At 43.6% G+C, this 144,179-nt stretch overlaps 3 protein-coding genes across 5 annotated transcripts; all 3 read right to left on the reverse strand.

Moving 5' to 3' along the window:
* Positions 1-24,478: 24,478 nt before the first annotated feature.
* LOC147634152 (DDT domain-containing protein PTM-like) lies at positions 24,479-108,745 on the reverse strand. Of its 2 annotated transcripts, XR_015266990.1 has the most exons (9): positions 108,219-108,745; positions 63,168-64,578; positions 62,775-63,069; positions 62,561-62,685; positions 61,973-62,469; positions 27,200-27,228; positions 26,939-27,073; positions 26,510-26,840; positions 24,479-26,250 (listed from the first exon to the last, which is right to left on the reverse strand). XR_015266990.1 is itself a non-coding variant. In XM_086805294.1 (8 exons), exons 1-8 carry the CDS (start codon positions 108,722-108,724, stop codon positions 25,397-25,399), a joined length of 4,281 nt encoding a protein of 1,426 aa, XP_086661420.1. In that variant the 5' UTR covers positions 108,725-108,745; the 3' UTR covers positions 24,479-25,396. The 2 variants fall into 2 exon arrangements, 1 of the variants encoding a protein (XP_086661420.1); XM_086805294.1 differs by having other exon boundaries at positions 26,510-27,073.
* LOC147634153 (uncharacterized) lies at positions 66,186-69,245 on the reverse strand. Its single transcript, XM_086804597.1, has 2 exons — positions 68,434-69,245; positions 66,186-67,014 (listed from the first exon to the last, which is right to left on the reverse strand). The coding sequence occupies exons 1-2, from the start codon at positions 69,243-69,245 to the stop codon at positions 66,381-66,383; spliced, it is 1,446 nt and encodes a 481-aa protein (XP_086660723.1). The 3' UTR covers positions 66,186-66,380.
* Positions 108,746-110,909: 2,164 nt separating the features above from the next.
* On the reverse strand, positions 110,910-113,789 carry LOC147634154 (DDT domain-containing protein PTM-like). Of its 2 annotated transcripts, XM_086805296.1 has the most exons (3): positions 112,413-113,789; positions 112,088-112,199; positions 110,910-111,761 (listed from the first exon to the last, which is right to left on the reverse strand). In XM_086805296.1, the coding sequence occupies exons 1-3, from the start codon at positions 113,149-113,151 to the stop codon at positions 111,065-111,067; spliced, it is 1,548 nt and encodes a 515-aa protein (XP_086661422.1). In that variant the 5' UTR covers positions 113,152-113,789; the 3' UTR covers positions 110,910-111,064. The 2 variants fall into 2 exon arrangements, with proteins under 2 accessions (XP_086661422.1, XP_086661421.1); XM_086805295.1 differs by having other exon boundaries at positions 110,915-111,761; positions 112,088-113,767.
* Positions 113,790-144,179: the final 30,390 nt, after the last annotated feature.

The raw sequence follows: 144,179 nt of genomic DNA on the forward strand, positions 1-144,179 counted from the left end.
TGAGCGACTTCGCGGCGGGCGGTGACAGCATGGGTCTCAATTTTGGATTACCTCTCTCTAGACATTTTCTCTCTCTAGGCTAAAAAGGGTAAAATAAGATCTTTCTTTTATTTCAGAGAGGGGAATAATTACAAGAACAGAAGGGGAGGTTCTTACACCTTTACACCTCAAAAGCTGGAGGGAGCAATCTTACAGCAAGAATGTTTAAGGAGGCAGATCAAGATTTGTTGATCCATTCATTCCCTAGGATTGAGTATGAGACAAACACATGGAAGCAGCCCTCACTTGCCAGAGAACCTAGAGACATAGGCAGTCTCTTAGCAATAGTAGCTACAACTATCAAAATGCCACTGGGAGCATTTCTACGTAACACGCCAACATTGTGGTGGGCAGATGTCTCAAGGACTGGGAAGACGGAAGAATGAACTCAATGTCCACTACAAAGAGGAGAGCTAGTCACCTCTAACAGAGAAAAACCTAGTGCCTGAGGGGGAGCACCTAGATTCATCAAAATACCTGTCAAACCAATCAGGATGGTCTTATGAGAGCGATGACATGAATGCCACAATTCCAATCCACCACAACGGATACCAAGCACTTGCTATCCTAGATGGAGGTGTGGGTGTGAGCATTATCACCAAACGATGTTGGGAAAATTAGGGACCTAATCGTCAAGATGGTAGATGGAACATCCTCAAGACCAATGGGACTATTGTGAAAAACATTAGGCTTAAGGTCTTTTTGTTACCTTACCATCATACATTTGTTGTAATGGACTTTCTATGCCAGCCAAATTCATATGACATTATCTTGGGTAGACCCTTCATGAGGGAACCCAAGGTGGTGCATGATTGGGTGTTAAAACAAGTGTATATTCAAAAGGATTTGCAAATTCTGAAAATTGATCTCCATACGTTGAAGGCACATTCCATGGAAGGGCAATTATTTGGAGATGATTCGGTCACCACAGAATGAACCACCTCCTTACAAGTCTACTAACCAGTTAAGGAGAATTCACGGGAAGAGGAAGAGGCCAAGATGTACGTGTCGCTTCCACCTCTGGACTTTAATGAAAACTAGATGCATGTACTTGCCACTATAGATGTGTTGCCCCCCCAAAGGAACCAAGTACGTTGAATTGGGAATCATTCCCACCACCTCAGTGCGAATGATAGATGTGCAACCCAGAGAAGAGGAAATAGAGGATGAAGCCTCAAGCATAGAAGTGCCTAGACCACATGATCGCAATAGGACCCAACGCCTCAGGAGGTGGCAAAAACAAAAGAGGTATATCACTCGACAAAATGCCCTATTGCAAAGTAAACCCATGGATGCCCAATGGCTAGATATCTCGAGGTCACTAAGGTGCATGATAAGTTCTCTAAGAAATGGGGTGAGAATTTGAGTAAGATAACCTTGGAAGGAAAACAAGAGGAGAAAACTATGCTTCATGAATCTGATACGCTTTAACTCACTAATGCAGGATGAGTGCATGATGAAGAAAATGAAATAAGGCTCTGCTTGTAGCAGCTGAGCGAGAGGCAAGGAAGGCGATGGTTCAGACACAAGATGATGAGGATGACAAGCCAGACCTGCTCTCAGTGTCAGACCATTTCAAAACCTACACCATTGATGAACAGAAGGTGGTCCAATTGATGTCCAAAAGAGTGAAGGAAAATGGCCAATCCACATCTTACAAAACGAGCCAATGGAAGTTAAGGAGGTAGACATTGCAGAGCCCGGGGAGGATACCAAACCTATCTACATTGCTAATGACTTAACTACGGCTGAAGAAGAAGAACTCATTGCTCTCCCTAAAAGAGTTCAAGGATTTTTTTGCTTGGAATACATGGAAATGAAGGGTGTATCACCCAAGGTTGTTCAACACACTATCCCAATCATGGAAGGATCAAGACCATCTAGGCAAAAACCGTATCAAATAAACCCAAAATATGCAACGATTGTAAAGGAGGAAATTGATATGCTCATTGTTGGCGGATTTCATCTATGAGATTGAGCACACAAATTGGCTATCACCAATCGTGACCATGCCAAAAAATAATGGGAAGCTAAGAATTTGTGTTGATCTCAAAAAGGTCAATGTAGCTACCAGGAAAGACCACTACTCATTCCCATATATAGAGCATACAGCTTTTTAAATGGGTTTTCAGGCTACAACCAGGTGTTCATAGCACCAGAAGACCAACACAAGACAATCTTCAACACGATGTGGGGGACCTATCCTTAACATTAGAGAAAATTCAATCTCCAAATGGGCCCTTTTAGAGCCCATTAAAATAATATAAGGCCAGCCAATGAGAGTGCTTGGATTCTAGATCCATGTAACATGGAATTTTTTTGTCAGAGTAGTCTCCACAATTTCGAGCTCTAAAAAGAGGAATAAAATATATTGGCATAAAACTAAAAAATAGAAGAATTTCAGGCCTGAATACCACCTACCAAAATGTATGTTATAAGGAATATCAAGAAAAGAGGCCATACTAATTGAAAGCTAGTCTGATTGAAGACTTTCTCCATAATTTGAACTTAGTTCTCTTTGTTTCCCGCCTCTCTTACAACATCACTTATTTTCACATATTTGCTTCATCTCTTCTTCTTCTTCTTCTCTGAGCCTCTTTTTTATTCCATCTTAATAGTCTGGTAAACTTTATTAAGCTATGTTTGCTAATCATGATTTTTATTTTGTTTGTTATGTTTGTTAGTCTTCTCGACCATGATGTCATTTGTGAAAACTTACAGGGTTATTTGTCAACTCGACTACAAGGAAAATGGAGTGCAAGGTTCACAACATTTCTTTAAAGTTTTATTTTTGTTATTTATATTGTTGAGCTCAACGAAATGGTAATAATGTTCTCTTTTCCCTTAGATGATCTGCAGGAGAAAACACATCTGCGGCATTGAAAGTGCGGACCTTTTCAACAAGAAGGATGCTGATGGTGGCAGATGGATCCCTCAGCGGTATAGGAAGTCAGACTAGATCACGATGAGACGTAGCACTCGAGGAGAATTCAAGGTAAAACTAAAAGACATTGGTGATCCTAATAACAAGCATTGGTAAGGTAGGATCATAGAGTTCTCTAGGTGGCCAAATGGTGCAATCGAGGTCCTTGTGCAACATGTTTATATGCACATAGACATAATGCTACATCACCACGATGAAAGTACAAGATCTAAGATAAATAGTAATATTCAATAAGTACTCTTTGTTTTCTGTGTTCAATACTTAATTGTTTTGTTCTCTATAGCTAAGCATTAAAATTTTCTTACAGCTTTATATCCATTGAATGTGGAGGAGTGGGAGAATGTAGAGTGCATCAGTGGAAGAATCAATGTCTTCCATATAGAGATAGGCACATTTCTTACAGCTTTATATCCATTGAATGTGGAGGAGTGGGAGAATGTAGAGTGCATCAGTGGAAGAATCAATGTCTTCCATATAGAGATAGGCACATTGCTATATGATAATCCACCCAACCATTTAGCAGCATAGGGAATCTTCTTTTATAATTCCATGTATATTTTGGCTAATGCAAACGATAATGTTGGTAGACTGGAGTCTATCCCACTACCACCACTGTCTAGCCAAGAATGGGTTTCTTCTTGCAAAGACATCATTGCAGCATATAAGAATAAGATAAGAACATATATGCATGCAGCAATGAAACCATCAACAAGTTCTAAGGATGTCCATTTGAGTTGGTTTATACCATTTAGTGCCTTTGCACAGATGTTTGTGTCATGTGAGGGTGCCAAGAAAACAAAGTTAAAATATTAAGTGAGGTCCCTTGATACTAATTAGATGAACCAATTTTTGGGGGAGGGATGTGATGTAAAGAGGACCTTTGTAGAAAATGCCATTGAATGCAAAGTAACAATGTCAGATGTTATATTCAGGTGAAATCAAAACATAAAGTTTGTTTGTGTTTGTAGAAAATTCTGTTAGGTTGACATCTATTACTTTTAAGCATTGATTATTTTTATGACCGGGTATTTCTTTGGGAGGAAAACATTATGCATGCGATTTCGTTACAAAAGATGGTGACTATGGAGAGGCGTATGGAAAAGCTTGGATCAAGACATGCGTGATGGAACTCATTCTTCCATCATCGATGTTGTAATCCAATTACAAGGTCAAGACCCATTAGTGGTCAATCTAGAAAGCCATTGGCCATTGGCCTTTCTTAGATGAGAGATCCAATTGATGTGTAGTGATGCATTGAGGGATTTCTATTTTAAGTTAGATGGTAGGAAAATCGGAAGCAGGAGTGAAGCTTCCAAAACATGGTTTGTTTGTATTGAACCACATATCCTAGAGGTTGTGGAATCACCTTGAGATTGTAACCTTTCCATCTATAATAAGATTTCAAGAGTTATCTTTGGTCTATATGTTGTTGTATAAATGTTACTTCTTTCTTCTTTTTGCATTTTTTTCTTTCTATGGCAACCACATGTCTTGGGCATCCTTGCTCCTCTACCTTGAAAAGGTCTAGATTTTAACATTACGCCATATAGGCTATTATTTATATATGTTAATTTGAACTCTACATATAGGCACTGACTTGTAATATATGTGGTCAATATAGCGCGAATATGGAAGCCTGCGTCTGATAAATTAGCTACATTGCATACTTGTGTAACGTAAAACCATACGGTCATTGTATACAACAAAAAATTGTAGTATCATGAGATTTAGAGGCCCGTTTGTTGCATATTAGTGCAATATAAACCTTGTATATAGTGCAAGTTAAGTGCAAGTTAATACAACGCAATATAAGGCTTCCCCTCGCCAACGTCCAATGTAAATCGCGTTGTACTGAAATACAATATAGAAGGTCTTTTCAGCTCGCATATGGAACCGTATTCCATATCTCTGTCTCATAGTTGTGTTTTTTAAAATTTTAACAATGCAAACTTAGTATAGCTTGAATTCAAAACCATGGAGAGCGAAAGGAACATTTCATGTAAAGACATTACCATAAAGCAAGTTTTCTTAGAGGTCATCATTACAAGGAGAAACAAAAATGCCTTGTTAACATTTGGCATGAAATTTTTTAATACATGTCGAGAGTAGTTAATACAAAGAATTTACACAATGTCAATTATATTGAATTTACACATTGCATCAAAGGTGAATGGGCTGACGTAGAATATTATCATTGGTTAGGGGAAGCTTGCTCTTGCTGTGGGGGGGAGTGCTCTTCTTGTTGGGGAGAGTGAGTAACTTGCTCTTGCTGTGCTTGCTCCCACCAAGGGGATGGTGAATCTCAAAGGTGGATTCCCTGTGTTGGTTGGCATTTGTGGATATTGTCGTAGAGCGATGGCATTGGTCTTGGCCCTTGTGGAGGGGGCACAAATGCATATGGACCTATAGTCGTATATTCAAATCTGTAAAATCCACTAATCGTAGATTCTACACATATGAAAAATTTCATATGTAATGTACAAAGAAACCGAGGTATTATTAGAAGAAGAAGTGCATGTTTACATTTTCTCAAGGCAGTCCCAACATTGAGGGCAGTAGCAACATGGCGTTGTAGCACACTCTCCAACCACAGCTAAAGCCATCATGTTGCTCTAGGACTCTGCATCTAATGATCTCCATTACCTCTAAAATCTCCTCTCCTCGGTAAGGGACTCAATACTAGCTATTAACTTTCTAATAGATATGCACACCATTTTTCAATTGTCAATACTCTCTCTCTCTCTCTCTCTCTCTCTCTCTCTCTCTCTCTCTGAGTAATATATATAATGATTGCGTGGACTTACTGCCTCACATCTTGCAGTTGAATTGGCAAGACAACATCGCTTCGCCTCAGTATCTATGATAATCAAACTCCACTATCCAACTACAAAAGTCAATAAACAGTATAAGATGGTAAATCTAGTAGCTATGTCAGAATACCAAAAGTACAATTTAGGTCACATGACACTTACGCTTCATGGTAGGCCATTACAAAGATCTAGTCATGGTCCAAATCTACGTGCCTAAACCGTGGACATATATCCACGTAGGAAACCTTCTTTGAAACTAGAAGCGGGGACATAAGATAATCCAAAATATATACCCTGTGGTGCTGAGCTTCCCGTGGTAGATTTGATAAAACCAGGCTGCACAGATAATTAACATCGCATTACTTTGAGAAAGAATAACACTTTAAATTAAAGTTTAGGGCATGGACATAACAAACCTTAAAACAGCCTGCATAACTCTATCATTGACCTCCTTGTGCATTCTGTATAACACCTTAATCTCCTCCACCTCAAAAGGGAAGTATTGAGGAGCACACTCTCCAACCACATCTAAAGCCATCATGTTGTTCTAGGACTCTGCATCTAATGATCTCCATTGCCTCTAAAATCTCCTCCTCGATAAGGGACTCAATACTAGTTATTAACTTTCTAATAGATATGCACACCATTTTTCAATTGTCAATACTCTCTCTCTCTCTCTCTCTCTCTCTCTCTCTCTCTCTCTCTTAGAGTAATATAAAAAATGATTACATGGACTTACTGCCTCACATGTTGCAGTTGAATTGGCAAGATAACATCGCTTCGCCTCAGTATCTATGATAATCAAACTCCACTATCCAACTACAAAAGTCAATAAACAGTATAAGATGGTAAATCTAGTAGCTATGTCAGAATACCAAAAGTACAATTTAGGTCACATGAAACTTACGCTTCATGGTAGGCCATTACAAAGATCTAGTCATGGTCCAAACCTACGTGCCTAAACCGTGGACATATATCCACGTAGGAAACCTTCTTTGAAACTAGAAGCGGGGACATAAGATAATCCAAAATATATACCCAGTGGTGCTGAGCTTCCCGTGGTAGATTTGATAAAACCAGACTGCACAGATAATTAACATCGCATTACTTTGAGAAAGAATAACACTTTAAATTAAAGTTTAGGACATGGACATAACAAACCTTAAAACAGCCTGCATAACTCTATCATTGACCTCCTTGTGCATTCTGTATAACACCTTAATCTCCTCCACCTCAAAAGGGAAGTATTGAGGAGTGTCTCGCATAGGCAACCTCACAATGAAGGAGGGGGAAAAATACCTCAAAGCTTGGACATTAGAACTATGAAATTCTTGAAAGCCAACTTCTCTCCTTTCCCTTTCGATTATCTCCATATCAGCCTCCCTATTTTTGGCTTCGTTGTTGTTGGTCTTTTATACGTTGTGCTGTGTGTCACGCGAATGTTTGACCTTTGTCTCTTCAGTGTGACAGTACCTCTTTGCCTCTCATCAGGGGGGATCTCCAGGATATCTTTCATCTTTGTGTTGATGAGGCTTACTAGCTCTAGGGTCTTGTCATATCTGAACCTAAGAAGCCATAGTGAGTACATGTCCTTTGACATTACTTTTACTCTATGTGCATGGGTAGCTAGAACATAGTTGTCCTAAATAATCAATGAGCCAATCCTTCAGCAGCCTCATGCAAGAAACCCAACGTCAAGCCCAACCAATGCACATCATAGTGGTTGCTTTCACAAATACATATCAGACAAGGCATTGGAATGGGAGCTTTGGAATTGTGCACTGCATGTGCCTCTACACCTTTCACAGTTCACGTAAAACGGACCTATGCTGCTCGTACCTTTGAGTCCTCATTGACTGAAGGTTAGAAATATTCCTTCTTGGTCGAGCTTTTTGAGCTTTCTGTCCTATTTTAGAATCCTTAGATAAGGAGGCTCTCACAGTCCTCTTTTTTCGCGCCATCTATAGCAAAATTAGACGGATGACTCAAACGACTAACTAGGAAAATTTTTGGATAAATATCACTTCAACGCGATATGCAGACAAGGAACACACTCAAATCTAAACATTGCGTTGTATTGCATTCATAATCGAAGAAACTACAACATGCAAAAAAGGATCAAACAAAAAACAAGGAAATTTTTTTGGATTAAATTCACTACAACGCGATGGAAAGACTTCCAACACATTGGAACCCCCCATATTGCGTTGTATTGAATTTACAATGAAGGAAACTCCAACACATACAATCGGCTCAAAGGACCAATAAGGACAAATTTTGAATAAAACTCACCACAACACGATAAGAGGACTTCCAACACATTGAATCTCCCATATTGCGTTGTACTGCATTCACAATCAAAGGAACTCCAACACATAAAATAGGCTCAAGTGACAAACAAAGAAAACATATTCAACAAAATTCATTACAACGCGATAAAGAGGACATCCAACACATTGAATGTTCCATATCGCATTGTATTGACGAAACAATGAAGGAAACTCCAACATAAAAAATCAGCTCAAATACAATGTGATATCAAACAAACAATATATTCAAACGAGTGAATTGCGATGTGCTGCATTCACAATCAAAGAAACACAAAACAGGCTCAAACAATCAACAAGTAAATAATTTTGGATTGAATGCACTACAACGCAATGGGAAGAGTTCCAACATATTGAATCCCCCATATCGCGTTGTATTGACTTCATAATGAAAGAAACTCTCTCAGGAGTCCACATAGAAAAGGAAGAAGAAGACATGGTGCAAGTTAATAAACACTGGATGGAGAAAGGGACACTTACTCGTCAACAGGATGTCATCCATGAAGGGATGAGATGGAGTAGATGATGGAGAGTAGATCATGCCGATGAAAATCGATGAAAAGAAGCTGCTGCTGTTTACAGAGAGCTTGCTGCTCAATTCGACGATTAAGGGTTTAATAAAAGGGGTCATGCCTTAAGTAGATGTGACACTCTGCATGTGAAGTCAGAAGTAATGGCGTTAAATGCACGTGGCATGCAATGATGACGATCAAATGCATGAGTGACACGTGTCTATCACTCGTGTGAAAGAACATGGATGACTGCCAAATGAAATCCTGCTACGTGTAAAGCACGTGGAATAACGCACACAATCCCACATGCATTAGAGTAAGTATAGCTTGAATTTGGAACCCCCATAGTTGTGTTGTAATGAAAAGTTGTAGTATCGCTAGCTTCTGATGCATATTTGTGCAACATAGACCGTGTATATTTCGGTTCAACATAACGTGATATCAAGATTCACTCGGCAACATCCACTGTGAATCACGTTGTAATGACTTTTGCACTGTAATTGTAGATCTCCATTATTCTCTCAATGCTGTGTAGTTAACAATCATTTTGCCAACTTTTTCCTGCTTGTAGATGCATCCTTTTGAGATCGAGGTCGAACCCAATACTAGATTTTAAGTAACACCTAATGAGAAATTGTTCGATTTCATTCAAAAAGTCAACCAGCACCATCTCCAACCTCAGATTTCATGTATGTTTTCTTTGGAATATCTCCATCAAGAGTATGATCTTGTTTGGATGCACATATCTCCAAGAGAAAGAGCAACAATACCAGAGGATAACTTTGAATGATGCAGTCATACTAGACAATGTTTAGTATGTGCATGTGGACGATCTTGTTTCTACCACATCCTCAAGAGAGATAAGGTAAACATGAATATTTCAAAGGTGCTGGGGATAAGAAGAAGACACATAGTAAGTGCCCAATACACAAGCATAAATGTCGTCTTATTGACTATCACTACAGGTTTATTTGCTATTTGCATCTGCTGCTTAAGGATGAGAAAGGTTTAATAGAAGGAGATGAGGAAAGTTCAGAGGAATCTTCAAGAGAAGAAGATGATGAGGTTCACGAGGTTGCAAAGGAGATAAACTTGGCCCGCAGAGAGGGAACTTAGTGAGTAGTTTGATATTGATGCTCTCAGAAGAGAAGACACCCAGCAGTTTTTACAGCTACTAACCAGGAGCCCGCTATGGTAGAGGAAACAGAGCACATTCTGACCTCACTCCTCCCTGTGTTTCTAATACGTGACCACCAGTATGTCCTCTTAATAGATATTCAAGCGTTGTTTGACGTCAGGGAGGACTACTGTCTTGCCATCATCGCACAAAATCTTGAAGAAGATGGTGATTTCGTTGATCCAAGTGTGGATAAGTATCTTCTATTAGATTCAAATGTCAAGGACAGTGAGTACTATACTCCTGCTAAGATATTATCAATGTATAAGGATGCATGTCACTATGAAGCTAACCTTCCCCCACTGAAGAGTAATTTCAAGATGTTCGACAAAGACTTAATAGTCCGCCAAAGGGAAGAGGAGTCTTCAATTGTCCATGATGCCGAGTCATCAGTTAACTTATGGAAAAATGATTTACTTGTTAATGACAAGAATTAGAAGGTCTGATTATAATAATTTTGAATATCGTGAGATGAAGCATCATATTGCATTTGTTTTGTTGGCTTATGGACAACTTTGTTTTGTAGCTGGTGGTGTATGATGATGGTTTTCGCATGCTCATGTTAGGATCATGAGTGGGAGGACTCGGAAAGGACTTAGCACTGGGAGAGTACATTAATCGGCTTAAATTTCCAAAGGTCATTATATTCCACAAAAAGTTTTCAAAGAATAAAGTTGAATTCCCATTGTTTGGAGTTAAAACATTATATTAATGTCATACCCCGTTAGGTGGAATGCAGTCAAAATCATGCTTCTAGAGAAACAGGTAGCGGGCGAACCTTTGGGCAGGGTCCTAGAGTTTAAACTCTAAGGAGAAAATATTACTTAACCTACACTACATATGGAGGATTAACATGTGGGATCAGGGATCCCAAGATGTTAAGTGAATATGGCAAAAGGGAGCTTCTTAGATTTAAAAGACCGATTTAAAAGACCGAGAGTTTCGCAAGTTTTAGGATTGCAGCCATCTACAAAGAGGGCAAAGCTTCACACACCAGAGGATGCTAGTCAGCATGATCAAGAGTAGCGATAGACTCCCATCCATTGTAAAAAAATGATTTTTTAATGTGATACAAAGACACTTCTAGAGTATGGCCTTTTTGATATTGCTCTATTATATCCATGTTTTTAATGTCTAAAAGTTTAAAAGTTTGAAAGTATCCATGGGAGTTGGTGAATATAGAGAAGCGAATCAAAATTTTATTCAAGTCACTTATTTATAAATTTCAATATCCAAAGTATTAAGCCCCATGAATTCAATGTGTTCTATCAGCTTTGGCTTCTTTCTCCTCTATCCTAACTGCAATCCTCCTGTACCACCACATGAGTAATTTCCTCAATACAATGACTTCATGGATTCCACCACCATGCAAGGTGGCCTTCTAAAAACCACAACGAGCTTGCCAATGTGAGTGCTCCATGCCTTGGTTCAACTAGATAGCTAAGCTTCCTTGATTTACAAAGTAGGGACCATGAGCCTCCAAAATGTGCTGGAATAAAAGTGACAATAGCTTATGCACATTGGTTATGTTCAATTAGAATTGCTAAACAACACAAGAACATACAAAATTGGGGATCTTACCATATAATGTGTTATAGTACTTGATGTCCATGCTTCCACCATGTACTTGTAACCAATGTTTTCTCCGTAGTTCTTCGACCATAAGACCATGCGAAGAAATTAGCCAAGTTTCATCAAGTTTTTCTAAGTTAATCAACCTCTCGGCTAACGCATTTTCTGTAAGCCTTTCTTGTACCACAATACGCAGACTCGAAACTAAGAATTCCATAGGCATCACCGCATCAATGCATAAGCTAGACGAAAGGAAGTGTATCCTGTCACCACCTTATATGATGTATGATAGGCCCATAGTGCTCAGTGAGCTTGTGTTCCTAATCCATTCTACTGGCTTCTAAGGTCTTGGTTAAGATAGCACATAAAATCTTGTTGGCCATTTGCATGTGGATAATAAGGTGATTATTTTCGATGGATTACGAGGAATCCCATGAGTAAAATTTCAATCACCTCATTGATGAAATGCAAACCTCGGTCTCACTGACTAATTCTAGTGGGCAGCCAAATTTGGAAATGATATGTTCATACAAGAACTTGGTTGTAGTTTGAGCATCAACTTTTTTAGAGGCTCTCACCTCTGCCCTTTGGTGGTGAAATAATCCGTTGCCACAATCACATAATGATATTGGGACAGATGCACTGCTGGACTAATGGATCCAACAAAATCAATACCCCATTTCTCAAAGGGTTGCCTCACCATTATAGGAGTAAGTGGCATTTTGTCCTTCTGTTGTGGAATAGCAAATCGTTGACATTCCTTGTATCTTTTCACAAATTCTATGGCATCCCCGAATAAGTGGCATTTTGTCCTTCTGTTGTTGTGGAATAGCAAATCATTGACATTCCTCGCATCTTTTTAAAAATTATATGGCATCCCCAAATAACGTAGGCCACCATAGCCCTACTTGAAGTACTTTGCGAGCAATAATATGGCATCCCCAAATAACGTAGGCCACCATAGCCCTACTTGAAGTACTTTGCGAGCAATAACTTTTTCAACAAAATGTCCTCTGGCTATTCTCGAGTGTGCTTCTTCTAATAACCTGACAAACTCATCGTCTCGCACACATCTCCTGAGTATATCATCTTTGCCCAACTTGTATAGTTCTCCTACAATCAATTGATATGGTGCGGCCAGCTTATCTTATCTTTGTTCAAGGGTCAATCTTGTGGAAAACCATGAGCTAGGTACTCTGATATTTCCTCGCTCCACTTAGGCACTATATCAATTTTGAACAGACATGCATCTGGGAGGTCATTCAATGATGCCAGTTTGCAGGTTCTTTGTTTGGAATTCTAAACATATGGTCTGCCAAAACATGTTATGTTCCTTTTCTCACTCGTGATCATAAAGTCAAATTCTAGGAGGAAAAGCAACCATCGTGTGATTCTCCCCATGGTGCATGGCTTATTCAGTAGATATAATAAGGCCTGGTGATCAACAAAGAGTGCAAACTTGTTGGCCAATAAGTAATGTCTATATTTCTTAACAACATAAACTATGGCCAACCCTTCACGCTCAATTGTGGTGTAGTTTATTTCTACATCATTGAGTTATCAACTAGCAAAGAAAATTGGGTAATCCTATGGAAAAAGTCGATGCATCAATGTGTACATGGAATACGAGGTCCCAGTTGGGTGGTCGCAAAATTAGTGCACTAGCTAGTGCTTTCTTCAACTTATCATATGCTTCTTGGCATTCTTTAGTCCATTCAAAGACGATGAGTAGTCTATACAATGGCCTGGAAATTTCAGTATAGAATATAATGAATCATCAATAATGCCCAATGTGTCCCATAAACCATTGCACACCCTTGAAAGCATGTTGATATATGGGTGGAAGGATCAATTTACCCACCTGATCCCTTGACCCAACAACCACCTAAATTTTTCAGGCCTAACTTCTTTGATCAAATATGTTTGTGAGGGCAATGTTGGCTTGATTGGTTACACAACAAGGCTTGCTAGTCAGGTGCAAAGCGTTTGGATATCGTCAATGAAATTTATACTAAAACTTGATGAGAGTAAAATTGTAAAGAATCAAAAGATAGAAAGAGTAAGTTTGGCATTGATGAATAGGGCATTGGATCCTTCCATAAAGCGAGGTGATCCTCAGTACTTCAGTGTTCAATCTGAAAATGAAATCTGGTGGCTCGTAGCATTTGAGGTTTCAAAAGAGGACCATGAGATCCTAAAGATGTTTTTCAATCTAACAGAGATTCCTACTATGGTTCAAAGTCAAAAAGCAGGTGAAATTCTACATGTGGATGGTTTCAAAGACTACTCAGTGGGATAGCATCTTACAGGTGATCTAAAGACATAAAGGGCATGTTTGGTGTCTCAAATGTTGCAAATGCAGAGTTCGCTTGCTTGTATTGCATGCGCTCTCAAGGAAAAAAGGTAAGAATGGAAACAAGGCATGGAATATGAATATTGGGACGACGGATGGTGCACTGACTCATGTGATCAGTTCATATGGGATGTCAAAACAATGGTTAGGGTGGATCCAAAGTGGGACCCTATACTTGACATTTCTTTAACATAATTCCATCCTTGTACACTACATGCCATCTATAGAATTGTGGAAAAATTGGTTTATGAATATATACGTTTTCCATATAAGATGCAACCAACGTCAGAGGCCCAAGCAATGTGTAAGATAGTGAAGGAGGTTCTTTCATGTGTAGGTCTACATAAAGGGAAAGTGGAAATCAAGAAAGATGAGCAAAGGTCAGGTGCAAGTGGAAATGTGCCATGCAAACCAAGTATTGGTGGAGCCAAGGCTAGAAAATTTTGGTCACCACCAAGGAACCGAGGAGGCCATTTATTAGTTCTTCAACCATGGAAATATGAGGCCTGGAGGATGTTACACATGGTTGTCCTAGATCGTAGTAATAATAGCGAGACTAGAATTACAAAGACTAATGTATGAATTACCTTTGATAAGTTTGCTACACTTCTACAAAAAATGACATTCAACAAAGAAGATGCCAATGACTTTAAAGAAGCTATTTCTACATGATACCAAGCTCTTTGTTATGGTGGGAACATGCAATACATCACTAAGATACTTTTGTCTTCCATCTTTCAACTTTAATTGTACCTTACCCATGTGGGTGTTAGAATGTGCAGTATCATTACCTATAGATACTTACCCACATAGGACTCAAATCTTGGAGAAACTCACCATGACTTATCATATTATTTGATGCACCCAAATCAATATACTATTCATCTTTATAACATGCATATGTGATGTTCATCCCATAGTATGTCTCTTAACAAACACATGTTCGTATTTTCATCCTCTTTTGCACTAGTATGTTACCTTGCAATCTACTATTCTTCTTATCTTCCTTCTTCTTCCAATAATCCTTTTCATAATACCCTTGCTTCACACAATAAAAGCATGACTTTTTCGCTAACCATGCCATGATCCTCTACCTCTAGGGCTCCCTATGCCTCTAGAGCCATATAAACATGTGCCTCTCCCAAAACCTATTTGTTATTGTTTTTGGTGGTGATTGGTGACTTTTCCATTAGCCACACCATTTTTCCTTGCTAATGAGCAGGATATCAACTATGAAATATTTGTGAAGTTTTCCCTAACTGAGGTGGATGTCTTAAATGGCTTATATTCTTTCCCAAGGGCATCCATAGTTGTAACACAAGGTCATCATCATCCATAGGAGCACCAAAAGAAACCAATGCATTGACACCCATAGACTTCTCTACGTTATGCAACTCCCTCTTCAACTTCATCTTCTTTGCTTTAGTGCTTGTCTCGTGATTCTTATCACAAGCTTCCTATTGGATTCTTAACATCTTGTATGTGACATATCATGAGCTTATCCCAAGCTTCCTGTGGAGTCATTGTTGCTAATAAATATCCAAGGCATCATTTCCCTTGACTTTTCATTCCAAGCTTTATGCTCAAGGTCAATTGTGGGCTCCTCTTCATCGTCACATGTAATGTGATCCATTTTTCTTTGCCCATAAGGAAATTTTTCATATGGAACTTCCATGCTTGGAAGTTATTTTTTCTGTCCAACTTCTCGCATGTAATCTTAGAGAGACTAGAGTCCGCCATAGCTATCACATTGCAAACTCAACTGTGTGTAAAGACAACATACACACACACAATGCCTATGCTCAATTTGAATGACTTTTGCCAGCTTTAAATACCTAAAAAACTGACCCCTTCATGTGTTAGCTATGTGTAGAGCTTTTATGTATTATCTATGAATAGAGCTATAATGCATTAGAACTTTTATGTATTAGCTATGTATCGAGCTTTTGTGCATCAGAGTTATGGCTCTAAAAAGTGTCTCCTTACGAGTTTATGGGATATATTTAATGCCATGTAAACCTTGGCTCGTAAAAAAAAACATAAGAGATATTTGGTAGAGTTGTATGCATAGCTTTATGCATTGGATCTCTATGCATAGCTTTTATGCACATAGAGGTCACTAGATCACTTATGTATATACAGGTCACTAGATCACTTATGCATGTAGAGCTCATATAGCTCTCTTATTTAGCTATTCATAAGCTTCAATTATGTGTGGGGGGTCCTGTTGAGAATATTAAGCCAGTAAGAACCTGATGCTCATCTTCATATTCATAGAGTATATATATGGCATACACATACATTAGGTTATTTTTCTATTTTTCCTATGCATATAGAGATATTATTTAAGCTAATATTTTTTTCTTGCTTGTAGGGTCTTATTTTGCATTTCAAGCCACCCTCATCTTTGGATCAAACTAACCTTTCCACTCTTGAATATATAATAGTCAACAAACTTATCCAAACTTAATGTAAGCTGATTTGAAATTGTTACCTTGCTTAAGGTCAATTTTGGATTCTTATAGTATGAAAAAGAATAAATTTTTTTGTATATTTTTGGATAGTGAAATGTATTGATTTTGGATTATAGTCTATACAAATCACAATCTTAACTTTTGTAAACTTTTGAAATGTCTTGTCTTTCACATAGCTTGCTTGTGTATTTAATCATAAAGCAAGGCCTTGTCTCATTTGAACATGCCCACTTTTCCAATGCCTTCTATATATGTAAGAAGCAAACAGTTGGATTTCACCTAGAGGAAGCCCTCGTCCTTCATTCACTTTAATAGATATCCAAGAATAATGCCTTCTATATATGTAAGAAGCAAAGCATGATGCATTAGAATAGCATAGGTAATGGAGAGGAAGACATGGAATTGAAAGACCAAGCCCACCCTCACAAAAAGAGGATAACAAGCCAAGCTGTATTGCCATAGTCAAAACAATTAACTTTATCAACACTAATTTTGGTTAATATGTCATATGTGTTAGATATGTCATCTCCAACTCTCTTTTACTCCATTTTATGCCCCTTTTTATCTAAATATTTATGTTTACCCTTTTTATGCAAATATTTATCTGATATTTTTTAGGATTTTTCCCATATTTATTAGGCTATTTTAGGCATTTTTATCAGTCGTGGACTTTTGTCCTCTAGTGCTATTGTGGCCGACTGCTCTACATGATATGTGTATAAGCACAGCCATTGTGCCTTCATAATTCATTAAATACTTTTTAGTTCTTGCCTCAAGTGTTAGATCTCTCTTGGTTGTCTACTCTGTCTTATGTGATCTCTATTTGCTTTCGCTTCATCATCACATTTTTTCACATGGTATCACAGATCTTGTGCTTCCAAGAAGAGTTTTCACACTACGTTTTTTCTCCTCCGCTCCCTTGGGGCAGTTGCGTTTTGGAGATCTACTTCATCACACAAATTACCGTTTTTCTGCTACATTTCTCCTACATCAACACTGCGTTTGTATTTCCTCCCTAGCCCTCACTCTTCTCTCCTAATTTTGTATTCTGTGCCTATCCCATACTAGTGGTAGCACTGTGCACTTGCTCCATTAGCTCTCCCTCCCTTACTTCATTGTGCATTGGGTCAACTCTCATCTTCACTCGTGTGCCTTGATCTCTAATAGGCGTTCAGTTCTACATCTTTCTTTCACCTCACCTAGCATCTAGGGAGGAGTGTGAAACCCTCATGTACCTACTTGCAACCTTCCAATGTAAATTCAAGAGCAAGATTCCACATTGACTATCATCTGTTCATCTTCCTCAACTTCCCAAGGAATCCATCTTAGATGGAGCCATTTATCTTGATTGGGGACTATATATGAAGACTCTCCTTTGATATCATCGGCTATGGGGTATTGTTTCTAGTACTAATGCATCTCCTGATGCTACTTCTCCTCAGGTTGAGATTGATGCCTAGGTTGACAAAGATGCAAGGGCTCATGCCTTTATCTTCTTCAACATAAAACCCTCTATTGCTCGTCAATTTGATGACAGTGAGGAAACTACAAAAGAATTGTGATATACCATCCAAAGGAGGTACACCATGAGAACTCTACTCAAAAGGTAGCCTTGGAGAATCAGCTCTACAACTTGAAGATTACCAATACTGTTAACATCATGGATTCTGTTATGAAGTTCATAACCATTCCAAAGCAGTCGGTCTCTTTGGGGAGAAAAGCTACCGATGAGGACTTTGTTAAAATCAGCTCCTCGCCAAATTTCTTGAGACTTTCTCTGTTTTTTGTGATACTATATCACTTCTTCCTTCTACTCTTGATCTACATACCATTTTTGGCATGCTTCAAGATAGGGCCATGAGAAAGAAGACCAGCTGGAGTATTTCTGAGAACCTTCTTCAGGCTAAGGGCCAAATGGTAGTCCAAGGTTTCCACAAGCAACAGAAGTGACCACAAATCTGCCAACAATCCCTCTCATAAAGAGCTTACTTGTCATTATGGTGGTCTCAAAGGTCGCATTCAGCCTGATTGTTGCAAGAAGAAGAGACAAGGTGGTTTTGCTAAGAAACCCCCCAATCAAACCTCTTCATCCACCAACCAAGCTCCAAAAACCTCTTCCACCAAGGAGACTATCTTCATCAATATTAAGGAGCTTCCCTCTGACTCTCATGTTCCTTCCACCTCACGTCTTACGGATTATGTGGTTGATAGTGGGTGTACTATTCACGTGACTCCTAATAGGACCATTCTTCATGGCATTCGTCTTAACTCTTTGAGACGGTGTCCATTGGTTATGCTTCCAACTTGGAGGCCTCTTCGGTTTGGTAATGTGTGACTTAACTCTTCCCCGGGCTAGCCTTCTACCATTCATAATGTGCTTCATGTTCACAAGCTCTACGGCAATCTCCTTTCAGTTTTTCAGATTGCGGAGAAAGGATATGGTGTCTACTTCGACAATTTTGTCCTTGAGATCATCGACACCAACACCTGCAGATTGTTGCCACAGGTATCCAAGAAGGTGGTCTTTATTATCAGTTGATGGACTTTGGAGGTTCTTTGACTAAGTCCCAATCTCATCTGCTACTGTAACTTCTTCACAGCTATCATGCCTTGGTAGCTCATGTGGACACCGATCTGTGGCATGCTCGATACAAGAATCTGAATTATAATTCTCTAGCAACAACTACTTTCTTTTCAGCTGATCGTCGAGGGTCTTCCACCACTAAAACCCTCCCACCCCACTTGTGTGTCTTGTCTTGATGGCAACCAACACTGAGACGCCTTTTCTCATGGCACTACTTATCAATCTTCTCATATTTTAAGCTTATTCATATGGACCTCTGCGGGCCCATGCGAAAAACTCCCCAAGGAGGAGCCAAGAACTTTATTCTTATTATTGATGATTACTCGCACAAAGTTTGAGTTTATATCTTGGCAGAAAAATCTCAAGCTTTCTCCCACTTCCAAGAGTGGGTGACTTTAGTTTAGACTGTGACCACATAGACGCTTCGACAAGTCCATTCCAACAATGGAAGCGAAATCATCTCGAAAGCCTTCCATAATGTTTGCTCACAGAAAGGTATATGACGTCAATTTTCCACCCCTCACACTCCTCACCAGAATGGTGTGATTTAGCGCAAGAACAAGACTGTTCAACAAGATGGCCCATACCATGCTTTCTTCTTTTGATCTTCCTTCATGGGGAGAAGTTGTAAGCATTTCTATTTACATCATCAACTGTTCTCCTACAAAGGCGGTTTCTCATATGACTCCAGAGGAGGCTTTTACTGGATAGAAAATCTCTCATTTCAAGGTTTTTTTTTGTGATGCCTATGGTCATATCCCTGATTTTTGAAAGATCCAAATTTGATCCCGAGTCCAAGAAGTGCAAATTCGTTTGAAATAGCTCTCATTCCAAAGCTTATAGATTATGGGAACCAAAGTTGCGATCCTTGGTGATTTCTCACGATGTTCACTTTATTGAACCTCATCAGATGATTCTCGTTCTCATCACGAGCTTACCACCATCGAGGTCCCTTCTCCTTCCTTGACCACCCCAACTCCACCACCAGCTTCTCCACCAGCTTCTCCATCTTCTTTACCCGCTGTCTCTCCACTCCCACTTCCTCCTTCCCCAGCTTCTCCTCTTCCTCCTGCTCCTGTGCAATGGAGGATTGTCGCCAAGATTCCACAATGGTTGGAAACCAATGTCTTCCCGAGCTTACCATCAAGGTCCCTCCTCCTTCCTCTTCCACCCCAACTCCACCATCAACTTCTTTACCCCCTGCCAAGATTACAATAGCTTCATCATTCTTGTAACCTCGCCCTCATGAGTACAATGATACAGTCATATGAGCCTACTACAACTAAAGAGGATCTTGCTCTTCCTGAGTGGCAAGTAGCCATGGAGGCCGAGATTGATTCCATTGAGAGGAATCATACATGGGATGTTGTGGACCGGCCTCTACATCGACAGATTATTGGGGTCAATTGGGTCTTTAAGACCAAGTTTCATTTTGATGGATCTTTGGAAAAAAACAAAGCCAGATTGGTTGCAAAGGGGTACTCTCAGATTGAGGATGTGGATTATGAGGGAACTTTTGCTCCTATAGCCAGATACACCACCATCTGAATAGTTCTTGCTCTTTCTGCTCATGAGCACTGGCGGGTTTACCAAATGGATATCAAGTCTTCCTTTCTTAATGGTGACTTACATGAGGGGATGTATGTTGAACAACCTCAAGATTTTTAAGTTCCCGGACATGAAGGTAAGGTGTACAAATTGCACATAGCCCTTTATGGTTTAAAATAGGCACCCAAGGCATGGTATAAAAAGATTGATCCATTCTTTCTTTCCTTTGGATTCCAAAGATGCTTTGCTGACAGCAATCTCTGTGTCCTTACTCAGGATGCTTTGCTCTACTTGATTATCTTATATGTTGATGATTTATTGATCACTGGCTCACATCTTTCCAAGATTGAATAGCTCTAGTGAGATTTAGCTCTCACCTTTGAGATGACTGCTTTAGGACTTCTTTACTACTTTATTGTGATGGAGGTCTATCGGTCTTCTAATGGAGTGTTTCTTAGCCAGTGCAAATATTTGCAACAACTCCTAGAGACATTTGGGATGACTGAGTGTGGTCCAATTTCTTGTCGGACGGATCCTAAATCCAATCTCTCCCCTAATGATCCCTCTCCCCTCTTCGAGGACAATACGCAATACCAGAGGCTTATTGGTTCTCTTATTTATTTGACTTACACTAGCCTGACATTTCTTACAGTGTCAGTGTTCTCGGTCAGCTTTCTTCCTCTCCTCGACATTCTCATTGGCAGGCCGCTCTAAGGGTTCTCCAATACTTATCTGGTACCTTGGACTACAGTCTTTGTTTCAGAGGAGACACTAAGCTTGTTGCATACTCTGATGCTGATTGGGCAGGTGATCAGGATACTTTGATGATCCACTTCTGGTTATTGCTTCACTCTTGGTTTTGGTCTTATTTCTTGGAGATCCAAGAAGCAGAATACAGTTTCATTATCTTCTACAGAGGCTTAGGATCGTGCTTATCTGGAGAGGTGTTATGGTTTTTCCAGATGTTGAGCAACCTTGATGTACTCTCGGATTCTCCGATTTGTATTCTTACGCACAACATTGCTAATCACTTCACCAAACCTCTTCCTTGAGAGATACTATTAATCAGCTCCTTACCTACATGGGAGTCGGGACCCCCGTGATAGAGCTGAGAGGTGTTGGACATGTCATCTCCAACTCTCTTTTACTCCATTTTATGCCCCTCTTTTTATCCAGATATTTATTTGATATTTTTAGGGATTTTTTCATATTTCTTTAGGTATTTTTATTAGTTGTGGATATTTTTCCTCCAGTGCTACTAGCCGACTGCTCTACATGAGATGTATATAAGCATGGCCATTGTGCCTTCATAATTTATTCAATACTTTTCAGTTTTTGGCTCAAGTATTGGATCTCTCTTGGTTGTCTACTCTTTCTTGTGTGATCTCTATTTGATTCCGCTTCATATTCACATATTCTCACAATATGCAAGGATTTTGTAAAAGACTTCTTCTATATTCAACATTCAAGGCATCCACTTCTTCTATATTCAACATTCAAGGCATCCACTTCATTTCCAACAATCTCTTTCAAAAGTATTAAAGTGAACCTCCAATGGTATCCTTGTTTGTTTGCATATTGCCGAGCAATCAAAACTACAACATTCAAGGCATCCACTTCATTTCCAACAATCTCTTTCAAAAGTATTAAAGTGAACCTCCAATGGTATCCTTGTTTGTTTGCATATTGCCGAGCAATCAAAACTACTTTTCCTACTATGGTCTTATATTATTTCATAAAGTTCTCTATGTTTCTTCTAGCAACATTAAGAATGAATCGTCAACCTATTGGTAGTATGTATCATGTCATTTCAAATAGTTGTGTATTTCTCTTGTAGGAACAATGGGAATGAATCATTAGTGCTTTGCTTAATTAGGCCAGTATCAATGCCACCATTGAGCAAGATAGCATGTCATCTTTGTTTCTAGATTCGAAGCAACAATGATTAACAAAGACAAGTGATTTCCAAACATTGTATGCTCAAACATCAAAGCCTTATTTCAATAAATGATTTCGTTGACTACGGTAGCCATGTTGTGCCTCAATAAACACATCAAGATACTCTTAAATCTTTGCGTCATCTTTTTGGTATTATACATTCAAATTTACATAAGAAGTCAAAGGCACAGATGCCCAAGCAACCTAGTAAACGTTACCACGTGCTTACACTCCACATTTTTAATGTCACAGCAAACTTTTATGATGCAATAATTAATAGCCCCCTATTAATTAATTAATCTCAGATCTTAGACTAGGTCCATGGTCCAGAATCTTAGTTCTTAAGTCTAAGGTCAATGGCTATTTCCCTCCAGAATCACGCCATCCCTTTACCAGCCATGCAGGCCTCCTCCACCCACTACCCTCTCGCCCTCATCATCGTAGCTGGTCCCCCTCCAACACCTTGAGTACCTGCACCTAGCCATCTCGAACCATTTCAACAATTTCAACTACATATGAGAATCAACGGAGAGAGAGAGAGAGAGAGAGAGAGAGAGAGAGAGAGATCCTTATGCTATCAACCATACTATTAACCATACTCAAATCTCTCAATGAGTGTTGTTAAATTTGTGTCCCTTTTGTTCCTCTTTGAAATCACAACTCTTCTACAAATTTTGGTGCTTAGAACAATACTCAACAGGAATTCACATACAAATTGTGTTCCGCTACCCAACGTCATTACTAGTTTGTGTATGTGTATTATTGTTTTGTTATGCATCACAACTGGAGATTCTATCAAACCTTGTGCATTGAGTAATATGCTCCTTCATAATCGTACATGAATCTCTTTATTGCACTGTGTTGAATGATTGTCAAAGTCCCTATTTGAAAAGCACATCCATCCGAACAATCTCAAAAGGGCTTACATTCATAAAATTGGATTGATACACGAAAGATTGGCATTGGCTAATGCACCACAATCACAAATCTTAATGTTTCTTGGTCTATACATGAGAAAATATTCCACTGCAAAATTCATAATATCCAAAAATGTACTCTTCCTTCTTGATATTTCAGCAAGGTTGGGGAATAGACTTAAAAGCAAGAACTTGTATTTTTTTTTTGAAGTATTGAGAAAGAAAAAGAATCACGTAACTATTTTCCTGTTAAATCATTACAATTTGATCTTCTGATTTTTCATGCTATTCAACAAAAGTAACCTTTCTTGAACCCTTCACTTTGATAGTAGAGATTTCTTATAGACCCAGCTATTCAACAAAATAAACCTTTCTTGAACCCTTACTATGATGATAGAGATTTCTTTTAGACCCATGTGATAGTCTGCAAACCCACCAACTCAAAATTTCCTGCAGACGTGTTGACCCTTGGCCAAGACCCTTGGCCAAGTGCAGAAGCCGAGAACATGAAGGCTAGCAAAGGTTAGGTGTTTTTTCCCCCTTTAAGCACAATTTTTTTCCCAGCAGGGTAATGCAGCCTCAACCTACCATCTGCTGATCACACGCAACATCCATGAGTGCTAGCTACCCCACCTCTGGTATCCGCTTTTGAGCCTGTTAATACACTAGTACTTGGCTCTACGAGCATGCAATAGTCCCTCTCATGCAAATACAGCTCTCCCCTTGACCTCTTCATTTGTGCATGTTATCTAAAAGCCCATTAAGCTCCTATGGTTCACATACAAATTTAATGGCATCACACTCTGGTAGCAAATGTTACAACTCGAGTGCACCGGACAATTACACTCATTGAAACACTGCACACATCCAATCATCAAGTTACTCAGCACATTGTCGGTGCATCAACAAGCAGTCTCTACATTAACCCACAACCACTAAGGCTACTTAATCAACCAGTCCACCAGCTCACTAAAACTCTTAGGACACGATTGACACGACACCAAGAGAGCCTTTTCGACAAACTGTATATGTACCATGAAATGTTCATGTGCCAGGATGACTGATCACAGAACTCACAGTGTACCAAAAAGGTGTCTGTGAAGTGTCCAGATGTTGCATGGCAGGTACTCATCAGAAGATAATATTTTGTGATTGAAGAAAACGCTGCTTTACAAAACGCACAATTTCCTCCCTTCCTTGAAACAATACCAGACTTCAAAAGCACCTCATAAATCCTGGCACATTGTTTTTTATGTGTGAACCTTATCAACTTGTCATAAAAAGCTCAAAGCATGTCTACTGTATTAGCAAAAATGTAGTTTACAAAAGGTAAGGCCATGAGCTTTGCTTCGCAATCAGCAGAAAAACAAGCTTGCTCTTTTCTGCCGAGTCTCACTTAAAAAAATTGTGCAACAATGCTGCCGTCACTGCAATCTTGCTCAGGTAGCTATGCATCTAAACGTGGGATCTAATAAATGCGTGTGTAGAACCAAGAATCTGGAACCCTCCTAATATTCAGGTGTTCTCTGATTACATGGAGAACCCTATTGGCAGGGTGGGAAAAGTAATGTACAGAACACAGCCAATGAAAGCCGAGAAAGTCAACTGATTGCAGTGTTTTTTTCACACTCGCATGGCTATGAGAGATTGTGTAGCCCTCTAAAGCTGTCGGTGATGGTTGGCCTCTGTAAATGAAGCAAATCTACCGTCATAAGAGTCCTTTAGAAGTACTGCCAACAGACAGCCTTAAGACACCCAAATGCAGACAAATTATGATACATATCTTGGTCCACTACCCCTCAAGTGACAGCCCATCATAGATGGATATTCCTACAAAACCACATCAGGATTGAAGCAACATATGTGAATCAATCAGCTGCATGCGGTCAGCTACAATATCTGCAGAGAGTACTCCATTCACAAATAGATCCCCTTTGCAATTGATAAGTTACGATTGAAAAATCATGACATTCCCCCAGCTGCACTGAGACCACAAAAGTGAAAGTGATGAGCTGAAGTACAGTGATTAGCCATCAACGCTTGACAAGATCTCACCTTGACCTTGCAAAAAACCAGCTTTGCAAGCATCACATACCCAATCATGGCATATCTGTGTTCCTGCAGCTGACTGAGCAGCAAGGCATTGCTGATGAACAGCAATTTCACACCTAATGCACTGCAGATCAGATGGTACTGAGCCATCACAGCAAACTGTACATGGTACTGCTTTTTCTTCTGAAATAGTCTTTATATTTTGAATCACTTCGACTTTCATCACCCGAAATTTGGCATGGAACTCCTCCATAGGAAATTTCTGCTTCTAGGCCCAGTGCAGATGTTCCACATGATCCAAACGAGCCTGTCAAAGCATTGACATCAAAGATTTCAAACCCGTCAACACCAAAGTCCATGGCAAACTCTGCAAGCTCCTCAACCCAATCGTCCTCTGAAGATAATAGTTCCATAAAGGAAAGAGTTGGTTTACATGGAGTTCCCCCGCTTCTGAAACTGTCTCCTGGCACGATCTCTTTGACTGGTGTCGTTTCCCCGCCACCAGAAAACTCCTGAACAACTTCCTGGACAATGCAATCAACTTCATTCTGCCCATGGAGCTTCCTGAAACCTGTTTGAGAATCATCTTTGGAACTTTGGACACACTGTTGAAGCCCATGTATGGTCACCTGTGTAGGACCTTCCACAAGCAGCCGATTTTCCATCAAAGGCTTCACTGTAGCACATTCTGAAGTGATTGCTGTAGTAAAACATGGAGCAGGAGAAATCAGATGCTGTGGCTTGTTCTCAACTGCTTCCAACAATGGTGGAGAAGTTCTCTTGGTTTTGTGAATCTCTTCAACCCTGGACCTTTGTCCCTGCCCTTCAAGCATTGCAGCATTACATGGAGACGTTGAGTCCTTTGTACTTTGTTTGTACATCTTATGCTTTGTGCCATAGGGGCAAGACGGAACAGCTTTTTTCCTACATTTATGACATTTGAATCCCATAACTTCACTAACATTACTTTCAGTTACTCCGACTGCGACTCCATGAAACCACACTGCAAAAGCATCAAGCTCACATCAATATACAAAATATATGCTAACCATCACTGTCCTTGTTTAGAAAAGAACAACGATAATGACTACGTAAAAACTGCAAAAAAATAAATAAATAAATTGGTGGTAGCAAGTACATCACCAACATAAACCTCAGGCTGTAATGCTTTACTTAAAATTTGACTTTCAAGTTCCCACACACACCACATATTAAGAGCAGCTAATCACCGCTTAATAACATAAGGGATAATGAAGTCATACAGGGACAATATTCACACTTGATGTAGAGCAGATCCATTCTGTACTGCTGCTGGCAAATAAAACATTTTGGACTTCCAGAAAATTGTTTATTTCCTTGAAGAGGAAGTAGCATATTATTTTCAAAGCACATTCTGGAATCCATGCCATTTCTTCTCCAATAAACTCCATCAAAAATGCTGTTCTTTTCAAGGTTCCTAGGCGCTGACTTTGACGATCCTCGTCGGTTTAACGAAACACCTTCTTCCTTGATCTGTGAACCCACACTGCTAGAACTCAACAGAGGTTTTACAGACAGGTTGATCATAGGTTGAGTGAGTTGTGGCTTTGGGGGCTGCAAGAAGGCACTCTTCTTTAGCTCCAAATCATTACTAGGCACCATATTCAAGGCTAATTGAGCTTTCCCATTCTTCGGCAACTTAGAGCAGATACCGGATTGTTGTTTCATCACATTGAGACCAGTGGATTTGTGTCCAACTGCTAGCTTCAAACAGCCATAACATGTATATTTCAACTCTTGCCTTCCCACCAAATGCGATGCGACAGTACAATCTTTGTGAATGGGCTCTGCAGTATTAAGGGGAGCAGCTCAAAGGTTAGCTTTAAAAATCAAATCAACTACTTCAACAAAGTATCAACTTCTAAAGATTGAAGAACTTTTATGATGAAAATGCATGAAGAAAAAAACCTTACCTTTGCACAAATGACACCGCACTGCCATGCTGCCACACAGATCAGAGAACAGTTAGCTACTTGAAGCCCTCTATTTGCTCAGCTTATTGAGAGTAACCAACATAGCTTAACATGAATAATGCATACAAGTACATTTCTCATGTGTTTTTCCCCACAATATATCTTTACACAAATCATGTGTTGCAGTTTACAACTGAAGCATCAAAACTAAAGTCTAAATCTGCAAAAAGCACATGCCCCGCCCCAAAACACTCTTTCAGTTCCTCAAAGCCAACTTGCCAAAGAGCATGCAGGGTATCAGAGCTCCAAAGTGTCAAATGCTGTATGACGTAGCACCTTGAACATATGGACTACTCAAAAAGTTAAGCTCACAGATGCATGTCACGTCTCAATACCCATCAATTAAATCAAGACAAAGCATGAAATTATCATACAGTAAGGACTAAGGGATTGAATATGGAGGGGAGGGGGCTTTCAAGCCCCAACCAGTCTAAATATTAACAACCTCGGGCGATTGTTACATAATTGCATATGCTACTAGAAAAATATACACATACATCATATTATTTACACATTCACACCCACATATTTTATATATCAATACATACATATATAATGTGTGTGTGTAAGTGTGTGTGTGTGTGTGAAGAAAAGGGAAGGAGGGGGGGCGGCGGGGGACGCATGCACATACCTTGACAAATCTATACACACACACAGTGTATACATATTTATTTATGATACACACACGCATATAATACACATACATACATGTGTGTGTGTGTGTGTGTGTGTGTGTGTGTGTGTGTGTGTGCACGCCATAGTCAAAGGGGGCAGACCCATGGAACGGGGGGACGCCATCCCGGGAACACTGTGGGACGGGGACGGACAGACATCCCCAGCTGGGCGTCCCTCACAAGGGACGGCGTTCCGGGGACGGATCCAAGAAGGGACGGCTGCATGGGAACGCCGCAGGTTACTGTTTGGGCAATGGTCACATTTTTTACCTTTTTTTTGGCCGTTTGGGAGGGGCTTTTCATGGGCCTTTAGCCTTGGCCCATAGGCCTTTGAGGCTTTGGGCCTTGCCCTCTCTCTTGCCTCCCTCCCTATAAGAAGACACACACACACACACTCCCTCTCACACTTCAAGCTTTAGCTTCACACACACACACACACACTCTCTCTCCCTCAAGCGGCAAGCATCAAGGGCCAAGGTCTCAAGTTTCAAGCTCTCACACAAGCAAGCTGTAGCCTCTCAAGACACTCCCTCAAGCTTCACACACACACACACACACCCCCCACCCACCCTCACACTCAACTTCTCAAGTTCTCCCTCAACTTTCAAGGCTCAAGCCTCACTCACTCTCTCTCTCTCTCTCAAGCTATCAAGTGACCATCATCCATGGCATCCTCCTCATGGTAGTGGCTCTTCAAGTTCCAACTACCCGTAGAAGGACGACGGGATGGACATGGTGGGATGAGGTCAATCACACCCCATCCCCTCATGGAGGTGGTGCACAGCCATGGACATGCAAGCTTTGCCCGTATAGGCCAGTGGGTGGTATTGACAAAGTAATTTTTAAGTGTCGTTCCTACCCCCGTCCCCGTTCCTTACATATGGCCGTCCCCGTCCCGTTCCCGTCCCCCGTCCCTTGTGACTATGGTGCACGCGCGCGTGCGCACACGTGTACACACATTGTTACATGTGGAAGCCTAGAGGAACCTTGTACTTGATTATGCAAAGATCTTCAAAACTAGATTTGCAAAAGAGAGAGAGATGGAGAAGAGAGAACAAAGCACCTAGCGCTGTGTCATGTGCAAGGTTGTCTTTTGGTGTTCACAAGATGTATATGTACTTGATATTTGCAACAGGTGTATTGGAATATGTCTACAATGTGATGGATGCTGAATATATGCTGTGTTTTGGCAACTAGTTTCTGTATACACATGCCCGTCTGTGTGAGAGAGAAAGAGAGAATACATAGTGTTGGTTCCAAATACACTCTGAAGAGCCCTCACCACTAATGGTGCATTTCTTTTATTGCTGAATGTGTAGATGATGACTTGGAAACGACCTTGCTGTACCTTGCGCTATGTACAAGCCTCACCAACTTGTAGAAATGTATGTTGAATGACCCAAGGTGCTGGAGCGACCTATATATGGGTGAGAATTGGGCTGAATATGCTGGCCAACTCATTATGGGTGGGAATTGGGCTAGAGCGACCTATATATGGGTGAGAATTGGGCTGAATGTGCTTGCCGACTTGCATATAAGCTGGTTGGCTTGCACATAAAGGTTCGCGACTTGTAAATAGGCCATCTTGTAGGTCCCTAAGCCTTGGCGCTTAGGGCAGCGCAACCCCTATAGGTCCTCTTCACATGCGTGGGCGTGGCCAAAGGAGATTTTTCTGGTTGAATTTCTTCACCAAAAGGCTAAGCTCTGATACCAGTTGCGGAAGCTTGTAGACAATGATTATACTTTGATTAATGGAATTCAGCACCTTCAATCTTGACAATGAATATCACAATGAATAGAATAGACTGCAGAGAGAGGAAGAGAATGCACAGTGTTGGGTTCCAAATACCCTCTTAAGGGCCCTCACCATGAATGATGTATTCGCTTTATTGCTGAATGTGTAAAGGACTGACTTTCTCGCTATAAACAGCCTGTACATGACGACTTGGAGACCTCCTCCTTGCTATATTTCTGGAAACACTGCTGCCGCCCTGGATCAAGAACTCTACCTTGCGCGTTTGGCTATGCACAAGCCGCACCTTCTTGTAGCAATGACAAATGAATGACCCAAGGGCTGGAACAACCTATATATAGGGGAGAACTGGGCTGAATATGATGGCCGACTTGCATAATAAAGGCTCACAACTTGTAAATAGGCCATGTTCCGAGGTATCTTTATTACCAACAGAGTAATTTCTTGTACAAGATGCGGGCGCCCGGGAATTCATATTCCACCGGTGAAGGCAGCAAAGGGAAACAGACCTCTATAGCACCCTCTACTCCCTCACTGGAAGGCAACAACTCAAGCTAGAATGGAGCACTCCCTCTACTCTCACCATAATGCTCAATACGCATAGCTCAAGCCCATCAAGAAAAACTCAAGGACACTCAGCGAAGCATACAAAACTTGTAAACTGGGAATATAGTGACATCGACGAAGAGAAAAGAGATGAAACTCCATAGCATCAACTAATGTGAACAAAACTCATGAGATAAGCAAAAATACTACTATCATTATTCAATGGTACATCATAGGGAAACCCGTACAATCATGTCATGGGAGAAGTTCTCCTTGCATAGAAATCTAATAGGAAAAGAAAAGCAGCATGATCAAGGAAAAAAACTTGAAGAGGGAGGAAACATGTGATGTGAAACTCAACTCCTTTCTCTCCATGCTCCAATTGATATGAAGCTCCTTAAGCTCAACACTTCTCTCCTTCTCTTGAAATGAAGCTCCCTCCTCCTCTTCTCTACACACCCTCTTGAAATGAAGCTCCCTGGTGCTAATATAGATTTGTTGGGACTCCCTTCCTCTACTTTTCTATCAAAATCGCCTCTGTATCAAAAGGTAGAGCACGAATCATTCATAGGGGCCATAGTCACAAGGGACGCAGGGGACAGAGGGCCAGGATGCGGAAACGCCGTCCCGAGACAGGATCATGTTCCGAAACGGGCTGGAGACGACGGGAACATTCCAACGATTTGTGTCACCAGGGGACGGCATCCCGGGAACGGCGGAACGGACGATTCTTGTCGAGGATGGGACAGGAATGACATACTGCAACGGATCATTTTTCGCCATTTTTTCCGCCATAGTAGCTGTGCCCGTTTTCTACCGTTGCTTATGCCCGTTGGCGTGGCCTGTGGCCTGTCACCTATAAGCTCTCTCTCTCTCTCTCTCTCTCTCTCTCTCTCTCTCTCTCTCTCTCTCTCTCTCTCACTGGATACTTTCGTCCCCTCTTAGTAGCTTCCCATATTTCCCATTTTCCCATGTTACTCTTGATCTCTAGATCTACAGATCTTTAGATCTTTTCTCACTTTTTTTCCTGTTACACACCACTAACACTTGTACTTCATCTGACCAGATTATTGTAACTTTTGGTCTCATAGGTCATTTTGGCCTTTGGAAGACGTTAATACAGATTTCGTTTCATTACTCATGTACCCCATTTTGACTAGTAGCATTAGCTTCCCACTCTCCCTAGTTGCTGTTTCCGGATGCTCCCTACTGATGTATTGTAGGGCTAGATACTTACCTTCAGTTCTTTCTTTTCTTTTCTAGACAGTGTATCAGATGTCACATGGTTGTAACTTTGGTCTCATAGGTCACTTTGGCCTTTTGAAGACATTAAGATAACATTTCATTTCATTTCTCTCTCTCTCAAACGGCTTGCTGCTTAAGCCTTAAGCTCCTCTCTCTCTCTCTCTCAGAGCATCGGGGCAGGCAGGCTTCAAGAGACGGCACTCCACATGGGTGGGCCGCTTTCGTGTGTCACACTCCATCCATCTGCAATGAGTGACTCTCCATTCTTTGCCCATAGCTTTGTGTTCTCTGCAGCTTGCTCGACAAGGCGGCGCTCCTTGTCAAGCAATGTGGTGCGCAAAGACTCCGATAATGGGGGGGTGTAGTTTGGACCATTTTCCCCAATCCCCTTCACCATAGCCTTAAAGTACTCGGATCTGATCACAAAAAGAAACAAGGGTCAACTTTCAAGAATGAAACAAAATCATGTGAGTCGTGACATGGACAAGAGGGAAGAATCGAGGCTTACCTAGCAATATGGAAAGCAATATGGTCATGGAAGAAGAAGCGAGCCGCAGTTGTATCAACCTCTTTCTTCTTCTTAGGATCCCAACTTCCCTCAAGTGTACTATGTCGTCGTGTGGGTGTGGGCATCGTAAAAGAACCTCGGCCATGTGGCTGTGGTGTAGACGAGGTAAATGCACCCCTTGACACTGAAACAGACCCCTCGGGCGGTATCACAAATGCTCTAGGATCCACAGCCACACGTACCGCCCTTGCAGTCCTCAAAGCCTTGTGCCCGACAATGTGCTCATGAAGCTCCCTTCTCTTCTCTGATGCGATTCCCGTGGAAAATCGAACCTTGTGCCCGGACTCGTGCATAAGGTGGGCTCTCACTTTGTTTGACCCACTCGTCTGCCTATAGGACCAAAGCTTGCAAGACCATGGGTGTGAATCTTCTCCACTTCCAAGGCGATTGGCTTTAACCTCTTCCCACCATGACCAATTGTCGGTTCTTCTAGCACCACCACGACGTGCGGAGGGTGCTTGTGAAGATGATGCCATGAGAGAGGGTGAAAGTTGAAACTTGAAAGTTGAGAGAAAGAAAGTTGTATTAACATCTTCAAAAGGCCAAAATGACCTATGAGACGAAAAGGTTACATCATATCCATGAGGTACATCATCCTGGGTACAAAATAGTAATAAAGAAAGATAACAAAAGAGCTCTCATATCACCCTAATACATCCCTCATGGGCCACTATGAAATGGTGCTCAAGGTGGTAAAACTGAGCTGGCGCGAGAAGGTCTTGCGACGATGGGAGATGATGGCCCGGATCTTGCTGTGGTGGCATGGCCGTGGGTGAGGGCCATGGGGTCTGGGGCGTCGAGCTTTGCATAACTCATTGGCTCTGTCGAGTGTCACACCTCTCGGCCGAGCTCTTGCACTAGCCTGTGGTCTGGGTATGATGGGTGGATCCCTCGGAGTGCTGGTATGGAAGAAGTGGGTGAGCGCTCTCTGTGGTGGTCCTTGAGCAAGTACAACTGATCTGAATCTCACTAAGGACTCCCTGTCTACGGAGCTCTAGAAGAAAAAGTCCCAAGCATCTCTGATCCGGGAAGTCCATGATCCTGGAAAGTGGTCCGAACCCAGCTCGGAAGAGGCAGTGGAACCTCCCCCGAATCTCCTAGTATATAGGGCATCGGCATATGTAATGATCCTCTGACTCGGGCTCTGTGTGACAGAGTTGACATATCCTATCCTCTGGTGCGGCTGCCCTAGGGCCATATCTGGCAGTCTCCACTCTCAGCTGGTGGGACGAGGTGCGGATCTGGCCAATCACACATCTCACCCCAAAGGATAGGTGTGTGTCCATGTAGCGTGGGCGGATGATGAACCCATCCTCTGTCAGGCATAGGAGGTGATCTCTGTAGAAGGCCATCTTTGTCCCCAGTGGACGACTAGGTGAACTCCATGTCCTCTGAGTATCTAGTCTGACAATGTTCTTCCTGATAACCTTGTTCTGCTCTGTGCGGTTGAGAGAAAATGGCGGGGCCTCTATGCTGCACTGGAACGGGGGGAGTGCCTCCATCTACATACCGTGCATGCCAAACCAAGTGCCTACTTGTGCATACCAGCACTCTGTATCTCCCTCAAGTGTCTCGAGGACTCCAGGGCTAGCCGGGGTATCTGTCAAGTGGAAGCTCCCATAGCCTGCGCCAGTATGTCACTGTCTGGAATAGAGCCTGTGTCACTATCGGTGCAACTCCCATCTCTGCCCGCACAATCTCATGTTGCACTGATGGCGTACTCCTAATCATGCGTGAGATCATCGCCACTAGGGGCCTCTCCATCGGCATCATATACCTCCTCTATATCTGTCTCGGCCGGCTCTCACCTTTGTCTCCTCCTGTGGTATAAGCTAGGACCCCAGATGGGGGCACCGTACAGTAGTGCAGGATCAAATAGCCAAAGCTTCGTCCTCAGCTCCTGAAAATGTATCTGTGAGCATTGCCTCTCTAGCGAGCCAAGGGTTGCATATCCCCTCATCAATCTAGCTTCGGCCGCCTTCCGCATTGAGAATTGAGGTCCAACAAAAGTGATCCCAAGGTATACATACGAGGTAACATACTCCACAGGCTCTCCACTGTATGTAAACTGTACTGCAGATCTACTTATCCACTGTGAGGAGGTGTTAAAGATCATGACCTTGGTCTTTCCAAGGTTCACAGTGAGGTCTTGGTCCTCGCAAAGGCCCATAATGCATCGAAATGGCTCTGAGCCCCTCTAGTGAATTAGAAATAAGAACAATATCATCTGCATACAAGAGGATCGGTATCAGGACTCCTGCCAAATGTGCTCCTGGTCCTCCATGTCTGTCTATGTAATCCGAGATCTCGTCCATGTATAGACCAAATAGAGTAGGAGACAAGGGGTAGCCCTGCTTCACCCCGATAGTGTTGTGTATGATCTCTGAGTCACCTCTTGGAGCTCGTACTCTGCTTGTGACTGACTCATAGAGTGTAATGATCCCACAAAGCATCTCTGCTGGCACTCCCATATCCTGCAATCTCCTCATGAGTGTGACCTGTGGGACAGTATCAAAAGCTTTGCGGAAATCCACAAAGCAGTAGTATATCCGATGCTCGTGAGCTCTCCCCTCCTCAATGATCCCCCGTAGTGTAAAGATATGATCTCGTCAATGTATAGACCGAATAGAGTAGGAGACAAGGGGCAGCCCTGCTTCACCCCGATAGTGTTGTGTATGATCTCTGAGTCACCTCCTAGAGCCCGTACTCTGCTTGTGATTGACTCATAGAGTGTAATGATCCCCCAAAGCATCTCTGCTGGCACTCCCATATCCTGTAGTCTCCTCATCTGTCTGGCCCGTGGGACAGTATCAAAAGCTTTGCGGAAATCCACAAAGCAGCAGTATATCCAATGCCCGTGAGCTCTCCCCTCCTCAATGATCCCCCGTAGTGTAAAGATATGATCTTATCATTGAGGGCATGTATCTGCACATGACTGTGTCATATTGTATGGCACATTGTTTGAACAATCTTTTAAAGGATATTGGAAAGATGTCATGGATTGAGCTTATCATTTAAGAGGCCAATCAAATGGTAACTTTTGTCTTGAACCATCAATTCCTCCTCCACCAGTTCTCCAAGAAATCAAGGCTCTCACTTCTCAAATACTCAGAAACCTGATCTGCCTTTAGCTTCTTGATGGTAGGCCGCTTGAGGGAGTGCAACGGTGCATTGAGGCAACTCTTCATCAGCGACGAGTTCACCACTTCCACAGGCTTCGACAGCCATAGGCAGATTATGCAGGGAGCATGCAGAGGGCACTTCCATTTGGGAGGATGTGAAACCCATTGATGCTATGGTGAGGCCTATTGTCCACTTGTTGAGGCTTGTAGATGCTATGTAGCCATGCATCGGGAGGGTGTATGAGGCAATAGATAGAATGATAGAGAAGTTGCAAGAGTTAGAGCTCGATGAGGACAGATACGAGGAGATTCGTTTCCTGTGTGTGACGAGGTGGAACTCCTATGCCTCTCCCTTGCATGCAACCGCATATATAGTGGACACTGAGTTTCAAGGTAATGGACAGGAGAGCGACAGAGAGATGAGTGATGGCAAGAGGCGCATCTTGGATCATCTAGGGCCAGATAGAGGCATTAGGCGCAAAATTAGAGACCAGCATGGTGCATACAGATCCTTTCGTGGTGCTTTTGGTTGTGCGGATGCACAGGAGGATAGATTGAAGGTTGGGGCTGCTTTGTAGTGGGAGGACTATGGTTCAGATGGGCCTGAGTTGCAACAGTTGGCTATCTGCATTCTCAGCCAAGCTGTAAGCTCCTCTTGTTTGGAGAAACTTTGGAGTTCTTACAACCATATTGCATCAAAGAAGAGAAACCGCCTTGGTGTAGAAAAGGCCAATGATCTTGTCTTTGTAAACGCAAACTTGCAAATGCTTTGCAAGGGTGCGACTGCAAAGGCAGATCCCTTTACCGAGTGGGAGATGGAGCAGCAGGCGACGACACAACAGAGTCCAGAGGACGATTCCACCACCTTTCAGACTGGTCATGTAGGCAACCATGATCACGAGGCCAGCACTTCTCAAGCTCTAGGCTCTGATTGAGCATTGCAGGCTCTCTGATTTATCATTTAACTATGTTTCATTGTTTTGACTTTTGAGTCTTGACTCGGCACTTTATGTGCATTGTAGACACTAGTCTTGTGTTATTTGATAGTATCATCATTCCATGCTTATATATTGGTTTGTCAGTATACTTATTAGCGCTTGTTCGGCATTTTCGGTGTTTGCACTGTGCAATGCGCATCTACTAAATAACTCAAAACTTTAAACTTTGAAGTGATGCCTTCAAAGTTCAAAGTGTAAAATCACAAATATTCTTTTATTTAGTGTGCTTTGTAGTCTATGTAAGGATACTTTAATAAATTGCATATTCCATATGCCGTCCTTGTCCCCCGTCCCCATTCCCTGTCTTTTGCCCGTCCCCATCCCCGTTGTTCCATGTGACTATGGTAGAGGCACGACCTTAGGGAGCTCCTCACCATCAAGTGTAACCCATGTAGATCCTCTAGCTCCCCAACTATTGATTGTCGCCATCATATGTGTATCTAGTTTACATCATCTTCACGCTCAATAGCTTGTTTTTTAGCATCTTTGTAGAGTGGGTCCTTCCCTCCATCAATCTCTTCTTTGCAAGTATAACACTATTGCAAAGGGGTTGAATGGATGGTAGTATCAGATCTCTAGTCGAATAGTCCACCACTATCTATTGGATGTACGTGACCAGTCACCAGGTCTACTCTAAGGATTGGGTCATCAAATTGTAGGTAGACATGGTTTTTGGACCAATCATGGACCATTTTAGCTTCACGCATAAATGGTCTTCCTAATCATACACGAGTCCACTAGGCTTGCCCGGAACGACGTCCTTTTTGTCTTCATGACTGAATACAGCCTGCATGTTGTCCAGACAGTCCAACCTCTACAGCTTTTCCAGCACTTCTGTTATGGTCTTGTCTTTCCTGAATCTCCACTGGACAGTGTAATTGCCAGGCAAATCCAGTATCTATTCTGGCCAGTTAACTCCTTGATATCGTCCCCAGTATTATGCTGAAAACAGTTCAGGCAACTTGTAGAGAAGTAGGAGAAGGTGTCAACCAGCCCTAGAGAACTCTGTATGCAAGTTGACTAGCAGTCCCTGTAAGCAATTTGACCAGCAGAAAAGGAGAGAAAAACCACAGTCGACCAGCCCCATAACAGCTGTTTATGAAGTTGACCAGCCCTATGACACCTGTAGAGGAAGTCGACCAGCTCTATGGCACCTGTATCTGCTGTTCAGCAGCCCTGTGCCCAACCTGTAGAAGCAGCTGACCAGCTCTTATCTCTAACAAGCCCTAGACTCTCCACGTGTAACTTACATACCCTATAGGTACCCTGCCTTGTCCAGACGCCAGGTTCCCAGAAAAGCAAACTCGTGGCCTTCAAAATATATATGTACCTAGACGAATCCAGGAACATGCCCAAAATCACCTCTTTTAGCAACTCGTGGGCTTAAAAAATATCTCCCCCAGCCTCTTTTAGCAACTTGTGGGGTTTTATAATATCTCCAGGCGCCCATCACTAATAATTGGCCTCGGTACATTATTATAGTCTACCCTGATGTGAACTCACTTATAAGTTTGTCCGCCCAGATTTTAATGAGTGATAAGAGAAAATCTACGAAGAGGAAATGCCACTATTGTGGCAAGGCTGGTCATCTTCGGCCCAATTGCTTCAATAAGAAGAGACAAGGAGAACAGAAGGACTCTGACAACAAAGAATCTAAACCCAAAGACAAAGATGTGGCCTTTGTTAGAGTCGAAGAGTGCACCTCATCCACTGAGGCATAGACTACTACCTCTCTTAAGGACTGGATTGTGGATTCCGAGGCTACTTCTCACATGACTCACAACAAGGATATCTTGGAGGACTCCCACTCTCTCTCTATGCAGGTCCGACTTACGAACAATCAACCTGTTGATACACCGATTATGGGTAATATTCCTCTAGTCACTCCCTCAAGGAGGCCCCAGTACCTGGAGAATGTTCTTTATGTCCCAAAATTATCCAAAAACTTACTTTCTGTCTCCAATATAGCCCAGAAAGGCTACCGCTTATACTTCGATGATCAGGTTTTGGAGATCATTTAAATAGATTCTCGCAGGTTTCTCGCTCAAGGCATTCAAGAGGGTGGTCTTTACAAGATCACCAGTTTTCAAGAGGAACCCAATCTTGATCACTCTCATATGTTCCAACTTCTAGCCTCTCATCAGGCTCAGAGGAGGATATGACTCTTTGGCATGCCCATTATGGGCATCTTCCCTTCTCTTCACTGGAGCTTCCACATGGTGGAAGGCTTGCCCAGACTACCTCAGATGTCTCGCATCTGCTTAGCTTGTCTTCAAGGCAAACAACATCGAGATTCATTTCCACAAGAGGCCTCTTTTAGGGCTTCCACTGCTCTTCAGCTTGTCCATATGGATTTCAACGGACCTATGACTACGGTCACACCGGAGCAAGATATTTTTTCTTATTGGTGGATGATGTTTCAAGGAAGGTCTGGGTCTTTTTCCAGTCCCAGAAATCACAAACATTTACAAAGTTCAAAGAATGGGTTGCTATGGTTTGATGAAACCGACCTTTGGAAATCTGACGGACGGTGAAACAAACACTCGCACACAAAACACTTCATCACCCATGGGGACCTGGAAAAGGAAACAAACAGGGGGAGCTAGAGTGCTTCTGCAAATAGTACAAGGACACCGATTGGCCCCAAAACGCAATGGCGTCCCTTGCGGTATTTCTTTACTTGATCAAAAATAAGTACAAAGTACAACTTGTAGAATCCTCTACCAATAGCATCCCTCGAAACTTTCACCTAGGACTTCCAAATAAGAACTCTCGCTATTACAACAAAGCATTCCATAGAGAAGGCACACCTGTACGACACCTCCCTGCTTGAAAAGTCTTCTCCATCATAGATCCCATAAACCCTTTCCCAAACAGCAATAGGGCTGTACCAAACCACATGTCCTTCCTATAGTCACAGCTTGCATGTAACCTCGAGAAAACTAGAACCTGTTCACATGAATCCAAAGACATGTTTTCCACCCGAAACCAAAGACCTGTATCTGATAAACCATAGACCTAGATCCATAAACCATAGGCATGTTTCCTCGATACCAAAGTCTTGTTTCTTCTCGAAAACCCAATGTCCTGTTTCCATGACAGATATACCATCAAATCATGGTTGCCAAAACCTAGAGAGAGAAAGATAGAGGACGTGTCAAGCAATCCCTGAATACACATAAGTCCGAGTCGAAGAGCAACAACACATCTCTTCCAAGAACATCATCCTACAACACATCTCTTCCAAGAACATCATCCTGTGCATCTTAACTTGATCCTCTGTATCCCAATCTCGTAAACAAGGCCTGCAATCCATGATGAGAGAGAGAGAGAGAGAGAGAGAGAGAAAGGTCTCTCGGCAGTGTATTTCCTGCAACCCCACCTGCTTGCAAAGAGAGAGAGAGAGAGAGAGAGAGAGAGAGAGAGAGAGAGAAACCCCTTGGCTGTTAGCCCCTCGGTGCCTTCTTCAGCTAGCCTCCTTCCAAGAGAGAGATAGAGTCATGCTGTTCAGCCCAACAGTTACCTTGAGATGTCTCTGCTGACTGCTTCCACACATGCAGCCCGCCTGCATCCGCCTGGCTCCCGTTGCTGGCTGCAGCCCATATGCGCAGCCACCTCGTTTCCACACGTGCAGCCTCCACCTGAAGCCCGCCTGGCTGCCCGAGTAGCAGTAGCCCCTACACACAGCCACCTGGTCCCCTTTTGCTGGCAGTAGCCCATGCGCAGCCACCTGGTCGCCTGCCGACTGGCTGCTTTCCTTATGCGCAGCCACACCCGGCTGTAGCCCATGCGCAACAGTGCCTGCCTGTAGTCCATGCGCAGCTGCACCCTGTAACCCATGTGCGCAACAGCCGCCCTCTAGCCCTTGTGCACAGCAACCTGTAGCCCATGCACGCAGCAGACGCCTGTTGTGGCCCATAAACTTTAAAAATCCTTTTTGTCCCCTTTCACACTTGGGCTGGCCACACTTATGAATTTCCTTTTCATATCCAAACCGATGCCTGTTCACACTGTCCATCCCGTGCCCGTGCCCACCTGCTTGTTGTCCAGAGAGAAAAACACAGGGTCGTAACATACCCCCCTCTTGAAAAAAAAGCAAGCGTCCTCGATTGCACTCAATAACACAGTAAGCATCCAATGAAGAAAGATTCCCCATATGACCAAAGCAATGCCCCTCCAGTGCATCTGGGTGATGAAACAATCATCCTGAATAATAAGGCCATATCGCCATATCAAAGTGACAAACAACTCTTGCTTGTTCCTTCAGAACCTGGAGCAAAAGTCTAATACCAAGTGGAAACACGTAACCTATGTTAGCCAAAAACAAAACCATGCATCATTCTACATATGACACACATATGCATAACACATATATGCATTCGCAAACAATATGCTTCTCAAGATGCTCTACCCACTCCAAAATAACAGTCTCAGGGTTGCTCGTAAGCCTTACACCCATGTATATCCCACAAGACCCACAACTGATGGTACAACATGAGCATATGAAAGCACTCAATGCATCTGAACTATACATCCACGAAGTACTTTCCACATATGTCCCTCTTGATGCTTTACCCACTCTACTTATGGCCATCCCGTAGGAGCCACACTCAGTGATGCATCCATGAACATAATAAAGTACTTGATGTATCATACCAATATACATGCATCTCCTCCTGACACATCCACAGTATTACCCATGTATTCCCAAGGGTACTAGGATCCAATGGCACCAGAATACAATAATACCTCAAAAAGTGTATAAATACATGTACCAAACCACATGTCCTTCCTATAGTCACAGCTTGCATGTAACCTCGAGAAAACTAGAACCTGTTCACATGAATCCAAAGACATGTTTTCCACCTGAAACCAAAGACTTGTATCTGATAAACCATAGACCTGAATCCATAAACCATAGGTATGTTTCCTCGATACCAAAGTCCTATTTCTTCTCGAAAAACCAATGTCCTGTTTCCATGAGAGATATGCCATCAAATCACGGTTGCCAAAACCTAGAGAGAGAAAAAGATAGAGGACGTGTCAAGCAATCCCTGAATACACATAAGTCCGAGTCGAGGACCAACAACACATCTCTTCCAAGAACATCATCCGGTGCATCTTAACTTGATCCTTTGTATCCCAATCTCGTAAACAAGGCCTGCAATCCATGATGAGAGAGAGAGAGAGAGAGAGAGAGAGAAAGGTCTCTTGGCTGTGTATTTCCTGCAACCCACCTGCTTGCGAAGAGAGAGAGAGAGAGAGAGAGAGAGAAACCCTTGGCTGTTAGTCCCTCGGTGCCTCCTTCAGCTCGCCTCCTTCCAAGAGAGAGTCATGCTGTTCAGCCCAACAGTTACCTTGAGATGTCTCTGATGGCTGCTTCCACACATGCAGCCCGCCTGCATCCGCCTGGCTCCCGTTGCTAGCTGCAGCCCATATGCGCAGCCACCTCGTCTTCCACACGTGCAACCTGCACCTGAAGCCCGCCGCCTGGCTGCCCGACTAGCAACCTCCCCTACGCACAGCCACCTGGTCAAAAGTCGGTGAATGCTTGAGATGTAAACTCACCATCATTGTTGGAGCGCACTTTGCGTCAAGAAAAAGGATGGATCCTCTCGACTTTGTGTGGATTATTGCACTGTATAAGCTTCCACTAAAGAGCAAGTTTCGCTTGCCTCGGATTGATTATATCTTAGAGAGGCTAAACGAAGCAAAGATTTAACTTGACCTAAAGAGTGGGTATCATCAAGTACGGATAGTAGAGGAGGACATCTCCAAACAGCATGGCACACTGAACGGCCCCACTATGAGTTTAAGATCATGACCTTTGGGTTGAGGAACACTTCAACAACATTTAACCCCATGTTGATGCATATCTTTAGGGACATGATCGAAAAGTATCCTCATCTTTTTGCATGATATACTTGTATTCTCACCTGTGGTAGAGTAGCACGACATTGACGTTGCATTGACTTTGAAAAGTGATGAAGTTGCTAGAAAGCAATGACCTTTATGTCGATTAAAAGAAATTAGAGTTCTTATTGGTCAAGGTTCACTACCTTGACTACATCATTTGTGACATGTGAGAGATTGATCGTAGAAATCACAACCTTAGTCAATGCAATGCAATGCAGCTATATTAATGTCACATGCACACCCATCAGGTGTACAAGTGGCATGGCATCATAAAGCATTAATCAGGACATTTAAGCATTATTTAAGCATTTTCAGCATATGCAAACTTATGTTTGGGGCTGTTTTCAGTACCAACATCAGTACATTAGCCATCTTCAGCACATAAAGGCATTTAGAGCATTTATGGCATGTAGTCGGGGCTGTTATGATCAGCCGACAGCACCTCTACAACAGCCAACAGCATTTATGGCATTTATGGGCAAGTCGTGAGCATCTAGGAGCTGGCCGACCAGCAGCATCTCACCATATATATAGAAGCGCATTATTCTTCAGCAGGTAGGCACCTTTCCCTTCAGCGTTTCCTTGGGAGCATAGGGAGTCTCCAGCATCAGCATATATTCAGCGTTAAGGCCGTTTCCAGCACATCATCATCATCAAGCATCAGAATCAGTCCATCATCTCAGCTTCTCTTCAGCGTTTCCTTCCCAGGAGAGACAAGGGAAGTCAATGGGACAGCAGTTCACTCAGCATATAGTCATCATAGGCAGCATATTCAGTCCATGATCTCATCTCTCCTCAGCGTTTCTCATCCATGGAGCAAGGGAGAAGCAGATCAGCAGTTTAGCCAGCATATTCAACACAGTTCATCATTCCTACCTCCTACATAGAGGGAAGCCGGCATCGAAGGGTGGACCTCAGCATTGGAGCAAGGAACAGTCCTCATCATCAGCATTCACCATATCCCTCTCATTCCGAGAAGGATCTTCATCTAGGACAGCATCATAGATCTATTTAGATCTCATTGCAACCCATTCATCTAATATAGCTGCATTGCATTGCATTGACACTATTTGTCTATCTCTTAAGCATCATTACGTGAAGTTTAGTCAGCCTAAGGCTGTGATTACTACGATCAATCCCTCACATGTCACAATTAAAATGAATGGTTACAATGAAGATCTAGAAATAGATCTATGATGCTGTCCTAGATGAAGATCCGTCTCGGGAGGAGAGGGATAGGCTGAATGCTGATGATGAGGACTGTTCCTTGCTCCAATGTTGAGGTCCACCCTTCGATGCCGGCTTCCCTCTATGTAGGAATGATGAACTATGTGCTGAATATGCTGGAACTTTTGATATGCTTCTCCCTTGCTCCATGGATGAGAAACGTTGAGGAGAGATGAGATCCTGGATTGAATATGCTGTGCTTCTATGCTAGTCGAGCAGTTTACTGCTGTCGGCCAGCCTCTCTGATGCTCCACGACTTGCAAATATTCAATAAATGCTCTTTAATTGTTGTCAGCTGTGCTGACCAAGCTGTTGGCTAGTTCCAACAAGACCCGACCTGGTGCTAATAAATGCCCCTAATGCTTATGATGCCTCATGTACCGATGTTCGTGCTGAAATAGCCCCATATACATGCTTATGCTGATATATGCCTGAATAATACTTGGATTAATGCTTAAATGTCCTGCTTAATGTTTATGGATGCTTGATGATGCCATGCCACTTGTACACCTGATGGGTGTGCACGTGACATTCCCCTCTGCTAAATTGTTGCTGGGTGGTATACCTAGCAACCTTTTGACTCCTCTGCTGATCCTTCTCCACTTAAACCACTGCCCCCTTTTGACTTCTTCTGTCGGGACTGAGGTCGACTGTCGGAGCTGAATCCTTTGAGCCAAAGACTTGTCTACTGCGGGAACTGAATGGCAAATGTTGCTAAAATTGCTTGGAAATACCTGAGACACCCCTGACCTGTCTGTGGAATCCTTTCACATACCATCTCCGTCGTTCTTGAACCTCCTGAGGCGATGTTGGAGCAAACTTCCGTCTTCTTATATGGAAGACAACCCCCTGATGTTGCCAGTTGAAGCTCAAAACTCCATTTACTTCTTTGATGATGGATGTCATTCTTCCCTAGAGAACTCATGGGCAAAACATGTAAGCCTTGCAGATGCAAATTGTCTGCTAGGATGATTGCTATACAAGCCATGTGCAACCCTATATGCTGTGCAAGAATGCAGATAGATGGGTTACTAATGCATGCCTAAGGGAAAATACCTAAGGATGGCCTGCAAGATTTTAAGAACTGGGTTTAACTGTGCGGAAGCGATTAACATGATGACTGACTGAATGAAAATGATCCAAGGCTGGTTACCCTATAATGCTCTGATACCAATGTGACATGTGAGAGATTGATCATAGTAATCACAACCTTAGGCTAACTAAACTTCACTTAATGATGCTTAAGAGATAGACAATTAGTGTCAATGCAATGCAATGCAGCTATATTAAAATGAATGGTTACAATGAAGATCTAGAAATAGATCTATGATGATGTCCTAGATGCAGATCCGTATCCGGAGGAGAGGGATAGGATGAATGCTAATGATGAGGACTGTTCCTTGCTCCAATGTTGAGGTCCACCATTCGATGCCGGCTTCCCTCTATGTAGGAGGTAGGAATGATGAACTATGTGCTGAATATGCTAGCTAAACTGCTGATCTGCTTCTCCCTTGCTCCATAGATGAGAAACGCTGAGGAGAGATGAGATCCTGGACTAAATATGCTGCGCTTCTATATATATGGTGTGATGCTGCTGGTCGGGCAGTTTACTGGTGTCGGCCAGCTTGTCTGATGCTCCACGATTGGCAAATATTCAATAAATGCTCTTTAATTGCTATCGGCTGCTGACTAGGCTATCGGCTGGTTCCAACAAGACCCAACTTGATGCTAAGAAATGCCCCTAATGCTTATGATGCCTCATGTACTGATGTTGGTGCTGAAACAACCCCATATACATGCTTATGCTGATATATGCCTGAATAATACTTGGATTAATGCTTAAATGTCTTGCTTAATGTTTATGGATGCTTGATGATGCCATGCCACTTGCACACCTGATGGGTGTGCACGTGACATCATTAGCTTAAAGCATCCGAAATTTATGTTGGTTTTCTTAGATTTAGGAGGTTGTGAATCCTTTTTTTTGGGTTTTTGTTTCAAGACATTCTCTTCCACCCCTTGTGTAAAGTGTTTTATTACAAGCTTTTTGGTTTTTGCTCGTACCTTGGCTTGCAAACATGTGAGCACGTTTAGTGGAATCTTGAACAAGTGTCCATTCTGCACACGTAGGATATTGAGAGTTGGGTATTGCAAGGCAGCTTGTAAATAACGCATCTCTTCTTGGGCAGTCCATAAACATGTGATCAATGACACATCATTCACACATGGGTTGTGTGGTGTTAGGAACTACAGTCTACAACCTTGTGCGGTCCATGACAATAGAAGCATTGCATTGTTTGCCTCATTTCTTTCTTTGCAGTTTCTATCCCTAGTTTTGTTTTTGTTTGAGTCACGGGATGTGTGCATGAGACTCCTTGGTTTTGAGGTGATTTGTTGTGCACTTGTTGCATGACACATGTGAATACCGACATTGCGAGATGTCATGACTGCACACCTTGTAATGATCGTAATATAGATAGACTAGCTTAGGGTACATGCAATGTGAATAGGGTGTCCATTGCAATGTGCACAACATAATTGGTCTACAAGAGAAAGGGGTCATAAGGGTTATTGGCAGTTTAGCTCATCCGTTTTTTTGTAGTGACTTTTAAAGCTTTCAAGCAAGGCATCATCCAATTTTGCAATGGACATCTCAGAGATCAATGTCTCTTTGCTCCTTGCTTTCACTGGGTTTAGATGAGCAAGAGTTTATCTCAATGGTGTCTTCGATCATGTTATCATCCAAACGGATTACTTGTTTGTAACATTGATCAAAACAATATGGATTTGAGACTATGATCAAATTGTGCAAAGTGTTTTCTTTAATCTCATAAGGATAAATTCAAGGTTTTCATGCATAAGATGTAGTACGGTTTCCTCAGGTCTCTACTCTATTTCATAAGTGTTCTATTGAAGCACTCCACCTAGGACCTTATCTTGATAATCCATAGATAAAGGCCGTCTTCAAAGTTTTGATTTTTTCCTTGATGACATGTATCAAAATAATAAACCATCTATTGGAGAAGATGAAGTAATCTCATTTGATGGACACGTGCATATTGGCAATTTCATGTGATGGACATATGCATACCGGTAATTTCATGTGATAGACATATGTTGGAGACGCAAAAACAATTTCATGTAATGGACATATGCATACCGGCAATGTCTATTATGATGACATCATGACGGGAGCCATTCAGTAACCTTATAGCAGGGAAAAATTAAAATATTTGTAATAGATCATTGGGTAGAACTTAGAGTGAGTGTAGGGAGTAAAATAAGGTGCTTTGAGTGGGCCAAAATATATGCATAGTGGCCAGCCAAAGTTTATGGACAAAGGAGTGGTAAATAATAAAAAATATTAAAAAATAATGAGAAAAAGAGAAGAAGCAAGCGTGGAGTTAGTGGGAGAATACAAAGAGAAAAGACTCAGAGATTTGGAGTGCAACATAGCTTTGCAATCATCAATGTAATATGCTACAAGAAATAGAGTTCAATTTGGGTCCAAATTTTGTACTTTAGTTTGCAAGGTCAAGCTATGTTGAAAGCATGCTTGAAGAGGATGTAAATGATGTGGTACAACCATATAGAGATGTAAAACATGCTGAAAATGATATATTTGATGAGACCGAACATGGGAGAGTTCATGGTTTTGATGGTATAGCAAAACAAGCAAGATAAACCTCAGAAAAGGCTAAAAAAACATGGCAATTTCGATAGCTTACAGAGGGCAGTTTTGGAGGGAGATTTCTACATACTCCTGAGGTCAAATCAAGTCAAATGAAAGCCATCAAGGAAACTTCATACAATTCTCTACTAGCCTATAAGATTTGGTCCATGAGACGAGCTTTGGAGCTAAAGTGGCCGAAATATTCCATCGGGAGATTCCGACTTCAACATATGATGTTCAGTTGTTTGTGGGAATTTGCCACGTATATTCTATCTACATCAACGAGGATTCCAACATCTCAAACACTCACAAATCTGTTCAAGGGTGTCAAGACCCGTAGGCAACGCTATTAAGTTTAGGGTTGCGAAGTCCAAGCTTAAGCACTATTACACTTAGGGTTGTTGAAATTCCACCTGTCGGTGTGGAACGCTTGCTTGAACACAATGCTAATCAATACACTGCAATTTAGTAGACAACAAGCACAATACAAGATGTAATTTGCTGAATTGACAATAGAGGTACAATGAGCCAGAACGGTCGGCCCCTCTCTCTAATAATGTTTATTAATCTTGGAAGAATCAAGAACATAGTGTCATGGGCATTTCTAAGCAGATTTCCATACCAATGCACATAAATACATTATTGCAAACAATATGATTGTCAGTGAAGATCTGCAACTCACACTTCCCTCTCAACTGCCCATGTTCCCTACCATCTGCTCTCTATTGTTCCACCAACACATGATAGAAACAATCTACAACAAAGCATGTAGGACAAGAGAACACTACACAAGGTATGTGAACATGACGTCTTGCTCCTCCCTCCTGCTACTTGCTTCCATGATTGAGCATTATAGCTTACCAATTGCAAGTAGAGTTGATGACAATGGAAGTCTTTGCGATGGAAGCGTCTAGAGTATTGATACCTTCAATCTGTCGCGTTTCTTCGTGACAAAAGCTTTCAAGCGGATGCAGGGAACCTTGGGAAAGCTTCCCCTATGGTTCAACTTGAGAAAGAAAGGCGGAAATTAGGGTTTTCAACCAAAGGACTTGAAAATAGAGCAAATATAGGGATTGTTTTGCTGAATTTTAGTCATTGGGAGTGTAGTAGACTAAATACGACTTGGAAACACTCTTGGAAGCTAGAAAACACAATAGCAAGCTTGGATATGGTGTTGGGAAGGAGAAAAAGCAAAAAACACAGCCAAAAGGCCTCATGCAGGAGGGCACAAACTTCTAGAGAGAGAAAGAAGAGAGATGATGAGATGTCCACCCTGAGTGCCAGGCACAGAGAAAAAGTGAGTTGGGGTGCAAAATGGAATGGACACATGGCTGGTTGCTCTCTTTGAACAAAGGAGATAAGGTTTGGGCGATGGACATTGAGCTTTGTCCACCTCGGGACATCAGTGTGTGCGAACACAAGGCTCGTCATAATTTATAAGTGAGTTTTGGTCACTCAAAACTTAATAAAGTGTGTACACTTGTACTCACTTATAAATTAATGCTAGTTCCTAAGGCTAGCTTTTGACCAATACTTACCACCTATCACATGCCACATAACCATGTCAATAGACACTTTCATACGCACGGTTCATAAGTAGGCGTCCCCTTTTCCAGAACTACACATTAGTCAAGCAAGCATGAAAAGAGCATGCAAATTCAATTTGCAAGCAAGCACATAAAGATGCGAGCATGCAAATTCAATTTGCAAGCAAGCACATAAAGATGCTATGTAATGCAACATTTGATATGGAAAATCCGGGTTCATGAAACTATATCAAAATAGACATGTTCCAATTACAATTCACGAGGTACCAGACCCAATGGAACACCAATCCTCCAGGTGTTTCCGGGCATGTACATGGACACAAGTTTCAATGGAAAGCCAAATCCACAGATTCACATATGCAACTGCCATGGACGCCAATCCAATGTATATACATAATAAGAAGGCACGGGTGGACCAGTTGGGTGACCAAATGGTGACATCCCCCGGGCTTCTAAATAGTTGTCCATCGCAACTGAAAAGCCTTCAAATATGTCTACAACAAGTGTGGGAAATCTCTAAAAAACTCTTCATCTATCCATTTAGCATCAATGGAAAGACAGTTCTTGAACTTCAAAAGGTAACGCCTCACAACTTGCCTGCAGCAAGCTTGCATTCCTTGTGATACACAATCTGTTTTTGCTACAAAATCTCCTCAAGCTCAACCACTTCTAGTGGATCCTCAATGACCAGTTCGCTGGGCTCCGACCCTACATACTTGCGAAGGAGACTCACATGAAAAGCATTGTGTATATGCCAATGACTAGGCAATGCCAACCTCAAAGCCACTTTGTTGATCTTCTTGATCACTCGAAAAAGCCGTAGTGCCTGGTTGCAAGTTTAGGGTATACACCGCCTCTTGCTAAGTCTTGATTTCTTGAATTTCAGCAATACCCAATCATTCTCTTTGACATCAAATTGCCTTCTATGCTTATTCGCAACCTTTTTTTGTTTGGCAATGACTATTCGCACCTGAGTAAAGGTAATATCTAAGTCTCTTAGATACTCATCTACTGCAAATATCTCATCCTTTGTACGAAACATGAGTAACAAAACCACCTTACCATAAACAATGTCAAATGGGGGTCTTTCCTGTAGATACATGTACCATGTTGTTGTATGCAAATTCCAGAAGCAGTAAGCACCTCTCCCAAGAAGACTTTTGATTCACCACATAACATTCCATGAGATCTAACACGGCTGAATTTGCAACCTCACTTTGCCCATCCGAAGCTGATGAGAAGTCCAATTTGGTGCCCATATTATCAAATGAGGCATGCCAAAAGAGACTTGTAGTCTTGGGATCTCTATCCCCTACAATGGACTTCGACATTCCATAATACTTGAATCCTTGCGCAAGATATATCTTAACCATATGCTTAGCTTTGATAGTCTTCTTGACCGACAAAAGGTGAGCTTGCTTGCTAAACCTCTCCACAATTGTCTAAATAGCATCATTGCCCTCTTAAGTCTGTGGCAAGTCCATAATGAAATCCATTGTAATACTTTTCCCTGGGTGCGTGGGAATCGGTAATGGCTGAAGCAACCCTAGTGCCTTTTGCCTATCAAATTTCACGTTTTCATAGGTGATACGTATGCGTACATGTGCTTCTATGTCCTTCCACATACCTGGCCAAAAGAACTGGACCATGAGTAGCTGCATCTTTCAATTTGAGGAATGCATCTCTCTCTATATCAGCCCATTTGAATATAGCCTTCTTCTTTTTCAAATCATCATAGTAGTTAGGAGGTTGTTTGAAACGGGTTTTCCTAAAACTTTCAAACGCGTTTCAAACAAGTTTCGTAAAATCAACCCGAAGTTTCCTACCTATAGGTTTTTGCATGTACAAAATTTCAAATATATATTGTAAAAAATATGTAAAAATAACACTAAATGCATAGAATACATGGTAACATCAATTTGAAGCCTATAGTCTCTAGTCTTTGAATTACAAATAACAATAACCATATAATCATCCATCATCAATGACAAACCATACATGACACTATCATACTACATAGGTTAAAACTTACAAGTTTGAAGTGTTCATGTCACATCAATGATCATACATGAATCATGATGAATCAATAGTCATGAACCAATGCCCATAAACAATACATAATAAATCATGATAAGCCACATGGCTCATGGACAATGGCTCAAGCTCTCGACTCTCAGCCTAGCTAGTAGCTAGTCCTGCAAGTCCTCAATCTCCTCATCCTCATCATTGTCAGATTCAGACTCACTGTGAGAATCAAAATCAGATGTGCACTCGTCTCAACTGCTGCACTGGAACTAGCACCTACTGCTGTAGATGAATGTGCACCACTAACGCGTGCAGGTGTTGTGATCTCATATAGCATGGTATAAATGTCATGCTCCTCTCGAGGAATCTTTGGGACTTCTTTCACTTTCTCAATGTCAATTTTATCAACATTGACTTGGCGAGGCTCGACGGGATTGCCTACCTGCTCAATTAGGCGGAGGTTGCAATGACAAAATACCAACCGCTCTAATTGAGCAGTGGACAACCGATTCCTCTTCTTTGTATGGAAGGGGCCCAAGTAATCCAATTCCTCTCGCAAGGACCCGAGCTACAATCCTGTGATAGGACTCGAATGGCGAGGGATTTCTATCATAATTCATGCAACAAAAGAAGTTGAAGCCCTAATTAGAAATGCGAGGGATTTCTATCATAATTCATGCAACAAAAGAAGTTAAAGCCCTAATTAGAAATAACTTATAAGTATACTACAAGTGGATTCTTATGCAAGATTCAAGAACCAAGAGTCAAGACTCACCAAGTGAGGGGTGCTAATGTCATATTTCTCCCACCATGACACAAGCTGTAGCTATTTCTCCCGCATTTTGGCCGTCACTGAACCAAATTAAAAGCTACCATTTCGGAAAATAAGTAGCTCATCCTCCAGCTGCCTTAGTAGGTCCACATCCCCTCCTGTGTATCTCTGGATGTACTGCTGCCATCCATCCTCAAGCTCCTCATTATTGTATTGCTCCTCATTTCTCCAAAGAGGATGCAATATGTGAGCAACTTCATGGATTGGTCTATGAAACCAATCCCATCGTGTGTTCCACACGTCTCGGATGTCCTGAACCCTACAAAAACAGCCATGAAATGTATACATTATAATGTCATAAACATGATATTATACAAGATTGAAGAATCAAAGAGACTAAGAGTGCATGCATAATGCAGCATACCTCTTTGCTCATAAGACAGTGCAACGGTTCAAAGCTTCACCAATTCTATCCATGAACTCGTACAGGAGTCCCAGAGTGCTGCCCTCCATGTCCGTGATGCGAAGAACACTATAAATAGGCTGAACGGCCTTTATGAGAGCTTCAGCCTCTTGCCGCCAAGTGTCTCTCATGACAACACATACAAATGCAATGCCATTGGGACTATCACGATCATCCCAAGCCATCCACTCCCTGGAAACCACTGTGCGTAGGAGTCCATGGCCGACTCTCACCAGCCTCTCAACCACAATGAATGTGTATGCAAATCTAGTGGTAGAAGATTTGAGAAGCTCTAAGTCACTGTGTGCCCAATACATAGCAAGCACCTTTGGCCTCTTTGTGACAAACTTTACCATCATGCGAGAGGTCTCAAAGATGTGTGACACCCAACCTATCTTTGCCACATCCTCGATGAGGAGGTCCAAGCTATGAGCAGCACATGGAGTCCAAAGAATGGCAAGAAACTCCTCCTCAAGCATCCTTCCCATGGAGACACAATTTGAGCCATTATCAGTGATCACCTGCACTATATTCTATGGCCCAATCTCCATGACAGCCCCTCGAATGTGTCGCCAAATGTACTCACCTGTCACCACTGTGCCTGCCATGGATGGATCTATGGCACGCAAGAACATTGTGCCCTTGCATGATGAGACGACGATGTTTGTTTCCTTGAGAGGCTCTACCTCTATCTCCTCAGCTTGTCTCTCCCTTCTGAGCTCCCGTGTGCGCAAGGCCGCGTAAGAGGGCCCCTCCCACTCACATCCTATGCGGCTGATTGCCCTCATGGCCTTTTTCCATCGTGCGGTGCACACAATATTGAAAGACAAAGCACATTGTATGAAGAGCTTTGTCAGCTCTCGGGTGGCCTCTTGCTTTGCCTGTATCTATAGACTGGCTTTGATACTCCCTCTTTGCAAGGCCTTGGCAATGGGGATGGGAGTCCTTTGTGCCCGTGGTGCAAAGCTACCTTCTGAAACCTTTTGTTTCTTGGATACACTTGTACTACCTGTAGTTGACACATCCACATCTTCCTCCTCATCTTCATCCCTCTCCTTTTCTGTCGGTAACTTCATTTGGCCTAATAATTTGGCTCTCTTCCACTCTTGTAATGATGCCTTGATAGCATCCGGCACAAGTGGACGAGAGCTAACTCCCTTCCCCGCTAAACCTATGAAATGGGCCTTCACCCGGTCTATGCTGCCACCGGTCTCCAAACTACAATACTTGCACTGCCATTTGGAAGCACCTCCACCCTTGTAGGAGGCCAATTTGATCACATGGGTCCACATATCATCTCTTGTGCAAGGCATTTTGTTGAAGGAGTGTGCCTGCAGAGAAACCCCCAATTTTCAAACCACTTCAATTGACAAAAATTAGCCATGTAATGGATTACATAGCTGCCTAAGACCCTTGGGCAAAGTCTACGGCAAACGTTGGAGGCTTAATGGGATCTCTGTGAAGAAAACCCCCACTTTGCAGCATCTCCATCTTGCCCCAAATTGGCTAAAATTAGCAAGCAGGATTGATAAAAAAAACACACTTGGCTGTAGACACGCGACCCAAGGAAGGAAACGTGCAGGTTTGGGACAGGCCGGGCAATGCTTGTATTCGATGTTGACCATGAGGGAAAGACGACGCATGGAAACCAGAGAATAGATTATCGAAACACTCGCCTGATGTTGACGTGGGATTTTGGAGGGAAAAAAAAAAGTTATAAAACATGTGTGAAAGAAACGTGTTTCCTACAAGGAAACATTTCGGAAACGTTTCCACGTTTCTTTCCTGGTAGGAAACGCGTTTCCTAACTACACTGCAAGTCATGCAAAGGAGAATCCATGCAAAGTGCCAAATGAACCTACGGTAGTAAGAGCATAATCCAAGAAAACTACGAATTCCATGCACCGACCTCAATTCAAGCCAATTCCGAATTGCATCAATCTTTGTTGGATCCATCTGCACTCCATCTTTGGACACAATATGCCCAAGATAGTGTATCTCTGATAAAAAGAACTCACTCTTCTTTGCATTTATGAAGAGTTTATGCTTACAGAGTTCTTCAAAGACAATAGTCAAATAAGCTCTATGCTCTTATTCGGTCTTGAAGTGATCATCTTTCACAATGGAATTGAAAGAGAACCGTATGCTCTAATACCAATGCAATTCCACCTGTCGGTGTGGAACGCTTGGTTGAACACAATGCTAATCAATACACTTCAGTACACTGAGATTTAATGGACAACAAGCACAATACAAGATGTAATTTGCTGAATTGACAAGAGACGCCGATGAGCCGGAACAGTCGGCCCCTCCCTCAAATAATGTTTATTAATCTTGGGAGAATCAAGTACATAGTGCCATGGACATTTTTGACCAGATTTCCATATCAATGCATATGCATACAGTACTGCAAACAATATGGTTGTCGGCGGTGAAGATCTGCAACTCACACTACCATCTCAAGTGCCCATGTTACCTACCATATGGTCACTATTGTTCCACCAACTGTAACTATTCAGCCCTCCTAGCTCTATTTCACATGATGAAATCCATGCCTGGATACCAGACAGGTGGAAGAAGACATGCGGACAAGGTCCATAAGGTTTGATTAAGAAAAGGCACCATTTGTAGGGTTGTGATGTTAGGGTTAGGGTTTTGGAAGGTACACCAACAGGAAACGTGAGAATGAGAGAGAGGAACACGACTGCTCATATATTGATCATGATAAAATGAAGTACAATAGCCACATAAAAGATGTGACCTAATAGTGTGTTCACATGGTCCGGTCATAAATGGTGCCAGGTGGACCAAATCATTTATAAACCTTTATAAGTGAAACTAAGCTAAACTGGGGGGAAAAAACCTCCACTAATTGAAGTAAAAAGTGCCCCAGTAACCTACTGATGATCACTAGCACTCCCCTGGGTGCATACACAGCATAAAACCCAACAAACTCCCCTGGAGTGATATGTGATCACTGTACATCATCCACCAAAAGGAAACAAATTCAAAGCAATGCGGAATGCTTCGAATTTCGGACGTGGTAGTGCCTTGGTGAAGATGTCTACCACATTCTGATCTGTAGGGCAGTAAATCAGACTGATATCACCTGCCTGGAGTCTCTCCCGAACAAAGTGATAGTGAATCTCAATGTGTTTCGTACGAGCATGAAACACGGGATTCCTGGCCACGGCAATGGCACCCTGACTATCAGTATAGATAGGTGTAGGCTCCTCCACTGAAATATCCATATCAGTCATAAGACGACGCAGCCAGACACACTCAACGGTAGTAGTGTAGGCTGCTCTGTACTCTGCCTCACAAGACGAAGTGGCCACTGTGGTCTGTTTCTTGCTTAGCCAAGAAATACATGAAGAGCCAAGAAAGAAACAATTTCCACTAGTGGAATGTCTGGTATCAAAATCACCAGCCCAATCTGAATCGCTGTAAGCATATAGCTGCATGTCACCCCCCTCAGGATAAAGCAATCCAAGAGACAAGGTACCCTGCAAATACCGAAATACACGCTTCACAACTTGCCAATGTGACAATCGCGGGCTGTGCATGAATCTGCTCAATTGAGATACGGCATACTGAATATCTGGCCGTGTAGTACACAAGTAAATAAGGCACCCAACAGCCTGAGCATGTGTAGTGGCATCAAATAAAATACTGTCATCTTGTAGTGACAGTTTCATCCCAGGTTCCATAGGAGTGCTGATAGGCTTGCAATCCTGAAATTTGAACTTTTCCAGAAGTTTAGCAACATACCGAGATTGCAACAACCCAATGCCTCTGTTATCTTGCACAAACTGTATGCCCAAATAGTAGTGTACGAGCCCCAAATCAGACATGTCAAATGTCTGTCGCAGTATCTCTTTAAAAGCTGCAATTTTGTCATCATTTGATCCCATGAGCAAAAGATCATCTACATAAAGACTGATGACCAGCAGATCTTTCTCTTCTTTCTTTACATACAAAGTGACCTCTGATGGACTGTTCACAAAGCCTTGAGTGAGCACGAAAGCATCTATCTTTGCATACCAAGCTCGTGGAGCTTGTTTCAAACCATACAAGGCCTTTTTCAGCCTGCATACGTTCCCTTCATGACCATGTTCTGCAAAACCTATGGGCTGATGTACATAAACATCCTCCTCGAGGTCCCCATGTAGGAAAGCAGTCTTGATGTCCAACTGATGAACAACCCAACCACGATGTGCAGCCAATGCAATGACACTCCTAAGTGTCGACATACGGGATGTAGGAGCAAATGTCTCCTCATAATCAATGCCCTTCTTCTGTGCATAGCCCTTTGCAACTAGACGGGCTTTGTACCTGTCAATGGATCCATCTCCATGTCTTTTCAACTTATAGACCCACTTAGTGCCAATGGCTTTCTTGCCTTTGGGCAGATCAACCAAATCCCATGTTTGATTCTTTTTAATAGAATCAAGTTCATCCTGCATGGCTTTGTTCCAATGCACATTGTCTCGTGCATCCACAAATGAATCAGGCTCATCATCATCCTGTAAACTAGCTGCCATAACCATATTTAAATCCATGATGTGTGCATGCTCATTGGTCCGTGTCTCCCTACTAGTACGGCCAGCAAGAGGAGTCTCTAGATGGCTGTCCTGTAATGTCCTAAAATACCATCTAGGTATATGTCTGACCTGTGGAACCTGTTGCCCCATATTTGGCTCAACTTCTGGCTCAATCTCCTGCTGAATTTCTGCACCACCTTCATGATTAATTGGCTGCCCTGCACCCTCATGGGTTGGATCACCAACTGTGGAATGAAACTCCATAGGTAGTAGGCCTTCAAACACATCATTTTCAGCCTGATTTGCATCATAACTAGCCATGGATAATTCTGATTTTTCATCAAAAATCACATCCCGACTAGTAAATATCTTCTTGGACAGTGGGTCATATAACCGGTAGCCCTTGCTCTCACGGCTATACCCAACAAAAATACATTTTGTGGCTTTATCATCCAACTTCCTCCTCAACTCTTTGGGTATGTGTGCATATGCAAGACACCCAAAAGTACGAAAGTGTGTTACCGAAGGCTTGCGGCCATGCCAAGCCTCAAAAGGAGTAATGGAAACCAATGCCTTTGTGGGACATCGATTCAAAATATGACAAGCACACATAACAGCTTCCACCCAAAAGACATGTGGTAGCATTCTTTGCCTTTAACATACATCTGGCCATCTCCATGAGTGACCGATTCTTCCTTTCTGCAACCCCATTTTGCTGTGGAGTATAAGGAGTAGTATACTGATGCTTGATACCTCTACTCTCAAGAAAGGAATTCAACATGTGTGACATATATTCCCCCCCTCAGTCAGAACGGAGGGTCTTAACCTTGCATCCTGACTCTATTTCAGCAAGTGCTACAAAGGCCAAAATTGCATCATATACCTGTGATTTCTGTGTCAACGGATAGACCCAGCATATACGAGAGAAGTCATCAATAAATGTAGCAAAATAGAAGCAACCTCCTAATGACTTCGTCTGCATGGGACCACAAAGATCACTGTGTATAAGCTGCAACTTTGCAGTTGCTCGTAGAGCCTGATCACGTGGAAAGGAAAACCGATGCATTTTTCCCAAAATACATCCTTCACATATGTGATCTGGAGGCTTCTCCATAAGAGGTAGGTCTGTCAACATGTTATGTCGCTGCATAAGCATAAGACTACCAAAATTTACATGCCCCATGCGAGCATGCCATAACTCCGCATCAACCATAGGTGGAGTAAGAGTGAATGCATGATAAGCAGACTAATCCACTGGCTGAAATGCATCCAACTGATAGAGTCCATGACATAATGTACCAGTAAGCATCAAGGTCAAGGCATTAGCTTTGTCTCTGACCATGCATTTGTCATCATCAAAGTTGACTTGCATACCACACTGTGCTAAAGAAGAAATGGACAACAGATTCTTCTTTATCCCTGGTACATATAAGGCATCTGTAAGGCGAAGAATAGAGCCATCAATGGCTGTGAGCTGAATCTCCCCAATGCCACGAACTGGATATGAAGCATTATTGGCACACTGAACGGTCTTGCCAACAAGGGCAGGGCATACATTACAAAACAAATCCCTGCGAGATGTGATATGCTTTGAAGCACCACTATCAAAATACCAAGTACATGCATGCTCAGTCACACTGAGTGCCTATGAAGACCAAGAGGCATCATAACTGCATGTGTAGAAACAGTAATCCCTGTCTTCAACAAAGGAAGCAGTCTCCGGAGGAGCTTTAGAGGCATCGTTTACAGACATCCCAGATTCCTTCGTCTTCTCTTTGGCAATCCTCTTCCTACACTCTGTGATGTAGTGACCTGGCTTCTTACAGTAATGGCATTTTTCCTTCTTCTTGGGCTGTCCATCACCTTTCTTGGTATCCTGAGATGAACCACCATAACCTGAATTCTGATTTGAACTCTTTTGCTGAGACTTGCCTTTCCCTTTTTGACCTGTCACAAATGCTTGTTCAGCACTTGTGTTCATGTTCATGTTCTTCCTGTAACAAGAGAGCAACAAGTTCCTGATACTTTAGGGGCTCAATAGCATTCCTCATGCTAAGGTTCAAAGAGGTATGAAAAGCCAAGTAGGATCTTGGCAAAGAGTTTAAGATGGTGGATACAAGCTATGTCTCAGGAATAATCTCATCCACATTGATGAGTTGCTCTCTCAAATCCTGCAGCTTGTTCAAGTGGCTAGACATATCATCTCCTTCATGCATCTTCTGGTTTTCCAGCTCTCTTTTCAAAAATGAGATCCGTGCCTCATTACGAGCAGCATACATTTGCTCCAAAGTCACCCATGCATTCCGTGAAGAGCCAGCTGAACGAATATGAGGTATGATAGACCTCTGTACTGACAATGCAATAAGTGATAAGGCTTGTGCATCTTTGGCATCCCATGTCTTCTGGGCATTTGTTCTTTGAACAGGCTGTGGCTGACCCGGTGCCTGTGCTTGTTGTCCTCTTCCACGAGCACCCCCTTGGGGAGGAGTCTCTGGAGCCAATGGACCTGGACATGGTTCATCACCACTAACAAAATCCCAAAGACCTTTTGCCACGAGCACATTTCTCAGCATGAAATTCCACAATAAGTAATTCATGCCATCCAGCTTGTCTTCCTTAGACAAGTACGTGAACACATCACTCTGCTGCTGATTTGCCATTATGCGAGCGCACAATGCTGTACCTGTGTATCAAAAAACCCAAAAGCAACAACCCTGAAAGCAACTGTACTCCACTGAGTACAACTGACCCAAATATGCTTGCACTCTCAATCCTCTGAATGTGCAAAACAATGCACCACTGACTGAGTAGAGCAACAAAAGTGGCTCACACTATGCCAAAATGCCCAAAAAATGCCCAAAATTTCTGCACCCAAAGCCTTGCAAAAAGCCTGCAGAGGTTTCTTTGCAAGAAAACCTCCCTGTATCTGCCAGAAAAACTCTCACAGAGAAAATGCCCAAATTTCAAAACATGTAAAGCTGTAAATTTTTACCCAAAAGATTTTGTAGGTACACTTGACTGTAGGCTGTACGGAACAGCAGCAGATACTGGTCGTCTGTAGGCTGTACGGAACAAAGTGGTCGGCCAATGTACGGAGCAGACTGCTGGCGAGCTGCAGCTGTACGGGCAGGCGAACTGATGGCGAGGGCCTGTACGGACAGGACTACTGTCTGCTGTACGAAACAGAGTGGTCGGCCAGTGCACGGAGCAGTATACGGAACAGCTGTCGGCGAGGGCCTGTACGTGCAGCTGACGGCGAGCTGTACGGACAGCTGCAGGGTAGGGAAAAGCTGATGGCGAGCTAGTACGGGCAGTTGATGGCGAACCAGTACGGGCAGTTGCAGGCGAACCAGTACGGGCAGTTGCAGGCGAACTTGTACGGGCAGGACAGGCGAAGGCAGCTGATGGCATGGAACTGTACGGGCAAAGCAGGCGAACCTGCTCTGATACCAAAATGTAGGGTTGTGATGTTAGGGTTAGGGTTTTGGAAGGTACACCAACAGGAAACGTGAGAGTGAGAGAGAGGAACACGACTGCTCATATATTGATCATGATAAAAAGAAGTACAATAGCCACATAAAAGATGTGACCTAATAGTGTGTTCACATGGTCCGGTCATAAATAGTGCCAGGTGGACCAAATCACTTATAAACCTTTATAAGTGAAACTAAGCTAAACTGGGGAAAAAACCTCCACTAACTGAAGTAAAAAGTGCCCCAGTAACCTACTGATGATCACTAGCACTCCCCTGGGTGCATACACAGCATTAAACCCAACACCATTCTTGGTCAAAAACAAGAAAAAGCAAAAAGTCCAAGGACACCATTGGAAAGAGGAGACTAAGCCAGACCAAAAAGCTAAAAGTTGCTTTTTCAAAAAGCAGCTCTAGGACCAAAAAGCAAGGCCTTGAAGCTAGAAAGGACCAAGAACTTTGGACTAAAGTTAGTAAAATTTTACTATTAAAAAGACCAAAAGCAAAGTAAAAGGCAAAAGCACAGCAAAAGTATCACTTTTTAGCAAAAAGCAAGGCTTCCCCAAGTATAAAAGGAGCATGAGCCTCTCTTTAGCATCAAGTTGAAGAACTTCTTCATTGCGTTGCCATCTTCATTGAAGCGTGGAGATTATCTTCTCCATCATCATCTACTTGATCATGAACCAAATCATGGAATTTTTCATCGTTGCCCGCTCATTCAAAGTGCCTCCCCATCAAATGTTGTGCCACATCGTCACCCGTCCATCCGACTGTATGGATCCGTACGGGCATGTGCGGGTATGTGCAGAGCTATACGAACTGAAAATTTCAAAAACCCTAAAGCTGCTCCAAAAACCCTAAAAACTGCTTTTGGGAGGTTTTTATTGCCCACAAAACCATTAAAACAGGTTTTATATCAGTTTTCTTGCTAGAAAGAGCTTTTCCATGGTTTTCTTCATCGACAAGGCTGTAGGAGTTGTGGAGATTACTCATGGGATGAAAAATGTGGTGCCACAGTGCACAAATGTGTACATCAAATTTCTCTGTGTTGTCTTTGTGAGTATGTATGGGCTTTCCAAAGTCCAAGTTTGTGTTGTTTTCAGATATGTTGTGTGTTGTGAGTCTCTAGCTTGATCCTATGTATACTCTACCCTAGGGACCCATAACTGGCCTGTAAGACTAAGAGCCATGTGATTTATCCTTAACCACGAGAACTGGCATGAGAAAACATGAGCCTAGATTTATCTTGGACAAAGTATGAGGTAATCCCTTGCGGGGAGCATTGTTGGGAATCAAGGTCTTACCTATGTGTGGAAGGCTTCTAAGCCTGGTCAAATATATTTATGTGTGTGAACCACCTCTAAGAGGGGTCACCAAATAATATATAGATATTTGTGTGATGACATAAGCAATGATGTCATAGATGTGTCCTTTGTACTTATAAAAGGTACATATACTTCATTGAAAAGATTAACTAATACAAGTCACATCAATATCTATTACATGCACCCTGCACTAGAGTGCTATGTGACACAATGGCACTACATCCACCTATACTCGACTGCCACAACATCAATGCCACATCACCACAACCACGTCATCACTCCCACATGGTAGTGCTATGTGTCACCTATGCTATCTGACTCTGCCTATTGACGGCTGCTATCTAATGGCCGGTGGTGCCCTACAAACTCATAGGTGTGTCAGTTGTGGAAAACGGAAACGGAGATATTAAGGGGGTTGAAACATGGAAATGCAAGGGGGAAGTAAAATAAGGGGGAGGGGAAAGAAGAGGGAGAAATACATGGAGATGCAAGAAAATAGGAGAGTAAATGGTTAGAAATAGGGAAAGGGAGATCTACCACTCCTGAGAAGAAAGAACAAAAAAGCAGCTAATATTGCCAAGAAATTGGGGTTTTGCAAAGGAAATCACAGGTGTTGTCGGGGAAACGGCCAAAACAGGGGAAACCGTCGAGAGACACCGTTTTGGAAACGGCTGAAACACATTTCAAATCTTTGGACCCCCTGAAACGAGCCAAAACCACGTAGTTTCAGCCATTTCCAGTAACTAGAACCTATGGACATGCTTTATAGTCCTTTTTCATAAATTAAGATCATCAGGCACCTAGTCTAAGATGACAAGTTACTACAGAGAAGATAAAACCCACCTGGCCAGCACCTTCAAGTTGCAAAATTTACATGTTATTGCCATTACCAGCTTTGTTGCTGTGGAGAAGCCAGCCCTTTCCCAAAGAAATTTGAATATGTCTTTCTTCGTTGTCCTTTTCACATCAATGTGATGTTTCTGTAGAACAGCCAGCTTTGGTGCTTTGCTCTGACTGGATAGCCGCTCTCTCTCTTCAAATTCTCTCAAAAGAGAGAGCGGCACTTGGCGCTCATCAACCCACACCTGTTGATTTTTACTGTTTTGTGTAAAATCTTTCATAGCCTGATTTGCAGGAGAAACATTTTGACGTGAACCCTGAGTTGAAATCAGGGTAGAATCTATCAAATATAAAGGCACCTCCTCTTTGATGAATTTGGCATGAATGCCAGATTTAGCCATCTCTGTCATGCTATCATGCTCACATTCGTTTGCAGCTGAATGCACCTCAATCTTTGAAACCAGATCGTCCCATCGAAATTGCACATCTAGACATCGGAGCTGAAAAATCAGACACTACATAGTGTGAGCAGGCGCACAACAAAGAAAAAGAACACATAAGAATTACGAAGCCTTGCTAACTGCTCTCAACCTGAACAGCAAGCTCGGCAACAGTACAAGCTGCTTGAACTCTTGCACGCCATGCAGATTGTATACTTCGTTTGGAAACTTCCTCTCCTTCAGCATAAGTGATCCCCGTGATTTGCTTAAGCCCACCTACAACACACACAAGTAAAAGAATACCCTGATAAGCAGATGATCATGACACTCGTGAAAAAAAGAAGAAAGATCGTGCAAAAGAGCACCTTGCCGCCCTGCTTTCCTGGCCATTGTGCTAGGTAAAATAGCCCAGCCCAATACCCGGTGTGCAACCTTTCCCCGTCGCACCCATTGCACCGTTCCCAAGGCACTGCCGTGGCTTTTGGAGAGTCCTCTTCTGGATATACCACATCTCCGAGTAGATTTCTTGCTGGATGGCTTTCTTAAAAATAATTCATTGGACAGAGAGGTGGTAGAGCCACCTAAAACCAAGGATGGTGCATCTTCCAAACGTTTGGACCAATCCTCTGTAAGAACTACTGAACGTAAATGTGCCTCCAACTGACAGCCAAAACAAATCCACATTGAAATCATACGACTTAAATTAAAAGAGAAAATCGTTAAAGGTCAATAATGATAAAAGTAACCAGTACTCTTACATCTAGCAAAGCAGCCTTCACTTCACAAATGGAAACTGCCTGCTCAACTTTCTTGCGCCACAGCTTTCTAAAATACAAGTTTTCCCAAGGTCCCAGCAATAAGCTATGCACACTGTCTTCCATGTAAAGTAGATATCCAGCAACAGCAGGCAGATGGCCGGAACCAGACTTCGTTGGTCGGATGCCACCAGCCACATAAGCAGCACCAGCTGCAAGATGTGTAGCAACCTGATTCATCAAGCATCCTCTTTTCAAACTTGAACTGCTGCAGGAAAAGCACCAACCACACCGTTCTTTAGGAGTTTCCATTATCTTTTTCTTAATACTTGGCCAGTAGAAGCGTGCAGGTGCCTTATGAAAGGCACTTAGCTGTTCAGCAATTGTTGTTACCCCTGTTTTCTTTTTTAACCCTTTCTCTGAAGCAGCAGTCCGCTCAGCAGTCATCAAAGCCAGGTTAGCTGCTGCCGTAGCTGCTGCATCACCTAAAACATAATGATTGATGTAGAACCCTGATTTTTTAAAATGATCAGAATGCAAATGCTCGCGTGATACAGCAGTCAAAAACCTTCCCTTAGAGTCTCTATCAATGACTCTTTGTGCAAGATATGGATCGTATTCAATGGTTTGACTGTTCAATTGCTTGTTCTGAACAACATTGCGAGTAATTCCAGCTGTTCCTTTCAAGGGCTGGGGAGTAATTCCTTCCGAGGTCTTGGGGGTAGTTCCTGGTGCTCCTTCCAAGGGCTGGGGAGTAATTCCTTCCGAGGTCTTGGGGGTGGTTCTTGGTGCTCCTTCCAAGGGCTTGGGAGTAGTTCCTGGTCCTCCTTCCAAGGGCTTGGTATCATCCACAACATTGGGAGTATTTCCCGGAGTTCCTTCTAAGGGTTTGGCATCAAGTTCAGACACCACAACATTGGAAATATTTCCTGGTGCTGGCTTGGTGTCAAATTCAGACACAACAATTTCAGAAGGTGTGCATTGTAAAGCACAGCCTAGATCAGGAATTAATACCGAAGCTCCTTCAAAGGATTCTATTTCCAAGGGCTTCTTGTCAGACTCAGATACAATTCTTTTAGGAAATAAAGCATCAGATTCTGTTTCCTTCTGCTCTCCACCAATCGTTTCAGATTTTATTTGTGTCACCAAACTATCTTCAACATCCACATAATTAGGTCGCTCACTCCCTAGCCCCACTTTGCTTGGAATCCGAAGAGAACCCATATCTTCAAGAGGTGATCGTGAACTGTCGGAAACAGCTGAACTTTTTGCAGGCATGTCCCAATGTTGACGTACGGCCTTAGCAACCTTGTCACAGAAAGGCTTCAACATCTCCAAACTTTGCAGTACCCCTGAAATATCATCTTTGCTGTAATATTTGTCGCTACTTTGTGTGAAATCCAATGACTCTAGCCTGCATAATTGAAAGAGAAAAAAAAAAGCGACAATGTTAGCAAGTGATAGATGATCATTTATAAGGGAGCACAGAAAAACAGTTCGGCACAAAACCACCAGGAATCCACTACTTTATCAAGCAAACATTAGGATTTCTTGTGCTCTTAAAAAAATCTTTCTGGGTCTCAAGTCCAAGAGCTATTTCCAATATTAAATGTAGAAAAGCCCTAATGTTCAGAAATGCCCATGCCACAAGCCAATACACAATACTCCCTACTTGTGCCCTACATTTCATGCCATCTGAAATCGATCTCCAGTTTTAGCAAGTCCTGTCTGCAGCGAGCTCCACGCCTGCATCGGTGCATGTTCCATAAGTCTTCAGACTACTAGGCAGGCCTGCACATGCGTCATAGAAACACAAAGAAATGATTGCTACCACCTGGCAAGTTATCTACAGCAGGTTTGGCAGCAGATTCTCGCCTTTTCACGATGGACAGGACCTCAACTAGGATCATTTCATGGGGCACTCACTTGGGCCACAAAGGCTGAGGTTGTCATTGCCTATGAAGAGGAAGGTGAGGGGCTAGCCCTCCAGGTCTCTCACCTTCACATTTCGGCAGTACCGTCCCAGCCCCATCTACTAATCACTACCGAAGATGGGAGATTTGTAGTAACATTGCAACATGGCACACATGGAGAGCTCGATACAGCGAAGCCATCGAGGGTACCCACACTCCACCTGCGGAGTCCATTAGGAGCATTTGGCTCGACATCATTCATACCCTCCGCAGTCAGTGGGGGGGGATTGCACGATGGCTCTGACCACATTCGAAAGCGGCAAGACGCCTTCTTGAGGCTCTGGCAGCATGCCCCTTTTCTCACAATAAGAGGTGTTGATCCAACTTGGCATTACATACAACCTATGTGTTAACCCCCCCCAACCATAGTTGCAAGCATTCTTTGCATTCATGCATTCGCATTCGAGAATGCCGAGTTTGCAAAAGAATGCATCAAGGGTGGATGCATTCGCATTCGTGGCGGGTAAAAATTTTATTTTTTTGGGCAGAAATAGAATGTTCAAAGTCAATGCTTGAAAACACAATGAAAAACTTGAAAGCTTGAAACTTAAAAGATGTTAGAATATAGAACTTAAGACTCGAGACTCAAGACTCAAGAGTGCTGGAAATGTACTCAATACTCATATTATCGCATAAAGAGTGAAGTACATAAGTCAGAGTACTAGACTGTAGTCCCAAGGCAAAGAGCCCAACACACTAAAAGTGAAGTGTGCTCACACGGGGAAAAAACCCTTGTCCAGCCAAGGTAAAAAGTGCCCGTGTGTGAGAGGTCATGTACATGGTGAATCGTGATCATTCATCATCTTCCTCTTCAGAGGAAGAAGATGAAGTAGCATCCTCATCTGTCTCAACAATATCAGCTTCAGCCTGCTCAGTACCAACTGCATGCATGTCCTCTTCTTCCTCATCCTCCATAGACTCACGAGCCTCTTGTGAAGAAACAAGTCTCTCATCATCTTTCTCCTTGTTGATCATTTCCAAAGTTACCTCCACTTTCTCATACCCTCTTGCCTTGATTTTGGAAACAAGTCGAAGGTTGGTATGTATGTATATCAATTTCTCAGTGTTTGAAGGTTTCAACTTGTTCCTCTTTTTGGTATGAATGAGTGAGAAAGTGCTCCAATTTCTCTCACATGGGGAAGATGTAGTTCCTTGAGAAAGCACTCAAATGGCAAGTTGTTGCAATTTAGGGGTGCTTGCACCAAAAGACTCCCACCACTTTACCCCTTCATGCATTCTGCTTTCATCTAGAGCAAGTGGGCAATGACCTGTAATTATCCAATTCATCCATCAATGCACCTTGCTCAACAACATCTCCATGCGTATAACGCTCAATAAATGTCATCCATCCATTTTGCACCTCTTCATCTGCTTCTTGTCCCTTGCCTCTCCAAATTGGATGCAATACATAGCCTGTGGCATGAAGAGGAGAGTGCATCATGTCCCAACGGTCAACACATAAAGCCTTTACTTGGTTCAATTTGCATTCATCAACACCTGTCATTTTTTGTATGCTTTCCACCATCCTATCTGTGAGCTCATAAACTAATCCCATGGTGGCTCCCTCCCTATCAGCCATGCGAAGAATCTTCAAAATAGGTGCCATTATTTTCACAATCTGCCTTGCATCCTGCCAAAATCTTGTCTCTAACACTTTGCTTGTAATCTCCAAGCCAATAACTTTGTTCTTCACCTGTTTTGCATTTGTCCATTCATCGCTTACAACCATCTTCCTCAAGCCAGTGTAGACTCTCTCATCTAGCAAGTTTGACAATACAATAAATGTGTAAGCAAAACGTGTCTCTGCTGGCTTTAAAAGCTCCTTCTTGCTGTACCTTCGAAACATGTCCAAAAGAGTTGGCTTCTGAAACCGGCCTCTGATAGAAAACCAGAGTGCGGTAGGAGCAACCACCCGTCCACTTGTAGTCTAGATGAGAAACAAAACACAGATTGGAGCTAGAGTGCCCAAATCTGAAAACACAACGACACCTGTTGGCCCCAAAGCTTGGCGCCCCTTGCGGTATTTCTTTATTCAATTAAAATAATATGTATGGCTGAGTACAACACAAAAACCAGCCAAGAGTTTACACCTGTAAGTCCAATCTGACTGCCCACAAATCCTTCTCAGCACAGAGAATCTATGCACACAGATCTGTGTCCTCAAGCAACACACTGTGCCTCCCTCTGATCAGCCAAGATCACAAAGCAGGCCAGCCATGGGCATACATCTGGCATAACTCAAGAGCATGATACATCTTCTCAGCTCAAACATACATGTGCTGTTCAATCCCTGTCTTAATCCCTTGTCAATCTGCCATACTCCTCCTCTCACAAGGAGCCAGATAACACATACCTGTAGCAGACATCAAGCAATAGAAAGAGAGATAGATGAACAGAGTCAAGGCTTACCAAGTTCAGCTCGTGAAACAACACTGGAGGAAGCAACAGCACCAATCTGTGCCTGCAGGCACTTGAATCCACAACCCTGCTTCACACGTGTGCTTGCACTTGCCTGTATCCTCCTCCTGATGCTCACTCTTATGCTGTCCTTGAAAATACAGATCTGAAAATCAGCACTGTACCCGTCTGTACCGGCTCGGGATACGTGCCAGGCGTTGTACTTGCATAAACAGTCTGCTGTCCACTTCTGTACCAGCCTGAATCAGCATACACAGGTCTGTCCAGCACCCAGAAAAGCGCCGCCTGCACCTGTATGTGCTGTATCTGACTGCCCGTACACTGTACGGCAGTCGTACAGTAGGGTTTGTGCTGGAAAACAATCTGTACAGCCTGTACAGAGCTTCTGCGCAGAGTTTCCAGCAGCTATCCTGTGCGCCGCCAGCAACAGAGGAGAAAGAGAGAGAGAGAGAGAGTGTCCAGTACTGGCCGTACAGTGCTGTACGGCTGGTTCCACTCAGAAAAACAGCAGCCCAACTGATCTTCAGCAGCCGCCTCCTTCTCTTGCTTTTCCACGATTGTTCTCAAGCGCATGAGGGGAGTTCTCCTTTTGCTACACGATTCCCCAAAAAGGGAAGAGAGAGAGGGAAGAGAGAGAAAACTCCTTTCCAATTTAATCCCTAGGGCCCCAACTTTAATAAGTTCCTAGGGCCACTAAGGCCTAGGGGCAAACTCCAATAAACATTAAAACTTAATGTTTTTAGTTTCCCCCTTCACACCTAGGGATGTCCACACATCTTAAACACTGTCCGGGCACCCCCCATGTGAATCATAAAATATTCTGACTCTGCAACCACCATGCTCACACTTGTCCTGCTCCATTTTCACAGGGCCATGACAGCTTCCTTGTTATAAACTTCACAATCTTCTTTGCCCACTCAAGAACGGGGGAAACCCATGTCAAGCTGCCAATGTCTTCAAATAGCAAATCCAAACAATGGCATGTGCAACGCGTAAAAAAGATATGAGGCCATTGAGCCTCGACAAGCTCTCCCGCAACCACACAATTTGATGCATTGTCCATGCATACCTGCACAACATTGGTAGGACCAACATGAAGAATAGCATCTTTAAGGATACCAAAGATGAACTCTCCCGATTTCAATTGACCGCTTGTGTCAACGGCTTTTAAAAACACACTGCCATAAATACATGATGCCAGCACATTAATGACTGGCCTTTTCTTGGTGTCGGACCAGCCATCACATACAATTGTACATCCATATTTCTTCCATTTATCTCTTATGCCAAGCAAATCTCTATCTATGCATTTGACTTCATCTCTCAACTCCTTAATACGCAATTCCTCATATGAAGGTGGCTTGTATGAGGCTCCGGCTTCGCCAATGGCTTTGACCATATCCAAAAAATACGGACTTTTCACTTTGCAATGAGCAATGTCCTCTGCATAGAAGAAACACCGCACTACAATTGTTGCATTTTTTCTTGCTTGCAATTGCCATGCTGCTCCCAATTTTCCTTGAGAATGGCTACCCTTAGAGACTCTTTGTCTTTTGTTTGCAGAAACTGCCTCGTTACATGTACTAGAAGAACCACATACATTTGACATTGAAGCCGCCACATTTGATACATCCTGAGCAGCATCCCCCAAATCCCCCACCGCATCATCAATTGCCTTCTTACCATACATAGGGTCAGCTTTGACATGCAATCGCCTGCATATATCTTTCACATCCTTTGGGGCATGCTCACATTTGTCCACACCGTGCCCTGAAATGGCTAGGATGTGAGCACGAATTCGCAAAGGCCCACCTATCCACTCACGAGGACAAAATTTACACCTGCACTGATACATCCCTCTTCCTTTCTTTTCCAAGCGGGTTACATACTCCCACTCCGGTCTCGAGGATTTTCCCATTCCCAAATCTCGAAGGCTTGAAGGCAGGAAGTCCTTCACTCGGTAGTAGAGAGAAGCTCGGGAGTCGGAAGCTCGTGGGTCGGAAGCCCCTTGGGCGGCTGGGCCTCGTCGTGGGTGAGTAGAGACGTGCAAGGGAGCCGAGAGCGTAGGCGTGTAGTGCTGGTCGACAACGCGCAAGGAGCGGAAGTGTACGCCAGAAGAGTCGTTATGTTAAAACTGCCCAAAATTGGCCGAATTTGTAAGTGTTAAAAAAATTGCAGGCAAAGTTTGCAATATCTGCCCGCACATTCTCATGTGGCACTGATAGTTTACTCCTCATCATGCGTGAGATCATCACCACTAGGGGCCTCTCCATCAGCTTCCACCCATATATACCGCCTCTGTATCTGTCTCGGTGGGCTCAAAGAGAGAGAGAGAGAGAGAGAGAGAGAAATGAAATGAAATGAAATGTTATATTAACGTCTTCAAAAGGCCAAAGTGACCTATGAGACCAAAGTTACAACCATGTGACATCTGATACACTGTCTGGAAAAGAAAAGAGAGAGCCCCACAATACATCAGTAGGGGGGAAGCTAATGCTACTAGTCAAAATGGGGTACATGAGTACATGGATACATGAATACATGAATATGGGGGAGTACAAAAGTGACAGTGAGTACAACTATGTATGGCTGGAGTCGTAATCATCCTAGGAGCTCTAGCATGGGTCTCTGCCGGATGGCCAAGATATCTGCCATAGTGAGATGCCTGGTCCGACGAGCCCGATGCCTCGCAATGATGCTTTGAATCCTCCGGTGTAGGCACCGTCTCCGATGTGAGGATCCGCGAACCCTCGGGCGTCTAGATCTGCCCAACTGGATAGCTCTCTCAACTAGAGTCCGGGGTGCCCACTGCTGGCTGTCGGCTGTGTCTCCTCCCGGGTAGTCCCTCTAAAGAAGTCAGTAATCTGTCTCTGTGTGGACTCCCTGCCAATCGGGCGTCTGCTCCAGATGATGGACTCTCTGAGCCTACGGATCTCCAGGAGATAAAAACCCAAGCATCGCTGATCACAATAGTCCATGACTCTAGCCAATGGTCCAAATCCCTCTCTGAAAAGGCAATGGTAGCGCCCTCGGATCTCATAATATGCTGAGCAGTGACAGATGTAGTGCTCCTCTGTCTCTGGCTCTATCCAACAAATCTGACAAATCCTGTCCCCTGGAGGCATGCCTCTAAATCTGCCTATCTCTATCTCTAACTGATGTGAAGAGGTGCGGGTCTGCCCAATGGCGCACCTCAATCCATGAGACAGATGGGTATCCATGTAGCTCGGTCTAAGTATAAAGCCATCCTCAGTGGTGCGGAGAAGATGGTCTCTATAGAAAGCCATCTTCGTCCCCAACTCCTGTGAGGGCTCTAGCCATGTCCTCCTAGTGTCCAACTGAATGAGGTCCTGTCTGATGACTCTACTAATCTCAAAATGTGTCAAGGTGAGAGAGGGTGCCTCCAGAGAGTACTGGAAGGGTGGAAGTCTGTCTAAACTGAACCCGTGGAGGTCAAACCAGGATGCTATATGCGCATACCAACATGAAGTGTCTCCCTCCATGGCTAGCTGATGAGAGGACTCTAAAGCAAGTCGTGCATACCGGTGTCGGGGAAGCTCCCAGGTGCTATGAATGAAGGACACTAATCTGGCAAGAGCCTCGACTACGATCGGTGGTGCTCCCATCTCGGCTCTAATAATCTCATGGGGTACCGAGGCCTTAGCCCGAATCATCCTGGAGATCATGGACACAAGTGGTCCCATACAGGCTGCCCAGCCCTCAAGATGTTTGCAAAAGCATTGTCCAGCCACCCAGAATCAGGCGCATGATGCCCAGCCAGTTAGGGAAAAAAACGCAGCATTTTATGTGATTTATTTCAGCATTAAATGCTGAAAACTCAGTCGTGGGAACATTTTATGCTGGCCGCCTGGTTTAGAACTGGCCGACTGCTATTGTTGGAGTAGTATAAAAGGGTGAGCCCACAATCCCATTATCTCATCTCATTTCTCACCAAGAGCTCAAGCATAAAGAGGCTAGACAAGCCAAGAAGGTGCTAAGCAAAGGGGTGAAGGACTGCAAGTCAAGAATAGGAATTCCCAGCCAAGAAAGGTCAAGGATTTCTGTATTTTCTTTCAGATTTACATCATTCTAATAAAGCAAATACACCATCCGTGGTGGGGGCCCTACAGAGGTTATTTGGGACCCAATACTGTATTTGTACTACCTCTTCAGCATATAGAGATGCATCTTGCCTTAGCACTCCATCCACATCCCCACCCCCCTTTATATTGTTTGTATATGGGCTCCACCGATCCATGATGATTCACAGTTGTATCCAAACACATGCACACTTTTTCTTTTCTTTCTTTTCCTTTTCTTCCGATGACCGGAAGAACACAGTTGTATTTTTTGTCTCATAGGCCGACTTTGGCCTCTCGTAGACGTTAATATATCTTTCTTTCTTTCTTTCTTTCTCTCTCTATTTTCTACACATCTTCATTCAGTTTGTGCATTAATTCCGTCACGAAAAGAGTGCTGATTTCTGAGCATTGAAGTTACCGATTCTTCTCCGAAGCTTCCGCGTGTTACAGTGGTATTAGAGCCTACTTCAAGTGCATAGATTCAGCAAAGAAACCAGAATTTTTTCTCGCTTGTGGTGGACTACCCCTTTTCAGAGCCAACCCGTTCTCCAGCGTCACGCTTTCTGTCATGTGCACAGTGGGTATCTACCGTGTGCTATACGCATGCAAGACTAGTTTCGAGGCTTGGGGAAGCTTGGAACTAGGCAGGCTGATTGACGAGCTGAGTTAGGGATATACTAACGGGCGGGCACCCAAGTATGGACGGGCGGGCGGCCAAGTGTAGACGCCCGATGACCGGCCAAGAGCCTATAAAAGGGTGGCCAAGGTTAGTTATTGGAACATAGAGAGTCTCGCGAGTTTGTGAGAGCTCTATGGTCTTGGAGCCTGGATCTAGTGCAGACGTGCACCTGCTTTATGCAGCCAAGGCCGGCAGCAGTCTCGAGGCCCGCGAGGGCAGCTTCGTGGCGGTATGGGACGTCGCGAGGAGGAGATTGGTCGGTACGTCAACCTAGTTAGCTCAGCTCGTGGCTCGGTGGGGACAGCCAAGACTGTGGGCTTGCCCACGGCTATCATGGTTGGGAGGTGAGTCAGGCCTGCACCCCCTTGCTTGTTTGTTGTTCGTTTGTTTGCAGGATTCGAGTTTCGAACCAAGATCGATCACGAGGGAAGATCCGTGTGGATTTGACAGTGGTATCAGAGCATACCTCGTGAACGAGCAAGTCGGTAGGTAGAGAAGAAGAGGTCGAAGAACGGTATGTGTTAAAAACTTGCTGTTTTTTCTGTGCATACTGCAGTTTTCAGTTTGGTATGTGCTTTTTCTTCATCAAAGAAACCCATGTTGTTGATGGGAGATGGTTGTGTAGTAGGGTTGCATGCTTTTGCAAAGAAGAGGTGAATTGTTGTGCAGTCGTTTAACCTGCAGGGAGAGAAATAGAAAAACGAAAAAGCAAGTTTGCTTTTCGTTGATTGAACGAGAGAGAGAGAGAGCGAAGAGAGATGCGAAGAGTTGAAACGTGGTGGCGTGCTGGAAATTCTGCTGGTTGACGTGTTGCAGTCGGGTAGTCATTCGGGCGCCCAGGACTGTGTATGCAGGTGGCCTAGGCTTGCGCAGCTAGGCGGCTAGGCCTGCCAAGTCGGGTGGCCAGGCCTGCGTAGCCAGCCCCAGGCAGCGCCTACGCCAGGCCAGGCCAGGCTTGCGTAGCCAGGCGGCCAGGCAGCGCCCACGCCAGGCCAGGCTTGCGTAGCCAGCCCAGGCCAAGTACGGCCGGCGCCCAGGCCCACGTGGCCCCCTGGCCAGGCCTATGAGGGGATGACGCAGGCGACGGCAGCACCTCCAGCGACGTCAGCCAGATTGACGACTGCAACCAGCCGACGGCGGCTAATCCTGGAGGGGAAAAAAAAAAGAGGTGAAAGCACACGTTTTTTTTTATGGGCTTTCGCTTTTTTGGGAGTTAATTTTTTTTTTAAAAAAAAATTTAAAAGAACCCCCCCTCTCTCTAAGGTTTCCAAGGTTTTTATTTTTTTTAAGACTTTAGAATATATATATCCATATATATATATATATTAAAAATATATATATATATATATATATATATATATATATATATATTTATTCAAGAAAAAAAAAACAAAAAACACAAAAGCTAAAGCAAAAGCTAAGCATAGCTTTTCGAGTTTTTTTTGGCTTTTGGGAAACCTTTATAAACCCCCTCACGTGGGCTTCTTGCCACACATCTCTCGAGTTCTCAAGTTCTCAAGTTTTCAAGCTCTCAAGCTCTCGAGTTCGCTCGCACTTTTGTTGTGCAAAGACCAAATTTTCTCTCCACGTACCCTCTTCACGATGTCGACCCAAGAATCAGAGTTGGAGCCCCTCGTGGAACGCGAAGGCTTGCCGGCTACGGAAGGCACTGATGCCGATCTTTTTGACGAGTTTGTGTCAAAATCAGATTTCCAAGAGTTCAAAGTAGCTCTCGAAGCTTCTTCAGCGGAACGTCAGGCACAAATCGCAGCCCAGATGCAGGCTTTGCAGAACTCCATCGCTCTATTGACCACTACCCTCTCTACTTTTTCGGGAATGGATACCTTGGCTTCTGCCTTAGGCCCCAATATTACTCCGGAACCATTTGGGGGCGAGCAAAAGCAGAGAATCAAGGAGATCGTGGACACTTGGCTACATAAGTGGCAAGTTCACTTTCAGTTTCATCCATATGATGATGGAAAGAAGATACAGTTAGCAGCAGGTTTCCTGTCCGGCAAAGCTTTGCTTTGGTGGAAGGAACTAAATCCAAAGCCAACGACTTGGGCACAATTCGAAGACATTTTCAAGAAAGAATTCCTCAAGAAAGAGGATGATTATGATGTTGTTGCCCGGTTTTCAGCTTTGACCATGACCTCGCAGCACCTCACTTATGAGGTCTACCTCCAGAAGTTTCGTGACTTGCAGATGAAAGCTACAAAGATGGATCCCACTACTCTGTTGGGGTTTTTCGTAGCTGGTTTACCAGACTCGTACCGATTACAGGTTAAAAATAACAAATGTAAAACATTGGACGAGGCCATTCATTCAGCTCGTATCTATGATGATACGATGGTCTCTTCCAAGTCAAAACCCGTTACCGAGCAGGGGAACAAGCATAAAAGAAAGTTCTCCGCACCTATGGCTAACACGACTGAAGGCAAGTCTTCGGACCAACCTTCGAAGAATACAAGTTCGACACCAGCGAAGAAGAAACGACTACTTCGGGCTTTGAAGCTCAAGAAGGAAGGACGTTGTTTTATCTGCGAAGAAAAAGGACACATGCGTAATGAGTGCCCAAAGCAAAAGGGTACCAAGTCAAACGCAGGACCCAAGTCAAAGGCAGCTAACCAGTTGTCTTTGACAGGTACGTCAATTACTGTACTTTCTCGCCCTAGTACTTGTTCTGATTGTCTGTTTAATTCTAAGGTATTTGGCATGCATGATCTTCTCCGAGTTTATGGAGAAGTGAATGGCCATAAAATTCACATTCTTTTAGACCCTGGCAGTTCGCATAATTTTGTTAACTACAAACTTGTGCAGAAATTGAGTCTTGACACGACACTCAGCGACCATACCTATGAGGTACGTCTACCTGCGGGCAGACAAGTTTGGGATCGCAAGGTCGAGATGCTTCCAATCCAGATTCAGGACTACAAAGATACTCTGGAATGCTATGTCATGCATCTGGAAAATGTAGACTTGTTATTAGGGATTGAGTGGTTTAAGACTCTTGATGTTCAGATAGATTGGTCTAGTCATATTTTTTCTTTTCAGCATAGGGACACCAAGTATAGTATTTTAGGTGATTGTATCCATCCCTCTCAGGGACCTCTTGTAAATACAATTGATTTTGGAAATATAATGAATTCTTCTTTGTACACCGCTTTCCATTGTGTATTGATTCCACTTTCTTCTTTTCTCATCCCTTCCATGGATGTGAATGAATTAAGTGTGTTTGAAAGCAAAGAATTACAGAAGATACTTGATTCATTTCAAGATGTATTTCCTAAGGAATTGCCATCGGGTTTACCACCTGAACGGGCAGTAGATCATCGTATTGACTTGATCCCTGGGGCTCATCCTGTGAGTATTCCACCTTATAGGATGAGCCAAGCTGAGGAAGATGAGTTGGCTAAACAACTCGAAGATTATTTAAGGATGGGCCAGATCCGTCCAAGTAAATCACCTTGGGGTGCACCTGTGTTGCTTAGGAGAAAGAAGGACAATACTTGGAGAATGTGTATAGATTACAAAAGATTGAACAAGCTGACAATTAAGAACCGTTATCCTCTCCCTAGATCAGATGACCTAATTGACCGGTTAGCAGGAGCGAAATATTTCACGAAGATAGATTTGCGTACTGGCTATCACCAGGTACGTATTCATGAAAGGCATGTCGAAAGAACCGCCTTTCGGACTAGGTATGGCCATTACGAGTTTCTCGTATTACCTTTTGGGTTAACCAATGCTCCAGCCACTTTCCAGCAAATGATGAACGATATTTTTCGTGAACATTTGGGAAAATTTGTGGTGGTGTTCCTGGATGATATTTTGATTTATAGTCGTACTCTTGAGGATCATGTCAGACACCTCACGATTGTCTTATCTATTTTAAGACAGAATCGACTATATGCTAAATTCAGTAAATGTGAGTTCTTTATGACCGACATCATTTACTTGGGACACAAGATCACTAGAGATGGATTGAGCATTGACTATGACCGAGTTCAGAAGGTTTTGGACTGGCCCATACCACGAACAGTGAAACAACTTCGTTCTTTTCTCGGTTTTGTTGTTTTTCTTAGGAAATCTGTACGGGAGTACTCTCAGCTCACACTACCGATGACCGACTTATTGAAAGGTCGTGGACGTAAGTCCAATCAGCCTATCACTTGGAATAACGATTTGGATATGGCCTTCAGACTTTTGAAAGATAAAGTCAAGGAAGCACCTATCTTAGCACTACCTGATCCTAGTCGGCCTTATGTTCTTGAAACTGATGCCAGTGACTATGCTATCGGGGCTGCTTTATTTCAAGATGGTAGACCGGTTGCTTTTGAAAGTAAAAAGCTAGACGACACTCAATCTCGTTGGCCAACCCTTGAGAAGGAGCTTTATGCTGTGATTCATGCTCTCAAGGTTTGGAGACATTATTTATATGGCTCCAAGTTTGTGGTATTGACTGATCATCAGTCAATCAAGTATGTGTGTGATGCGGATGATTTGAGAGGCAGGAAAGCTCGTTGGGCAGAGTTAATGCAAGATTTTGATTTTGAGATCCGTTATCGGAAAGGGTCCATGAATAATATTGCAGATGCGCTTAGTCGGATTAGAGAGGTGAATACTTTGTCGTTCACCGAGATTTCTACTGACTTATTTCAGTCATTGAGAGGGCTTTGCAGGACTGATAGTTATTTTGGTCCATTTTGGCAGAAGATCCAGGACGGGAGCTCATTGATTGACCAAGACTCGGTGACTGAGCAGTCTACTATTCAGGCTGCAGGAGGTCAGTGGATGATTCGGAATGGTTTACTATTCCGTAATGACAAAATTTGTGTACCACAGATCCCGGACATTAGGTCCAAGATTCTGAGGGAGTGTCATGACGCCCCTTCTGCTAGACACCCTGGGGTACATAGGACACTATCATTAGTGAAACACACTTTTTATTGGCCGAAGATGAAAGGGTATGTAGAAGATTATGTTCTCAAGTGTCAGATTTGTCAGGCAAATAAAGCTGAACGCTTTAGACAGGCTGGGTTGTTGCATCCTTTGCAAATCCCAGGTAATAAATGGGAAAGTATTTCCATGGATTTTATTACCGGATTGCCAAGAACACATCAAGGCCACGATTCTATTTGGGTTGTGGTAGATCGCTTGACAAAGATGGCTAGATTTTTACCGACCCGGAAGACTATTACAGCTACGCAATTAGCTCGGCAGTTTATCGAGCAATTGTTTAGACTGTACGGGTTACCGCAGGACATAGTCAGTGATAGGGACTCTAAGTTTACGAGTGACTTTTGGAAACTTGTTTTCGAGAAGTTGGAAACAACTTTGAATTTGAGTTCCTCAGATCATCCTCAATCTGATGGCCAGACTGAAAGAGTGAATCAGATTTTGGAGGATATGCTTCGAGCATATGTATCCAAAAGACAAAGTTCATGGGAGGATTATCTTCCTATGTTAGAATTTGCATATAACAGTACTAAGCATACGAGTACAGGGTTTAGTCCTTTCATGCTTATGTACGGCTTTCAACCAAGATCACCTGTTACAGTAGGATTCTCAGGACTTCAGCATGATGCAGCACGTAATTTTTTGCAAGATATGCAGGAAATGTTACAAGTTGCGAAGGAATCTATTAGAAGTGCTCAAGACCGAGACAGGTTTTATTCTAATAGACATCGTTCACCTAGAGAGTTCTCTGAAGGAACGATGGTGTATTTGCGAGTTCCGAAAGATTCCGAGACTTTACGGACAGGTAGATCTCCGAAATTATCCCCTAGATACTGTGGACCATTTCGTGTTACACGACGGATTGGTTCAGTTGCATATGAATTGGATTTGCCATCTCATGTGAAAGTTCATCCTGTATTTCATGTCAGTAGACTTAAGGAAGTACTGGGTGGAGCAGATCAGTTAGTTACTCCTCAAGAAATTATAGATGTCCAGGACATGACATTTGTTCCTCACGAACCTGAAAAGATTCTTGGCTTTCGTGAACGAAGATTGCGTCGTACGCTTATCACGGAATACAAGATCAAGTGGAAGGATCGTGTTGAGGAGGACGCTACATGGGAGACATTGACTTCTCTTCAGAGAGATTACCCTGGCTTTTTAGTGAGCTCAGGAGTGAGCTCTTAGAGGAAGGGGAGTATGTCATGTGCACAGTGGGTATCTACCGTGTGCTATACGCATGCAAGACTAGTTTCGAGGCTTGGGGAAGCTTGGAACTAGGCAGGCTGATTGACGAGCTGAGTTAGGGATATACTAACGGGCGGGCACCCAAGTATGGACGGGCGGGCGGCCAAGTGTAGACGCCCGATGACCGGCCAAGAGCCTATAAAAGGGTGGCCAAGGTTAGTTATTGGAACATAGAGAGTCTCGCGAGTTTGTGAGAGCTCTATGGTCTTGGAGCCTGGATCTAGTGCAGACGTGCACCTGCTTTATGCAGCCAAGGCCGGCAGCAGTCTCGAGGCCCGCGAGGGCAGCTTCGTGGCGGTATGGGACGTCGCGAGGAGGAGATTGGTCGGTACGTCAACCTAGTTAGCTCAGCTCGTGGCTCGGTGGGGACAGCCAAGACTGTGGGCTTGCCCACGGCTGTCATGGTTGGGAGGTGAGTCAGGCCTGCACCCCCTTGCTTGTTTGTTGTTCGTTTGTTTGCAGGATTCGAGTTTCGAACCAAGATCGATCACGAGGGAAGATCCGTGTGGATTTGACACTTTCCATCTCCTACTCCCTTTTCCAGAGCCAACCCGTTCTCCAGCGTCACGCTTTCCATCTCCTACTCCCTCTCCTTCCGTATCCCAGATCCCACATCCCCGACACAGGGACCCTCTCGCGGGGTCACAGCCGCAGCCGACAAGCTCTTTGCTTGAGTTGCAGATGCATGCATTGGAGATCCGACAACGAGAAGACGAAGCCATGCGACGCGTGGAACACGAACGTTACCTCAAAGCTTTGGACGCCAGATTGACACCGGCGGCGCCCTCCATTCATTTTCCCGAGAAAATGAACTTTAGTAAGTATAATGGTAAACTCGATCCCACAACTCTTTATTCATGGTTTCATCAATTTGAAGCTTACTTTGCCGCAGTTAGAAAAACAGATAATGACAGAGTGATCTTAGCCAATTGGTACTTGGAAGGTGAGGCCATTCCTTGGTGGACTCAGTGGGCTCATGCCCACACCAGATTAGGTATGGCAGCTTATGTGTGGGACGAGTGTGTCCGCGACCTTAAGCAGCGGTTTCTACCGCCCCACTACCTTGAGCGACTCGAAGACGAGTTCAGGGGAGCGCGTCAGAATGCGCAACCAGTCCTTCAGTTTGCCAATAGAATTTCGACTTTATGTTTGCAATTAGGCTTATCTGATTCGGACAAGAAAGGGCAATTTTTGTATGGCCTTGACACGCAAATCCAATGGGAGGTGCGTATGTTTCGGCCAGCCACCTTTGAGGACGCACTCTCGCTTGCGCAGAGTGCAGAAATGAAACATAATGGTGGCACGCCCAAGACTTCCCAGGTGGCTTCTCCCAGGGCTACCGCCTCGGGGGGCAAAGGCCAGAACCAAACGGGATCTTCCCCAAGACAGAGCCCGGGAACCTCTGGCTCCAAGAACTCGCCAGTGCACTACTTGGGATACATAATTAGTGCAGAAGGCATTCAACTTGATCCAGCTAAAGTGGCCGAGATTGTCAATTGGAAAATACCTCAAACAGCCTATGACATCAGATCCTTTGTGGGTATATGCCAGGCATACTCCACCCACATAGACAAGTTTTCTGATCTCTCGACGAATCTCACCGATCTGCTAAAGGGTGTGAAGACAAGAAGGCAAAAGATTCGAATGACTCCACGAGCGTTGGAGGCATTCAAGAACCTCAAGGTGGCTTTATTAGAAGCGCCTTGTTTAGCACTTGCCTCGTGGGACGAACCATTTCACGTGATCACCGATGCGAGTAACATCGCAATTGGCGGTATATTGCAACAGAATGGTCGTCCAGTAGCTTACATGTCTCGTAAGTTACTGCCCGTAGAGAAAAACTACTCAGTCTATGATCGTGAACTCCTCGCAGTTATGCAGGCCTTGAAACATTGGAAACATTTTCTGTATGGCCGTGACTTTGAGGCTTGCACTGACCATCAGGCATTACGTTGGATTCAGACAATGCCAAGTGCACAGTGGAGTGATCAACAACACCGCTGGAGTCAGATATTCCAGCAATTCGGTGGTATGATTGAGTACCTTCCAAGAAAGGCCAATCCAGTGGCTTTGAGCAGGAAGGGACAAGTGACTACGATGCAAACCACTAGACTTGATCTTGTTGGTACAGGACTAGATGACATGAAGCACACGTACGCGGATTCCGAGGAATTCGGTACACAGTGGGAACAGGCATTGGATGCCACAGGACCATGCCCCTTTCTGATACGCGATGGTTGGCTTTTCTACAAAGGCCGACTGTGTGTCACGAAGTCGTTCAGGGCAGCTCTTCTCCGTGATGACCATGACGCCATTAGAGGTGGTCATAGGGGCATGAATTCGACTCTGGAGAAATTGGAACCGCAATACTATTGGCCAAAGATGAGGCGAGATGTGTTTACATATGTACAACACTGTGATATTTGTCAAAAGGTGAAAGCTCCTCGTGGAAAGAAGATAGGTTGTTACAGCCCTTGCCAATTCCTGAGGGTCCTTTAAAAAACATTTCCATGGACTTTGTCACAGATCTGCCTCCCAGTCCGATTAGCGGGATTCCTAGGACCATAGTGTCAAACCGAGATGCCAAGTTTACCAGTCATTTTTAGAGGGCATTGTTTGATAACTTTGGTACTAAATTGAATTTTTCCAGTGCATTCCACCCACAGACGGACGGCCAGACAGAGATATACAACCAGTTGGCCTTTGAAAAGCTGAAGTGTTATGTCCACGATCAGCAAGGTAAGTGGGAATCATATTTGCCTTTAGTTCAAGCTGTTTTGAATGATTCTTTTTCTTCAGCTATTGGCAGGACTCCATATGAGGCAGCATTTCGAAAACCTTTCCACTCATTGTTGACCAGGACCTCATCTTCAGTACCTGAAGCGAACAGAGTGACGGAGTCTCACCAGTAGATTTTAGAGTCTAGTAAAAAACAGATTGGCTAAAGCGCAAGAGGCCTACACTCGACAGGCCAATAAAGACCAAAGGGATATGAAGTTTTCGGAAGGGTGTTGGGTTTATCTTCGGATTATGAAGCAAAGATTGAAACAGGTGGGCAAGCGATGCCCAAAGTTGTCTTTCAAGAGCTTCGGACCTTTTACCATCAGGAAAAAGATTAATGAGATGTCTATGCAGTTAAAGCTACCTCCGAGTTGGACTATGCACGATGTGTTTCACGTCAGTTGGTTAAAGCCATATGCAAGTCCTATCCCTTCAGAAGTCAAAGACGAAGCGGAACCAGATATTGTTGATGAAGCAGAAGTTATGGTTCCAGAACAGATCCTTCTGCACCGTTTCAAGCATGGCTCAAGCCGAAGACTAAGACAGTTCCTCACGAAGTTTCAAGACCGAGGGACCCACGAAGCGGTATAGTTTTTTGAAGACTATCCGGCGTTATTGATAGATTATTTGGAGGCTATGCAGCTTCTGTCAAGTTAAGCAGAAGGAGATGTCACGTGCATCCCACACTTGGATGCCACGTAGACATATATGTACAAAAGGTGCAGGACCTCGGATGGTGAACTGGTCCCATGTGAGCCCAATCCGGGACGAGTCAGCCAGGGATCCATCTCAGTTGTCCGAGGTCAGGTGTGCATTGTCCTGCACAGGAGTCTAAGGTCAGGTGTGCACTGTCCTGCACATGAAACACTGCCAGTCCACGCTATGAGTCTCCCTCTCGAATGATGTCAGTGATTCTGTGTATCTGGTATGGTACCGGATGCCAGATCACTGAGTAGTTAGTTAGGGTTTGCTTTTAGAACAAGGGGCCAGCCCATAGGGCTACCCCGGGTCTTTGTGTGGGCATGGGGATAGTGTGGAACCACCCCCATGAGGGCCAGGAAGGCCCTGGCTGAACCCACCAGCCATGGAGGGGCTGTAGGACAGCCTAGGGGCAGGCTAAAGGCAGACATTCAGGAGATGCAGCCTTTGCATGGCTGTAGGGCAGGTATGGGGCAGCCCATACAGGCTGCCCAGCCCTCAAGATGTTTGCAAAAGCATTGTCCAGCCATCCAAAATCAGGCGCATGATGCCCAGCCAGTTAGGGAAAAAAAAAGCAGCATTTTATGTGACTTATTTCAGCATTAAATGCTGAAAACTCAGTCGTGGGAACGTTTTATGCTGGCCGCCTGGTTTAGAACTGGCCGACTGCTATTGTTGGAGTAGTATAAAAGGGTGAGCCCACAATCCCATTATCTCATCTCATTTCTCACCAAGAGCTCAAGCATAAAGAGGCTAGACAAGCCAAGAAGGTGCTAAGCAAAGGGGTGAAGGACTGCAAGTCAAGGGTAGGGAATTCCCAGCCAAGAAAGGTCAAGGATTTCTGTATTTTCTTTCAGATTTACATCATTCTAATAAAGCAAATACACCATCCGTGGTGGGGGCCCTACAGAGGGTATTTGGGACCCAATACTGTGTCCTCTCTCTCTCTCTCTCTCTCTCTCTCTCTCTCTCTCTCTCTCTCTCTCTCTCTCGGTAGGCCGGTTGGAATAGCAGTGGATCATGCTATCTTGTCCTTCACTCTCACATTTCAGTTCAGCACCGCTCCATTGGGACAAGTCTCCACACACACTCGTTATACCTTTACGAGGGAGACTGACACCGTGTACACAGATGAGATATACAGACGCTTATGTGCCGAGGAGCCGGGACGGCCATTAGATGAGCTCACTCAGATATTGATAGAGACGCTTCATGCTGCAACATCAGAGGCATATCCCCATAGTCAGCCTACACGGAGACGATCTGGGAACATGCCCCAGAACAGTTGGTATGATGAGGAGTGCAGAGAGATGAGGATCAGATTACAGAGAGAGGTGCTCATGGGTGTTACCACTCACAAACAGTCACGGATTACCTTCCGGCACCTAGTGCGACGGAAGAAGAGGGCTTATCTTGCTCAGTTAGAGAGGGATTTGTATCAGTTATTTATGAGTCAGGACTCAGGCGAGGCATGGAAACTATTCCATGAGCATTCACCATCACCAGCCATTACCTCCACAGAGATTTGGGGTGAGTATGCAGCATCCCTGTACACAGCACCAGGACAGCCGCCCCTGCCACACCCATCGGAGCCATGCCCAGAGACGTGTGCTTTCTTTACTGCTGAGATGGTAAGGAAAGCTATTGACAGGATGAGGACTGGGAGAGCATATGATCATGATGGTTTGGTAGCAGAGCACTTTATTCATGCCAAAGATATGCTTGTAGAGCTTATTGCTATGATGTTTAACCGAGCCATGTGTGAGGGTTTTCCTGAGACTTGGAATATGTCCACGATTGTGCCTATCGATTATATGCATCTATTCTTGAGCGCGAGTTGAGTAGATGGGCACAGAGAGAGGGCATACGTGCATCAGGGCAGGCACGGTTCAGGAGAGGTTTCTCCACTCTTTACCATATCTTGACACTCAAAACTATTATTGAGGAGGGCAGATTATATGGCAGGAGGATTTATTGTTGCTTTGTGGATTTCCGCAAAGCTTTTGACACAGTACCGAGAGCCAGACTGATGCGCAGACTACAGGAGATGGGAGTGCCCACAGAGCTGATTTGGGGAATCATGGCTTTATACAGGACAGTTGTGGGGCAGGTACGTACTACTCAGGGTATATCTGAGATGGTTCACTCCACTATTGGGGTGAAACAGGGCTGCCCCCTTTCTCCCACCTTATTTGGGATGTACGTGGATGAGGTTTCGGACTATGTAGAACGGGAGGGTGACAGAGGAGCACAGCTAGCATGGACATGGATTCCGCTGTTATTGTATGCTGATGATATTGTGCTGATCTCAGATTCTCCAGAGGGGATGCAACGCCATTTGGATGCATTGCACACGTTTGCACAGGATAGTGGATTGTCTGTTAACCTTGGTAAAACCAAGGTGATGGTGTTTAACACCACAGCACAGTGGGTTAGGAGGTCAGTACCCACCTTTACATATGGTCAGGAGACAGTGGAGTATACAGATGCGTATACTTACCTTGGTGTGGTTTTTAGTGGCCCACTATTTTCCTTGAGGAGAGCAGCAGAGACCAGATTGACCAAAGCTTATGCAGCATTGGGGAGACTAGAGAGGATGTGTTCGCAGGTTCAGTTTCAGGAACCTCGAACAAAGCTCTGGCTCTTTGACACTTTGGCACTTCAGCCATGCTTTATGGAGTGGAGATATGGGGACCCTCAGTGGATCACCACAGCCGAGCTGGTAGCACTGATGGATGGGACGTATGGAGAGGCCCTTGGTTTCTATGATTTCCCGGATGATTAGGGCCAAGGCCTCTGTACCACATGATATTATCTGTGCAGAGATGGCTTCCCCCCCATTGGTAGTAGAGGCACTCACTCGATCGGTCTCCTTTATACATAGCACTTGGGCTCTCCCTAGAGACAGATATGCTCGCTTAGCCCTGGAGTCTTCACGACAGTTGGCATCACAGGGAGACGGATCATGTTGGTATGCACAGATGACAGCTTGGTTCCAGCTGCATGGCTTTAGTATGGCCATTTCAGTACTCCCTCGATGCACCCCCCCTCTCTCTCACACGGGCAGAGATTACCAGACTTATCAGGCAAGACTTGATTCAGCTGGACACTAGGAGGACATGGATACAGCCGACACACGAGCTTGGTACGAAGATGGCTCTCTATAGAGATCATCTTCTCCAGCTCACGCAGGATGGGTTTGTGATTAGACCCAGCTACATGGATACTCATCTTTCTCATGGGGTACAGTGTGCTATTGGTCAGATGCGCACATCCTCACACCAGCTAGAGATTGAGACTGGCACATTCAGAGGAGCACCAGCTGAGGCCAGGATTTGTCAGCTGTGCCAGATGGAGCCAGAGACAGAGTTACATTACATATGTCACTGTCCAATATGTTATGAGATACGAGGCCGTTTTCACTGCCTGTTTGGAGAGGGTTTCGGACCACTTTCTAGAGTCATGAGATACCAGGATCAGAGATGCCTCGGATTATACTTGCTGGAGCTTCGTAGACATAGAGAGGGTCTCTTGAGAGGAAGGGGATCAGAGAGGGAGAGACACCTACAGAGGCAGATTACAGACTTCTTTCGACCAGAGATTGAGGAGTCAGGCCAACAGGCATTGCAGCTAGCCCGAGTGTATACCCGCACCAAAGGTACACTGATTGATCGGGCTATAGAGCTGGGGCGGTCCAGGCGCCCCAAGATGAGAGGCCCGTCTCGACACCGGCGGAGACAACAGAGGATCAGGACCATACTAGCACAGCATGGGAGACGTCCAGTCAGAGTACTCACCATGGAGGACATTGAGGATATCCGCCATCGACCGATGAGAGACATCTTTGGATAGTGATGTGTATGATGCTTACCTTTGTTGCTGGAGTTTTCCTCCCAGATGTTATCCATTAGGAGCTCCTAGTACCGTACTTTTCCTCATAGTTGTTTCAGTTTCAGTTAGTTGTTTAGCTGTTTTTAGCTTTTCTTACACAGACATTGTATCAGATCCACTAATTGTTGTAACCTTTTTGGTCTCATAGGTCATTTTGGCCTTCTGAAGACGTTAATATATCATTTCATTTCTCTCTCTCTCTCTCTCTCTCTCTCTCTCTCTCTCTCTCTCTCTCTCTCTCTCTCTCTCTCTCTCTATTTTCTGCACATCTTCATTCAGTTTGTGTGTTAATTCCGTCCGAAAAGAGTGCTGATTTCTGAGCATTGAAGTTACCGATTCTTCTCCAAAGCTTCCGCATGTTACAGATGCGGTGCCAGCCGCTGCGGTCACCGCTATTGCAGAGGTAGAGCTGAGAGTACGATAGCAAAGGAAACATGTTGACAAATGGAGCTCTCATTTTGGTAACTGTGTTGTTGTTGAATGTTTAGAAATGAATTGTTTTTTCATTCACTTTTTTGCATATGTATATATATATATATATATACTATATAGTATATTTTTTATGTTTTTAAGGACCTTAAGTATTTAACGTACCTCAAAATCTCAACCCGTACCTAAATGCATACCTTACCGTAGCTTTCCACGTTGTGGTTGATTGGCTGAATTTTCAATCGGCCTTTTTGATTTTTCTCCACGACCAGATCCATGCCTTGCTTGTCCAAGCCTTGCGCTGGCTACTGGGCAGCCAATCTGCCCTGGCTGCCTCGCTGGGCTGGCCTCTAGGGACTGTAGGCTGCTTGGCCAAGCCCCATGGGCTGGCCAACAGCCCACCCAACCCTTCAATGGGCTGGTGGGCAAAGCCATGGGCCTTGTTGGCCTCTTGGGGTGGCCTAAGGCCTACCCCATGCCCAATGCAAGGGATTCCATCCCTTCTCTGGGGTAGCCTTAAGGGTTGGCCCCCTTCTACATGCAACTTACATGCTTCCTATACAGATGCCTATCATCTGGTTGCAAACCAAACACTCAGGACACCTGACATCATTCCAGAGGGAGACTCACAGTACATACTGGAACTGCTTCATATGCAAGACAATGCACACTTGACCAAGACTATGTACGGGACTTGTACACCTAACCTTAAACGCTTAGAGTGGAACCCTGGCTAACTCATCTCCGACTGGAGCTCACCTGAGACCACTTCCTACACCTTTTGTTCAAATATGTCCACGTGGCATCCAAGTGCAGGAGGTAGCTCCTAACTTTTGACCACGTGCCATCTCCATGAGAGACTTGTTTTTGCGTTTAGCCACAAGCAAAACTTCGATACAAGTCTGACAACGCATTCAGGACAATAGGCACCAATGAATTGTCATGATATACTTTATGAACACTTGCCAAGTGCTCCTTAAAATACTTGATTTTGGTAAGAAAACTGTCCATGGAGTCTCCCTCATTCATATGCTCTGACTCTAATTGCTTACGTAGATAAGCAACACGTGCTTCATTACGTACCTGGTATAAGCAACACGTGCTTCATTACGTACCTGCATCCCAAGCATGTTTAACAGTCCTGCATGACCGAATGTGAGGAATGATACTCCTCTTGACTGACAAAGCAAGCAACACATGTGCCTACGCATCTCTTCCATCCCACTTTGTTTATTCCCGCGTAAGAGATATGCTATATTGTGGTAACGTACCATGTGAAACTAAGAAAGTCCGTGTCTATAAATGTGCTTTTTGCATCATGTTCATCAGAGGAACCAAGACGTTTCTCAATGCCAACCACAACATTCCATAGCCCTTTGGCTACTAATACATGCCACATCATATAGAACCATAACAGATAGCTGGTCCCATCGAGCTTATCCTCAACGGATAACATTCGAAATACATCACTATATGCCATTTCTAATAATATCTAAGCAAGTAATCACACAACCTACAAGTGCTAAGGGATCCTTTGATACAACCAAGGTCTGCAAGGTGTATGAAAGAAATGCAAAGTAAAGTAAGTAGAAATTTTACTCGTAAGATGTAGAGATCGATGTCGCTGAAGTGTTGCAAGGGGGGGAGGGTGGGAGAAGGCGAAGGAGAAAAAACAAAAAAAACAAAAAAAAAAACCTTAAAAAAAGGGGGAAGGCGGGGGCTGCACGCAAGAGGGAAGGGAGGAAGCGAGCAGGCGGAGGGGGGGGGATGAGGCGCAGCAGAGGGAAGGGGGGCGCGAAGACAAGGGGGGAGGCGCGAGGAGAGGAAGCGAGCAGAGCAAGGCGGCGGCAGCTAGCGGAACAAAAACGGGGGGGGGGGGGGCTAAAAGGACAGGCGGAGGGCAATGCAGGGAAGGCGGAGGGGGGAAGGAGCGAGGGGAAGACGGGGGGGCGAGCAGGCAGGGGGGGGCGACAGGCACAATACAGTATCGCGAGCAGGGAGAGGGGAGGCGGGAGCTTCGGCGAGCGTTGTCATACACAAACTACAAACTTTTCTCCTCGCTATTATGGACCCTTCAAGGTGATTCACAAGATCAATGAAGTGTCCTACAGGCTTGCTTTACCTAGTCATTGGAAGATTCACAATGCTTTTCATGTGAGTCTATTTCGAAAATATGTGGGCCCAGATCCTGATGAGCCTGTCACAGAAGATCCGCCAGAGATTGAAGAGCTTGAGGAGATCCTCCAGCCAGAACAGATTGTTTTCCACAAGGAGAGAAAGCTACCTGCAGGAAAGCTTTCCAGGAGATACCTTGTGAAGTTTAAGAATTACTTGCCTATTGATGCCAAGTGGGTAAATGAGGACTATTTTGTTGATTATCCACAGTTGTTGCAGGCATATCTTGAGGCTTTTCAGATTCCTTTGTTCTAAACTTTGCACATTAATAGACAACTAATCATTACATCTCATAATCACAGCAGAGGCTTGCAATCTTTGGACAAAGATGCTAGCGGATGAGCTTATTGATTTTGGAGATTGTTCGTGTGGAACATAAATATTGGAAGCGCCATCAGTACTTAGTGAAGTTTCGGATCTATTGTTGAAGAGATGGAGGAGCCCCTACGAGAGAAGTTAAAGAATAAAGTAGCCTAAAAAGTGTATAGGTGTAGGATTCGTGGTAGTTATAGTATGTTTTCAATTTTGAACAATGTTAGATTGCAGTAGCCCATGTAATAATCTTTCTGAGGACAACTCTTTAGAAGCCCGGGGGGATGTCACCAATTGGCCGACCATTTGGTCCATCTCCAGTTTTTGCGTCTTGTTCACTTGAGGCCAGTAGGCCGGTGTCTCATGTGAAGAGGCCAGTATTTTTGCTGACATGGACGGGAGCCAGACTGGTGCCACCCGTGTGTTAGCAGGATGGTGTCGTATGGACGGGAGCCAGACTGGTGCCACCCTGTATGACCTGGACTGTGTTCGACCCATGGGATTGTCACGCCATGGAAGAGCCAGTATTCGTGCCGTGTTTTGCCTATGGGACTGTTACACCATAGGGAGACTCGTGCCTGGAACTGTATCTTACCTATGGGACTGTTACTCCATAGGAAGACCAGGATTTTATGTTTTACGTCGTGCCATTTTTGTGCCGACAGATATTTTGTACTTGTTCCATGAATGGGAGATATGTCCATGTTACTATTTGCACATGCACACATGTTTTGCATGTTTGAAACTGTTTTCGCATGACATGTATATTTATGTTTGCCTGCTTGACGTGTCACTTACTGAGCGGAGACGCCTGCCAGTGAGTCGTGAAGTCTGCTCTGTCTTCTGACGAGTTTTGGTGCATGTGAACAGGTGGTAAGTATATTGTCCATGTTGGTTTAACATTTTATATTTCTAACCCTTTTGTTTATAAGGTTTTATGTTCACACTCACTTAAAAGTGGGCACCCCCTTTTGGGCACCCACTTAGGGGCCAAGGTGGGGAGCCCCACTTAAGTGTGTGTGTGTGGGGGTGGGTGCATGGTCACCTACCCACACTGGTCACCCACATGCAAGCGTGGAAATCACTATTTGTTTTCTCCCTCTCTAACCTTAATAAAAGAAGCCCCACGACCACCCTTGGGGAGACGAATTTGGTGCGCTTCCATCACCCTTAATATTGCTGCGCTCCATCGCTGCTGGCGGCTGCACATGCTACTGGTGGCTGCGCTAATCCTCCTAAGGCGGCTGCCATCTCCCTCAGAATTGCAGTGCATACCCCCCAGGCGGCCAGGAAGCTGCTGCGCATGTTTACCAGTGGCAGGTTTAGCACCATCACATGGGAGGAGCTTGTGCCCATGGTCTTGCACAAGGAGGAAAGATTCACGAACCCTCCACAGGGCGGAGGTTTTGAGTCCTTAATTGGCCAACGGTTGAAAGGCCGTAATAACAAGGGCAAAAGGAAGGCTTCATCGGAGAAGTCTTCTGAGAAGAAGCTCGACTCAAACCAAGAGAAACTAAAGGCAGAGAGGATCTGTAATGATTGTGGGAGAAAGGCCACTATTGGAGGCAGTGTCCCAAGCGGAGCACCGAGAAGGGTGCAGAATCCTGAGCAGCAACCGTGAAGACTCCAGCTTTTGTGCACTTGGAGGTTATGAACACCGGTGTTTCATTTTCTTCGTGCAAGGAGGTTGGAGGACTCTCCGCTATGGATACCCTGGAGTGGATTCTAGACAGTGGTGCTTCCAGGCACATGACTCCTTTCCGCACGGCTTTACAAGATCTTTGCAGGTATTCTGGTCGCATTCTTATTGGGGATACATCCACTATCCCAGTTCATAATGAGGGCAGGTTGGAGATAGTTCCCGATGGCAGAGGGGGGAAGCATTCCTCCCAAGTGTTGTATGTTCCATCACTTGGTTTTCATCTATTGTCAGTGCATCAGGTTTGCAAGACTGGCATACGGGTGGAGTTTGATGAGCATTTTGTTTCTCTCCGAGACAAAGCAACAGGCCAGGTATTTTGGGAAGGCGGAGTGGAGGATGGAGTTTATAAACTTTCAGCACTCTCTGTCCCAGGTCCTCTGTTTTGTGAAGAGTGGCAGTCTCGTAATGGCCACTTAAGTGTGGATATGCTGCAGGTGCGGGCTTTCCTGGACCAGATGATGGCAGTAGTTGGGAACTTTCCAGTACAGATGTTGGTAGTTCATGTGTTCGTCAGTCAGAGGAAACTTTACAGGTAATCTATGCTCTGATGTCTTGTAGTATTCGGGACAGAGAAACTCCTGTAGTTGAGGAAACTCTTTCCACGGGGACCTATTGGAAGGCCAGGCAGGTGGCAGTTGATTATGTGCAGAAGGGAGTGGATGTTGCACATTCTCCATCTTTGTGGTTTCGGATTCAGAGGCGGTGGTTTACAGGTTTACGAAGGCCTTGAGTGGTCTGTAGCATGTTTCTAGGACTTGGCATCCCACCGTAACAGTAGTTGATCTTTGTGAGGAGTATGATGCCTCCTTGACTTGGAAGCAGAATGGTTCATTGATCTGGTTGCTGAATACCAGATTGGATGGGAGCTTCCTGATGAGGCTGTTGAGCTCATGTTTGCAGAGGACTCTTTGGGAGGCAGGATTGCGTATCTTGTGGTTTGTGCAGCATGCGAAGGATTTTGGACTCTTTTACACAGAAGGGGGATTGATGGATGGAGTCAGACTCCAAGGATGGAGTGACTCAGTTTGGGGAGGAGAGCCAGACATGAGGACCTTGACATCAGGCTATAGTTTTTCCCTTGGTTCAAGAGCGATTTCATGGAGCGGCAGCCAACTATTGCCTTGTCATCGACAGAGGCAGAGTACCAGGGTGCTTGTGGTGCTACTTGCGAGGTTGTGTGGCTACGGAGGTTGCTCAGCGAGATTGGGTTTCCACAGAAGGAGCCCACAGTCATCTAGTGCGATAACCAGAGCTGTATAGCTATTGCTCGAAACCTGGTCTTCCATGCCCGGACCAAGCACATAGAGATACAATATCACTTTGTTCGTGAGAAGATCTTGGTTGGTGACATCTTGCTTCTTTATTGTTCGATGGAGGACAATACGGCGGACCTCTTCACGAAGTCTCTACCTCAGGCCTTTTTCTTGCTTCCGCCCCCCCTTGGGGTTTTGTTTTCCTTTTTGCTCCATATCCCGCCTCTCTGTGTGCAGTTCGGTTCCAGCAGGATCCCGCCTTCGCCTCGCCTTCGCCGCAGCTTCAGACTCTAATGGAGGCTCCTCCCGCCCCGCCTCAGAGGGACTCATCCGCAGCCCCCTCGCCCGCCCCTGAGGTCACCCCCATCAGGCTTTCTCTTTCGCCGGAAGAGGAAGCGAGCCTCACCGCAGAGGTGGAACGCCTCCAGGCTCATTCCACCATCTGCCGTATAGTCGGCACTCGCCCCAGCAGAGGGGAGATCAAGGATCTTCTTCAAGCCCGCCTTCTTGCAGATGTGGGCAAGATCCTGGATGTACAGCTCCTGGGCCGGGGACATTATCAGATCGAGTTCGAGGCCGCCCAGAGCATTGCCAAGGTCCTTGCCATGAGTCCCCTTGACATCAGGGGTGCTCGGGCTTTCTTCAGACCTTGGCAGCATGGATTTGACCCAGCAGCGGCGGAGCAGGGAGAGCGCCTCTTCCATGTTACAGTTTGTTTCCCTGGTCTCCGCCGGGAGTATCTTCCGCTCCTCTCCAGGCTCGGAGCATTGGTGGGCTCGGTACTAGAGACGGGCCCCTCAGCAACTTCAGTGGTGGCCAGAGCAGCTGGGCTACCTTCGGTCAGAGTGTTGGTGTCTGACATCTCCTCCCTTCCTAAGGTCATTCAGCTACCTAGGATAGGGGGGGGTGGATAGATCAGAGAGTGGAGTTCTCTGGGCTCCCGAACCAGTGCTTCATTTGCAGGCAGGTCGGTCATCTGGCCAGGGCCTGTCCTCGCAGGAGACCCCGACCCTCACCACAGCAGCAGGCTACTGATGGCCCGCCCACAGATTCGGCTCGGCAGGCTGCCTCCGGGACACCTGCTCAGGCCACAGAGACCTCGGAGTGGCAGCCTGGACAGGGGCGCCGCCGAGGGAGACAGCCACAGCAGCACGCCCAGAGACCGCTGCAGCAGCAGCCACAGTCTCAGCCTCACTGGGTCCCCGTGAGGAACAGCTTTTCTCCCCTCCAGGAGGAGACCTCGCGGCGACGTCTGAGGACCAGGAGATGCCAGCACCCCCACCTTCACCCCCCCCCACCCCCGTCCCCTCCCTCCGCCTCGCTTCCACCATCGCCTCCTCCCGTCTCCGCTCCGGTTTCGGCAGCGGCTCCCTCTCCACCTCCCTCGCCTCCCCCTCCTCCCCCTCCGCCCGCCTCACCTTCCCGGGAGGCCCTGGCAGTTCCCTGGCGCTCACCTGCAGTCCGGAGAGCGCTGAGCACTGACCTCGCTCGAGCATCACAGAGGAGACCTATGCCGATTAGGGCTTCACGGATTTCATCTATCCGCAGTCGGCTGAGTCGCCTTGGCATTAGACAGCGCTCGGAGGCTTTTGATTATACCTTCACACGGCTTTTTGGAGCAGAGGGCCCCCATGAGCCTGCACCCATCCGAGTTCATGTAGTGATACCTCCGGCCCGCGGGGAGCAGGCACTAGACTCAACCGGGAGTGGACTCTAGAGCTCGCTCTCAGCACTTTGAAGACTCAGGCAGTTGAGTTTTCTCATCACATGAGCGATCTGGAGGTGACAGATGTGATAGGCCGACTTTGGGAGTTGGCTCATTTTTTCTTGGATCCCGGGAGTGTGGATACCTCAGGGATTCGGCATTTGGTCGTGCGCATAGTGGTAGACTTAGCATGCGACCCTGGATATGTGTGTATACACGAGGTTGCTCTGTCAGAGCGGGAGGCAGTCGCCATGGGCCACAGCCACTGGCGCCTGATCCGGGATTCTTGCAGTAGACCGGGTGGGCAGATTCGCAGCCGTTCGGATGGGGACTACTCTCCATCCAAGCCGCTTGTGAAGGCCCGCCGTACGGCTGAGACAGCATCCACCTCAGCAGGGCATCCATGAGGATCATCTCATGGAATGTACAGGGCCTTGGCGGAGCACACTTTATACGCTATCGTGGTTGCTTGAGGCAGGAGCTTCAGAGATGCCTGGTTGGTGGCAGCATTGATATTTTGATGATGCAGGAGCACCACTTGGGTGAGAGCAGGATCCGAAGATATGGTTCGGTGATGCCTGGTAGATGGGACACTTTTTGGTCTGCAGGGTTTGGTCCTTTGGGTGGACAGGGAGGAGTATGCATGGTCATTGCAAATGTATGGCGGCAGGCCATTGTGGATCGAGGGATCATTGTGCCTGGTAGAGCACAGTATGTCATTCTGAGGATGCATGATGAGCTATTGGGTGTGCTCAACATCTATGCGCCCAATCATGCTAGTGCCAGAGCCGAGTTCTGGACTCAGGTTACAGATGCATTGCCAGAGGCCGCACATTGGTGTGTTGGGGGAGACTTCAACATGCTTGAGGACCCGGCAGATAGGGTGGGAGGCAGTCATGTTACAGTGCACGGCACGGAGCTTGCAGCTTGGGACCGGTTTTGCATGTCACTGAGGATCATCGATGCATGGCAGCATGGGGCTTTCTCCCGGTCTCAGGACAGTCTTAGTTTCTCTCGGTCGGATCGCCGGCAGGGAGGGACTAATCTATCACGGATTGATCGCTTTTATGTGGGCGACTGGTTAGGGGAGCGAGGGGGCTCTGTCGGCATTCTCGCTGGCACCTCATTTTCAGATCATGCGCCAGTTATATTGACATTGGAGGAGGGGACACGGGAGCCCAGCTTGCAGTTGAGGATCCCAGAGAGGGTACTTACAGATCCCAGTCTCGCTGAGGACATTGAGAGGATCTGGCATGATAGTCAGTGCTCTGACCAGGATGCAGCGGGCCAGTGTGCCCAGGGACTCATTGATCTTAGCTCTTTTCTACACGCTGCAGCTTTGACACAACTGGGAGAGATTCGCGAGCGGGAGCAACGGCTGAGACGCAGCCTTGCTTCGCTACAGCGCCTTCAGGAGCAGCAGCCTGCATGTGAGTGGGTGGCGTCCCAGCTGAGCCAGGCACGCCAGGAGGTCAGAGAGGTAGAGGAGCAGAGACATGAGTTTTACTATCGTCGTCAGGCCTCTCAGTGGGGACGCAGCTTGGTGATAGAGTGACTGGAGAGTTTTTTGAGATCACTGGACCCCGTCATGCGCGAGCAGGAGTCCGCCAGCTTAGTAGACCGGATGGATCGGTAGCTACTAAGCTCGGGGAGATCAGAGCCATTGCCACTGCATTTATAGTGACCTGCTTTCAGCGGAGCCAGCCACTGAGGATCGAGATGTTTGCAGACAGACTGTGTGGGCCCATGTGCAGAGGAGGGTCACAGACCATATGCGTACAGTTCTAGGTGCGCCTCTGTCAGAGATTGAGCTTGCCGAGGCCTTGAGGGTCCTGCCGCGACATAGTTGCCCAGGGGAGGACGGACTGACGCCGGCCTTTTTTATGCGCTATTGGGACCTTTTGGGGCCAGGCCTCCGCAGGGGCTTTTAGCATGTTTTGGACACTGGGGTGATGCCGCAGAGCTTTTCAGAGGGCTTGATCTATCTTATCCCCAAGGGGGAGGGAGTATCAGATGACATTCGGCATTGGAGGCCTATTACGATCCTCAATACTGTCTACAAGGTCTTAGCAAAGGCCTTGAGTTTGAGGATCCAGCCCTTCCTAGGGGAGTTGATTCATGCTACTCAGACAGGATTTGTCAAGGAGCGCAGTATCCTTGACAACATCTTTACTTTCTGGGAGGCGACGGCCCGAGCTAGATTTCTTGGCGAGGACTTGGTCGTGATGCTTCTCGATTTTGAGAAGGCATACGATAGAGTTGATTGGGGTTTCTTAGAGGGCACTATGCTTCGCCTGGGCTTTGAGCCAGGATGGATCAGAGGGGTGGCAGCTCTGTATTTCACAGCTCGCAGCCAAGTGCTGATTGCAGGAGGACGGGGGCCGAGTTTTGAGCTGACCAGATCAGTCCGTCAGGGGTGTCCTCTCGCCCCTTTCCTTTTTCTCTTCTTTGCGGAGGCTATGAGTATGTATTTGACGGCAGAAGAGGTTGGTTTGAGAGGACTGCAGCTCCCAGTCCGGGGGGAGGACCTGCTTGATGCTGAGTTTGCAGACGACACGGGCTTATTTTGCATGGCCAAGAGGCCAATCTTATTCGGGCTGAGCAGTCGCTCCAGGTTTTTAGTGCAGCTTCGGGAGCATTGATCAATTGGCGCAAGACAGTGGCCTTTTGGATCAGTAGTGCTCCCACTCCGGCATGGAGCCCGGACCCCGGTTTTAGATGGATTCCTCCAGGCACAGCAGTGCGGTATTTGGGATGCCAGATTGGCCTAGATTTGTCACCTGAGCAGCAGATTGCCCCGCTTCTTTTGAGCATTCGGAAGAAGCTATTGTATTGGAGTACAGCTCGACTATCCTTGGCTGGGAGGGTGGTGGTGGCAAATCAGGTGCTGTTAGCGACCATGTGGTACATTACGTCTTGCTGGATTTTCTCGAGCTCTTGCATCAGCCAGGTACAGAGGCTGATCAGGAACTTTCTGTGGTCTGGGCGGGACGGTCAACCAACTCGGGCAAAGGTTGCATGGGCAGTTATTACACTTCCGCTAGCTCAGGGCGGTTTGGGCATTATAGATCCAGTCGATCAGAGTAGAGCCTTATTGGGGAAGCTTATTGTTCGGGGGTTGCTTCCAGGCGCTGAGCCTTGGAAAGAGCTCCTCTTGCAGCGGCTGCAGGCTCGGGCGCCCCCAGCAGGGGGTACTTGGGCACCAGAGATTCGCTGGATCTTCATAGAGATGAGGAGGACAGGCCTCAGTAGAGGATGGGAGGACAGATTTGCTTTGAGTATCCTGAGAGCTTGGGAGCTGCTGAGACCGGGGCTCTCTCAACGACCTCCTTCTTGTGTTGAGGAGCGGGCCAGACAGCCGCTCATCTGGAGCCCAGCGGTTCGCACGGAGCAGGGTCATATGCTAGGTTCTCGGCCTCGTCTAGCCTGGGGACCTTTAGCGGCAGGCCCAGCTCGTAGTTTTGGAGACTGGCAGGCTTTCTGCAGTCTACCAGAGGAGATCCAGGTGGAGAGGCTGAGTCACTTCAGAGGGGGGTTGATTATGAGGGATGATATTCAGGAGGCACTCACAGAGGAGTGGTTCACGCCTCTCGAGCCAGTGGCCCCACGGTGGATGGGAGCCTTTACACAGTTGGAGATCCTGATTGCTGTCAGAGCTAGCACTGAGGGATGATATTCAGGAGGCACTCACAGAGGAGTGGTTCACGCCTCTCGAGCCAGTGGCCCCACGGTGGATGGGAGCCTTTACACAGTTGGAGATCCTGATTGCTGTCAGAGCTAGCACTGAGGATGGCAGATGCCTCTACTATGAGATTCAGGATGAGGGCAGACTCCAGAGAGTGGAGGTGGAGTCGCCTTTGGTTGCAGAGTGCACCTTTCAGAGGATTCGGGTAGTGGCCGCCGCTTCTCGGAAGTGGCATATTGACCCCGACCCTGCTGATGTGCTCCCGGATTGGCGCATATGGGCATATGCAGCGCGCCCCTTGGCCCGACTACAGTGGGACCCCGGGGAGTACGAGTGGCATGATCCTTATGCATCCCTTGAGGCCACAGAGATCACCTTTTTCCAGTATACTGTTCGGCTGGGGCGGCATATTTTGACGGCGAGGAGGACGGTTTCTCCAGCGGCAGCGGGGCATTGGCGACTATAGGGACTCTCACAGGAGTTCCTAGAGGATTTATGGGCTCGGCTCTGGGCTAGTCGACAGGCCCGCAGGATCTCGACTTTTCAGTGGCTGGTCGCCCACAGGGGCTTAGCAGTTGGCACTTGGCTTGTTTACAGCGGTCTTCCGGCGGCCTGCGTCCGATGCGGCCACCCTATGGAGACACAGAGACATTGCCTTTGGGATTGCCCTCAGGCACAACAGATTTGGCTGCGGATGCTGCGTATTCTGGCCCCCCCCTCTCCAGAGGGTATGTTTACGTGGGGTGCCGCTGCTTGGTCGACTTCGTCCGCAACCCTGGACTACTGGCTGAACTATCAACCAGAAGCCACTCCCACCCTTACTTCATCGCGCATCAGGCCTTCACCCGTGTCCTTGAGCCTGACTTAAAAAAAGCCAAGAAGCCACTTCCACCCTTAGTCGCGCATTGGGCCGGCTCCGGTCTTCACCCGTGTCCTTGAGCCTAACTTAAGAAAGGCAAGAAGTAGCCCAAGCCAAAAATAACCAGATCAAGCAGGTGGGATGGATTGCGAGGGGAATTGAAAAAAGTGCTCATAGATTGTCAAGATGAATCAATGCTTGTAAAAATTGTTGCTTTGGTTGCAAACCACATGGTTGTAGGGTGTTCCGGCACCGGATTTCTCGTCCGCCAACTGGACACAGGAGAGGGATTTACGATGGGAGCTCCTCAGCTCACCATCTGGTTCACCTGGAGGGCCCGGTGCTTTACGGCCTTTGAGGGGAGATTGGAGCCACCAGCAGAGACTGTACGGGGGATTTGGCAGGAGTTGATCCACACCCTGCGAGGACAGTACGACCGCATCCGGGGAGACTCGGATGAGGCGATCTTACGGCGCCAGGCCTTTCACACCACTTGGCGCTGTGGCCCTTTCTACACCTTACACACGGGATCCCCCCGTTGGCACTACAGGCCACCTGTTTGGCTCTTCCCCCCCCTATTGTATGATTTAGCCGCTCAGTTCTTTGTACTGATGCTTGTATTTTGCAGCACCTAGGGAGAGTCTCCCGGGCTGCCATGCTGTATTCGCTGCTCTATCTCTCTTAGGAGCAGGAGAGATCTTTTGTAGCCCTACGGGCGTTTTTATATAACTAATGAAAGGATCTTTTCTCGAAAAAAAAATAGCGAGGAGAAAGCTTAGGATATGATCCTTCTCGTCCTGGCCTCTTCCGAAGCCTAGCCTTCTCAAATTTCAGCAAAACCCAATCACCTTCTTTGACTTCCATGTCCCTTCTGTGCTTGTCAGCAGCCATTTTATGCTTATCTTGAGATCTTGCAATGGCTGTCCGCACCTGACCAAAGGCTACATCCAAGTCACGAACATATTCATCAGCTGCAAAAATCTCATCCTTTGTACGAAGGATGGGTGGCAATACCACTCTGCCATAGATAATCTCAAAGGGAGCTTTTCCCGTGGAGGCATGGATCGTATTGTTGTAGGCAAATTCAACAAGTGGAAGATACTTCTCCCATGCAGTCTTTTGATCTGCCACATAACACTTCAATAAATCCAACACGGCTGAATTTGCAGCTTCACTTTGGCCATCCGTTTGGGGATGATAAGCTGATGAAAACTCAAGTTTAGTACCCATATTATCAAATAAAGCCCTCCAAAAGAGGCTCGTAGTCCTGGGATCTCTATCCCCAACAATGGATTTAGGCATACCATGATGCTTGAAAATATTAGCAAGAAAAAGCCTTACCATATGATCAGCTTTAATGGTTTTCTTGACGGGCAAGAAATGAGCTTGCTTGCTAAACCTGTCCACAATGGTCCAAATAGCATCATTCCCATGCTAGGATCTAGGCAAGTCCATAATAAAATCCATAGTAATACTTTCCCAAGGTTGCGAGGGAATAGGCAATGGTTGAAGCAAACCTGGAGGTTTTTGCCTATCAAATTTCACCTTTTGGCAAGTAATACATGCACACACATAAGCCTCAATGTCTTTACGCATGCTTGGTCAAAAGAAATATCTCTGAATCATGCGAGTAGTGGGCATAATACCTCTATGACCAGCATATGGGAGAGCGTGACATTCGTCCATAACCTTTGGACGCAAATCCTTCACCACACATAGGCAATTATCCTTCATAAGATAACCCTCGTTGATAACATAAGAGGCATGTGAATGACCAACCATCAAATCAGTCCATATATGACAAAAATCAACATCCAAATGATACAAATCTCTCATAGCAGATAAGTCTCCATGAGAGGCCACTGAGACTACAGCAACATAAGGCCTCCTGGATAATGCATCAGCCACCACATTTTTCTTTCCTGGAGTATGCACAATCTGAAAATGAAACATGGAAAGAAAATTTGCCATTCTCATCTGCTTCTCTGAAAGCTTTGTTTGAGATAGAAAGTATCTCAAGCTTTGGTGATCTGTCTTGACTACAAATTCAGTCCCAAGAAGATAATGTTTCCATATCTTTAAGGCGTGAATTACAGCCAAGAGCTCTTTCTCATAGATATCCATATGAAGCTCAGCATCATGCAAACGACGGCTCTCGTATGCAACTGTATGCCCTTCTTGATTTAGGATAGCTCCAATACAATCACCACAAGCATCACATTCAACCACGAATGACTTGTGCAAGTCAGGAACAATCAATACTGGACCACATATAATAGCATGCTTGAGCTGCAAGAAAGCATCCTGTTCCTTTGAAGTCCATTTGAAAGTGATTTTCTTCTTTGTGAGATCATGTAGAGGAGTGGCAATCATGGGAGTGGCAATCATGGCGAAATGCCTTATGAAACGCCTGTAATACGAACATAATCCCAGAAAACTACATACTTGATGTACGTTTTGCAATTCGGGCCAGTTGCGAATGGTCTCTATCTTTGCAGGATCCATTGTAACTCCATCTTTGGATACAATATGACCCAAATAATGAATCTCTGAAAGGAAAAACTCACTTTTCTTGGCATTAATGAAAAGTTTATGCTTCCGCAACTCTTCGAATACTGTGACCAAATGAGTTCTATGTTCCTCCTCATTCTTGGAGAAAACCAAGATATCATCAAAGAATACTCCTGTGAATTTACGATGGGATCGGAATATCCTATCCATCATACGATTAAACGTAGCAGGAGCATTTGTAAGACCAAAAGGCATTACCAAAAAGTCATATAATCCGAAGGCTGTCTTGAATGCAGTCTTATGGACATCTTGTGACACTGGTGATAACCACTCTTCAAATCAAGTCTGCTAAAGCAAGCTGAGCCATCAAGCTTATCCAAGATATCATCAATTCGCGGGATTGGGAATCTGTTCTTGATGGTAAGCTTGTTCAAAGCTCTATAGTCCACACACATACGGAATGATCCATCCTTCTTTTGAACAAGAAGCACAGGAGAGCAGTAAGGTGAGGAACTGGGCTGAACCAAACCTTTCCCCAAAAGCTCGTTTGCCTGCTTCATAATCTCTTCTTGTTGTGCAGCACTCACTCGATATGCGGGTTTGTTGGGTGGAGAACTACCTGGCACAAGATCTATGCGGTGATCTTCGGGCCTTTAGGGAGGTAATTCTTTTGGCAAAGTATCAGCAAAACAGTCATTGAATGCATAAAGAAAATTCAACCTATCATTAGACATAGCATCCACATTTTGAAGACTTGGTACAAGGCTATCACGCACAAAAACCAAGTACGCAGAAAGACTCTTTTTGATTGCTTTATTAATTTGGATGTGTGATACAAGTGGGATCGAATCCCCTTCTTTGCCAGCATCAATAAAATGCATGCGGCCTTTATGCATAAAAAAATCATATTGGACTTGTAGTCTTTGCGGGGCTCAAGCCTATGGTGCCACGGCTTGCCCAACAATGCATCACATCCATTCAGTGGAGCAACTAGGAAATGTTCATTATCAAGGTAGCCCTGGATATGGATGCGCAACTTCCCTATCAAAGGGGTAACCTGCACCTCTTTACCAATAAATGCAGCTTCGGCTTCAATCTGAGGTCCCATGTTCTCAACCTCAATACCCAATGCAGCTACCGTTTGCATAGAGATGAAGTTATCGGTTGCACAGTCATCAAACATGAACAGTGCGGGCTGATCCTTGATTTGCCCCCAAGCCTTGCAAACCATTCGCTCTTTTGCATCATGACTTGTATTTCCTTGCACATCAGGAACTCCATGTACATTAGCCTTGGTCCGCTTGTCCTCGTGCTTTGGTTTGCGATCTGGGCATTGTCAAAACATGTGGTCTTTGCTACCACAAGAAAAGCATTTTCCATCCTTGGCATATTGCTCTCTTTGCTTCGGGGTTAAGCCGAATTTGTTCTTCCTTGGGCCCTGATCTTTAGATGTGTTATTTTCAGCTTTACCACCCTTGTGGATCTCCCGGAAGTTCTTTTTAGGTGACTGTCCACCCTTTTGCAGATTTGGGAGCAGATTTGGGAGCAGATTTGGGACAGCCTTGTCCTTCCCCTTTGAACCTCCTTGATCCTGTTTAATCTTGAGCACCAATTGCTCCGTAGCAATAGCAGAAGCTGTGAGTTGTTGCAAAGTATGTTTCGGGTGCAATTCAATGCCCGATCGATATGCTGGTTGCAGTCCAGAGCGAAACTTCCTCTTTCTTTCATCCTCAGTGATTTGCATAAAGGGAGTCACTTCCAGCAACACTTTCCAGAACTTGTTAACATACTGTTGCACGCTTTCATTGTCTCTTTGTTCCAGCCTGTCCCACTTTTGAGTGAGAGTTTGCTCCGCATTTGGTGGCAAAAACTGGGCATAGAATCTGTCTTTAAATTCCTTCCAAGTGGAAATGGGATCCTTGGTGATCTTTTCAGTGATCCACCAATGAGCAGCAGTCCCTTTCAAAAACACGCTAGCATGGCGTACCTTTGACTTTTCAGTAAAGTCCTCATCGCTAAAAGCAATGTCGAACTGTGCCACAAATGCTAACACTTTAGAAGCATCATGTTCACCATGAAAGACATCAAACTTAACAGATTTGTCACCTGCTTTGAATTCCTTGAGCTTTCTGGCATGAGGCTCATGGTCTTCTCTTTTTCTTTTCCCCTTGTCCAACGGGGCAGCCCCATCTGCATGGGCTCCATGGGCCGTCATAGAAGTTTCTTGAGGCACGGTGGCATGTGCTCCACGAACTTGAAACTCAGATGCATGTGACTTACCTGCATAAGGCAGTGTCTCTCCATGAGACAACTCAGAAGGCAAAATTTTTCTGGCAGCAGACCTGTCTCCCTTACCAAGAGATACATGTCTTGAATGCATGTGACTTTCATGCCCTCCATGAGCACTGGCATACATATATCTGTCAGGCTTAGTGCCTTGTGGAGAAGATGCATGTCGAGAGGTGACTATCACCTCTTCCTTTTGCATTAAAGATTTCAACCTTTGAGATGCGGGATCTCCATGCTTCAAACGAGGTGGATTTCTAAATTTCAGTTCTCCGTCATCCCCCTCTTTAACATCACCTTTGCGGAGAAGGTAGACAAGTGCCAACTCCCTTGGTTTCTTGCCCACTTCCCGTGCCATTGATTCAAAAGTTACATCTACCATTGCATCAGCCTTTCTAGATTCAATAGCACTTTGCACATGGGGATCTTCATGCAAAAACTTTAACTCTTGCTCTTGAGACTACAGAAGTTTTCTCATATGTTCCATTTCAGCCCTCATAGCATCAGGCTCTTGTTCAAGCATGACTGTCTTTCCTGGAGACAATTGACCCTTTGATTCACTATCAATAACCCTTTAAAGGGACTTGTGTCTTCCTCGCAGGGCATCAGACCCACGAGAGACACTAGATGGACCCCTCGAATTAGGCACTTCCAAAGGATTGCCTTGGCTGTCCATTGTGTTTAAAGTGTGCTAAAAGCGGGATGTCCAGTACACAGGTTCGTTTCCCCACTAGGAAGAGGGAAACAACCGTGCTCTGATACCAATGAAACCGATCCCGTCAAGTGGGAAGACTCCGTTGGACACCCACATGCGTAATAGCACAACTTTAAAACCACAATTTGAAATGGACAACTTAATACAACTTGAAATTGAAATGAAATGAAATGGAAAGATGGACACCAGCACTGGGGCCGGAACGGGCCGACCCCCCCCCCCTCAATATATGATATATTTATTGGGAGTATTTAACAAATACAATGCTCCATGGGTTCCAAGAACCACATGATGTCCATGTACATATGAAAACAGTACCAAACAAATAGGCTCGAAGTAGATGTTCGAAGCAGGACGACCACTAGCGTGGTCCAGTCTCTACGGTCCTGTGCTTTCACTGGACTCCGTGGAGAGCGCCTCACTGGTGTTCCGAGACCACACACAAACAGGCGCTCTCATACTAACGCCTAGCTCTCCCGATCTCAGCACCTTTGGACCGAGGTTCTCCAATAGAGCTTGGACTACCCGGCACCGAACGGGTGTTGCCGTGGAGAGAGTCCCTTATCAGATTTAACACACAGTACTTTATTTAAATCTGAAAATTCACTTAGTACTTTATTTAAATCTGAAAATTCACTTACTTGTGGTTGGCAGATAGAGGACCAATACCCGAGGTATCGGTAGCTACTTGAGAGAGACACCAGATGTAACCTCTTGAAGAAGGAAGACGCCGCCTATGAAAAGGAGGCACGATCGTCTACCAAGGAGATTAGCCACCTGCTGTGTAGAACACAGCCACCTTCTTGTGGAGGAGGCGGCGTAGGAGTCGTCACCTGGCTGTATGCAAAGCACCGCTTGTTGGAGATAGAGCACCAGCCGCCTTCTGGAGGGTGGCACACAGTAGTTGTCTGTACGGATGAAAGGAGAGATTGGTTGCTGTAAACAGGCACCTGGCTGCAGCCTGCACAGCCGCCTACTGTGCAGTGGGCAGCCTACTGTAGAGCAGGCATAGCTTGCTGAAATTGAGGTGCAACGCTTGCTGGGGGTGGCCCATGACTGCCTGCAGAGAAACGGGCAGCGCAGTTTGCAGGTATGCTGCCACCTGTAGGAGCAGCCGCCAGAGGAAGCAGAGGCAGCACGCTGAAGTTAGGAGCAGCCGTCTGGTGGAATATGCGCAGCCGTACAGCAGGATATGGCAGCCTGTTCAGTAGCCGCCTGGAAAAAACATGCGCAGCAGCTTCCTGGCCGCCTGGGGGGTATGCACTGCAATTCTGAGGGAGATGGCAGCCGCCTTAGGAGGATTAGCGCAGCCACCAGTAGCATGTGCAGCCGCCAGCAACGATGGAGCGCAGCAATATTAAGGGTGATGGAAGCGCACCAAATTCGTCTCCCCAAGGGTGGTCGTGGGGCTTCTTTTATTAAGGTTAGAGAGGGAGAAAACAAATAGTGATTTCCATGCTTGCATGTGGGTGACCAGTGTGGGTAGGTGACCATGCACCCACCCCCACACACACACACTTAAGTGGGGCTCCCCACCTTGGCCCCTAAGTGGGTGCCCAAAAGGGGGTGCCCACTTTTAAGTGAGTGAACATAAAACCTTATAAACAAAAGGGTTAGAAATATAAAATGTTAAACCAACATGGACAATATACTTACCACCTGTTCACATGCACCAAAACTCGTCAGAAGACAGAGCAGACTTCACGACTCACTGGCAGGCGTCCCCGCTCAGTAAGTGACACGTCAAGTAGGCAAACATAAATATACATGTCATGCGAAAACAATTTCAAACATGCAAAACATGTGTGCATGTGCAAATAGTAACATGGACATATCTCCCGTTCATGGAACAAGTACAAAATATCTGTCGGCACAAAAATGGCACGACGTAAAACATAAAATCCTGGTCTTCCTATGGAGTAATAGTCCCATAGGTAAGATACAGTTCCAGGCACGAGTCTCCCTATGGTGTGACAGTCCCATAGGCAAAACACGGCACGAATACTGGCTCTTCCATGGCGTAACAATCCCATGGGTCGAACACAGTCCAGGTCATACACGGGTGGCACCAGTCTGGCTCCCGTCCATACAACACCATCCTGCTAACACACAGGTGGCACCAGTCTGGCTCCCGTCCATGTCAGCAAAAATACTGGCCTCTTCACATGAGACACCGGCCTGCTGGCCTCAAGTGAACAAGACGCAAAAACTGGAGATGGACCAAATGGTCGGTCAATTGGTGACACTGCCATTGCGGGGGTGTAACTGAAAAGGGAGGGTGGGTGGGAAAAAATGAAGAACTAAACCTACAAGTGGCTGTCCAGCAAATCAGCCCGCCTTTCGCTTGCTTTTTCTCTTCCCGGACGGCCCAAAACAGTCCTCCAATCAACAACACAAACAGCCCCCCTCTTGCTCACACAGTTCCAAGAGCCTAGAGCTCTGATACCATGTCAAAATATGCAACGGAGATGAAGACAAGATCTGAAAACACTTGAGCAAGTACACAGCAGAAAAACGGAAAGAGAGAGAGAGAGAGAGAGAGAAGCGTATAACTCTGCTATATACACAAGAAATCCCAAATACAAGAATGAGATGTGTGGGGAGCAAGAGGCCATTTTATATGGCCCCAAGAAGCTAGTCGGCCACTGAAAAGCAGCCGACAGCCATCTGTACAACCCACGACCTCCTGCTCCTCCAGTCAACCAGCAGTAGATCAAGTCGGCCAGCAGCAGGGTCAGTCGGCCAACATCTGGGCCAGCCAACAGGCACAAGACAGCCTCCCACACCAAGGAAAAATAGGGAAAAATATGGAGGGGAAAATGAGAGAACACCTAAATCGGGCGGGCACACCCACAACAAAGGCCCTGGTGTAAATACAGACAGGAGATGACTGCTAACAATCTGCACACCCGTTTGTAGTATATCTGACAATACTACTCCAAAATCTGATGAAGATCAGTGCAAATATGGTTCTCGAAGATGTCTACAAAAAACCAAAAGCCACGCGAACGGCCCCCAAAACGTGCCCGGATCAAAAATCTAACCGCAAAACTGCAGTACAAAGTACTACACACTTCATGGTCTTCTTTCTTCTCCTAGAAGGGCTCCTTGATCTGAAGAAGACAAGCAACTCGAGGTGAAGGGTAGGCAGCAGCAACAAGCACGAGGAGCGTATGCTCTGATACCAAATGTTGGAAACAGGATTGCACAAATGCGCGTGCGCGCGCGCACACAGTGGAGAAGCTCAAGTAAGTACACAATGAGATGATATATAGATAATAAATGTGTGCTATACAAAGATGATAAGTATACCCCAAGATGGGTGTATACTAGCACGGGAAAAAACCTCCTAAAGAAAGAAAAAGTGCCTCGGTTGGTCCTAGTGTGTTCACACACATCACTACCAAATATGGCTACATCCCAGACACTCCAATCCACACACTAGCCACAAACAAGCATGAGGAACTGGAGAAGATCATTTCGGTGGCCAAATGGTGACATGGAGACTAAGAGCAAATTTTAATCAATAGAAACAAAAAGTATCATTACATCCACGCAAAAAGACCTAGCATTCAATACCCTAAAATAAACTACAAAATGCTTAATTTATGGGTCCATGTGGTTTTTGGGAGAGGGAACTCTCATCTTGTTTATAGAAGCTCACTTGGCCGCCGCCGCCGCCACCACCACCACCACTACTACTACTACTGGATCCAAAGTAGAAACTCACGTCCTAGTCACAATTATCCATCTAACGTAATAAACTCTCGTCCCAAAAACTCAATTTCCTAGGCATGGCATACTGAAAACAACTAGCGTCATATTGCCATTTGCGCAACAAAAAGAAAACAGCTAAGAAATGGTCATATCTATTTCATGACGATTCTTTTAAATTATGAAATGGAAGGAAATGGCGCCCAATCAAGATTGGTTCCAATTTTTATTTCCACCAAACTTTCTCCCCAAATTTATATTATTCTCCAAATTTTAGATTTCGATCACATTTCACCCCTCAATTTTATCTTTGTTTTCAAATTTTTTGCCTTTTCTTCCCCAATTTAGCAATTCTCCACAATTGTCATTTCCTAGCTCCAACCTCCTCCCCACCGAAAATATATATATATATTTATATTTATATTTATATTCATATTTATATATCTATTTATTTATTTTACCCATCTGTTTTACCAACATTTTCCTCAATTTTATATTTCCCCCTCAATTTTATATTTTCTCCCCAATTTTACATTTCTCCCAACCTAGTGTTCCTAGTTTTGAGTTGTTTATTCTTCCTCGGGCCGACAATTGCCATAACATTAAATACCCCAAAGTAAACTACATTGTGTTTAAGGCATTAAATACCCCAAAATAAACTACATTGTGTTTTTTCACTAGAAATATTCCTAACAATAGAGCAGTTTCTCTATAAGAGCTGACCTTTGTTGGAGAGAGAGAGAGAGAGAGAGAGAGAGAGAGAGAGAGAGAGAGAGGTTGTTTTGGTGATTTAAATTTCTAGGAAAGAAAGTCAAGGGAGAAAAAGAAGGTATAGGAAAAGGAAGATACTAAGATTGAAATTTTTTATTTACAAAAAGAAGCTTGAATCAGACAAAATTCCTATATATCACCAAATCATGAAAAGACAAGCCAAAAGCATTAAACAAAGAGCTAAAATAAGAATGTCTAAATGCTTACACTAAAAGGTGTCCACATGTAGAGATAAATGTTCGTCCATATGGATCTATACCGAGTGTGTGACCTCCTCTTAAACCATCCACGCGCTTTGATTGATCTCCCCCAACTTTTTCCACGACACATTCTGGACAGAACCAATCACCCGGAGGCAAAGAAGCCCTCGAAATCCCAACACACCTACTGTGATACGCAGCAGGACAACCATCACAGCAGATCAAATTGCCATTCATTCCACAAAGCACACACTCATCACTGTTCCAATCCAGGGAACTTTGCTCCTGAATAAACTTGGTTTGAATGACTGAAAAACTTGTTGAAGTTCGCTTAGTCCTCTGCAAAGCATCATCATTGGCTATCTCCTGGTGTTCATTTGTCACAAGGGAATGTAGAGGATTGGGAACATCTGTCACCTTACGAGTGAGGATTTTCTTATCCTTCTGCCTAACCTGGTTTGTAAATTCCAATTCCCGGTTATCCAATACTGCCCTTATTTCCTCTGTTTCCATGACTTGATCACAAAGAAAGCCCAAGACAGTCCTCCAATCAACAACACAAACAGCCCCCCTCTTGCTCACACAGTTCCAAGAGCCTAGAGCTCTGATACCATGTCAAAATATGCAACGGAGATGAAGACAAGATCTGAAAACACTTGAGCAAGTACACAGCAGAAAAACGGAAAGAGAGAGAGAGAGAGAGAGAGAAGCGTATAACTCTGCTATATACACAAGAAATCCCAAATACAAGAATGAGATGTGTGGGGAGCAAGAGGCCATTTTATATGGCCCCAAGAAGCTAGTCGGCCACTGAAAAGCAGCCGACAGCCATCTGTACAACCCACGACCTCCTGCTCCTCCAGTCAACCAGCAGTAGATCAAGTCGGCCAGCAGCAGGGTCAGTCGGCCAACATCTGGGCCAGCCAACAGGCACAAGACAGCCTCCCACACCAAGGAAAAATAGGGAAAAATATGGAGGGGAAAATGAGAGAACACCTAAATCGGGCGGGCACACCCACAACAAAGGCCCTGGTGTAAATACAGACAGGAGATGACTGCTAACAATCTGCACACCCGTTTGTAGTATATCTGACAATACTACTCCAAAATCTGATGAAGATCAGTGCAAATATGGTTCTCGAAGATGTCTACAAAAAACCAAAAGCCACGCGAACGGCCCCCAAAACGTGCCCGGATCAAAAATCTAACCGCAAAACTGCAGTACAAAGTACTACACACTTCATGGTCTTCTTTCTTCTCCTAGAAGGGCTCCTTGATCTGAAGAAGACAAGCAACTCGAGGTGAAGGGTAGGCAGCAGCAACAAGCACGAGGAGCGTATGCTCTGATACCAAATGTTGGAAACAGGATTGCACAAATGCGCGTGCGCGCGCGCACACAGTGGAGAAGCTCAAGTAAGTACACAATGAGATGATATATAGATAATAAATGTGTGCTATACAAAGATGATAAGTATACCCCAAGATGGGTGTATACTAGCACGGGAAAAAACCTCCTAAAGAAAGAAAAAGTGCCTCGGTTGGTCCTAGTGTGTTCACACACATCACTACCAAATATGGCTACATCCCAGACACTCCAATCCACACACTAGCCACAAACAAGCATGAGGAACTGGAGAAGATCATTTCGGTGGCCAAATGGTGACATGGAGACTAAGAGCAAATTTTAATCAATAGAAACAAAAAGTATCATTACATCCACGCAAAAAGACCTAGCATTCAATACCCTAAAATAAACTACAAAATGCTTAATTTATGGGTCCATGTGGTTTTTGGGAGAGGGAACTCTCATCTTGTTTATAGAAGCTCACTTGGCCGCCGCCGCCGCCACCACCACCACCACTACTACTACTACTGGATCCAAAGTAGAAACTCACGTCCTAGTCACAATTATCCATCTAACGTAATAAACTCTCGTCCCAAAAACTCAATTTCCTAGGCATGGCATACTGAAAACAACTAGCGTCATATTGCCATTTGCGCAACAAAAAGAAAACAGCTAAGAAATGGTCATATCTATTTCATGACGATTCTTTTAAATTATGAAATGGAAGGAAATGGCGCCCAATCAAGATTGGTTCCAATTTTTATTTCCACCAAACTTTCTCCCCAAATTTATATTATTCTCCAAATTTTAGATTTCGATCACATTTCACCCCTCAATTTTATCTTTGTTTTCAAATTTTTTGCCTTTTCTTCCCCAATTTAGCAATTCTCCACAATTGTCATTTCCTAGCTCCAACCTCCTCCCCACCGAAAATATATATATATATTTATATTTATATTTATATTCATATTTATATATCTATTTATTTATTTTACCCATCTGTTTTACCAACATTTTCCTCAATTTTATATTTCCCCCTCAATTTTATATTTTCTCCCCAATTTTACATTTCTCCCAACCTAGTGTTCCTAGTTTTGAGTTGTTTATTCTTCCTCGGGCCGACAATTGCCATAACATTAAATACCCCAAAGTAAACTACATTGTGTTTAAGGCATTAAATACCCCAAAATAAACTACATTGTGTTTTTTCACTAGAAATATTCCTAACAATAGAGCAGTTTCTCTATAAGAGCTGACCTTTGTTGGAGAGAGAGAGAGAGAGAGAGAGAGAGAGAGAGAGAGAGAGAGAGGTTGTTTTGGTGATTTAAATTTCTAGGAAAGAAAGTCAAGGGAGAAAAAGAAGGTATAGGAAAAGGAAGATACTAAGATTGAAATTTTTTATTTACAAAAAGAAGCTTGAATCAGACAAAATTCCTATATATCACCAAATCATGAAAAGACAAGCCAAAAGCATTAAACAAAGAGCTAAAATAAGAATGTCTAAATGCTTACACTAAAAGGTGTCCACATGTAGAGATAAATGTTCGTCCATATGGATCTATACCGAGTGTGTGACCTCCTCTTAAACCATCCACGCGCTTTGATTGATCTCCCCCAACTTTTTCCACGACACATTCTGGACAGAACCAATCACCCGGAGGCAAAGAAGCCCTCGAAATCCCAACACACCTACTGTGATACGCAGCAGGACAACCATCACAGCAGATCAAATTGCCATTCATTCCACAAAGCACACACTCATCACTGTTCCAATCCAGGGAACTTTGCTCCTGAATAAACTTGGTTTGAATGACTGAAAAACTTGTTGAAGTTCGCTTAGTCCTCTGCAAAGCATCATCATTGGCTATCTCCTGGTGTTCATTTGTCACAAGGGAATGTAGAGGATTGGGAACATCTGTCACCTTACGAGTGAGGATTTTCTTATCCTTCTGCCTAACCTGGTTTGTAAATTCCAATTCCCGGTTATCCAATACTGCCCTTATTTCCTCTGTTTCCATGACTTGATCACAAAGAAAGCCCAAGACTGCCAGCTTGGCCTTTACTGAGGCTTTGTAGTATTCACCATCAAGCAGTCCGAGCCAAGCTATTCGATGCCCATACAATTTACCGAAGCCATGAGTAGCTAAGAAGACCATCAGAAAAGAGGGCCAAGTAATGCTATCCAGCAAGTTCCAATCTCGGTGCCTGAAGCATGACAAACATACACATTATTTTGGTCAAACCTTGATCACATGATTATTTCAGGAGATTTTAAAGATCTGAAATATGTGTATGCCGACTCTGTGCAGTCATCCATTTATGGAATTCTTGTTAAGAACAGTATGCACAATCAAAAACCCCAGACATATTTGTTTAATCCTTTAATCATGAAATGATTGCTTCATGATGTTAGTGCACTAGAAAAGCCAAAACATATTTTGCTTGCTGTTGGTGAATTGTGAAAACTTAAACATGCTTTTCTTCACAATCTTAGTGCATTGTCAAAATCAATACCTTCAAAACAGACATACCTTAGACAATCCTTGGCCCCTCTAGAACCATCTTTTGAAAGGCGTTGAAGATGTCTCCTCAATGCTTGCAAAAGGATGAGATGTATGCAGTCTGTCAGACTATTAGGAGTTTCTGCAATTAACGCATTCACAAAGTCGTCTAGGCAGAACGGACTTACAAATAGTACATGACTGAAAGACCTCAAGAAGCTGTAAATTGCAAATGCCTCTGCCACCAGATCTTCCGACAAGACAATGTCTCTAGATGAAGGTGGCAACGGCACTAGTGCCGGAAGGTTTAACTCCTTGGAGACTTTTGCATGAACCATTGAGGGTGTGCCCTCACCTGAGCTTGAGGATGAGAGCAAATCATCTTCTTCTTCTGCAGAGCTTCCCACCTCATAATCGCTGGATTCATCCCCATCCAAGGTGGATTCTTCATCATCAGAATTCTGCACAAGTTTTTGACCTCTGATACTCCTAATTTGGTCCTGATGATTGCTCAGACGATTGGACTTAGCAGGATAAGGCCGCCCCCTGGATTCCTCCCCTTCATCTTGCCTTTTCCTTTTGGAGCTGCGGAAAGAAGACTGCTGCTCATTAACCTTCAGCTGCTCTTCAGCATCGACCTCTTTGCATTCTTCTGCAGAAAAAGAGTCCTCTCTCCCATCATCATTCGTTACCCTCTGGGTAGAGGCCCTACTCCGGCTTCTGCGACTAAACTTTTCAATATCATTTGATCTGCTGCTAGGAGTCTCCTGCCTAACTGCTGGCTCCGTCTTTTGGCGTTTAGAGCCAACTCCTTTCCTTAACTGCCCACGGTCGTTCCCTTTAACTGCCTGTCGCCCTCTCTTCCTGCTTGGAAGAGCCACATCTTCCACTGTATCTACTAGTAATCGATTGACCTCATGAAGCTCTAACTCTTCTCTGTCCCCATCGTCATAGACAACTTTGTAGAAGCCACGGGCAGCGTTGTAGGCGACCACCGCTCCAGCAAACTTTCCAAACCCTTTGAACAATTTCTCCACCCGTCGGCCGATAAGAAAAAACTTGTCATCGTCGTCCTGCTTCTTTTTCCTTCCCATAACAACGCTGCTGCCTGTTCGACGAGGTGCGATGGCAACGAAAGAAACAATCCAGGGATCGTGCTACAGAAGAAAGCAGAGGAGAGGTGAGTGGGATGGCTTACATAATCACCTAAAGAAACCCTAGCCTGCCGTTCTTCTGCGATTCTGAGAAACCTGCCAAGCGATGCATAGGCAAAGCCGTCGGAAACCTGGACCTGCAGTGTATTCCTTCGGGTTGCTGTTAAACAGTTCCAATCCTGCAAAATTCGCGAAAATGGAGAAGAAAGCAGTGGAGAAGGCAGAGGGTAGGGGGAAAGCCAATCGCAGACAGGGGGAGGGGAAAAGATGGAGGGAAGTGAGAAAAAAAAAAGACAGGGAAGTGGGAGGGCTAGGGTTTGCAGGTGGAGAAGTGGGAGGGCTAGGGTTTGCAGGTGGAGAAGGGGGAGGGAGAGAGAGACACAGAGAGAGAGAGAGAGAGAGAGAGAGAGAGAGAGGTCGCGGTATTGTTTTCCTAGTCCTCTTAAAGAATGACAAAAGGGAGTAAGGCTTTACCCATTGAAACTCTCTTGTTGTTGGAGGGAAGGAAGAGGAGAGGGAGGCCGCTCTCTCTTCCCTCCCTCTCACAACAGCTTCAAAGGTGAGGGGAAATGAGCCCCAACATCTCTTTGAGGTGTGTATTTGTATTGCCTCCCCAATCAAAAATCCAATTTTTCTTGTGATTTATTTTTCTGTTGAGATTAAGATGGACTTTAATTTTGAGGTGTTCTAGGCACTAGTTCACTTTTCTGCTTCACGCCTCTCTCTCTCTCTCTCCCCCTGAGTGTCAAAATTTGGAGGGTCACTCTAACAATATGAACTTCTACAACCCCTTGTGGACCCCTCTCTTAGTACTGCCTAACACCTATGGTTCTAGCGGTGCCCTCCTACTACTTCCTTCGTGCAATTGAAAGATCTGTTTTATTGAATTAAGGTATGAGCATATGATTACTCAATCAACAAAGAGCTTAATTGATATAAGGATTTGGGCAATTCATAAAGCAATCCACGGGAGGCTTGAATGATTTTGGCAAATCATAATCTAGTCAAAGCCAAATTTGGGATCAACATGGAGCTTTTAGTGAAACAATAAAGCAATTAACAATGAGGGGAAGGTGCTATTTAAGCATTGGAAGAAGGATGTAATATCCATTGATGCTACTAAAAATATAAATCTATGTTTACTGCCAACCATCTCCACAATTGTGCATCATTCTTACATTTTACAATGCCATTTTGCTCACCTAATTTTTAACCCCTCACTCCTTATAATATGTTTCAAATTTTATTGAAGTGAACTCTTGTTATCCACTTCATACAATAAACATGGTTTCACCTGTTAAATCGTAAGGTGCTTACCATCTCACTTGCTCGAACGGGCACTTATCTTTTGTAAGATGGCACTGGAATATATAAAGCGGCCTTACCTTGAGCTTAATGTCAAAGAGGGAAAGCCTAAGGACTTCATGTACATACTTTCTTACGACTAGTAACAGTGGCTAGCCCATTTTTAAGTTTGGTCGGCCTAGTGTGAAAAGTAGCCACTTATATATAAGTCAATTTCGACACTAAGCAGTACACATTCATTCCCTTACAATAGAATACGTGTGAGCTCTTGTCTATTCTTGCTTACATGTATTCTTGCATGCTAGGTGATTGCTTACTTAAATAGGTTTACTTGTAGGTTTACCTCTTCCATCAGCTTCTTCCTTATCCACCTTTTGACAAAGGAGTAAGGACATGATGAGCTAGTGCACCCACATCCGGGAGTTGCATTGCACCTTGAAGGCAAGACCCAACGACACATGATTTGACAAAGACTAAGGTAAGCTCTGAACTCCAACATATTTAGCATCATCAATCAGGGCTTAGCCCCGTTCTTCCATCCATTCCAAGCTATTAAGATTACCTAATATTTTTCGATGTCAATTAGGAGATCACATTCGAAAGGCATAAGGTTTTGGAGCCTTGTGGATGTGTTAGTTTTGTTGTTTTTTTATGTAGTTTTGGAGGCCTTAGATGTGTTAGTTTTGTTGTTTTTTATTTTGTTTTGAAGCTTGTTGCATTAGGGCATTCTATTTTCATATCTTAGAAGGGGTGTCAGGACTATGGTCCTACGGAAGTCGAACCCTAGCATAAGTTAATAGCTTTCGGAGTCTCGAGAGTATTATTAGTGCTAGTGGGGTTCAGGGGTTAATGGGCGTTAGGGTTTGGTCGATGTGTGTACACATCTAAGTTAGCACGGCTCTTAAGTAAGATGGGCGGCCGGGCTAGGAGGTGTGGACACAGGCCAGGGTTTTGGTATAAAACCCAACGAGAAACCCTAACTCGTCATTATATGGTTGGGAGGTGAACCGACTTCCACCCTCTCTTCTTCTCCACGCCTAGGCTATGGCGGCTTGAGGAAGACGCAGCCGTAGCAGAGGCGTTACACTGGTATCAGAGCCAGCGGCGGCAGGCGTGACCTGCACGAGAAAGAGCTCGACGCTACAGCAAAAGAAACGAGCGCAGCTGCCGCCCGTACGGTGACCTGCACGAGCGCAGCCCGCAACCGCCGCCTACCCGCCTTCCGTACGGCCACCACAGCGGACGACCAAGGCGGCGACCAAGGCAGTCCGGCAGTCCTAGAAGGCGATCGTTGGCGCGCCGTTGGCGAGCGCGCGAGAATTCTCCCTTACTTGAGTGGCACAAGGGGGAGGCTTCACCATCCAAGGAGTGGGGTTTTGAACCCACCACCTCAAGCTCCAAGGCAAGTGTGCTAGCCACTTCACCTTTTCACTTGTGTTGTTCTTCTCTTCAAAAGAACTCTACTTATTCTTTCAAGGGAGGACACAAACTACAAGGAAAGTGACACAAACTACAAGGAAAGTGACCTTTTCACCTTCAACTTTCCTTCTTTCAATTTGTGAGAGGAGTTTTCTATGCTCCAAGTTTGGAAGTTTTTGGTGGACGGATCTTCAACGACATGCTACATGCAACACACTTTTTTGCATGCATGTGTTGATTGACGACTCGAGTGGTGATTTCTTCTCGATTTCCGTGCATGCAAGAGGAATTCTTCTACGACGCTTCAATTGGAGTTCGCTTTTGAAGGTAATCCGTTCTCTATTTGTAAGCACGTGCATACCATGGCCTCAGCGGAACCGTCTCATGTTCACTTCGATTTTGAGAATGATATGCCTGATGTTAGTGAGGCACGCCCTTTGGGTGGTGGTGTGGGTGATTCGCGACAGGCCGTTGTGCCTAATCGGGATGCCAACATGACCGATGCCGAAGGGGGTGCGAGTCCACTAGATGATTATGGTTTGGTAGACACGTTAGAGTTTGGGCGTCTCACTTCAAGGGTAGTTGTACTTGAACGCACTATAACAAATGTCAATACCAATCTCACAAATTTGAGTACGCTTTTTACTGAATTTATGGCACGTTTTGCAAGTGGAGGGCCTATTCCGATAGTTATGCCTCCTCTTGTTCCAAATCCTACAGTAGAATCTATTGCACCCTCTGCAACGCAGGAAGGGGCTATGTTGAAAAACGTGAAGCCGCCTGTGTTTAAGGGAGAGGAGCGCGATCGTAACAAGGATGCGGTCCATACATTTTTACACAAGTAAACGGACTTGCATCGCTTACGCCGCACTCCCGCTGCTGTTATGGTCATTGAGACGAGTCTCACACTTGAAGGTAAAGCCTACAAGTGGTGGATGAGTCTACCTAATGAAACTCGCCCTAAGACTTGGGAGGAGTTTGCGGCAGCTTTTAAAAAGGAGTTCTTACCGCAAAACGAGAAAGATCGGAGTTGGACAGCCTGGGACAAGTGCAAGATGGAAGGTCTTACACTTAATCAGTATGTGTCCAAATACCGTGAAGTCATTCTTAAGCTAGACGGTTTGGACGACTTTCAAAAGGTTCGTGGGTTTGTTAGAGGCCTTGATAAAGAATATCAGGCAAAGGTTAAAACCCAGTATCCTAAAACTTTGGAAGCGGCTATCCAAAGTGCCCTTATCTTTGATGACACCATGGATAAGAAGGGCATGGATAGACCGGCCAAATTCAATGGCTCGCAATTTAATGCTAATAAGCGTAAACTTGCCAGCAATTCTACTGAAAACACAAAGAAGTCTAAAGGGTCAAGTGGTCCGTTGTCTCCACAAGACTATGAACGGGCCAAGAAAGAGAAACTATGTTATCATTGCTTAGGTAGTGATCATGAGAATAAAAATTGTCCACAGTTACCTCGCAAGAATAAGGATAAGGTCAAGGAGAAGGCTGTACACATGGTGCAAACGCTTCCCTTGGATGCTGATCCTAAGTATTCTGCGGTAGAGGTTTCGCACACTGCCGAGATGCATGAGTGTAATCTCACTGCATCTATGTGGCAAGAGACAGTTGGGCCACATGATTTGGTCCGTATGCATGGCTCCATTTATGGTCATCGAGTACGTATTCTCATTGATGATGGTGCCACGCACAATTTCTTGAACTATGCATTAGTTAAGAAATTAAAGTTGCCGGAGACAAAGAGTTCTCATCATTATGTGGTGTCCACCATTCAGGGGGATGATCACGATGTGTGGGATACTCTAGTACGGCAGTGCCTGTGTTTGTGCAAGAACACACTATGGTTCTTGACTTCCAAGTGATGAATATGTCTCGTGCGGATGTCATCTTAGGACGGGAGTGGTTGTATGGGTTAGGGTCATCACTCAAAAGGAGTTATGAACATAATACGTTTACGTTTGAGGCCAATGGTAAGCATGTTTTACTTATTGGGGAACGTGATGTACCCCCAACACCACTGATATGTAATGCCGAACTCTCTTTTTTGGAGCATAGTAATCAAATAGAAGAAGTCTATTTTTGTTATTGTGTGTCTCAAACTAGTGGGTTTGATGTGCATGATGTTTCTTCTTCAAATGAATCTTCCTCAGCGATGCCTTCTTTCTCTTTACCTTCTTCTAAAATCTCTTTAAATAATCTTAAGCAACCAGTTAATGCTTTGTCTTTGCAACAACTGTTACAAGAATTTAAAGATATTTTTCCTAATGATTTACCAGAGGGTTTGCCACCCGAACGAGCTTTGCCTCATCGCATTGATGTCGTTCCGGGCACCAAACCAATTAGTAAGCCGTCGTACAGGCTTAGTGCGACTGAAGCAGCTGAGGTGGAACGTCAGCTTGCTGATTACCTTAGTAAGAGCTTCATTTGCCATAGTGCTTCACCATGGGCATCGCCCATTCTTTTGGTGAAGAAAAAGGATGGATCCATGCGCATGTGTGTGGATTATCGCTCCTTGAATGCGGTAACAATTAAGAACAAATACCCGCTACCTAGGATAGATGAGTTGTTTGATCAACTCAAAGGTGCGAAGTATTTTTCTAAAATTGATTTACGTTCAGGATATCATCAAGTGCGTATTAACGCTGATGATATAACCAAGACTGCGTTCTGGACTCGCTTTGGACACTATGAGTTTTTGGTTATGCCGTTTGGGCTTACTAATGCCCCGGCAACGTTTATGACGCTTATGGATAGCGTACTAAAGCCGTACTTAGGCAAATTTGTCATTGTCTTTCTTGATGACATTTTGGTCTATAGTTCGACTTTAGAAGAGCATTTGGAACACTTACGAAAAGTTTTTCAGTTACTACGCGAGAATGCACTTTACGCGAAAGCAAGTAAGTGCGAATTTCTCAAGGATAGCATACAATACCTAGGTCATGTAATTTCTGCAGACGGAATTGCTTTGGATGCTAGTAAGGTTGATGCTATCATGCGATGGCCAACACCTCGAAGTAAGGAAGAACTTCAAATCTTCTTGGGAATGGCAGGATTTTATCGCAAATATGTGAATGGTTATGCAAAGATTGCCGCTCCCATGACTGATCAATTGAAAGGTGCGGCAATTACCTTTCAATGGTGTGAGGAGCAACAACGTAGCTTTGATAAGCTTAAAGTTGCTTTGGCTACGGCTCCCATCTTGGCAATTGTGGATCCTCAAAAACCATTTGTGATTGAAACGGATGCCAGTGCTAAGGCAGTGGGTGCGGTTCTCATTCAAGATGGTCATCCTGTTGCCTATGAGAGCAAGAAGCTCAATCGTGCTCAACAAAACTACTTAGCTTATGAGCGTGAGCTCTTTGCCATCATATATGCCTTACAAAAATGGCGACATTACTTATATGGTGCACAATTCGAGATTGTTTTTGATCACGAAAGCATAAAGTGGTTTATGAACCAAACAGATTTGCAGGGTCGAAAGGCCAGATGGGCTGAGATCCTTCAGGAGTATGATTGCAAGCTACGCTATCGCAAAGGACGTTACAATATTGTAGCTGATGCTTTGAGTCGTATGCCAGAGATTAATTCGCTGTTATTCACAGAGTTGAAAAGCGAATTGTTAGAATCTTTACGAGGCAAATGCAAGCAGGATTCAACATACTCAAAGGTGTGGAATCATGTTCAAATGAGGGGTCCCTCTCACTCAAACGGTAGTGTTCCCAGTTCTTCCACACATGGTTCTTCTTTATCACAAGATGAACTACAGCGATGGAAAAACTTTTCCATCGATGATGGATACTTACTCCACAAGGGGAGAGTTTGTGTTCCTTTGGACTTAGACACTAGGCGCCAAATTCTTTTTGAGTGTTATGATAGTCCAAGTGCAGGTCATGCGGGCATTCGCAAAATGTATGCTCTCGTAAGAAAGCATTTCTATTGGCCTGGACTTCACAAGGATGTTACTGACTATGTTCTGCAGTGTTAGAAGTGTTAAGTGAACAAAGCAAAACGTCTTAAAGCTGGCGGGTTACTGCATCCATTAGAGATTCCCGACGGAAAGTGGGAAAGTATCTCTATGGATTTTATAACGGGCTTGCCCACAACGAATCGTGGACATGATGCCATTTGGGTAATCGTGGATCGATTAACCAAGCTTTGTAGGTTTGTGCCTACTAAGAAAACAGTTACAACTCCAGAATTGGGACGCCTTTTCGTGGAGAATGTTTACCGACTTTATGGCTTACCGTCCAATATTGTCAGTGATCGCGATCGCAAGTTTAACAGCCATTTTTGGCGAGCAGTATTCAGTAAGTTGGGTACTATGTTAAACCTTAGTACAGCTGATCATCCGTAGACAGATGGTCAGACTGAACGGGTTAATCAAGTGCTGGAAGATATGCTTAGGGCATATGTCAGCAAAAAACAATCTGATTGGGAGTCTTATTTTCCTATTCTTGAGTTTGCTTACAATAGTGCAAAGCATGTATCGACAGGATTTAGCCCTTTCATGTTGATGTATGGTTTTCAGCCACGTTTACCAGTGTCGGTGGGACTGGCGAATGAGAAAACCAGTCAGGTTAAGGATTTTATCCAAGACCATATGGATATGTTGCGCCTTGCACGATTAAATGTTCGTCAAGCGCAAGATCGTTACAAGAAGTTTGCGAACCAGAAACGTAGGCCACTTCACTTTCAAGAAGGTGATTGGGTGTTTCTGAAGGTACCAGAAAACTCCACCAGTTTAAAAACGGGTCCCGTACCAAAATTGTCGCCCCGATTTTGTGGACCGTTTAAGATACTCAAGAAAGTGGGCCCAGTAGCCTATAAACTTGAGTTACCAGCACATTCCAAGGTTCATCCCATCTTTCACGTAAGCCGTTTGAGGAAACGCCTTATGGGTCATGAAAGGTCGGTGGATGATTCTTTCTTGGTAGAATATGTGGAACCCCCAATACTGCCTCAGGAACCAGAAAGAGTATTGGATTACCACATGTTACGTACTCGCCACCAAGTTCGGAAACAAGCTCTTATCAAGTGGAAGGACCGTCGAGAGGAAGGCTCCACTGGGAAAACATTAGTGTGATGAGGAAACGTTTCCCCACTTTTGTTTTCGAGGATGAAAACTCTTTTCGAAGGGGGGAGTAATGTCAGGACTATGGTCCTATGGAAGTCGAACCCTAGCATAAGTTAATAGCTTTCGGAGTCTCGAGAGTATTATTAGTGCTAGCGGGGTTCAGGGGTTAATGGGCGTTAGGGTTTGGTCGATGTGTGTACACATCTAAGTTAGCATGGCTCTTAAGTAAGATGGGCGGTCGGGCTAGAAGGTGTGGACACAAGCCAAGGTTTTGGTATAAAACCCAACGAGAAACCCTAACTCGTCATTATATGGTTGGGAGGTGAACCAACTTCCACCCTCTCTTCTTCTCCACGCCTAGGCTATGGCGGCTTGAGGAAGACGCAGCCGTAGCAGAGGCGTTACAAGGGGAAAACCCTGGTTTTGTTGTTTTTTATTTTGTTTTGAAGCTTGTTGCATCAGGGCTTCTATTTTCATATCTTGGAAGGGTTTTAAAAACCTTAGTTTCTTAGTGATTTGCATAACCTTGGAGCCCACAAGGCTTAGATTTCATTACATTGAATTAAGGAATAGCTTAGCAATTATGATTAGGAGTGGAATCCACTCCAAAAACATAAGCATTAAGCTCCATTAGGTGTGGATTAGAGTGGGATAGTTAATTTTTATTCATACATTTAATCTTTTTTCATGCCTTATTGAAATTGGTAGCTTAGAGCATACAAAATGAATAAAATAATAAAAAACACTTAATCACTTGTCACTTGTATAACCATCATTAATTATAATTAAGAACCTTAATCACCCCTATCAAGTCCAAAAGCCCTTTAAAAACTCTCAAAATTGGGCCAAACAACTAGCTCTCATGTTGATAGGGGTGATTAAGAACCTTAATCACCCCTATCAAGTCCAAAAGCCCTTTAAAAACTCTCAAAATTGGGCCAAACAACTAGCTCTCATGTGGGAGACGTGGGCCCACAGCTTTGCGAAAAAAGTTGTGAGTCAACATAATTAAGCCTAGGGACTGAATCGTGAGCCATAAGCAATGAGTTTGGAGTTTGAGTCTCGGGATATGAGCCGTGAAGTCTATGTGAGTCATAAGCCTAAAAGATGTGAGTCAAGCATGTGTGAGTCTAAAGGTATTATAATAACCAATTATTACTATCTTGAAGACTTGGGACATACCTACTTATGCCCTTTAAGAAATTTCTTATCATACAATGTGTACCTGCTATAATTTTTAGGGAAAATTATTATCCTTTGTAATTATTAGGGTATTAAAGTGCCCAATAATTGCATACCAACCCTATCATATGCGTATTTGAAATATGTACCCAAGGAGGCCTATTTCATAAAACAGAAACATGAGCCTAGTTCACATAAAAACAATGTGAGTCTAGAGGCATAAGACTACATATCTGAGCCTTCATATGTGAGCCTAGAGATGTGATTATAGAGACATGAACCTAGAGACATGACCGTACAGGCGTGAACCCACCAGGTGTGACATGAGTTTAGCTCACCAAACCTACATGTGCCTATTTCATACAAAAAAGGCACGAGCCTACATATGTGAGTTCAGAGGCATGAGCCCATAGACGTGAGCCTAAAGACATGAGTCTATAAGCACGAACCTAGAAACACGAGCCTAACAACAAAAAAAAAACTCAAACAAAATAAGCTTTTTTTGTGTAGCTTAAGCAAAATAGACGCATCTGAAATCAATTTTAGACTTGCTTTAAGAACCACTAGAGACCATTTTATTAAAGTGAAACCTTTGATAATGCAAACTTGATCTAGACTGATTATTGGAAATGATAATATAATCAATTGTAGTGCATCAAACCACACTCCCTCAAACCCACACAAGTCCCAATAAACGAGCAACACTCAAGAGAGTGTTTTCCTATTAAGAATACTAGACTTCTTTGGATCCATAGCTTTAAAATGAGATGAGTCACCTAAATGCATATGTGAGTACAGAAACAACGAAAACAGGAGCCACCACACAGTACTTCGAGCCCCAGATTCACCAATTTTTTTTGTAAACAACACCATAAACTTCATAAAAAGGACATTAAAATTGCCCTACCTTTGGGCGAAGCTCTAATGAAGGAACAGGACCAGGAACCTCATGGTTCGCTCCCTTAGGAAGTGGTAAAACCATGTTGGTTACTACAATGTTTTAAACATTTGGTGTTGATCTTGAGCTAGGTTTATCCTAAGCTGTTATCCTAAGCTGACCATGGCCAAAGTAGCCCAATAACCACAATTTATAGCAATCGCGGCATGTCTTTTTTGTTGTACCATTAGGGACAATATTCCACAAAACACCTAATAGTAAGCACAAACATTATAAGTAGGAGTCCCACTTCCATAGGACCCCATTATAAAAGCTTCTTCACCATGGAGCCAAGTTTAAGTTCCTCTCTGTTTGAATAATGCACCCTCCTCACCAACTGGTCTCTTACCAAGCAGATGGTCATACGGATGTCTACATCTAATTCTTTTTTGTCTCTTTCTATATCTTCAAAGTTGGCGAGCCTTACATGGGTTTGGATGTCGGGGCTAATCCTAGTAGGGTGTTTTGGAAAATCAATGTGTGTTTGGAGAAGGCATCTCTATATCCATAATAGCATAGGCTTCCCTTGTGAAATATTGGCATTGCTTCTAGTTGTGGTGGTGGTGCCAACCTATGTTTGTTATTGTGTTAGAAGCATCTGTCTTGTGCTCTTTGTTCATTGGGCATGTGACTCCTCCTTGGCCCTCGGCTTCATCATATCCTTAAAAGTGCTATAGACTATGGCCTTGAGCAATTGGTTCTTTCTTACCATGTAATACAAGACTTGGCCCTCGGCTTCATCATATCCTTAAAAGTGCTATAGACTATGGCCTTGAGCAATTGGTTCTTTCTTACCATGTAATACAAGACTTGGCAAGTGACATAAGTGTGGAAGCTATCACGTAGGCGGGACATCATTGTTTGTATATAGATCGATATCTCAAACCTCCCACACTGCACTCCAAGTAATATTCTAAACCTGTAGAGCTTCTCTATACCTAATGCCTTTATGTAAAGATGTCAGCCAGATGATCCTTTGTGTTGACATATACTAAATTGACATGACTTGCTACTAGAACCTTCTCCCTTACAAAGTGATAATGCACCTCGATGTGCTTTGTTCTAACATGATTGACTGGGTTACTCGCCAAGTCTATTTCGCCAAGTCTATACTACTCATGTTGTCACAATAAATGACAACAGCCTTATCCACAAGCCAAGCTTAGCTTCTAAAACCAAACTACCTCACAAGTTGCCATAGTAGTGCCCCTGTGCTTTGCCTCTTTACTCGATAAGGTAAATGTCAATTGTTTCTTAATGCTCTAACTCACAATAACACTCCTAAAAGAAAACATAAAGCCACTAGTAGGTTGTTTCTTACTACTCTAACTCAATAAGGCAAATGTCAGTTGTTTCTTACTGGTCTAATTCACAATAACGCTCCTAAAAGAAAACATAAAGCCACAAGTAGGTTGTTTCTTACTACTCTAACTCGATAAGGCAAATGCCAGTTGTTTCTTACTGCTCTAATTCACAATAACACTCCTAAAAGAAAAACATACGGCCACTGGTAGATCTCGTCTATGACACTACCAGCCCAATCAGCATTTATGTACCCATGTAGTTATATCTCTATGCCAACCTTATAGAAAAGTCCATAATCAATTGTAGACTTTATGTACCTGCCGAGAATCTATCTAGCCACATCCAAGTATGGCTTTCATGGGGCCTTGATTATAAATTGACTCACAAGTCCAACAATATGCTGGCCTACTAATGACCATGGAGATCAAGCTACCCACTATGTGCATGTACATAGTAGGGTCCTCTAAAAGTATACTTATACCTATGGAAAGCTTAGTGTTCTACTCTGAGATGGCAGTGAAATAGGCTTACAACATGTCATACCATCGTTGGACAATAACATGTCCAAGCCATACTACCTTTGTAAATAACAACAAAATGCCATGAGGTGATCTCACCACCTCTATACCCAAGAAATACCGCAGCTCGTCCAAAATGGTATAACAGGCTTATAGCCTGTCATACTATAAGCGTGTCATACCATACTTAGACAACATGTCTAAGCCATACTGCCTTTGTAGCAACAAAATGCCATGAGATGATCTTACCATCTCTATAACCAATAAATACAATAGCTCACCCAAAAACTTCGACTTCAAAAGCATCTTGACATAATGTATATCACCATCACTCTATCACCAGTGATAATCAAGTCATCCACATAAATGATTAATAGCATGATCCCTCTATCTATCTTTTTCACATAAAGTGAAATATCTGCATTGGATATATGAAATCCAATGGTAATAAGATACTCCTCGATCTTGTTTGACCATGCTAGTGCTTGCTTTAAGCCATACAAGGCTTTGTATAATTTGCACACAAAATATGGATATGCATTATGTATACTTCTTCTTACAAATCATCATGTAAGAAATCATTCTTTACATCCATTTGACGTAAAGACTAGTCCTTTGCTACTGCCATAGCAATGCCAGCTCTCACAGTTTCCATTCTCACAACTGAGCTGAATGTCTCCTCATAGTCAATGCCATAGGTCTGTGCATAACCCTTGGCAACCAATCTTGATCACTGATCCGTCCGAGTTATGCTTGACCTTATACACCCACTTATATCCAATTGCCTTCTTTTCTTTAGGCAATGGCATTATTAACTCCCATGTTACATTTATATCCAATACTGCCATCTCCTCATTAATGGAATCTTTCCATTTTTTTCAAGTGCCTGCTCAAAACAAGTGGGCTCTAATTCCTATATTGCTTTAACCATGTAAGCATAATGATGGGCTATATATCCATCTTATGTCAACTATAACCCTCGTAGACTTGCATACACCTAGATCACTGCTGCCAATTGTTCTTATAAAACAACCTTGATTCTCCTTGCACTAGGAGTAACCATTGACAGAATGCCAAGCTCCTTATTAAGGCTCTGCTCAGAGTCACCATCCACATATGAGTGACCCGCTGACAGATTAAGCATAAAAGGTTAATTTACCTTTTTCTTCCCTTTGGGCGTTATACATGTGTACTTATATCTATCCCTCGACAGCCCTAACCAGATCCATTGTTAGAGGACTCTCCATGTCCACTAAGCACCTGTGATTATTGTTTTGTATGTGGGACAGTATTATTACTTTTAGATCTATATCTTCCATTTACAACACCCCCACAACCATTAGCCAGTGCCACCTCCCAGTGGTGGTGAAGATGATGTAGCTTACCCAAGAAGGAACTCGATTGTTATTAGGAATCCTTATAGGGAGATTTCACCTCCAGTGTTACCTCCTTAACTAGCCCTAGTAAGAACCACTCCTACTCGAGACTAAGCCAATTATAAACAAACCTCCTAACACACCTCAATTTATACTCGGGCGACTACAAGCCCACCAACAAACAAGGGGTGAACACCAAGTGTCCCAACCTGGACATTTGATGCTAGACACACACCACTTTAATGCGAATAGCATCTAGAGCTTACAAACCAAGAGATATCAACGCAGCAAGGCGAGATCCCTTAGCATGTTTTAGATGCCAAGGCCCTCATAGTAGGAATGACCGATTGCCCAATGACCGATTGCCCAATGAGAGCTAACCTAGAAGTAACAACTACCTTTAGATAGATGGTGTATCAATTGTGTAATTGATCATTTGATCAGTGTGACTGCCCTCTCAAGCTAACAAATCTAAATCCCTCAATGAGTACATTGTCTCCTACCATAGGGTTGGGGATAGTCAGTGTGTCATGTATGACTTCATCTTTAGATGACAAAAAAGAAGCACCGTAGAAGATTGTGACAAGGATCAAGCTAAGCAATTGTAGGATCAGGCAGCCCTATCCATAACTTGTTTTGCATCAGAAACCCCTAAAGCAAGAAAGGGAAAAGAAAGAGTAGGGACCTTAACAAAGGGAAGGCACATGCACTGCCAAATAAGCCTATAATAACAGAACCACATGAGCCAAGAACTTCCCAAATTTCTAAGGTGGACAAGGAAACCAAAGAAAAAGACTTTAGGGACCTACCATGATATTTTGAGATCGAGGATGTCCTAGATTCCTCCACTTAAATTTTCTTAGAAGAAGAGTGGGGAGTGGGAAAAATTGATGAGAACCAATTCTCATGGACAAGATAGAAGAACTTAGGGATAAAGTTTAGAGAGCATCATAAATCCATTGGGGGGGGGGGCAAGAGGCAAAAACAAACCATGAATCCAAGGGATGATCCAGGATATATTGAGATGGAAGATGTTCTAGAATCTCCCATTCAAATTACTTATGTGACAAGGAACGAGGAACGAAAAGCAGTGATGGATCAATCCTAATGAATAGGATGGATGAGCTCATGGAAATGGCCAAGAAAGATGTGGAAGGATGATACATATCAAGACCAAAGTATGAACCCTTTCAAAAAAGCTACAAGAACACCATTACTTGAGAGAGGAGATCTCGAGGTTAAGTGAAGCACGTGACTCGATACTATTGCATGCTTAGTTGGAAATAGAGGGTCCTGTAGGACCTATCATGATGTTTCCATAAAAGATTCCTATACATGAAGGTAGTGTCTCAAGCAGGGAATCACAAAAAGATCAACAATAAAGGGACCACTCCAGGACAACAATGGGAAAACAAGGAAGCATAAAGAGAGCTTAGAATTAAAGATGAAACATGTAATAAACTGAAGAAGCAAGAAACCTGAGAGCGCTGCACGACCATGTCCTGAGGGAATGAGAGATTCACGATGATTAATGTGCCTTCAATAAGGCCACAACTTAAATAAGAAACGGGAGCTTTGAGAGGAATCCTCTCTACCCATGTGGCTATCTCTATGGCTGAATACTTAAAAGGGAAGCTAAAAGCCTAGAATGAGGTCCACCAATGGATAAAGAAATAGCCTAAGCCATTAGGAGAATGAGGTCCTTTAATGGATGAAGAAACAACCTAAGCCATTAGGAGACACAAGTGAGACCAATCAAGAAGTCGAGGAAAACGCATTGAAGATATACGAAGATGTGCATGTTAGTGTAACAGGTAAATACTTCAAAGGTGAATGATATGAATGCCACCATTCCAATCAAACTAGAAGGATTGACCATGATTATGATCCTAGATGGGGGAGTGGGAGTGAGTATAGCTATCAAAAACATGTGGCAAAGTTGGGGAAGAAAGCTCTAAAACCTTTAAAAACTATCTCAAATTAGTCAATGGTAATTTAGGAACACCCATAGGAGTCCTGAAAGAAGTGGAAGTAATGTTGTGCTGCCTAGTCTATGAGCATACATTTGCTACTGTAGGCCCACCAATCACAATGTGATTCTTGGATGCCCTTTTATGCATCAAATGATGTTAATCCATGACCGCGCGCGCACACACACACACACACACACACACACACACACACAGAGAGAGAGAGAGAGAGAGAGAGAGAGAGAGAGAGAGAGAGAGAGAGAGAGAGAGAGAGAGAGAGAGAGAGAGAGAGAGAGATGCCATCTACCTCCACCAGGAGGATAGTACCATCAAGTGAACTTAAAGAACCAATCCTATAGGGATGTGACTAGGATGCCTATTTGGTCCAATACAATAGCATACTCAGAGAGCTTAAACTTATGTCAAGTGAATGAGCATAGCATAAGAGGTGTGAGCATGATAAGGAAGCTTTCATTGCTTCACTGTTGCACCTTGAAGATGAGGAAAACTAGATGTATCTATTAGTAACAACAATGGATACATGTCCTAAAATGATGGAAACTTGGTTGAGGACCACATCTACCATACTTGTAGAACCAAAAGGAGTTGAACTAATTGAAGGCCACAAAGAAACCACTCCTAGGAAATGCAATGTCACACCACTTAGAGGCTTTAGTGCAAGCTTCAAGCTAAGATCTACCTTAGGGTTGGTAAATGATGACGACGTGTCAAAGGACACTAGGCACTTCTCATAGAATTCCTTGAGAGTAGTGAAGCTTCTTCGAGGAAGCTAAAAAAGACATGTGTGAGAACGAGTGATCTACCTGGCCTCAAGGGTGAAGAGCATTATTTACACTATGTTAAAGCTTTAAGAGCTACATAGTGTAAATAGGAGTGATCTACCTGGCCTCAAGGGTGAAGAGCATTATTTACACTATGTTGAAGCTTTAAGAGCTACATAGGAGTTATGTTTCAATTGGAAGGATCTAATGAAGAAACCAAGTCATGATGTTTTGAAAATAGATCTTGAGATTGCTAAAACCTTAGAAAAGGAAAATTCTATAGATTTTGCCTCAGTTCTCTAAAAAGACTTCCAAGTCTAGACAAAGAAGATGAAACAAAGCTATATGCAAGGGACGAAGGAAGGATCTTAAGAAGTGTGTTCCAATGATAATGATTAAGAAGAAGACTGGAGATAAGTCCCCTCACAGATTGCTAAAACCTTAGCAAAGGAAAATTTCATAGATTTTGACTTCAAAGACTTCCAAGTCTGGACAAAGAAGATGAAACAAAGCTATATGCAAGGGACGAATCAAGGAAGAATCTCAAGAAGTGCGTTCCAATCATGGTGATTGAGAAGAATACTAGAGACAAGTCCCCTCACAATACAAGAACTGCAAAATCAACACAAAAGAGAGAAACCAAAAGAAAGGGGGGTGTCTTGTAATGGACCATAAGACGCCAAACAAATTGGACCACAAGAAGCCAAAAAAATTGACCTAGCACTACCATAGGAAGAGCCCAAAAATATTTAGATCTCTATACTAACCTAACTATTGAGGAGGAAATTGAAATAATAGAGTTACTCAAAGAAGTATAGAGATGTATTCGCTTCTTGGAGTTACTCAAATATCAAGGGAGTCCCTCTAGAAGTCTACCAGCATATGATTGGGGATGGTGTGAGGCTAGTTAAACAAAATCCTTACACATACAATGAAACCTATTCCAAGACCATTAAGGAAGAATTCAACATACTTATTTTTGCAAGTTTCATATATGAGATTGAGCACACTGATTGGGTTTCCCTAGTGGTGGTAGTACCAAAAAAAGAATGGCAAGATCCACAGATGCATAAACCTGAAAAAAGGTAAATGCAGCACGGTGAGGATGAATGCCACACTACCTTATACTAAACATGTGCTTAAAAGGGTAGCAAAGAAAGAAGCTTATAGCTTCTTAGATGAATTTTCTAGATATAACTATGTGTCCATAGATTGCAAAGACCACCTTTGATATAGGGGATGGGACTTTTGCATAGAAAGTAATGCTATTTGGACTTACAAACATGCCAATCACGTTTCAACGATTAATTTTCACTGTATATAAGGATTTCAAAAAACATCTGATTTTTCCACAACATATAAGGATTCTTAGAGGTCTTCATGCATGACATGAACTCAAAGTTGGGAAGAGAGCATATCCCTCATCATCTACGATAAGTGTTTGAGATATGAAAGTACTATAGGCTATGCCTGAACCCAAAAAAAGTGTAAAATCATGGTTAGGCATGGGAGAATCCTAGTATTAGCTCTCACAATGGAGCTGAACACACACACACACACACACACACACACACACACACAAGATGTCCAATGAGAAGAACCCTTTCGGTGTAGAGAGTGCAAGAGAGATTGGCTAGTTCACAGGGAGAGAGATGAATCTCTCTACAATACAAAGAAGAAAGTACAAATGAGTAGCCAACCCTAAATAAAGGATGTGGTTTCTTATATAATAGCTAACACTAACGTGTCCGTTCACACTTGGATGGCCATGGGAAAAAACTCATTGGGATAAAAGTGCCCATGGCATATCAATACATGGTCTCACTGTAGTACTAACATAAATATCTAACAAACCCTATGTAGTACAAATGTGAGGTTTACAAAGATTGTAGATTAGTCTCTAAAAGGGATGAGGCGTAAAGCTTTGTAAAAGGCCTCAAACTTTTCACATGATAAGCCTTTAGTGAAAATATTTGTGCATTGTCACGTGTACTGCAATAGATCAAATTGATCTCACCACATAGAGTCTCTCTCTAACATAGTGGTAGTGCACTTCAATGTGCTTGGTCCTAGCATGAAAGACATGATTTTTGGTTATTGCCATTACACTTTGACTGTTAGTGGGAACTGGAGTAGGGGTGTCTGATGAGACACAAAGATCCTTCATCAATCTTCTCAATCATTACACTGTCACTGTGAATGATCTCTGTATTCAGCTTCATAAGACGATGTTTCCATACTTGGTTGCTTCTTGCTTAGCCATGAGATGCATGAGCTATCAAGAAAGAAGCAGTTTCTGTTAGAATTAGGGTTAGGGTTTCAACAATGCACACACACAAGAGAGAGAAGCTTGAGAGCAAACAAACTCACTAGAATAGAATGAACAAATGTGTGCCAGATATAAAAGATAAGTACACACCCCAAAATGAGTAGATAAGAGGGTGTACATATGCACGGGGGGAAAAACCTCCTAGTGAGGGAAAAAATGCCTTGGCGGTCCTAAGTGTGTTCACACACATCACTACCATATAATGCTACAAATCTCCCCTAGAGTGATGATGTGAACATGTACATGGTATGGCCGATCAATCCTAAAAAGGCAGTAAGCTTGCAGAGAGTCTTTCCCTGACATAGTGGTAATGCACCTCAATGTGCTTAATGCGAGCATGAAACACTGGGTTCCTCGCAACAACTGGTAATGCGCTCTAGTGAAAATGGTAGTGCTAGACGACGACTGTCCAACACCCAAATCAACCATAAGACGTCTAAGCCACACACACACTCAACTGTAACTGTAAAAGCTGCCCTGTACTCAGCTTCATAGCTGGAAGTGGTCACTATAGGAGGCTGATTCTTACTGGGCCATGATATACATGAATCACCAAGGCGAAAGCAAAACCCACTAGTGGACACTCATGTGTCATAACATCTAGCCCAATCTGAATCACTAAAAGCATGTAGTTGTGACTCACCCCCCTTTGGATAAAACAATCCAAAATACTAAGTGCCCTGCAAATAGTGGAAAACCCGCTTGACAGCTTGCCAATGCTTTGTACATGGGCTATGCATAAATCTGCTCAACTGTGAGACCACATACTGTATATCTGGCCTCGTGTTGCATACATAAAGAAGGGATCCAACAACATGCTAATTCAAACTAGCATTAAAAGAGTCTCCTGCATCTTGAAGACTAAGTCGAGTACTTGTCTCCATAGGTGTAGCCACCACAGGTTTACAGTCTTCAAGATTAAACCTCTTTAATAGCTTCTATATATATTTAGACTGCAGCATAACAATGCCATCATTGCACTGCATAAACTGAATCCCCAAATAATAATGCAAGGGCCCCAAATCTGACATCTCAAACGATGACTGCAAATAAGCCTTAAAGGCTGAAATCTGATATATATTGGGTCCCGTGAGCAGCATGTCATCAACGTATATAACGATGGCAAAAAATGTGTCCTTACTCCTCTTCACATAGAGGGTACTCTCTATTGGACTGTTGCAAAAATCATTTGCAACCAAGTATGCATGAATCTTCTCATACCATGCTCTAGGAGCCTGCTTAACGCCATAAAGAGCCTTTTCAACTTGCATACTTTAGACTCTTCCCCTTTCACATCAAAACCAGGAGGTTGTGATACATACACCTTCTCATGTAAATCGCCATTCAAGAATGTAGTCTTAATGTCCAACATTCCACCCTTGATGTGCTGCCAAAGCAATGAGACACCTAATCGTAGTCATACGAGATGTGGATGCAAAGGTCTCATCATAATCAATGCCCTTTTGCTGGGCATACCCCTTTGCAACAAGTCTGGCCTTTTATAGCGATCAATGCTACCATTTCCTTTGCGTTTTAACTTGTAAACCCACTTAGTACCAATGGCCTTCTTGCCATGAGGTAGATCTATCAAATACCAGGTGTCATTCTTGAGTATAGATTTATACTCATCTTGCATAGCATGCATCCAATGATCATCATCCTGTGCTTCTTCAAAGGAAATAGGTTTCTCTTCATTACATAAAGTAGAAATGAGAACATGATCCACATGAGAAAAATCTGCATGATGAGAACCTGCACGAGTTTTGCTAGGTAAAGAAGCTGCCAACTTGCTATCCCTCAATGTTTACACAAGGCATACGCCTAGATTCTTCTATGGTTGCTCTCTTCTTATCCACTACATCCTCAATAATTGCCTCATCAAAAGGCTGATTTGCAGGCTGATTTTGCACCTACAAAGATTGAATTTTAGCACTTGGTTGAGCATTCAATTTCTCTACGTATGGCTGTCCTCCATTAAACAAAGGTAGGAGCGAATTAAACATGTCCTGTGAGCATACATTATGCTATTTTTTGCATGAAAGCATGGGCTGAACTGAGTTTTTGACAAAAACATCTCTACTTACTAAAATCTGCTTTGAGGCCGGATGGTAGAGTCTATATCCCTTGCTTTCTGAACAGTATCCCATAAATATGCATTTAACTACCTTATCATCAAGCTTACTACGTTGTTGCTATGGCACAAGAGCATAAGCAAGACAACCAAAAACACGCAAATGAGCTACAGAAGGCTTCCTGCCATGCCAAGCTTCATAAGGAGTTTTAGACTACAAGGCCTTGGTAGGGCATTTGTTCAACACATAGTTTGCGCTCATAGTTGCCTCTAACCAAAAACCATGAGGTAAATCTTGGGCTTTCACCATACATTGTGCCATCTCCATGAGAGACATGTTCTTCCTCTCAGCCACACCATTTTGCTGAGGTGTGTATGGCACTATACATTGATGCCTTATTCCTTTTTCAGCCATATATGCATCAAATTCCTTGGACATATACTCCCCCCTGGATCTAAACGAAGGGTGCCAACTTTACATTCACATGCATTTTCAGCCATGGATACGAAGTGCTTAAAGCACATAAAAACCTTTGACTTCTACTTTAATGGATACACCCAGCTATATCTAGAGTAATTATCAATAAAAGTGACACATAGAGATATCCCCCAATAGATGGTGTCCTCAGGACCACATACATCACTATGTATAAGCTGTAATTTCTTAATAGCTCTCACAAATCCATCCTTTGGAAATGATGCCCGATGCATTTTACCAAGAATACACCCCTCACATACATGTCTAGTAGGGGTCTCAAGAGTTGGCAACTCAGACCCCATATCATGCCTTTGCAAACTGCCATAATTCAGATAGCCAAATTGTGCATGCCATAATTCTACATCACTCATAGCACTAGTCGTAGAGACTGAGCAAGCATCATGCTGCAACTTCTCAAATACATCCATCTTATATAGGCCATGAAACAAGGTACCTAAGGCAATGATAGAATAACCATCATTTCTATCCTGAATTGTACATCTATCATCCACAAGTTTCACCGTCAAGCTTGACAAGACTAAGGCTAAAGCTTACAACAAGTTCTTAATGCTTGGCACATATGAAACTTTTGAAAGAGAAAATGCGTCCCCATTTGTAGCAGTGAGCACAACTCTACCAACTCTTTTGATAGGATATGAGTAACCATTTGCACATGTGATGGTTCCTGCACTTGGGACAAATTCCAGAGATGAGAACAAACCTTTTTGTGAAGTAATGTGCTTACTAGCACCACTGTCAAAGTACCAAGCATCCGATTCTACCACTGATATGCATACATCATGAACAAAAGGGTCATAACTGTAACATACAGTCCACTTGGAACAAACTTTTTGTGAAGTAATGTGCTTACTAGCACCACTGTCAAAGTACCAAGCATCCGATTCTACCACTGATATGCATACATCATGAACAAAAGGGTCATAACTGTAACATACAGTCCATGCATAATCATCTTGAGCAAAACTTGTAGATTCTTTCTTCTTTGCACTTGGTGCAGATGCATTAGCCATAGCCATGCCCGATTCTTTCTTTTTCTCCTTCTCTAGCCTTTTCTTGCACTCATGTATGTAGTGCCCTGGTTTCTTGCAATAGTGACATTTAACCTTTTTTTTAGACTTATTTTTCTTTCTCTGCATCCTTACCTGAGGATTCTGATTGGCAACAAAAGTTTGGTCACCAACTCGCATATTAGATCTGTTTTGCCTAGATTGCTCTTATTGCAAGAGTAATGAAACTAGCTCATCAAATGTAAGGGCATTTGGATTTCCCTTCATCTCATGAGTCTAAGAGTAGAGCAAAACTTTGATAAGAATCCGGTGATGCATTGAGAACTGTGGGCACCAATGTACTATCAGGATATATCTCATCCACACTAGCAAGCTGCTCCTTAAAATCTTTGATCTTGGTCAAGAAGCTATCCATCGAGTCTCCCTCATTCATGTGCTTAGACTCCAATTGTTTGCCAGATATGCAGCATGTGCTTCATTGCACACCTGGTATAATGTAGCAAGTGGATCCCATGCTTGTTTTGAAGTCTTACATGATCGAATATGAGAAATAATGCTTCGCTTCATAGAAAGTGCAAGCAATACATGTGCCTGTGCATCTCTTCCATCCCATCTCGTTTGAGCAGGAGTGGGAGGTACTGGTGGTGCATGTGGAGGAGCCACATCTGTATTAGATTCCACTTTAGATGTACTTACAGCACCTGGTTGCACTGGTAGTTATGAAACAGGACGAGTTTCACTACCACTGACCACATTCTAAAGGCCTTTAGCAACTAGTACATGCCTCATCATATAGGACCACAATGGGTAGTTAGTCCCATCAACTTTGTCCTCAGTAGACAACATGTTGAATACATCACTACTGCCAGCCATGACTTTCTACCAAATGCAAAATTTTTCAACACACTACAAGTACTCAATGGATGTAACCCTGGATGGCTGCCAACTGACTGAATCACCTGCAAAGTGTATGAAAAATAACACAGAGTAGAGAATAGAGTTTTACTAGCAAAAGTATGATGGTCGATGTTGTTGAAGACACTGTAGATGCTGCTGCACACCAAATCTTTGCCGCTACTACATAGCCCAAACACCCAAAATCGAGCAGAACCAATCCAAAATGATGCCTCTCCAAAATGTCTACAGAAACCTTGCGGTGCCCAAAACGCGCCCCACAGACCCCAAAAACTTTGTATACAAAACACTACAGTATACACCTTCTTCTCCTAAGAGGGTATCTCAATCGGAGATAGAAAAATAGGGTCGTTGAGGAGGGAGGCAGACTACTAGATCAAGTGTTAGGAAAGCTAGCTATGATACCAATTGTTGGAATTATGGTTAGGGTTTCAACAATGCACACACACAAGATAGAGAAGCTTGAGAGCACACAAACTCACTAGAATAGAATGAACAAATGTGTGCCAGATACAAAAGATAAGTACACACCCCAAAATGAGCAGATAAGAGGGTGTACATATGCACGGGGGAAAAAACCTCCTGGAGTGAGGGAAAAAATGCCCCGACGGTCCTAAGTGTGTTCACACACATCACTACCATATAATGCTACAGTTTCCAGATGTGGACTATCGTGTATCATAATTACCTACCCTGGTTGATAGTGATCAGTATACCACTAACAAAAAAAAGGCATGTGTAATATACGCATGCACATTCACATTTGTGCGTGCACGTTCCCACTTTCTATGCACGTATGTTTTCACTTTCTATGCATGCACGCTTATATCTCAGCACACACATTTGAAGTTCTGAGTGCACATATGTCATTCTCGGTATGCACATTCCTAATAATGGTATGTGAACATTCGTACTACCCACCATTGCATATGTATGTTCCCAAGCAAGCCCCTCTCTTATTTTCAATTATTCCCTCTAGCTAAACTCTTGCCAATTTTCCACAATCCTCCTTACCTTCCAGCCCTCCGCATCCTCCACTCTCATTATGGGGCGACATCTGTTGGGGCCTTTGAGACCTCTACTCCTTACTCCCACCAAGAAGAGGAAGGCAACCAAAGTCGTGAAGCTCTTAAAATACCAAGTAGCTGCCACCAACTTCTCCCCCCCACTTGGAGTTAAGTTGCTCCGTGAAGTTGGTTGCCTCATGACATAGGACTCCCAGCTATAAAGCATGGCATATCTAAGTGTTTACGAGGTATACATGTAGTAGTGCTATGTAACATATAGCTCTCTCTACTCCTACTATAAAGCTATGCTAAATATCACAACTATATAGTAGTGCTATATAGCAGTGTGATATATAGCACTGCTAGACAACTATTTAGGACTCTCCCAGATGTAAAGCATGGCATATTTAAGTGCTTATAAGGTATGTAGCACTGCTACTATATAGCAATTGTTACAATGGTATATAGCATTTTCATAGAGCTATATAGCAACAATGTCAATTGTGCATGTGTAGCATTTCCATAGAGCTATATAGCAACAATGTCAGCTATATAACAATGGTGACTGATATATAGTACTTTTTATAGTGCTTTATAGTAATATACACTACTATTGCCGTATGATATATAGCACTTACTTTAGTATTGTATAATAGGTTAACTAACTTGTCTCGTTTGTTGTAGGATACCTTGAATGATGTAGAGAAGATGTATGAAGATGCATCCTAGCATTATAACTAACACCTAAATATGAAGATGGTTTCAGCTTACAAGATGCCTTTCATGGTTTCACCATGTCCTTTTCCACTTGGACATGAGCATGGGGAGATTGTGATGGTTGGAAATGAATTCAAGTGTAGTGGTTATGGGTGTTCATTTCTTCTTAAGGCAATGTAAGTTTTCACACTTCCATGTAGGCATTAATACCATTTTCTGTACAAAAGGGTTGTACACAATCTATACTCGAGATGATAAAAGGCACGACAATGCAAATAAGTGATAGGAAAATGATCTCTATGTGTACAGGTAATTAGAGTTTAATTTTCCTCTTTCTTGAGGGTTTAGGGCTTATATAGAAAGCATGAGTTCAATGATATTGTTTTGTCACAACATTGATGGACCACCTACAAGACATGCACATACAAAAATGGGAACTATGGGTATATGTGGGTATACATGGTATAACGTCTAAATATTGAAGATGACCATAAGCACCTATAGGACATGCACATACAAAAATTGAAACTGTGGGTATACATGGTATGACCTCTAAATATTGGAGATGAATATAAGCATATTGTTTGCATTATTTATAAATATGCTGCTTTATAAATTACATGCTAGAATAATTTTCATAGGCTTTAAATCAGAAGCCACTTTCATCTAGGCAAAACTTTGAGGTGGCAAAAACTCCAAAGAAGTCATTCTTTGATGATGTGCAATAGATTGTAACCAAATATGCCAAAGAGCAAGCTAAAATAGCATCGACAGCAGCAAGGGAACTAGTGGAGGTGGTGGGAATGATAGCTTTAAAAGATGTGCATGATGATGAAGCATCTATTCCCCTTACTAGCTAGGAGAAGACTAAAGTGCTAGATGACGAAACAGATGTTTCCCTTGCATTCCTGATGATAAAGAAGCATAAGAAGGGCAAACTTAAATCTAAAACAAACTAGTATAATAAATTGTTAAGCTTCCTATGTTTACAATTTGTGTGTGACAACTAGTATAATCTGTATTAAACTTATGGAATGTAGGTCATGAGGCTGGAAAGACTGAGGTCCACACACCAAAACTCTGCAAAAGGTCAAGATTAGCCATGAAAGGGCAGCTAAGTGGTATGAATCCATCAACCTTCAGCAACATTGGAACCATGATTTGGAGGTCAAGTATTAATATGCTCCCATGAATGTAGATGAAGATGTAGGAGAGGTCAATGCACACATGCCTAACACTTGCAAAAGAGCAAGATTGCTTAGCAAGAACCAACAAAGTAGTACAATCAGCCTCACAAAACTTCAATAGAGGCAAAATAGTAGTCTGCCACTTGACGAGCCTTGTCACCTATTATAACCTCAAGAAAAAAGTTATCTTTTTTGTTACGAAGGCTTGGGCTAGTTTGAGATTAGGCACCAAATCAATGGAAGTCGTGTCTTTCTTCATGAACATGGTTCTTGGGATTCCCCATTGTTTGGGTACAATTACCTACCAACTTGTAATTGTCTTTTGAATAGTAATAACTATTGATTTCCCAAATTGTGCCACATTTTTTTCCAATTCATTGTGTGTTCAATTGATTTTTCCAAAATGTGCAAACTTCTAAATCTCTAAAACTCTATATTTTTGTGGAATGGTGTAATTTCTCAAATGTTGTTATGTCCTTATGGGTTTTTGTTTTCCATGCTATCGTAAACAGGTCATGTAGATAAGAAACGTGAGCAATCACAAAATAACACCACACTTTTTTACATTTTCCCATGATGCAATCCAACTTATGGAACATGCTATTCGGTGGCCTTGGACATAGACAAGATTCCCATAGTTTTGTGATCCCATTTAATGCATGCTGAGATGTTGTATAACTACCCTCTGTACTATACAAGAATTGCAAATCTCACAAGCACATTTGTAGCGTGGTCCATGTAATCAAAATGCCTTCATATACAAAGCCGATTCTTCATGGCTTCCTTTAAGTATAGCATTTGAACATGGGAAATGCAATAGCATGTGTTCCTATCCTTTAACTTGCGCACAAAGAATCGTTTCAACTTCTCAAAATAATGTTGCCCAATTTTTGCCTCTAGTAACATTGACTTGAATCTCATATAGAATTCAATCTGCATGGAGAAAATGAGAGAAGTAATTAGTTCTATATTGCATATTATAGCACCACATAGAACACAATTTTGTTATATAGTGCTATATAGCAATAATATATATTATGATACATTGCTATTATATTGAAACATCGCTGCTATATTAAAATAATATATTGATCCATTGTTGTCATATAGTGCTATATAGCAATATTATATATTCTGTCATATGGTACAAAGTGCTCTATAGTATATATGGCACTATATAGTAAATTATATATATTGTGTTAAGTATGTGCTATATAGAAATAGTGATATAACATTATATATAGCAATAGTAATATTTGTGTTAAGTATGTGCTATATAGTAGTAGTGTTACATAACTATATAGTGCTATAATAGTATATATATTGTGTTAAATATATGTGTTATATAGAAATAGTGATACAACATTATATATAGCAATAGTAATATTTGTTGAGATATTGAGCTCAACTAGTGCTACGATGGACATTGATGATCCGCCTGGGTGATAGCTTTCGCATTTATGCCACTGGCATAGTTGGTGAGATTATGGTTAATATGTCAGGTGGATGATAGACTGTGTGACAGCCACTTTGGAGTATTAGAGTTATGGCATGATTATAACACCAGCTCATATAGTCGGGTTCACACTATAGACCGACCATTGTATGTTGTTATAGGAGAGTACTTTCCCTTTATGTATGTACTCTTATATTTTAGTTATATGGTTGTAGAGAAGAGAAGAAGATAGAAGAAAATTCAGCCACATCCATCTCTCTCTTGTGTCTTGCACTCTCTTGTGTGTGTGTGTGTGTGTGTGTGTGTGTGCTTGCAAGGAACTTAAGTTCTCCCTCTCCACATTCTCTTTATGGTATTAAAACTCCAGTTTGTGTGAGAGCTAAGGAGGCAAGCAAGAGGCAAGAACAAGCAAGGAAGGAAGCGGTACATGGGTAAGAGCATCATCATCTCTTCCCCTTCTTGTTTAGATATAACACCTCCTTAGTAGCTTCAAGAGCTACACATCTCCGATTGAGGAGCTGTCTTCACAAGCTTGGAGGTGCCTATGTGGTACGCAATACTTTTTACTGTAATTTTATGGCTAGATTCACGTTTTGGATGCATTTCGGTGTTTGTTTAGTCATTGTAAGGTATTTTTGTTAGTTTCAGGAAGTTTTGATAGAGAATTGTCTCTGGTCAAAATTTGGTTATTGCAGTGCAATAGTTGCAGACAGTGTTTGCACATATATTGTTAATATTGGGTGTAGTATAGACAATGTTTACACATATATTGTAAATATTGGGTGTATCTACATGTACTCTTATTAGATCTGGTGACATACAAGTTGTGTACTTCTATGGTTGGAAGTTCAGATTGACCAATTTCTTAATGGGTATAGGATTTTGGGACTATGTTGAAGGAGACAATGAGAAGCCTCCAGAGTTGTTTGAAGAGAATGCCACTCCAGTACATATAAAGGCATTCAAGGATTGGAATCAGGGCGCAAAAAAAGTCATGTATTGGATTGATAAGACACATATAGGATGCCAATACTCCAGTAGTTGCATGACAGAACTTGGTGTGGAGATGTTCCAAACTAATAATAAGGCAAGGAAACTGCAGTTAAAACAAGAGCTGCATAATGTGGAAAAGAAAAGCATCTTGCGATCAATGAGTATGCTTTAAAGATCAAGGGCATTGTTGAATCCCTTGGGTCTATCAATGTATCGGTGGAAGATGATGATTTGGTGAGTGTCTATTTGACTGGACTTGACAAAGAGGATAAGCCATACAAGACCTCCAATGCAGTCGTAGAGAATGTTCCCAACTTTCAAGACTTGGTGTCTATGCTCATCATAGAAGAAAAGTCTCTAGGTGAGGACTCTTCTTCACAAAGCAGGAATACATCAAAATAGGTCTTCTGCTTTAATTCAGGTAGAGGCAGAGGTCGTGGTCAAAGTCAAGGTGGTGGCCAATAAGGAAACCATAATTTTGGGCAACAATAGTTCAATGATTTGTAGCAGCAGCAATTATACTCAGGTGGAAGAGGCCAGTCTAGAGGTAGGGGAGCCAAAGAGGCCGAGGTGTTTGGCAAAGAAATTAGAGTGCAAATAGCATAGAGTGCTATTATTGTGGCAAACTAGGGCACTCTTATGAACTACCTCCACCTCCAAGAGGGAACTCTATGCATTCACCTAATGGAAGAGCAATAGAACACAATCGTTGTGGGGTACTTACCAATGCTTCGATCTCGGGTCCCTTGAGGCCTCCAAGCTCACTTTTGTAAAGCTCTAAACTCCAACCTCCACCTCCACACTGTCACCGTGGAGTCACTCACACCATCACATAGACCAATCACACACTCTCTCACTCTCTCATACAAGCATAAACACACAAGCATGAAAGAGGCACAATGCTAGAATGCTCTCACTCCTCACTCTCTCACAAAGCATAAGGAGAGAGATCTCAATAGCACAAAGGGGATTGTGTCCTTTTCATTATGAGAAAATGCCTTATATACAATTGGCATTATATACAATTGGCCCTTATTCACACTTGGGTGCCCAAAACTTACTAACTAGGCCTTGGGTGGCCAATATCTCATAATATACAACCTTTATAGTGCGACACTTATTAATGTCCTCAATTGAGGATCATGTTGTTAATCCAAATGGATTAACAAGCACATGGCAAAGGATTGCTATAAAAAGGAGAATAACATTAAAAGTCGAAAGTCAGCAAGGCAATTATGCATCATCTACTAAATAGGGTGGTGATGACAGAAGTGAGCAGCTTCTGTGATGCAGAACATGCTAAGTTCTACAACAGCAGATATGTCAAGATCTCAAGATATATGGTATGTGGATTTTGGCACCTCTAACCACATGACCAGTCACAGCAGTGAGTGGTTTAGAGACATGTAGAAAATAGAAAAACCAAGTTATGTAAAAACAGGTGATGATACTGCGTATCCCATTGCACATGTTAGTAAAGTGCCATTGTCTATGCATGATGGCAAAATGAAGTACTTGGTAGATGTACATCATGTTTTAAATATTACAAAGAACGTGGTTTTTGTTCGATAGATGGTTGAGTGGGGTCTTCAAGTGAGGTTTAATCCTCAAAGATGTTTTGTGGAAGACTTCAAAAATTAGTGTCGCTTGGTTCTAAAGGGTAACATAAATGGTAAGATGTTTACTTTGGATGTGAACATGCTTGAGGTAAAGGCAGCCATGTTTACCCACCACAAAACAAGTGTCATTGCAGATATTTACATATGGCACAAGTGCATTGGTCATGTGAATATACATCGGCTTAAGTCTATGTAGGCCCAAAATATTATTATAGGTTTGCCAAAGTTTAAGATTGATGGTATGCATAAAGTATGTGAAGCATGTCAACTTAAGTCTATAGACATATGGCATAAGCGCATTGGTCATGTGAATATACAGCGACTTAAGTCTATGCAGGCCCAAAATATTATTACAGGTTTGCCAAAGTTTAAGGTTGATGGTATGCATAAAGTTTGTGAAGCATGCCAGCTTGGTAAGCAGGCCAAACATGCTTTCCCACATGAAAAGCATATCAGTGTAAGGCCATTAGATGTTATACATTTAGATGTATGGGGGCTGACCAAGATTGCAACAATTGCAGGTTGCAAGTATTATGTTACATTCATTGATGACCACACTAGGAAAGTGTGGGTTTACTTTATGAAGGAGAAAAGTGAGGTGTTTGCTTACTTTCAGAGATTTAAAGCCTTAGTCTATAAGGAAAAAAGCATGCAAATAAAATGCCTGAGATCAGATGGTGGGGGAGAACATTTCTCTATGAGTTGAGAAATTTGTGGAGAAAGTAGGGAATCAAGAGACAGTTTACATGCAAGTACACTCCGCAATAGAATGGTGTTGCAGAAAGGAAAAATAGGCACATTGGAGAAGTGGCACATGCCTTGATGGTTGAAAAGAATATGCACATTATTTTTGAGCAGAAGTAGGTAGCAACTGTGTACATTATGAACAAGATACCCACTGCACAACTGTTCATGGTATGATGCCTGAACAGAAGTTTACAGGGATAAGACCGGATGTGTCTCACTTGAAAGCGTTTGGGTGTATTTGCATATATGCATATTCTTGATGAAGTATGAATAAAGCTGGATCTACAGGCAGAGGAATGCATCTTTATAGGTTATGCTATGGAGTAGAAAGGTTATAAATGTTATAATGCTACCACTTGTGAGATGCAAGTAAGCAGAGATGTTGTCTTTGACGAGATGAGTAGCTGGTATGCACCAGCGCGGTGAAGGTAACAGAAGATGTAGATGTAAGTGCTGATGATGCACCACATGTAGAGGAGAAATTCATAGGTTCTTAGTAGGCATGGAGAGTCCTCTAGCAGTGGATCCAATGTCAGTCAAG

Source organism: Cibotium barometz, chromosome 11, assembly GCF_041138505.1.
Source record: "Cibotium barometz isolate CiBa-2024 chromosome 11, ASM4113850v1, whole genome shotgun sequence".
Classification (NCBI taxonomy): domain Eukaryota; kingdom Viridiplantae; phylum Streptophyta; class Polypodiopsida; order Cyatheales; family Cibotiaceae; genus Cibotium; species Cibotium barometz.

What these genes read in the sequence shown, in the direction of transcription:
- LOC147634152 (XM_086805294.1), bottom strand. Translation starts at nt 108,724, where the DNA reads ATGGAAACAGAGGAAATAAGGGCAGTATTGGATAACCGGGAATTGGAA. An exon ending in ACATGTGGACACCTTTTAGT is followed by an intron (nt 64,579 to 108,218) that starts GTAAGCATTTAG and finishes TCAATTATGCAG; the next exon opens with GCTAGAGTCATTGGATTTCA. An exon ending in CAGGAAAGCAGGGCGGCAAG is followed by an intron (nt 62,686 to 62,774) that starts GTGCTCTTTTGC and finishes TGTGTGTTGTAG; the next exon opens with GTGGGCTTAAGCAAATCACG.
- LOC147634154 (XM_086805295.1), bottom strand. Translation starts at nt 113,151, where the DNA reads ATGGGAAGGAAAAAGAAGCAGGACGACGATGACAAGTTTTTTCTTATC. An exon ending in GGGGCCAAGGATTGTCTAAG is followed by an intron (nt 111,762 to 112,087) that starts GTATGTCTGTTT and finishes GTCATGCTTCAG; the next exon opens with GCACCGAGATTGGAACTTGC.
- LOC147634153 (XM_086804597.1), bottom strand. Translation starts at nt 69,245, where the DNA reads ATGTATGGTAAGAAGGCAATTGATGATGCGGTGGGGGATTTGGGGGAT. An exon ending in AAGTTTATAACAAGGAAGCT is followed by an intron (nt 67,015 to 68,433) that starts GTCATGGCCCTG and finishes GTTTTCTATCAG; the next exon opens with AGGCCGGTTTCAGAAGCCAA.